Raw genomic sequence first — 138,237 nt, forward strand, 5'->3', positions numbered from 1 at the left:
TTATTCTATTTTACAGATACGGAAACTGAAGAGAGAAGTTAGTTAACTTGCTCAAGTAACTGGCAGGATCAACCACCAGAGAGATTTAGAAAGAACATATCTGGTTTATTTGGATGTAGAAACCTTCTAGAACTCTAATTTACTTTTTACATTTACTGCATTTTTACTTAATATGTGTGAGGATTTTTCTTGCAGGATGGCAAAGTTTTCATGTTGCCTAGGACCCTAGGCAGAGATCTCAAAATCTGAGAACAATATAATAGTTGTCAAGCCTTTCTTACATTTTGAATAAAGTTGCTAATCTGCCCATGCCAGAAATGCTAAGAGATTGTTGAAGGAATTCTTCCAGGATAAGCCTCCTGGCAGTTACACAAGACAAGACAAAGAATGAAATAGTGATTGCGGAGACAGATGATGAGAATATCTTTGCACAGCTGTGTAGGTACTGTGATGCATCCCCTCCTTATGGAGAAGGGAGGATGTATCAGCTATCCATTGCTGCATAACAAATTCTCCCACAAGGAAGGTACCTAAAACAAGAAACATTATCTCACACAGTTTCTATAAATCAGGAATTTGGGAGCATTTTTGTGAATGTGTTGGCTCAGAGTTTCTCATAAAGTTGAAGTCAAGACGTCATCTGATTGATCAAGCCGAGGTCACATGCATACACTCTCACTGTTAAGAAGGCTAGAAAAAGCGAGTAACCGTCTTTCTCACTTTCTGTAAGCAGTGCTCATCACCACCAAGAAACACAGCGGGGATTCCCCAAACACAGAAAAAGAACTCAAATGGTAAACGGCAGAAAATAACACCACACAAATGTCTAACTCAAAGTCATCTCTTTGGCTGCCCAACACTGATACAACCGCTGCTTTCAATGCTTATACTTCAAAAAAGGTGCTACTTAAAATGTTGCAAATATCCTTCATACAATCAAAGGCGCACTTCACTCTATAACTCTCCAAGAAAGTCAGCCAGTGTTTCATCAGTTGCCACATCCATCTGTCCATGTCTAAGTCCAGAACCTCTGGTCGATATCCATTCCTTTGTAATGTGTAGGCTAAATAAATAATGAAGTTTACCAACAATAGCACACCCTACACATAACAGTGGAGAAGAGGGCAAAGAAATAAAATAAAAATTAAAACACATAAAAGTGTACGTGATACTCTTCAAGAAAGGAGATACAAGTATAGATGCCAGCTCTCGCTGCTTCCGCTGATCATGAGGACTTCACCACCTTAGTGACTCCCTTTCTCCACAAGCCATTCTGAGTTCCCTTTACTTTCAGCCAGTACCTTCATTGCTAAGGGATCTGTGTGTCTGATAGAACTATCTGCTCGACGATCAGGGTGACTCACTCCAGCTAATACCATAACCTTGTTCTTCTCCTTTTCCTTCTCTTGCCTCTCCAGTGTCACAAGGCATGCAACATGGTTAGATGGCAGTCTTACCCCCAAATCAGTGGAACCATTGCTCAGCCTTTGTTGGAAGAATTCCTTTCTTTGGTAACAAACCCTTCAAACGAGCAAAACCTCCAAACCAGAATCTCAGAGAATGGAAGTTCAAAAAAATTTAAGTTCCATAACATCCCTTTGTTCCTAAATCCAATAATTTTGCCTATGGAAGCCTGATAGTTTTAAAACATATCCACAGGGTGCCTGGGTGGCTCAGAGGGTTAAGCGTCCGACTCTTGGTTTCAGCTCAGGTCACAGTCCCACAGTTCATGAGATGGAGCCCCATATGGGGTTCTGTGCTAACAGTGAAGAGCCTGCTTAGGATTCTCTCTCTCTCCCTCTCTCTCTGCCCTTCCCTCATTCTTGCTGTTTCAAAATAAACTTTAAAAAAGTTATTGGACTTCCACTGTTAGTTTAGAAAAGACATTACAGTTTCCACCCACATTTCTCTCTCTGGGGATGCTTGCCCTTGGAACCCAGATACTATGTTGCGAGGAACCAAACAGCACTGTGGAAAGGCCATGAGTAGATGTTCTGGCCACAGATTCAGCATCAGTCCCCAGACATGTGAAAGAGGGAGGCTTTAGATGATTTCAGCCCCCAACTTTTTGGCTGCCCCAGCTGGCATTAAGTGGAAAGTGAAACAGAGATAAGCTGTCCTCACGAGCCATGCATAAATTATGGATTTGTAAGCAAAGTAAATGTTGTAGTTGTTTTAAACCACTACGTTTTGGGACAGTTATACAGCAATAGACAGCAAGAACATGAAGGAAAAGTACCAAATATTGGACACTAAGTTCAAAGCATATGCTGCAAAAAGGGCTATCTCCAAGAAAGCACCATAACTAACGTCTTCAGTAAGACATGTGCTTCCTGGGGACAGACAGTGCAATTAGACCAATGAATTCTATGGGCAATAGCCCAGTGTGCTATTTCTTTCATTACAGAGTGAGTTTCCTGGTCAGAAGCTATATGGCATCAGACACAATGATTGTATGTAAAGCATTCATTCAATCCCCAGATGGTGGTGTTTACACCAGCACAGCAAGCAGGGAAACAAATGGAAATGTAGGGTAAGTATATTGCAGAGAGGACATAACTCCTCTCTCTCTCAATGACTGGGTAGGGCCAAAGGAAATGACTTGCCTCCAAATGGTTGGTTTATCCTCCCGGAGCAAGGGCTATCTCACCAACTCAGAACTGGTCATCGTTGCTGGCAACCTGAACGCCCGACAGTGCGTGGTGGTCCTAGGCAGAGCTCCAGTCCTGTTATCCTTTCTGTTTCATTCATGATTCCACTGAGCCAGTGCTGAGCCTGGAAAAGGAGGCTGAGCTTCCTCCACAGAGCAGAAGTTTCATTTTGCTAGGTCCATCGGCATATCCCATCCCAAATCTTCCTTGTCACCAGTTCTCCAGTCTTGCTCTTTCCAATGTCCTTGACCAACTGGCCAAATAATTAGCCTTGCACCATCAATTATTATTACCCAAGGCCATCTCTCCTTTTAGGCAAAGTGAACTTCAAGACATATTGCTGGATATTCTTTTCTTCTTCTTCTTCTTCTTCTTCTTCTTCTTCTTCTTCTTCTTCTTCTTTTTTAACTTTTCTTCCTGTTTGTTCTATTTATTTTTGAGAGAGAGAAAGAGTGCACGCAGGGAGGGACAGAGAGAGAGAGACAGACAGACAGAATCCGAGGCAGACTCCATCCACTGTATCAGCACAGAGCCCAATGCAGGGCTTGAATCTACAAACTGTGAGATCACGACCTGAGCTGGAATCAAGAGTCGGCTGCTTATCCAACTGAGCCACCCAGGTGCCCCAATACTGTTGGATATTCTGCACATTAAAAGGACATCGTGACTTCACTGTCCTTCAGGACCAAAGTAGGACCGCTGCAATCTAACAAACCATTTCTGGCAGGCACCACCATATTGTGCAGGGCAACAAGCCTGCACAATGCCTGGCACTTCATGGGTACACAACTGGCATTTTCTGGGTACGGCCTCTGCCTGTCTTTCTCCTTGTTCTCTGCACGCTGAGCACTGGTCCTCAATTCTTGGAAAGTTCCATGCTCCCTCCTGCCACAAGACCTTTGCTCACACTATTTCCTCTCCTTGCCAAATTAAGTCTATCCTCAGATCCTGACTCAAGGGTTCTTTCCTGTCTTATAACGATTTTTCTGCATTGTACTTATTCCATATTCACTTATGTGTTTAATTAAATCCTGCCCTACCCTGGGGTTCTAAGTACTATGATTATGTGCACTCACCACTAGATGCCCAGCACCTAATATAGTGCCTGGCAGTTAACAGATGCTAAATAATATTTTGTTGGATGAACACATTAATAAATGAGTGAATGTGTCATAATAAAATGCAGTAATGGTAACTTATCTACAAGTTATCACTGCTAGGGGTGCCTGGGTGGTTCAGTTCGTTGAGGGTCTGACTCTTGGTTTTGGCTAAGGTCATGATCTCGTGGTTCATGAGTTGGAGCCTCGTGCCAGGCTCTGCACTGAAAGTGTGGGGCCTGCCTGGGATTCTCTCTCTCCCTTTGTCTACTCTTCCCGTTCATGCTCTCTCTCTCAAAATAAATAAACTTAAAAAAAACCACACGTTACCACTGCAAGTTTTAAGAAGCTTTCTGATATCAGTTTCTACTCTTCTAATCCACATTTATTAACTTAAAAAGGCATTTGTCTAGACAAGAACTTTCTAAAGCATCATTCTATACTGGCACTATGCAATAGAAATACGTGAGATATGTATGTAACTTCAAATATACTAATAGCCACATTATACAAAGTAAAAAGAAATAACCTATGGGCGCCTGGGTGGCTCAGTGGGTTAAGCATCTGACTTCGGCTCAGGTTATGATCTAGTGGTTCATGATCTCGCGGTTCGCGGGTTTGAGCCCCGCATAGGGCTCTGTGCTGACAACTCAGAGCCTGGAGCCTGCTTTCCGTTCTGTCTCCCCCTCTCTCTGCCCCTCCCCTGCTTGCGCTTTCTCTCTCTTTCTCTCTCTCTCAAAAATAAACAAACATTTAAAAAATTAAAAAAAAGAGAGAAATAATCTATTTTATTTTACCAGTATTTCCAAGACATCATTTCAACGTGAGATCTATATTAAAATTATTAATGAAATATTTTATTCTTTTCTTTACCCTTTCTTTGAAATCTGGCAGGTAGTTTAGTTTCAGCCTGTTTGAAGTTGCTAATTTCAAGTACTCAGTAGCCACATGTGGCTAGCGGATGTTGCATGGGACAGTGCCGTTCTAAAGAATTCACTTTCACAAGGAAGAGCCTGGCGCTCTTCAGCACCTATAATTAGTGTCAGGAAAGCGTCCTCAAGGCAAACTTTCATCCAGATCTAACCGTCCCAGTGTAAGAGATGCCTTAAAGCAGATACAAGAGTGAGCCTCAACTCCTTCAGGATTTGTTAACTTAGAAAAGTTGTCTCCAGGACCAATTTTAATGTTCGCCTTCTAATAACACCCTTTTATCTCTTATTTAAATAGAAATTTTGCTCCTCCTGAAGATACGGGCCACTTCTTTCCGAACCTTCTATTTCTCCCCGCCCTCCAAACCAATTTAATAATTCTACAATTTCAGGTACTTTGTGGCAAATCGGTAGGTTCCTTCGGCGGCCTAGGAAAGCTGGGGCAGAGAGGGGAGAGGTCTGTCCAAGCCTCCCATGTCCAGCATTAATTCTTTCAGCGTTTTCGTTTCGCCTGCTTGGACCTCTGGAGGAGGCATCCCGAACGGAGGGCAGCGCAAGCCATGGTTTAAGGCCACGGAGCTGGAGTCGGACTGCTCCTTCGGCTCAGAAAGCGGCGCTCTTTCCGCCACCACGATACCACACAACGGTTTTTAGGTGCTTCTACCTCACCAGAGAGCCGCCGGCCACACGGACACACAGCATCAGGTGAGCACAAGGCCAGGCCAACTTCGGCTCCACCACCTGCCCTTGGCTAAAGGGGAAGAGGCGGGACATCCGCCCGGTCCCCGACACTTCCGGAAGTGACGTAGGAGTGTCAACATGCAAGATGGCGGCCCATCACCGGCAGAACACGGCAGGGCGGAGGAAAGTGCAGGTATGGGAGCCCCGCTCCTCGACCTCCCGGACGCGGCCTGCGGCCCCGGGCCCACCTCCAACGAGCAGCGGCCTCGGGCCGCGGTCGGCCAGGGTAGCGTCTTGGGGCGAGCGGGACGGGGCGCAGCCAGCGGCGAGGGGTGGGGCCGCGGCGTTAACGGCTTGAGGAAGGGGCGGGGGGCGGCTGGCTGGGCCCGCCTGGCCGGGTCCCAGGACCCTCGGGTGCGCGGTTCGGAGCCCAGGGTTGCGGGTCTGCAGCTCTCTTGTGGGCTTGCGGGATCTGGATGGGCTCGTTCCCCGCCCACCTGCCTCCCCCTTCCCTTGCTTTTCTTCAAAGCGCTCTGCCCTAGCCGCGTCTGAGCAGAGGCCTCCGGGCAATTCCCCGGCGGGCGGCCACGGAGTGGGCTTGTGCGGGGGCGTGGCGGGGCAGCGGGGCGCCCACGGTCCTGCGGGGTTTCTGCGGAGGATTCTGCTCGGGAGCCCCCTGCCTTCCCGACCCTCCCCCTCCCCCCGGAAGCTTTGTCCCTTGTGAGGTGGAAACGACGTGGGAGTGTGCCAGTGTTAGTGGGGAAACGATCATTTTTATGAATTTTTTTCATCTTGTGCATCCTCGAATCTTTCTTTCCTGTTTCTGTAATTTATTCTCGAAGCGTAGAGTTATCCAACCCTTCGGTGTGTGCTTTATGCCTTCGTGAATCCACTTTTATTTTGGGTACGTTTAAGAGTTATTGCTACCTATTATTTTAAACGGTGCGAGGAGTAAAAGCCCTATTACAGGTGTTTGCCTGCAGGTGGATTGTATGTAGGAGTGAAGGTTTGTGTACTTACTCATTAAACATTTCCTGAGCACTTAGTTTAGTCCCAAAGATGTGCAAAGAATTGAGCCAGTATAGGAATAAGTAATATGGGACACTGCGTATGTAGATCTACAGGTTGAAATCGAGTATGTAATAGGTAAAAACAAACAAACAAACAAACAAACAAAAAACCCCTTACCTTCAGTAAGGTGACCGTTACTGGCTGTAGGCCATAGTCTTCTGGGCAGTTTACTTGTTTTATTGATCTCATTGATCAATGCAGGGTCCTGAGTTAGAATCTACAACTGCTCACCCTGTTAGGTGATTTTTAAGTGCACCAGTAATGGGATTATATAACCCCAGCATCCAAGCCAGGTGGGTGAGAATGACTGCTCCTGACTAAAATGCAACTCAAAATTGTCTTAATTGTATTCTAGACACTGGAGTGGTACACCATAAGGTAGTAAATAAAGGAGAGTTAATCAGCCACCTCAGTTTCTTGTATTTAAATTTAAAAAGCAATATAAGGGTGCCTGGGTGGCTCAGTCAGTTAAGTGTCTGACTTCAGCTCAGGCCATGATCTCACAGTTCATGGATTTGAGCCCTCCATCAGGCTCTCTGCTGTTAGCACAGAGCCTGTTTTGGATTTTCTGCCCCCACCCCCACCCCCGCTTGCTCACTCACTCTCTCTCTCTCTCTCTGTCTTTCTCTCAAAAATAAGCATTTAAAAAATTAAAAAGCAATATAAAAGTGCAAGATGAAGAAATGTAAATTCACCACAGTGTGTATGGAAAAACTGAATGTTTTAATAAGCTGAATGTGAGCCGTCACATGTTTAACGAGGGAGATAATTCCATTCTTTGCTGATCAGAGTACAAAACTACAATTTGGGGGCCAGCACTTAGTACGTTGTTCTTGATAGGTCTAGCCATCAGATTGGTGAAGTAACCTAAAACTATTTCCTATGAAGAGCATTCAGAAGAGCTAAGATTAGTCTGATGAAGAGAATCTTCCGTGAATCTTATTAGCTGCTTTCAGAATTTGTCCCCAAGAGACAGAACCAATATGAGAAGCTACAGAGATTGATTTTATCTCAACGTGAGGGAGAACTTTTATTTATGGAAGTGTTTTTTTTTTTAACTAGTGCATGTTTGTTGCCAAAGAACCCCACAAAACAATATAAAGGTAAAGGTGATAATTGTCTTCTACTCTTCAAAGAATGCTACTTTGGACCATGTGATATATAATCCTAGACCAGTTTTTTTTTTTTTTTTTTACTCTGTGTGCTGTTGGCATGTTGGGCTGCATGATTCTTTATTGGGGGGGGGGGGGGGTTTATCCTATGCATTGTAAGTTGTTTTGCATTATCCTGGCTTCTGTCTACTAGATGTTAACATCTTCCCGGTTTCAACGACCAAAAATGACTAGATACTTTCAAATGTCCCCTGGAGGGCAAAATTGCCCCTGGTTGAAGACCAATGTTCTGGGGCGCCTGGGTGGCTCAGTCGGTTGAGCGTCCGACTTCAGCCCAGGTCATGATCTCACGGTCCGTGAGTTCGAGCCCCGCGTCGGGCTCTGGGCTGACAGCTCGGAGCCCGGAGCCTGTTTCAGATTCTGTGTCTCCCTCTCTCTCTGACCCTCCCCTGCTCATGCTCTGTCTCTCTCTGTCTCAAAAATAAATAAACACAGGGGCGCCTGGGTGGCACAGTCGGTTAAGCGTCCGACTTCAGCCAGGTCACGATCTCGCGGTCCGTGAGTTCGAGCCCCGCGTCAGGCTCTGGGCTGATGGCTCGGAGCCTGGAGCCTGTTTCCGATTCTGTGTCTCCCTCTCTCTCTGTCCCTCCCCCGTTCATGCTCTGTCTCTCTCTGTCCCAAAAATAAATAAATAAACGTTGAAAAAAAAATTAAAAAAAAAAAAAATAAATAAATAAACATTAAAAAAATTAAAAAAAAAGAAAACCAATGTTCTATACCTCCTTGTGCGTGTGTACCCAACTTATGTGATTTTTTTTTGTTCTAAATGTCATAATATTTGTTTAGTGTCTTGCTGTTTGTCAAAATTTTAAATACACATTCCCATTGACCCAGCAATTCCTCATCTGTTTTACAAAAGTACAGGAGCGCCTGGGTGGTTCAGTCGGTTAAGTGTCTGACTTCGGCTCAGGTCATGATCTCGTGGGTTGTGAGTTTGAGCACCACATCGGGCTCTGTGCTGACAACTGTGAGCCTGGAGCCAGCTTTGGATTCTGTGTCTCCCTCTTTCTGTGCCCCTCCCTTGCTCACATTGTCTGTCTGTCTGTCTCTCTCAAAAATAAACATTAAAAATATTAAAAAAAAACAGAAGCGCATATGCATATATCTTTCTCTGGTTGTGCCAGCGGGTTTATTTTTGGAATGCTGTCATTGTGAAAAAAATCTAAATGTCTATCGGTAGTCACTTGGCAGGTAACTTAGGTACAGTATGTAGTGGATTAATCTATAGTTGTTAAAAAGACAAGTTCAGTCTGTATTACTAAAAAGGAAAAGTGTCCAGAAGTAAAAAAAATAAGTCAACATTACATAGTCCCATTTCCACAAGGAAATAATGTATTTCAAAAGTCTGAAAAGCTATTAACAGTGATTATCTCTATGTTTTAGATTATGTGATTATGGGTAAGGCAGGAAATGGGATATCTTTTATTTTAAAATATGTATTAACTTTTATATTTTTGAGCTTTTTAAAACATTCTTTGTTCTCATAAAATCTTTCCATTTTGGAAAACATATATATGGCTACATAAATATATTGTGCCTCTTGGCTGTCTGTGTCTTGTACCAAGAGGCAGTAGCCCTGAGCTTCATGATTAAATTGTAGGCCAAAAAAAACCTTGAGACTTATAATATTGATAAATAGACAGTGGAGAGGGGTCCAAACATACTGCTTATTAATTATAGACATAATGAAGAATGAACACGTCTTACCATTTTCAACTTCTAAAAAGCCTGAAGGTGAGTATGAGGGGTAGGGGTGGATTTGTGATTGGCAAAAACATTATCAGACTATCAAATTGGTGAATTCAGATATATGATGCAGATTTTTTTCCTGGTAAAGTATCAAAGCAAGTCATTTCACTCCCTGGTGGTCCCTTGGTGTTACGATTTTCCAAAACCTGAGTTTTGGTTGGCTCGCATATGTGTGCGCCCTCTCTCTCTCTACCCCCCCCCCCCCCATCTCTCCATCTTCCCTTCAACAATGACCTTTTTCCTCACTTGCTTCAGAATTCTTGGGGTGAGGTTGTCACTACTATTACTGGTTTAGGAGAAACAACTATGCTGACTATGCCATAGTACTGAGTGATGGTTCAAACATATAAATACTCGGCCTTCCATTAACAGGACTCTTCTCCTTGGAAATGACCCCAAATCCAAGCTAATCCGGCTCCCATAATAAAAGATATGTATTGGCTCATGTAAATGAAAACTCAAGAGGTAGTCCTAGTTTCATGCAAATCTTGAACCAGCAGGCTCACTGTGACTCTCTAACCTAAGAAACTTGACCATCGGGCTGCGCTGCGTAGGAGTTCTCTTCGATTCCCAAACTCCCAGCTTTGGGCTTTCCACTTGGTGGCTGTCCCATCCCAAGCCTCATGTCCTTTCACACAGTATCCAAGATTACAGTGTCTTAAGTAGCTCCTGTACATTTTCTTCTAGGATTTGCTTGCCTTAAGGAAAGTATTAGGAGCAGAAATGGGGAATGGAGAGGCAACCAACCAAGTTCTCTTCTATCAGTACTTACCTTCTTTCTCTGCTAAATATTGAGTTATTCCAGACCTATTCAAAGGTAATGTGGGTCCTGACTTCTGAGTCTGAGTCCCAGTTTTGGGTTGGTTGTTTAATCTTTGAGACTTTTTAAAAGAAGTACAGTGAATCCAAATCCTGGCTTCTCAAGGAAAGACCCTTACAAATTAGCCAGATGTCCAAGATGAGTTACTTTTTATACAGGATGGATAGTGAAAAAAAAAAATTGTACCACTGTGGCATCCATTGGAACAGAGGTCAATAAACTTTTTCTCTAAGGGATCAGATGGTAAGTATCTTAGGCTTTGCAGGCCACATTACTGTGTCATAGCCGCTCAACTCAGCCATTGTATATGTGGCTGTGAAAGCAGCCACAGGATTGAACAGGGAAAACAGATGTGAGAATTACTGAAACTTGGCCAGTTTTTCTTGGCCAAATTTGACCTGATGTAACCTGGATAGCTGGAAGTATCCTTCCACAAAAGAGCTGTGTGATTTCACTTACGGATTGTTTTAGAACAGACAAAACTAATCTATGGTGAAAAAAAGTGAGCTCTAGATTGCCTAGAAATGGCACGTAGAGGTTGGGAAGCAGAGGAGGGAGCTTCCTAGGGTGGTAATGATGTTCTGTATGTCTTCGTAGGGGTTTATATTATACAGATACATGCGTTTGTCAGAAGTATCTGTGTACCCTTAAGATTTCTACATTTCGTTGTATGTAAATTTTACCTTAAAAAAGGAACCACTAAAAAAAAAAGCCATAAATAAATAATGGAGTCTAGACAGTGATATACACGTTGAAGTACTTAGGGGGAAGTGATGTTGATGATGTGCAACTTATTTTGAAACGCATTGAAAATAGCAGATCAGATGGTTGGATGGGTATGAGATAAAGCAAACATAAACAGTGTTCATTGTAGAACAGATGTGGGTATACAGACATTGGCTGTGTAATTCTTTCGATTTTTATATGTGTTTGAAATTTCCGTAAGATAATGTGGGGGGAAATAAGTTTCAGATGTAAAAAATGGTTAGTGGTGAGCAGCGGAGGGGGAAGTGAAATTTTAGTGGTGGTGGCCAGAGAAGGCCTTGCTGAGAGGCTGACTTTTGAGTAAGGAGCTGAAGGAAATGAGATTGCCATCTGGGAGAGCATTCCAGTGAGAACGTCAAATGCAGAAGTCCCGAGTGGGAATGTGCCTGGCCTGCTTGTGGAGTGCTCGAGATGCCTTTGTGGCTGGCATGGAATGAGTGAGGGAAGAGGAGCAGGTGATGAGATCAGAGAGGTCGTTGCAGGCCAGATCTTTTAGGAGCGCTGCGGGTCATAGGGAGGGCTTTGGCTTTTACACTGAGCGAGCTGGGAAGCCCTGGCGAATTTGGAGTAGAGGAATATACATGATATATCTGTGTTTTAACAGGACCAGCCTGGCGGCTATATTTAGAGCAGGGGCAGAGCAGGGGGACCAAGAGCTGTTCAAGAAACCTGGGTGGGGGTGGGTAGGGACTGGGTGGCTCAGTCGGTGAAACTTAAACGCCCAGCTCTTGATTTGGGCTCCAGTTGTGACCTCACGGGTTCGCTGGGTCGAGCCCCGCATCGGGGAGGGGGGAGCACCGGCACACAGCGCAGAGCCTGCTTGGGATTCTCTCTCCCTCAGAATGAGTAAATGAACAGGAAAACAAAAAGAAATCCAGATGCTATGTGATAGTGGCTCCACACGGGGTGGTGAGAAGTAGTTAAATTTTGCAAGACTAGACTTGCTGACAGGATGTGAGATGAGACAAATTGAATTAACCATGGCACCAAGGTTTTTGGCCGGAGCGACTGGAAGAATGGAGTTGCCGTTAACGCCTCTCAGTGAGGAAGACTGGGAAAAACTAGTTTGGAGAGGACTGTTAGGAGCGTGGTTTGGGCAATGGCACGATTAAGATGCCTGTTAGACATCCAGCTGGAGGTGAGTCAATGCACACTGTGGGGGGGTGGGGAGGGGGCGGGGTGCAGGGTAATAGTTCAGAGTGCCTCCATTGTAAGCCTGAAATGCCGGCAAGCACCCGTTCTTTTCTTAAAAAGACTGTGAATTTTGTACTTATTACATGATACATCTATATTTGTTTTCATATAAAAAATTGTTACTGTGATAGGCAGAATCCCCCCTCCCCCAGCAAATGCCCATGCCCTAATCCCTGGAATTTGTGAATATGTTATGTTGCATGATAAAAAGGACTTTGCAGATGTAATTAAGGTTACAGACCTTAAAGGGGGGATTATCCTGGATTATCCCAGCGGGCCCAATTTAATTATGTGATCCCTTAAAAACAGAGAGTGTTCTCCCACTGGACGCAGAAGTCAGATTTGAGGCACGAGAGAGTCCCTCTGTTGCAGGAGAGGGCGCGTAGAAAGTTTGAGGATTGCAAGCAGCCTCTAGGAGCAAGGATGGACCCCTGGCTGACCGCCAGCAAGGAAACGGCCTACAGGCCTGCAACTTGAATTAGCTTAGAAGCCAACTGTCCTAGAGCCTCAGAGAAGGAACAGACCAATCAAATTTTGACCAATCAGTTTAGACTTTGTGAGAGACCCTAAGCGGAGGACCTACCCAAGCTCATCCTGGACTTCTGACCTTCAGAACTGTGAAATAATAAATGGGAATTGTTTGAAACCACTAAATGTGTAGTAATGTATATCTCAGCGATAGAAAACGAATCTGATTATCTTGAAATAAAATAATCAAGGATAGTGTTTCCTCTGCCCTCTGGCACATTACCAAATACTCTAGGGGTATTACCACATGAAGTTTAGTGGATCGTCCCCACTCTGATTTCTTTGTTTTGGGTCCCACAAGTTAATCAAACAGTGCTTACTTATTGAGCCAGCTACAAATACTTACAGTGTAGTCTGGCTGGGTACTTACTGCTAGGGCACTGCCCTAGTCTTCTTCCTGTCAGTCCCTTTACATGTCTCTTCCAAAATGCATAGTTCCTACCGAAGGTCTATCTTCCCATTCCTTGCAGAGTTCTTACAGTACCCTCTGCTCCTTGCCTTGCCCTTTTTTTTTTTTTTTTTAAAGATATGAGTCTGCATCTTCTCTGTCTTTGCTTGTACTCTTGACTCTGTCTAAATGAGTTTTTCCAGGACTTTGTTCACTCATTCATTGCTTCTGTCTCCAGTACCTTCTGCTTTTCTCTTTCTTTTACTTCCATCTCATCTGCCTGCACAGCTTGCCTGTATCCTGCAGGGGGAGGGCAGCCAATGTCACTTAACTTGCTGTGACTTATATTCTCTAGCTCCAGCCCCCGCTGGAGTGAAAGCTCCAAGCGGACTTTGTGCTTGCTCACAAGATCCTCAGCATTTAGAATCGAGCCTGGCCACCGGTGGATGCTTCATCCGTGTTTGTTAAAAGACCTGAATCCTGTTTTCCTGATCTCTACAGCCAATATTTTTTTTCTTTAACAACAAGGTTTTACTGTAATAGGTCTTGGAGCATTTCAGTGTGTATAGTTCATGTTGATTCTTTAATGACCACCTAGGACGGATGTGCCGTAATTTACCAAGTCATTTCCTTTTTGAAGATCCCACCTCTGTTTTGTCCATCATACTGAAATTTACTAAAAAAAAATAATAGCAGTTAAAAAATAGTAAAGGAGGTATTACAAAAGGAAACAAAAGGGCAAAGGTCGATAATCTAGAATAAAAGATGAAGGGTCAGTTTGAAAGTTCCAACATCTGGGGAGCCTGGGTGGCTCAGTAAGTTAAGCGTCCAACTTCAGTTCAGGGCATGATCTCGCAGTTTGTGGGTTCGAGCCCCGCGTCGGGCTCTGTGCTGACAGCTCGGAGCCTGGAGCCTGCTTCAGATTCTGTGTCTCTGTCTCTGCCCCTCCTCCACTCCTGTGCTTGCTTTCTCTCTCTCTCTCTCAAAAACAGACATTTTTTAAAACTTAAAAAAAAGAAAGTTCCAACATCTGATTGATGGGAATTTAAGAAGGAGCAAAGGAAGCAAAGATCATTATTAATGACTTGATACAAGAAAGTTTCTCAGAGCCGAAGTGCCACAAGTTTCTAGATTGAAAGGGCTTTCTCAAAGCATAGGAAACTTAATGATAAAAGGAAAAAAAGGGAAATATGGAGTGTGCTAAGAACCACGGGAGAAATAAGTAGGGTAAGTGACGAAGGAGATCAGGGGATGCCTTTCGGAAGAGGTGACCTTTCTGCTGAGACACGAAGGGCCAGGGTGAGCCAGACAAGACAAAAGCAGATAAAAGCCAGGGGGAGGGTATTCCTGTGGGTGTTGTAGACTCAGGGGATCTTCTTGGCACAGTCAACAGTAAAAGAGTTTGTTGTATCGGAGGAACAGAAAGGAGTTTGGGGTGACTCTCATGAAAGACGCTGGGGGGAGTTAGTTAGAGGTGAGTGTGAAGGCACAGGATACATCCAAAGCACGTGAGGAATTTGGACTTTCAATGCAGTGAAAAACCTTTGGAAGGCTTCAACAGAGAAGTGCCATGATTTTATTTTAAAATGTCTCTTATGAGTCACGACTATATATATTTCTTGCCCTTGGGCTCTGATAGATATCCTTGTATCTCTATGTTAAATTATCTCTCTCTCTCTCTCTTTTTTTTTTTCAATTTAAGCTCATTTGCAAATTTCTATTACAATTACTTGTACCCAAAAGACTAGGCCAAAAACAACAGTCTTGTTGTCTTTGTGCATACAACCCTGGCCTGTTTTGTGACTTAATTTATGCGTTTGCTGGCCATTTTCTTTTCTTTTTCAAAAATTTCCCCTTAGTGATCTTTGTTCCTCTTCCTGTTAAGGAGTTTGACTTTTTCTTACTGTTTTGTAAGGATGCTTAGTATGTTCTCAAGAGTGAACTTTTGTCTTTCATATCTGCTTCATTATTCTCCCAGCGAGATGTTTGCCTTTTAACCTTACTCCTATTGTTTTTTGACATTCAGGGTGTTTTTTTTCCTAAATAACAGCTGTATTGAGATAAAATTTACAAGTTCACCCTGCTAAAGTATACAATTTAGAGCTTTTTTGGAAAATCCCAACATTGTGCATTGATCACCTAGTTCAGAACATTTTATCACCCCGGAAAGAAACATCATACCTGTTAGTAGTCACCCCCATTTTCCTCTCCTCTAAGCCCCTGGCAACCCTAATCTGCTTTCTTTCTCTGTAGATTGATTTACCTGTCTGGATGTTTCATATAAATAGAATAAAATAGGTGGCCTTTTGTAACTGGTCTCTTTAACTTAGCCTAATGATGTTTTTAAGATTCTGGCTGTGTCCATAAGCTATGTCAATACTTCCCTGCTTTTTATGGCTGAATAATACTCCGTTGCACAGATATACCACATTTTGTCTCTCCATCCGTCAGTTGGTGGACATTTGAGTCGTTTCCACTTTTTGGCTGTTGTGAATAATGCTGTTGTGAACAGTTGTGTACACACGCAAGGTATAGACTTGTGTTTGCTCATAGCCGCGTTGGCCTTTTTCTTTGAAAAGATTACCCTGTTGCTTTTCATGTTAGCAGAACCTTCTCTGTCTAGAGATTATAAATATTTGCCTGTCTTTTTAAAAAGTATTTTTATGATTAAATTGTTAAATTTCAATCTTTAGTTCATATAAAAATTCATTTTGGTTTCAGATTTGGAGAAAGGATATAATTATTCCCGCTGGAATCACTAGATGCTCCTAGATAATTTCTTAAATGACTTCTCATGCCCTCATTCATTTGACATACTATGTTTATAGCAAAAATTAAAAATTTATAACCGGAAAATATGTTTCCAAATGTTGTTTCATTCTAGTGACCCTTTTTTCCATATTCCCGTGGTGGTACTCCGTCGTAATTCTAGTAGCTTTACAATAATACCTCTTAAGATCTCTAAAGAATATCTTTTCATTTTTAAAAATGACTGGGTATTCCCTCAGAGACAGTATACTGTATGTACTTTGTCTTCTAGGAAGAAATCTGACAGGATTCTGACCAAAGTTGGGCTAAATTCACAAATTTAGGCAAGAATTACTAATTTTGAATCTTCCCGTACGGCATGTCTCCTCTATTCAAGTCGTTCTTTTACATACCTTGTCCTGCCGATTATGTGTCTTCCTTGCAAAATATATTTCTGGGTATTCATTCTTGTTCCTATTGTAAGTACCTCCCCCCCAATTTTGTCTTCACTGGTTATTTCATTAGATTAGAAACATTTCGCGTTTGGCTGCCTCTTTCTTAGTTGTAATTGCTTTTGGTTGATTCTCCTGGGTTTTCACAGTGATCAGACAGGTTACCGACGGCGGCGAAGTAAGGCAAGGTACTCTGAAGGAAGGGGTTAGTGTATTACAGGAACACAAAACCTCACTTTGTTTGGCAGGTCAGACGAGGCCTTTCGAGGAAGCGTCATCTAAACACGTGTAAAGACTGCGGCAGAGTAGGAAGGAGAGCTTCCACACAGAGGGGCCGGGGCACTGACGGTCTGGAGGCACGGTGTGTAAGAGCCACGAGCAGAGTGTGCAAAGATGGGTGGCAGGAGAGATGAAGAAGGCTACTGGAGACCAGTAGAGGAGTTCGGGTCAAATCGCGGGTCTAGGAGGGTGAGCCACTGAAGAGGTTTTTGAGCAGCGGTGAGACACGTTCCAGTTTACAACTGCTTTGTAGAAAGTGGATTCGAGAGACAAGACTGGGGAAGAGTCTGGTTAGGAAGTTGCGGGAAGTTAGCTTCATTCGTGCTTATCCTGGACTCGGCTGTTACGGGTGTCATTCTTCTCCACTCCTCGGCGTCTCACGGGTTGAAAAATAAGTTTTATATTGGGAAACAAGGGATTTTGAATTTCAGATTGGCCACGAGTAGGCTACATATTATCGCATGTCTTACAACTTTATAAGAAGCAAATTTGGACGTATTTCTCAGGTTTCCTATGTTATTCGAGATGAAGTAGAGAAGTACAATCGAAATGGAGTCAATGCCCTGCAGCTGGATCCAGCACTGAACAGACTTTTCACGGCCGGTCGAGACTCCATCATAAGAATATGGAGTGTCAATCAGCACAAGGTAAGGCAGGGATTGAGTTTCACGTTTCACATTTACCCAGTAAATTGTAGTCTGTCCAAGTGGCACCTTTCACAGTCTCAGACTTAATCTCTGAGCAGTGAGGTATTTGGTACACTGCAACCAGAATTGTGTAAGCCTCTGAGAAAACACCCGTAGGAGAGTATTCAAAAGTGTTCTAGCTAAGGTGGGGACTCCATAAACTAGGTGTGTGATAAGAGCTCTCTCCTACAAAAGAACAGAGAGATTTGTCTGGTAGGAGGATTACTCTCAACAATTTATCTTTCTGTTTTAAGTATGTTTCCCAAAAGCTTCTTGGCAACCCTTGTCAGTGTTTTAAAAAAAAAAAAAAAAAGGTCGAATATGCTTTTACATTTATAATTAATCTTGAACAAACATCAATAGGCCTCATTAGTTAATAGAAAGTTGATAGAAAAATATAAAGACATGTTCCACTTCTTCGGGAGATTGAAGGTCTGTTTTCTTAAACAGGGAACAGGACTTAAATCTATGTAAAGACAAATCCCCAGTCAGATGGAAAGGAACTGTTCCTGTATTTTGTTTGAATGCACGTATTGTCTATGACATCGAAAGGAAGATTCAGGGAAGGAGAAGGAGCATTTAGAGCCCCTAGCCATGTACCAGTCTTAGCACTTTCCTATCCAGTGTGGTTTTAACTCTCACATCAACCTTCAGGGCAGCTGTTAGGATTCATTTTCATCACTGGGAAGATAGGCTCAGAGAAGCCCATGCTTAAACAGCTAGTAGGTGACAGGGAATTAGAGCACAGTTTAACTTCAGAACCCTGGTGCTTGACCTTGTGGTTTTAAAAGTCCGTGTCTCTCTAGCAAGCTTTGCAAGTCTGATGTGCAGTCTGAAAAAGAGCCACTACTTTGCACGGTTGCTGGATAATGTTTCTTTAAGTGGACTTTGGTCCTGTGGGTTTTGAATTTTGTAACCAACGGAAACAGTGGTGGCCCGGTGTCAGAAACATAGAAACTAAGAAAATAGGACTTTGAAATGCTTTTTGGAACTCACATTTGAATTGGAACGTCACCATTCTGGGAACTTACAGTATTTCAGGCAAATTACGGAAAACATTCACAAGAGTTTAAGCCTGGAAGAATAAATATTGTTAAAATGTCAATACTACCCAAAGCTGTCTACACGTTCAATGCAATCCCAATCAAAATTGCACCAGCATTCTTCTCGAAGCTAGAACAAGCAATCCTAAAATTTGTATGGAACCACAAAAGACCCCGAATAGCCAAAGTAATTTTGAAGAAGAAGACCAAAGCAGGAGGCATCCCAATCCCAGACTTTAGCCTCTACTACAAAGCTGTAATCATCAAGACAGCATGGTATTGGCACAAAAACAGACACATAGACCAATGGAATAGAATAGAAACCCCAGAACTAGACCCACAAACGTATGGCCAACTCATCTTTGACAAAGCAAGAAAGAATATCCAGTGGAAAAAAGACAGTGTCTTTAACAAATGGTGCTGGGAGAACTGGACAGCAACATGCAGAAGGATGAAACTAGACCACTTTCTTACACCATTCACAAAAATAAACTCAAAATGGATAAAGGACCTGAATGTAAGACAGGAAACCATCAAAATCCTAGAGGAGAAAGCAGGAAAAAACCTCTCTGACCTCAGCCGCAGCAATTTCTTACTTGACACATCCCCAAAGGCAAGGGAATTAAAAGCAAAAATGAACTATTGGGACCTCATGAAGATAAAAAGCTTCTGCACTGCCAAGGAAACAATCAACAAAACTAAAAGGCAACCGACGGATTGGGAAAAGATATTTGCAAATGACATATAGGACAAAGGGCTAGTATCCAAAAATCTGTAAAGAGCTCACCAAACTCCACACCCGAAAAACAAATAATCCAGTGAAGAAATGGGCAGAAAACATGAATAGACACTTCTCTAAAGAAGACATCCAGATGGCCAACAGGCACATGAAAAGATGCTCAACGTCGCTCCTCATCAGGGAAATATAAATCAGAACCACACTCAGATACCGCCTCACGCCAGAGTGGCTCAAATGAACAAATCAGGAGACTATAGATGCTGGCGAGGATGTGGAGAAACCAGAACCCTCTTGCATCATTAGTGGGAATGCAAACTGGTGCAGCTGCTCTGGAAAACAGTGTGGAGGTTCCTCAAAAAATTAAAAATAGATCTACCCTATGACCCAGCAATAGCACTGCTAGGAATTTACCCAAGGGATACAGGAGTGCTGAGGCATGGGGGCACTTGTACCCCAATGTTTAGAGCAGCACTCTCAACAATAGCCAAATGACGGAAAGAGCCTAAATGTCCATCAACTGACGAATGGATAAAGAAGATGTGGTTTGGGGCGCCTGGGTGGCGCAGTCGGTTAAGCGTCCGACTTCAGCCAGGTCACGATCTCGCGGTCCGTGAGTTCGAGCCCCGCGTCGGGCTCTGGGCTGATGGCTCGGAGCCTGGAGCCTGTTTCCGATTCTGTGTCTCCCTCTCTCTCTGCCCCTCCCCCGTTCATGCTCTGTCTCTCTCTGTCCCAAAAATAAAAAAAAAAAAAAAAAAAAAAAAAAAAGAAGATGTGGTTTATATACACAATGGAATACTACTTGGCAATGAGAAAGAATGAAATGTGGCCTTTTGTAGCAACGTGGATGGAACTGGAGAGTGTTATGCTATGTGAATTAAGTCAGAGAGAGAAAGACAGATACCGTATCTTTTCACTCTTATGTGGATCCTGAGAAACTTAACAGAAGACCATGGGGGGAGGGGAAGGAAAAAAAAACAGTTAGAGGGGGAGGGAGCCAAAACATAAGAGACTCTCAAAAACTGAGAACTGAGGGTTGATGGGGGGTGGGAGGGAGGGGAGGGTGGGTGATGGGTACTGAGGAGGGCACCTGTTGGGATGAGCCGTGGGTGTGGTATGGAAGCCCATTTGACAATAAATTTCATATTTAAAAAAAAAAAAAAGTTTAAGCCTGAAAGAATCTAGAAAACCTACCCATCCTGCCCTTAGACATCTTTTTTCCGGTCTTCATTTTACAACGAGACTGAGTAGCATCACTTGTCAGATAGACTTGTAGAGAACTGTTCTCTTCCCCCTTGAAGTGTTGGGTGTAGCATGTAATGAAATACTGTTCTTTAACTCCTGGTAATTAAGCCAAGAGAGAGGAGTGGAAGCATTTCAAGTTACTGAATTGATACGGTAGCATGGGGAATACTCTTATAGCCTTCAGAAGGACTGTAGATACCATGAGGAAGACATTAATTCAGAAAGTCACAATAGCAGTAGGGGGTTAGGCTGGGCTCCTCTCCGCTTTTATCAGCCTCATTTTCATATCCGTGTCTGTGGTGAGCCTTCACCACCACTGATTCAGACGCCGCCAGCCTGCAGATCTGCTCACGTCCTGTCCTAGGAAAGCCCTGCCTGCAGCGCTCTGTGTCACGTGCGTGCCTAGCCCCGATCTTGTTGCCTTCACTCACTCGAGGCGTAAAAAGTAAGCATTTGCCCTAGGAACCCAGGCTTTCGTCAGTAATAAAACTCCTGAAACAAAACTTCTATTCACATCTGTAATACAGAAGCATCAACTGTTTGATGAAATTGTACTCTGAATTCAGTTGTCAATTTTACGACCCGAGAGTAACGGGTCACATTAATTGAAGAATGCAAACATATCTATAATTTATAATACAGAGTTTGTCCTCTAATGCAAACTAGTGACGTTCTCACCATTTTTCTTTTTATTTTAGCAAGATCCATATATAGCATCTATGGAACACCATACCGACTGGGTAAACGACATTGTGCTTTGTTGTAATGGGAAAACATGTAAGTACTTCTTTAGATTATTGGCTTTCTGGGAGTTTTTCACTCAACTTGGTGTGTTTTTTTATTTTTCATGTGCCTTTTTAATTGAAGTCTGACATACATGCAGAAAAGCACACACCTTGAGAATACAGCTCAGTAAAATTTCGTAAGGTGAATACCCGTGTCCAGGTACAGCTTACCAAAATCCCCCTTGGACCACCCTTTCAGTCACTCCCTCATGCCCCAAGATAACTGCTCTCCTGTCTGCTAAACACTATAAATTAGTTTTGCCTACATTCAAGCTACATATACGTAAACAGATTCATACAATATGCAGTCTTCTGTTAGCCTTATTAATGTCTCTTTTTGTTCTTATTATGGTAAGATCCATTTCTTAGTTTTGCAGTCTGTGTTAGGAAAATTTTTTTCAGTCAAATTAGTTGTGCCTTCAGCTGGAACATTGAAAAACTTTGCCCCGCATATTTAAAAACATGTTTCAAAAATAGGTTCTAGGAAGAGCTTTTAGATGTGTGTGTGTGTGTGTGAACATGAACAGATACTGGAATTAATGTTACGAATACTGTAAATATTCAAGTGTACGTGTGTGTCTACGAATGTCAGTTTGAAAGCACGTTACGTTGTTAAGAGTCCTTAAAATGATGAAAAGTCTTACTAAGGGGTTCATTTATTCTTTGCCTCTTCTAGTAATATCTGCTTCTTCTGACACAACAGTGAAAGTGTGGAATGCACATAAGGGATTTTGCATGTCAACACTAAGGACACATAAGGTAAAACGACAAACAGTTTTCAGCGTCTTTAGTGTAACGGTGAGATCTCAGTACTTTCTGGGACTCCTTTCCTTACCGATCTGGTAGATCATCGTGTGTGTGTTCTGTTACAGGATTATGTAAAGGCCTTAGCCTATGCCAAGGATAAAGAACTGGTAGCTTCAGCTGGGTTGGACAGACAGATATTCCTCTGGGATGTGAATACCTTAACAGCATTGACTGCCTCAAACAACACTGTCACAAGTAAGGTGTTTGAAGAACATTTCTTTGGAAGTGATTCAAGTTGACATAAATAAAGAATGGGTGGTGAAACATCTTTGATAGGTTTGCATCGAGACAGTGGTTCATATTTTGAGAGTGCTTCTACCTACAGCGTTCTAGCCCCCAAGAGTATGATTGAACAACAAGGAGCTAGTTCCTCACTGCAGTCTAAAAATGGTAACTTCTCCAGGTGTAACCTGGCTAATTTTGTACATGTGCATGTCTTAGCTCCCTGGCTAAAGTGTAAGCTCCTGCAGGGCAAAAGAGTCTGTCTTGTTACCACTTTGTACCTCCCGTAGCATTGCCTGGTCCAGGGTCACAATCTCAGCAGACACTGTTGATGGAGGTGGTGATTACTTGACAAAGCAGGCAGTTTCTGACTCTTAAAAGTGTTACTATGAGCCCTTGAGTTAATGGCCAACATGGAAAATACACAAAGAAAGAAAAGGCTCCCTGCACTGATTTTGCAGGACCCTTTCAGAGCCACCCTAAAGAATCCAGCCAATTTCAGAAGAGATCAGGAGAGGCTAGGGTGCCTCCAGAGGCAATTCAGAAACATTCACAACACACTAATTGCACAGATGCCTCATCAGCTAAGACATCTGAGATTACCAGGTCAGACCCATAGGAGTCTAAATTTGAAACTGAGCCTCACACTTGAGCCAGCCCACTAGCGTCCTCTAGGCCAGGTGTCAGAGGGCTTTTAGGAGCACATTTGTGGCTAAGGCTGGCCTGGCAGGTCTGTGTTCAGGATATAGGCCTGAACTATCTAGATCTCTGCATACAGGTCCAGCTTTTCATGACTGTGGAATACTCACATTGACATAGCTAAAACAGGCCTAATATAATCTAGGATGTGCCAGGAAGGGCAGGTTGGGAGACTGATGTTTGTAATTTCTTGAATATCGTTCCCACCCTTTTCCCTAGGAAGTATGCAGAGCTCTAAACACTACTCGCCCCTTGATCTCCTTGATTTTTCACCAGGGCATTACTGTAGTGATCCAGCAGCCGATCTCTGCTGGGGGCTGTCATGACACATTATTTAGCTCTCTAGATGTAGGGCCTGCCCCAAAGAAACACTAACAAGAGGGAACAAAGCAGAAGAAGGCAGGATTGTCCCCAGGTCAGAGACCGGGCTTAGGGTTACAGATTCTGCAACAGATACATCTTGCTTAGAATCGTTTGGAGAGGATATCACACAAGCTGAGTTATGATTATAGAAGTACTAACAGCTAACAGTTACTGAGCACTTACTACATAACCTGTTAACTTTTCTAAATACATATATTAACTCCTTTACTCGTAACTTCTCAGTATTTTTGCCTATATTTATTCTTGATTGAAAATTAGGATGATACTGTATAGACAGTTTATACGTAGCTTCCTTCGATTCCGTGAAACTGAGTTCTGAATTGTAGAGCATGAACATGATTCTCACTAAACATTGCCTAATATCCTTCCAAGAGTTGTACCAAATAAGTTGTACTTATCCCACAAGTAATGTATGAGAGTACCACTGTACTGTTTTTTGAGAATTAATTATTGCCTCATTGAAAATCTGATTTGATAGGTGAAAATAATATTTTTTGTTTTGGTTTGTGTTTCCTTGAAAACGGTGAGTTTGGATATGTTGTTCATATTTATTGGCACGAGTATATCTTTGAAAATACGTTACTTATGTAGATAGTTTTTAAGTGGCAGTGCAGTTCAATTTAGCAAATATTTATTGAGCACTTTTGTGTCTCAAATCTAGACAAGATGTAAATTTTGATAACAGTATTGTTGTTTAGAATGATCTCCCTCATGGCAAGATTTCTTTTCCTTAGAACACTCACAAAGATTTTCTAAGCCAAATAATTAAACTTGAATTTTTGCTGGCTAACTGCTGAACAGATGATGATTTTGTTAACATTTAGCTTTGTTTATCCTTAATAGCCTCTTCTTTAAGTGGGAACAAAGATTCCATTTATAGCCTGGCAATGAATCAACTGGGAACAATCATTGTATCAGGGTCCACTGAGAAGGTAAGGGGGAGCTAACGGGTATATTTTAACACCGGAAAACAGAGACACCAAAATAATTCGATCCGGATAATTACTAAATACACAGACAGAGATTTTGTTAAGGGAAAGGTTTTATTTGAACAAATAAGAATATAACTATATAATTACTGTCGTTTGTGGTGACGGGGGTGGGCTGAATGGGTGGGGGAGGCCTATTCACGTTTCGACATTAGAAGGGGTTCCTCCTACTTGAAAAGATTGGGAGCCTCAGTCGGTGCCCATTGGCAAAACAGTATTTCCTTCACAGTGTGATGGTTGTCATTTGACCTCTCGGTCATCGAAATTGGTTCAGGTGTGTATTCAGTTGATGTAACATTTTGTTAAAATACACAGGTTTTAAGGGTGTGGGATCCAAGAACATGTGCGAAACTAATGAAGCTGAAAGGGCACACAGACAATGTCAAAGCACTGCTGTTGAACAGGGATGGTACACAGGTACGTACTTGCACGTGGATGTTTACCTAGTGACCTTGCCTCAAATTTCATGCACCAGACACTTCTGAAGAGTGGTCTACTTTCCAATCCTTAAAATACCCCAGTTGCACCTAATAGTAATCCACATTTTGAAATTAATTCTGTTTGCCTCACTTAAATACAGACCAAACAAGAGGTTCCCTCAGAATAACTCTAATGCCAATAACTGTACGCAGTTACGATGGGATAGGATAAAATAATTTATTTTTTATTTATTTTTTAATGTTTATTTTTGAGAGAGAGACACAGAGTGTGAGCGGGCGAGGGGTGGAGACAGAGGGAGACACAGAATCCGAAGCAGGCTCCGGGCTCTGAGCTGCCAGCACAGAGCCCGATGCGGGGCCCGAACCCACGAACCAGGAGATCATGACCCGAGCCCAAGTCGGACGCTTAACCGACTGAGCCACCCAGGCACCCTTAGGATAAGATAATTTAAAATGTTACTTTGTGGGGGCGCCTGGGTGGCGCAGTCGGTTAAGCGTCCGACTTCAGCCAGGTCACGATCTCACGGCCCATGAGTTCGAGCCCCGCGTCAGGCCCTGGGCTGATGGCTCGGAGCCTGGAGCCTGTTTCCGATTCTGTGTCTCCCTCTCTCTCTGCCCCTCCCCCGTTCATGCTCTGTCTCTCTCTGTCCCAAAAATAAATAAAAAGCGTTGAAAAAAAAAAAAAAAAAAATTAAAAAAAATAAAAAAATAAAAAAATAAAATGTTACTTTGTGTAAAGCAGAAGGAAGTTTTGGTATTGAATGCTTTCTGCTAGTGAAAATTTCCTAACAGTGGGTCTGACTTTGGGCCAAATCCTGTCATTTGACTCTGTAGATACAGCCTGTAAGTTTAGACATCTGACATAATACTTACAAACATTTTGGTAATGTTTGAACATGTACCGGTACCCTAGTACTTTGTTGGGTACATAATTTGTGGATTATAAATCACAATTCAATTTGTTCTGTAGCAGTGGGAAAATGATCTTCCATCAATGTAGGTAATACAAACAAAAACCGAGCACCGTTTCCAGTTAGGGCCTACTTCTGCCCCGTGTCCCCGTCTCCCCAGCCATGTTTGCTCACGGGCCAGGGAGGAGCCCGGAGCTAGCTGGAATTGATTGCGAGTGGGTTAGGAAAAGCAGAGTGGGGAGGTGGCACAGTGAGAAGCGCCATCGGTCTGTCACTCCTGTGGGAATTACGTCATGCAAGTTGCCTCCCATGTGAATTAGAAAAGCCTTTGTCTCCGGAGGTGAGAGGAAATCATCCTTCAGAACCAGGCAAAGAGAAGTTAGACGATGCCCATGGCGGTCTTTGGAGCTACATCCCAGTGTACTTAATGTGTGTACTTACTGTGTGGCCTCGAGGAGAGGACTTCACTTTCCTAGTCCTTGGTTTGCTCATCTGCAAAGTGGGGATCATAATGTCGGTAAGGTTAGAAGTAGTAAGTATATTCTTCTCTGTAAGCTGTGGCATTTTCTAGAGCTCTTGAGTTCCTTTGCAGCCCCGTTTTCATGGGAGGCTGAGAAGCCCGGTCAGTCCGCTCCTCACTGTTTTTGCAGTGTAGCTACTGAGCTCCACTTGGGATGGCTGACCCTGCCTTGTTCTGTTGGCTTTGTTCGGGGTTTGACTGGGTCACATGGTCTTTGTGCAACTGCCCCGAAACAGGGGATGTGGATAAGATGGTTTTCAGAAGGGGGCTGTGGGCTGGGCAGATTTTCTAAAGCTCCTCTTGCTCCTATACTCCTTGCTTTGTCTCCTGTGTGTACAGATAGGAGTGTGCTTTTACCTAAGGCAATTTAGCACACGTGGTTACAGACGCACTTCACGTGAAGTCAGCTCCACCGACTGTACGCAGACCGCTTGAAAGGCTGCCGTCAGCCCCGGGGTGCGTAATTAGGCAGAGACTCCTTCCCCCTTTCCTCCTCCATCCGTTGTCCTTACTGGCAGCTGGAGGCTAAATGTAAATTTAACCACCAACTGCACAACATATTAACATTAGGGAATCTGATCAACATAACAGCAATGCTAACTAGCTGTTTGGGTAAAAGAGAGGAAGGAAAAAGAAACCTTGGCATACTGATTCTCAAACTCTTGTAATATATGAGAGAAATAGTTAACAATTACCGGACCAGAGTATGTACTGTATCCTGAAGAGTTGCCCTGTAAGCTTCTAACACAGGATCTCCGGTGTCATTGTAAGTCAGGACTTGTGATAAGATACGTATAAGGGTCACCTGAGTGGCTCCGTGGTTCAGTTTGAGTCATGATCTTGCGGTTCGTGGGTTCTAGCCCCACACTGGGCTCAGCCCTGACAGTGCAGTCTGCTTCAGATTCTCTGTCTCCCTCTTTCTGCCTCTCTCTCAAAAATAATAAGCATTAAAAAATAATGTGTGTGCGTGTGTGTGTGTGTATAATAGGCCTGTGAATCCTATGGACATCCTCTTCCTTTGTTGTTGTTATTGTTTAGCAAATCTTACTGTTTGAGGTCTGTCGCCACTGAGCTTGTTTTGATCGGTGCCAACATTACTGGGCCGAGCCACTGGACATCTCATCCCTTGTACTCGCTCAGGCAATTGCTTGAGGAGCTGGGACCATCTGCCATCTTAGTTTGAGTCAGTGACATCCTTATGTGTCCCTCAGAGGGTTTTCCTGGTAACCTAAGTACTGCTTAGCCTTATCTTATGGGTCCAGGGGTCTTTAAGCATCAGGCTATTCCTTGCCAGCTTATCATGCCCACGTGGCTGCTATGGGGAATTGAGTTATGTATGAGCGACCATCCCAGAAACACTCGTGTTGGTCCACAGCAGCCTGGCTTTGGTCCACTGGCCCCTCTACTTTCTCGTTCAGGAGCACAGACCCCCCTGATCAGGGCTGTAGACTCTGTGCCCCTAAGTCTGGTGTAGCAGAACCATTCAGGGCCTCCTGTCCTAGTCCCAAGAGTTACCTCCTAATGACAGGGTCTTCACGTGTATCTACCGGAAGGGTGGAGATAGTTTGGTGCACGACTCGAGCTCCTGCAAGCTGTCAGGCACTAGAAGTCCTATAAAATAGGCACATCCTTCAACCACACTACCGACCACTACAAGGAAGGTCACCAACGTTATACTTTAAAAGCAATCGCTGTCTGCTTGGGGGCCTGCTTTTTAGCAGTCTTAGGATACAGTTACCATCAGAGATGATTTTGTCTTCCGTATCAGGGTTGATACAGCTCTGTGTCCCCTCATCGGCTTTCAGCTCTACACTTTGGGTCTGGGAGTAACTGCATGTTGCCCAGGCTCTGAGGACTTCCAGCCCATCACCTTAGGGTGGAGTTTCCTCCTCCTCAAGTTGTCAGACTTACTCTCTGTAGGTACACGGCCTAGGATCTGAGGGACCAGAGCTGTACTGACAGCTTCACCACCTCAGAGTAGCGTCTCTTCGTGGAAGGCGAGCCCTTCCTTGCCCTTCCTCCATTAGATTGTGTCGGTCCTCCCGCGCGCACGTTGGAGGTCTGCTTGTAACTTAGCTGGGACAGTTTCTTTGTTGGCTGGTCTCTCGGTTGCCTTGTAGACCAGTTGGAACAGGTGATTCAAACACCGATGCTCCCGGCCACTTACGGGGGAGTCTCCCGGTACGTGTTCATTTAGTTAACCTTGTCCAGAGTTCTAAAGGGTCCTTCCGGTCACGGGGCACCCCAGTATATCTTTAGCATTCCTGAAGGCCTCATCTATTCGGACACTTCCCAAATCTCTAAGCCCACGGCTACCTGCTCTAAGCTTTTGCCTACTTGATTTCACACGCCAGCACCAGCACTTGCTTCTCCTCGAGGCCACTTGTTCCCTCAGAGGAGTAAGGTTTATTCTCTTCGGCAAGTCACCATGGGAACTGGTAGCGAGCACCAGGCATGTGGCTGATTCAGCCTCCTTCTGCCGGACTCACAGCGTGCTCGGCCCTAATTTGTGTGCCAGCAACTTCTACGCAGTTGATGCTCCGGAACCTTTAGAAAGCGTCAGGATTGCTAATGTTAACTCTGAATGCTGGAGGTCCCCATTTTATATTAATAGACATTGAACTTGAGGCTCAGATGGGAAGTACCCAAGGTCACAGAGAGTAGTGGTAAGCCTGGGACTAGGATTTGCTTCTGACTCCTATTAGTAGAATCTCAGAGACCTGGCAGGCCATCAGGAATCCATTGCCATGAGCAGGGGGATGAGACGGAGTGTGACCCCTGGCTCTAATAGGCTTGCTGGCCTAGTGCAAAGCTTGTCAACCTTAGAGTACCAGAATGACCTGGAGAGCCCATCAAAGCATGGATTGCTGGGCCCCACCACAGTTTCTGCCACATTAAGTCTGGAATCGGACCCAGGAATCTGCATTTTTAACAACTTCCCAGGGGATGCTAATTCTGCATGTGGCCAGCCAAGAGAGGACAAAGGCAGTTTTTTTCCCCTTGCTTGAGCAGGTACTGTTGCCTTCGGTCGTGTGAGCCTATGGTGCGTGCTTATCAGAAGTCTTTATCAGAGGCAGAAATACAGGTTGTCGGACCTGTGCGTTTGACAGTGTAGCGTCAACAAGGACAGACACCGGCTGCAGAACACAGGAAAGCAGGAACCTTCTGGCCGGAACTTTTTCTAACGTTAACTTTCTCTGTTTTCAGTGCCTTTCGGGCAGTTCTGATGGGACAATTCGCCTTTGGTCCCTTGGCCAACAGAGATGTATAGCGACGTACCGAGTCCATGATGAAGGCGTTTGGGCTTTGCAGGTCAATGACGCCTTCACACACGTGTATTCCGGTGGAAGGGACAGGAAGATTTACTGTACAGACCTAAGAAACCCTGACATTCGGGTACTAATTTGTGAAGAAAAGGCACCCGTTCTCAAGGTATGTCCTGTGTTTTAGTTTTGTGCCTAACATTGTTACACGTGCTGGCCAAATCCAGCAAAATCTGTATTAGAACAAACTCACACAGCTGTGGGGTGGTGAAAAAAAGATATTTTAAGTTTTACTAGTCATCTGTAGAAGAGATTGTGACTTTTTGGGTACGTTCGGGTCACGTAGCTCTCCCACTGCCGAATCCCAGTGCGATTGCCCCACGTTGCTCCTGAGCTCCCCCGGCTTTGCTAACCTGTCCTAAGTGGAGGAATGTGACAAGTTCAGGTGTCCGCGAGCAGACAGCAAAGCAGAAAGACCACTGCCTCCGAGGGAGGATGTGGAAGAATGCTTCGGAAGAAGAGAACGAGCCGGTTCATCCTCCAAACCTGACGTTTCTACCTCACAGCAGTCCCGATTGCTGACCAGCGTCCGGCGTGTTGGTGAAAGAGTACTTGGGAAGCCGTCCATATTGACACGTGCTAAAAGTGAAGCCTGGACTGCAGAATGGCCTGTCATCACATGACCGCGCGTTCGGCCTCACTGATCGTCTCAGCATTGCACGTTAAAACCGTACTGAAGAGAACTCCAGATTTAAAATGGAGGCATAAAGGCAGCACGACTTCCTTTTCACAACAATCGTCCAAAAACAATCAGGAAAGCAAGAGACAAAACTGCAGATACCCACAAAACTGAGCGACATCTGAAACCCAGACCACAGTATAAGAGGAAGAGCTGAAGCAAAGGAATAGAGGTCAAATGAGACGGTTGAGGGGATGCTTGTGGCCTATGAGCGCACACAGACTGGCCGAGTACAGCTCTTCAGAATAGGTGGTGCCCCCCAGGGACACACCCAGTAATCCTAGAGAAGCAAGGGAGTTGCTGCAGTCAGAGCCTGTGTGCAGGAAGCAGGCTCCTGGGGGCAGACGGCAGGGAGGCGTTTTACAGTGCCAGGGGAGAGGAAAGCCTAAAAGGACTTAGTGCCCACATAACTGTGTGTTACAAGAAATGTCACTCTGAACTGAGGGGATTCCTTCTTGCGAGGAGTCCAGCCTGTCCCACAACTCCCAACCTTCCGTTTCCTGGCACGGGAAGAATAGTGGTTGACTGACTACAGAGTGATTTTGTGTGCAGACTATGTACATGGGTGCAGGGATGTGTTTCTATACGCGTGCTATTTTAAAAATACAGAAGACGCAGTAAGCTATTCACAGGTGTACTATTCTTAGGTTGGGGGGGGGGGACTTACTTGCATACTTTTCACTTTTGCTGTATTCTCAGGATGTTTTTTTAGTACAAACATCTTCATAGAGAAAGATCTATTTCTTTATCATTAAGAAAGAATAGGGGCGCCAGGTCGGTTAAGCATCCAACTCTTGATCTCGGGTCAGGTCACGATTTCATGGTTCGGGAGTTTGAGCCCTACATCAGGCTCTGCACTGATGGCATGGAACCTGCTTGGGATTCTGTCTCTCCTTTTCTCTGCCCCTCCCCTCCGCCTTGTGTGCACACGCGTGCACGCTCTCTCTCAAAAAATAAAATAAACTTAAAAAAGAACAGAAAAACAAAAGAGCAAAAACAAAAATTATGTAAGTCATCCTTTTGACTGTACCTGTTTGGATCCCCTGATTAATTAATTAATTTAAAATCACACAGACTTTAAGCCACTGTTTTTGATGAGAAGTCACCCCTATTATACTTTTATGAGGCCACGCTTCCTTTAGCAAAGAGACTGCCTCATCATTCTGTGCATCCGTAGCTTTTCTCCCTCTTTTTAAAAAATTTTTATTTGAGAGCAAGCAGGGGAGAGGGGCAGAGGGAGATAGAGAATCCCAAGCAGGCTCCACACTCAGCACAGAGCCTTCTGCGGGGCTCATTCCCATGAGCCTGGGACCACGACCTGAGCTGAAATCAAGTCAGACACTCAACCAACTGAGCCACCCAGGTGCCCCTGTGCATCCCTAGCTTTTTTTTTTTTTTTTTTTTTCTCAATGTTTATTATTTATTTTTGAGAGCGAGAGAGAGCATGAGTTGGGGGGAAGGACAGAGAGAGAGGGAGACACAGAATTTGGAGCAGGCTCCAGGCTCCGAGCTGTCAGCACAGAGCCCAACACAAGGTTTGAACCCACGAACCATAAGCTCACGACCTGAGCCGAGGTCAGACACTTGACAGACTGAGCCACCCAGGCGCCCCATGCCCCCTAGCTTTTTAACGCATGCCAGGGTACCGTCAGCAGGAGTCGATATTTAATAATACATAGCTAGTCCCAGCGACTCAGGAGAGTCAGCACTCAAGAAAGCAATGTTTCTGTGCTTTGTTTTCAGATGGAGCTTGATAGGTCAGCTGATCCCCCTCCCGCAATCTGGGTCGCGACGACTAAGTCTACAGTAAATAAATGGGTAAGTGAGCTTCCATACACCTGGCAAAGGTGTGCAAACATGTGGTTTGTTATCACAGACCTGCCGGACACCAGTAGCAAATGCTCAAGATGAAAAAGCCCAGCATGCTTTTGAACAGTGGCAAAAACATGAAAGCCTCTGTGAATCATCCTAAGGATTGTACTAAAATTAAGGTAAAAGTCAACATGAAGCTTCCGACTTCTTTGTCAGGAGCCAAGTGGACATTTGTTGTGCTTAGAATAGGCACTGTTGCCCGGTAAAACCAAAAAATATTAGTATAGCTTCTGACCTCACAGAACTGCATTTGAAGGCAGCCTGGGTACAGGTTTCCCCCACTGTCCAGAAGTTTGCTTTATACTACTTCACTTCTGCAAATTCCTGTGTTACCCAGTTTCTGTAACCAAAAGAAATCGGAAGAGGATCGTTGCTTTTATGAAATGGCGATTGCTTCTTTGTCTTTACACTGTTTCGGCTTATGGAAGTTTTCATATGAACGCTTTATTTTTGGAAAGTGGGGAATCCCCGTACCAACACGGCAGGGACACTTGGCTAGGATTCTGTTTTCCTAAGCATAAGAGAATTAGAAAATTGTGCTTTCAAATTCATTTCCTTTTCCCTCATGGTTTGTAGAACAGGGATAGAATTAGAGGATACGCATAGAGAAGTCATCAAAAATACTCCTAATCCTTAAATGTTGTTTAAAGAACATTTAAGTTTTCTTGCTTATCAGATTATTTGTGGATAATAAAAGAGAGTGTGTTTACATTTATTTGTTTATATGCCAGTCAAGTGGGCTTTCTTGGTATGGTAAAAAATGTTATGTATCTTGTCTAAATTTCATTGTCCCGATTTGAAATCAACAATAGCTTTACCTGGAAGATTGCTTATTTTTCTCTCCAAAAAGATAATGTTGACATTCCCTTCTTAATACTTTTTTTTTTTTTTTTAAATCGTGGTAGGTAATTGTACTTTGTCACTAAATATTTTGTGGTTGATTTTACTGTTTTGTTTTTTCTTGTTCTTTGTTTTTCTTGCCACTTGAAACGGATTGGCAAATTATAAAGCGTAAAATGATTAAAAAATGAATTTTGTTCCTTTAGACCTTGAAGGGAATTCATAATTTCAGAGCCTCCGGAGATTATGACAATGACTGTACAAATCCTATAACACCACTTTGTACGCAGCCTGACCAGGTTATTAAAGGTGAGTAGGGAAGGTGGAAGGTACGATACTTTTTACTAAGGTTAATTATAGTTACTAAGAGATAGACAAAAAGGAGATGACTTTCCTTTAAATGTAATTCTCCTGTCAACAGGAGACACAGTATATAGGTTTATTTTTAATAGAAGAAATATATTTTTGAAATGCTACTTAGTGTTGGGGTTCCTGGGTGGCTCAGTCGGTTAGATGTCTGACTTCGGCTCAGGCCGTGAGTTCAAGCTCCGCATCAGGTTCTCTGTGGTCAGCACAGAACCCGCTTCAGATATTCTGTCCCCCTCCCCACTCATTTTCTCTCTCTCTCTCTCTCTCTCTCTCTCTCTCTCTCTTTCTCTTTCTCTCACTCTCAAAAATAAGTTGTTTTTTTTTAAATGCGATTTAGTGACTTTAGAAAGTGGGCTTTCTTGAGGTACAGTCTTTTTGCCTAGCATCAGAATAATGATGGTGTTGGAAAAGCCAAACCACTCTGCAAAATCTAGAGAGTTGAATGTTGTCTCTTGGCACAAGGCAGAAAAAGTCCGGTCTGATCCTTGTATTCTCTGTGCTGCCCCTGGAAGCGGCAACTCTGTCTTGAATGCTGGAGTGTGGGGTCAAGGTACTTACTGGTGTCTTCGTCTGCAGTTCGATGTCCATGCAGGTGGCATCAGAGAGAGAAGGAAGACAGGAAGCAAAAGTTAGCCATGGGACTGATTCAGAGATTTTCTGTCACCGATTGAACTTTTCCCAGTGGGTATTTATAGCAGCCCTTTCAACAATGGCCAAATGATGGAAAGAGCCTAAATGTCCATCAACTGATGAGTGGATAAAGAAATTGTGGTTTATATACACAATGGAATACTACTTGGCAATGAGAAAGAACGAAATATGGCCCTTTGTAGCAACGTGGATGGAACTGGAGAGTGTGATGCTAAGTGAAATAAGCCATACAGAGAAGGACAGATACCATATGTTTTCACTCTTATGTGGATCCTGAGAACCTTAACAGAAACCCATGGGGGAGGGGAAGGAAAAAAAAAAGAGGTTAGAGTGGGAGAGAGCCAAAGCATAAGAGACTCTTAAAAACTGAGAACAAACTGAGGGCTGATGGGGGGTGGGAGGGGGGGGAGGGGAGGTGATGGGTATCGAGGAGGGCACCTGTTGGGATGAGCACTGGGTGTTGTAGGGAAACCAATTTGACAACAAATTATATTAAAAAATAACAATAATAATAATTGTGAACTTTTCCCACTGGGTAAAACTTAACTTAATTGTTAAGGTTTGCCCTTAACAATTTTCCACTAGAAGCCCCTCGAAGTAGGGAGTTTTTAAAGCTATAATCTGTTTTTAAGATGAGACAGTTTTTCTTTGGCCTTAAATTGCCTTAGATATAATTATACGTATATATATATATTAACATCTATGTATATTTTGACTCGCCTTCTTTCTGATGGATGTTATGATTTATGTTGTTACATGCCAGTTAGTGATTATTGCCATACTGTGAATTTAAATAGAGAATTGTTTTGCTAATCGTGTGGGTTTCTTTTTTCCTTTAGGGGGTGCTAGTATTATTCAGTGTCACATTCTTAATGATAAGAGACATATATTAACCAAAGATACCAATAATAATGTGGCATATTGGGATGTATTGAAGGTGAGTATCTTTTTGTATAAAACGTAAGTTATTGGATCATGTATCACCTGTATTGTTTATTGTAAAAAAAATACGTAGTAACCAAGATAGTAAGTGTGTAAGTTAAGATTTGATTGCAATAATACCTTATTTGGGGGTACTTTTTAATACAAATAATAGATAAGGCCATAGTTCATCTTTTTAAGCACCTAAAATTTGAATGGAACCTTTCTGCTATATGCTGCCTTGCCTTAACAAGAATACATCACAGTTCCTGATCCTTGACACTATTGACATTTTGGGCCAAGTAAGTCTTTGTCGAGGAAGGCAGGGTGGAGTGGGATCTGTCCTGTGCACTGTAGGATGTTAGCAGGATCCCCAGCCTCTACCCAGGGAGAGCGGCCACAGAGGTTGCCCGGTGGAATGAGGGAACGGGGTAGAGTAGTATCCTGCAGCCTCAGAGAAATAGGCATCTCTACGTGGAGGCGAGGGAATAAGTGGTCTCCATGTGCCATCGGGGAGGCACGGGATAGAGGAGAGGCAGCAGAGTCAGCCTTCGAGAAGACAGCTGACCCTCAGGAAAGAGCCACATTGATGTGACGAGGTGGTGGAGGGAGTATTCCGCGACACGGATCGGAATGGAGGTGAGCTGTGATGGGAAACGCCCCAGGGCTCCCGCGGAGGTCAGGACACGCCTCTGGGGAGCACTCGAGGGCAGTGAAGGAGAGATCGGAAGGGTCAAGAAAGAGAAACCTTACTTCTCGTCTTCACAGCAGCTGCCCGGGTCTCCTAGGGTGTTTAGTAACTGTTCTTTGTTCCTGGAAGATTGTCTGTGCCTCATTTAACATTGCTTCCAGGTCAGTGTGATGATGTGTTTTATCAGTATGACCAACATGACAATTCCAAAAAGAGAACGTTTTGTGTTTTGGGTTTGTTTTTTTTTTTCTTTTAACTTAAAAGTGTAATCGCGGATATTTTTGTCTTAAAGCATCTACCTGCAACTATTTGGCCACGTCCTTGTTGAAATGTTTCTTTGACTCCATTTTATTGAGACAGATGTGAATATGTGTAAAATTTTGAGTACCTAAGTCGGAATCAAATCAGTTCACCACTTATATTGATAATTCCCATACTTTCTTTTTGCTGTATAGGCATGTAAAGTTGAAGATCTGGGCAAAGTGGATTTTGAGGATGAAATTAAGAAAAGATTTAAGATGGTGTATGTGCCAAATTGGTTCTCAGTAGACTTAAAAACAGGGGTGAGTTTGCAACTGACATTCGTACAATTTGGGATAGTTGAAAGTTTCTTATGTAGCTCAAAATTAAGTATTATTAAGTACGGAGTCCTATGTTTAGGTATGAACGCAGTAAGTTTTTCATGTTAATACTTGGCAAATGCAGTTAAAAAGTGCCTTTTGGTATCCCAGGAAATTAAACTGTAGCTCCAGTGAATCCCATGAAACACATTTTGGTCCTGAATCTGTGGCTTAGCACTTAGTACAGATACGTAGGGGCATATTTGGAGAATGTGTTGAAATGGAATGCTGCTAACAGTGTTTTTATTTTGACAGATGTTGACGATTACTTTGGATGAGAGTGATTGTTTTGCCGCTTGGGTTTCTGCAAAAGACGCTGGCTTCAGCAGCCCTGACGGGTCAGATCCAAAACGTGCGTTTAAGTGTCCTTCCCTCCCTCCTTTCGAAAGAGAAGGTGGATCTGTGCTGGGTTAGGTTTTTTTGTTTGTGTTTGGTTTGCTTTGGTTTTCTTCGCTATGTGCTCCCTTTTTTTTTTTAACAATGTTTGGGCATTTTTAAATCACTTTTCAAGAAATACATATATTCCCTCATGGAATTTGAAAATGCTATACCGTTTTAAATGTTTTGGGGGTCTTGGGGCGCCTGGGTGGCTCAGTCGGTTAAGTGTCCGACTCTCGATTTTGGCTCAGGTCGTGATCTCACGGTGGGTGAGTTTGAGTCCTGTGTTGGGCCCCACGCTGACAGCACGGAGCCTGCTTGGGATTCTCTTCTCCCTCCCTCTCTCTCCCCTCCCCAGCTCAGGCTCTCTTTCTCTCTCAAAATAAATAAATAAGTAACTTTGAATAAATTGGTTTTAAGATAAATAAATGTTGTGGGGGCCTGGGTTTTCCTCGCAGTCTGTGGTTTACCTTTAACAATTAAACACACAGCACAGTCTCTACCCCTAATCCTTTCTGGAAATCTGTTAGGGTAGGAAAAGTGAAGCTGGGAAACAGTTCTGGTGTCTTCCTTTGTTTTGTTTGTTTTTAATTGAGGTATAATTGGCATGTGACATTATATTAGTTTCAGATGTCCAACCTGATTCAATATTTGTATATATTGCAAAATGATCATAAATCTAGTTAATATCCATTACCACAGTACATAGTTAACACATGTTTGTTGTTGTTGTTGTTGTTGCTTATGATGAGAACGTCTAAGATCTGCCCTGTTAGCAGCTTTCAAATGTGCACAATAGTAGTCACCATGACTTACTTATGTGATAACTGGAAGTTTGTACCTTTTGATATCCGCTTCACGTCACTGCTCCCTGCCTCTGGCGACCACCAGTCTATTTTGTCTTTTGTTTCTTTTTAAGATTCGACATATATGTGAGATCATCTGGTATTTTCTTTCTCTGTCTTACTTCACATACCCCTCAAGGTCCAACTGAATTATCACAGATGGCAGGATTGTGTTCTTTCTTGTGGCTGAATAACATTCCGTTGTACCTATGTACCACATTTTTTCTTTATCCGTTCATCTATCGATGAACACTTGGTTTCCATATCTTGGCTACTGTAAATACTGCTGCAGTGAACATAAGGGTGTGTATATCTTTTTCAGTTGGTTTTTTCATTTTCTTTGGTAAATACCCAGAAGTGGAATTGCGAGATAATACGGCATTTACTATTTTTAATTTCTTGAGGAGACTGCATACTGTTTTGCACAGTGACTGCACCAGTTTATGTTCCCACCAACAGTGTAAGAGGGTTCCCTTTACGCACATTTTCATGAACACTTACCTTTTATCTTTTTGGTGCTAGCCATTCTAATGTGTGTGAGGTTGTGCTTTTGATTTGCATTTCCCCGATGATTAGTGATGTTGAGCATTTTTTTTCATGTACTTGTTGGCCATCTGTATGTCTTCTTTGGGAAAATGTCTATTCAGATCTTCTGTCCATTTTTTTTTTTTAAGATTTTATTCTTAAGTGATCTCTGTACCCAGTGTGGGGCTTGAACTCACAGTCCCTGAGATCGGAGTCACATGCTCCATCAACTGAACCAGCCGGGCGCCCCTTTCTCCCCATTTTTTAATTGGATTGCTTGTTTTCCGTTTTTCTTTTTGCCATTGAGTTGTATGAATTCCTTGTGTATTTTGGGTATTAACCCCTTATCAGATCTATGATTTGTAGAGATTTCTCCTATGCCGTAGGCTGCCTTTTCATTTTGTTGATGGTTTCCTTTGCTGTGCGGAGCTTGTTAGCCTGATGTAGTCCCACTAGCTCACTTTTGCTTTTGTTGTTTTTGCTTTTGGTGTCAGATCCAAAAAATTATCACCAAGCTCCAGGACCTCGCTGCCTATGTTTTCTTCTAGGGTTTTTTTTTTTTTCCTTAGTTTTTAAAATTTTTATTTAATCTTGAGAGAGAAAGAGACAGAGCACGAGTAGGGGAGGAACAGAGAGAGAGGGAGACACAGAATCCGAAGCAGGTTCCAGGCTCTGAGCTCTCAGCACAGAGCCCGACGTGGGGCTCGAGCTCACCAACCACGAGATCATGAGCTGAGCCGAAGTTGGACGCTTGACGGACTGAGCCACCCAGGCACCCCTTCTTCTAGGAGTTTTATGGTTCTGACAGTCAAATCTTTAATCTATTTTGAGTTAATTCTTGTGTAGTGTGAGAAGAAACGTATAAAAGTCTATTATATTTTGTTGATTACATCTTTGGTTGCTATTCTCCTGAGAATGTAGTATGTAGACATACCTGATGTACATAAATATAGTTTTAGTGGCTCTGTATGGAAATAGTTCTTCAAAGAATGTAATTCCCGTTTTTGTTCATTTTTAATTTTTTTTAAGTTATTTATTGATTTTCAGAGACAGAGACAGTGTGAGCGGGGCATGGGGAGAGAGAGAGAATCCCAAGCAGGCTCCCTGCTGTCAGCAGAGAGAAATCATGTGAAATCATGACCTGAGCCAAAATCAAGAGTCAGACGCTTAACCAGCTGAGCCGCCCCGGCCTCTGTTTTTGTTCATTTTTTTAGAATGGTCCTATTTGGGGCACCTAGGTGGTTCAGTTGGTTAAGTGTTCGACTCCAGCTCAGGTCATGATCTCACTGTTCATAGGTTCAAGCCCTACGTTGGGCTCTGCTCTGACAACACGGCATCTGCTGGGGATTCTCTCTCTCCCTTCCTCTGCCCCTCCCCTGCTCACCTGCTCTTTCTCACTCTCAAAAATAAACATTAAAAAAAAAAAAAAAGAATGGTTATATCTGAACAACCAGATAGCTCCATATTATCAGAACAACCAGTTAATTGCTCCGTGTTATCACTGCTGAAACATTCTAAGATAAATTTTAATAGACTTGGCAAAATCTTTAAAGTCTTTTAAACATCGTTGGCATCGGGTTACGAATGTAACATCCGAATATGTGGAAACAATTTTTATTTCTTTCCCTCTGTTTTTAGGTGAAAACTAATAACTCTCTTTTCCATGTCTTTTCATTTTAACTCTTTTGCAGTGAACTTAGGAGGACTTTTACTGCAGGCACTCCTAGAATATTGGCCTAGAACACATGTGAATCCAATGGATGAAGAAGAAAATGAAGTAAACCATGGTTCGTGTTTTTATATCCAAATAATTGACTTAAGATTACTCAGAAGTTTAAGATGCTTGGAGTGTTTGTTATTCTAAGGATGTTTAAGAAATGTTTGGAAGCATTTGCTAAATCGTGACAAAATAAATACTTGTGATGTGCCCAATTTATCACCCTTCCACGTATCAAAGAACGTCCGGTCTTGACTTGAGATTCCAAGAGCACTTTTCGTGAAGCTGCTCAAGATGGGTAAAAAAAACCCTATCTATCCAAATGACCTTCTCCTTAAAAGCAAGCGGCTTAGCAGTCTTCTTCCAAAGAAGACTTCCTCGGAGCATCTGTGGTCCCTGCTGGACTCACCTCCAGAGCTAGCTACTTAGCTGCGTCAGGAAGCCATTTCTGTCCTTACCTGGTCATAATTCATGCCGGCCTGAAACACAGGCATTACCTAGTCTGATGATCTACCTGATTTTGGCTCCAAACGTTTCAAAGAATCAAATTTCAACCCAGAAGTGTCAGGGTAAGCGAATGGGTATTTGTAAAGAATTAATGTCACTGAGGACATTGAAAAGTTATGTGTGCCTCAGACAGTGGCAATAACTTTCTCTGGGCAGTAGAGGAGAACATGTTTCGAGTTTGTAATTTTGATTCAGTTTGATTGAATGAAGAGAAAAAAAAGAAAACAATCTCACAGCTCATATGTCACCTATTAGCCAGTTGAAGAATCCTTGAGTCCTACCTGCCGAGGGCTCACTCTGTTGAATATTCTCTGAATTCTCTGAAGATTCTGCTGAAGAGCACCCACTTCTGGTGGCCAGTAATGACCAGGACCTCCTGCCAGAGCCTTTGTTCTGGCTGATTCATCCATAATCAGTTTAAATCTCTTGTGCGCAAGGTCTCTTGTGCATGCTTCTCTGCAAGCCAGTCTTCTGATATCCCTGTCGCAGAGGGCGCCGACCCCACCCGTGGTGGCTTTTGTTTTGTGTCATCTGGTGCACGCCCCTCCCCATCAGAATCGTACAGGGGGCTCTGAGCCAGAGAAACTCGACGGAAAGATCTTCAGCAGAGGGTGGAAAAAGCCAGGTCTCAGTGTCTGGCATTTATCAGCTGTGTAGCTGTGGGCATGTCATTCCCAGCCATGCCCGTCCCTCTCCACCTGCAGGGTGACAGTTAGAATGCCCTAGAGGCCCAGGTAGACGATCAAGATCAAAAACTAGTAGGACAGTCTGCAGCACTGGCGTCCAGGCTTTGGCTGTGGGAGTAAGGAAAGCCGCAGGAATCCGGGTCATCCTCAAATCAAACTGCCGTAGTAAGGGCGGGGGCGGGGGCGGGGGCGGGGGCGGGGCCCACCCACCGTGCAGCCAGACCACTGCTTGCTCCACCCGTGTGGTGATCGTGGTGATCGGCACCAGCACCGTGCTCCGTGGGCTCTCCAGAGTCGTGCAGATGCCCCTCGGTGAGCAGCTCAGGCGTCCGGAGGCCTGTCGTGAGCTGCTGGCAGGGTTGATAGAGACAAATGGGCACGGACCGCATCCTTTCGGGCCTGACGTTCCGGCAGGGCAGAAAGCTCCTTGGATAGAGCAGATAGAGCATTATGAGATCGCAGGGAGGTGTCGGGTGCTGTGGGAGAGGGTCTGAAAGTGCTGTAGGGTCAGAGGGTGACGTGGCTTCCAGATTCACCAGAGGTGTCTCTGTGAACAAGGCGGCACTGGAGTGGGGCTGAACCGCACTTCGTCAGAAGGTGACGAAGAAAGCAGGGTAATGAAATCTGCAGGGAATAACAGGAAGGAGATTGGGCCGCTTTAGGGGTTTTACTTTGCGCTAATACCTCTGCCATCGGCTTTGGTGGCCGTTAAAACATAAATTTGTTTCTGGCCGCAGAAATTTTCCCGATCTTGGCGTTCTACCCACGTGCACAACAGCGGACCGCCATTCGTAAACAGGCTGTCCTAGACTTCCCTGTGGCTGAAGGAGATGGTTCGCTCTTTATTTCAAATCTCAGATGCTAATGTCTTCGATTAAAATTCCCTAAAAGTATACAGTCATTTCCCATGAGGTGCACCCCAAGTTGCCGTCCTCATTCTTTGTGGAAATTTGGCTTTGGTTTTGTCCCTTTATCTGACTGGCTGACTTCTCAGACTTTGAACTTTAAAAAGCTTGGCGGTTTGAAGCCTGTAGAAACAAAATGCTACATTTGAGCACTGGCTCTGGATACTGACATCATGTGCATCTTTTCCTAGTAAATGGGGAGCAGGAGAACCGAGTGCAGAAGGGAAATGGATATTTTCAAGTCCCCCCCCACACTCCTGTGATCTTTGGTGAAGCTGGGGGACGCACGCTGTTCAGGTACGGGTAAGGAAGGTCGGAGACCCTGCCGAAGAGAGCATCCCGTTTGCTAAGAGATACGGACTCAAACATGATAAGCTGGGGTTTGTTTTTTTTTAAGATTTTACTTTTTTTAGCCAATTAATTAGTTATTTTTAAAGATTTTATTGTTAAAGCGATCACTCCAACATGGGGCTCAGCCTCACAACCCCGAGATCAAGAGTCGCTCGCTTTACTGACGGAGCCAGCCAGGCACGTCCAAACATGATAAGTTGTTCATCACTAACTTTTATGGGTGTGATTCGGAAGCTTTTCCATGTCCGTGCGATAATTCAGTGTCTGATGCCAGTCGGCCCCATTCTAACTGAGAGCTGAGCCTCTCGTGTGAAAGTCAGGTCGGGACCTTGCTTTCAGGCAGCTCCTCTGGTGGTTTCTGCAGGAAGCTCTCCCTTTCTCTCACTTAAGCCAGCGTGACTGGGGGGCCAGGAATCCCCAGATGTCCCTGCTCAGAGCATCAGAGCAGGGCACGTCCCTCGGGCTGCTCCTGAGAACCGTCGTGCTCGGTGGTGCCCCGGCCTGAGGTGCAAGGCGGTCGGTCCCTCGTGAGGCCCCGCAGGGAAGCTGGAGTAGCTTCCCCTCAGGTTGCCAGCGAGGCCCTGCTGGAGCCACGGGGGAGCTCACTAGAGTCTCCTCTGGGCCAGAAGTGAGAGGAACGCTTCTGTTGCCCTTGAGCTCAGAATCCTCCGAGGGTCATTACCAAAACCGCCCCGCCCCTCTCAGGCGTGGAGGGTGGGGTGGGGGGGGCCTGTGCCGTGCACGGGAGCCCCGCCCGGGCAGGAGAGCTTTCCGGGCTGTTCCGCCTCCACCCAGGGTTCCTGTCGTCACCCGACGACTCAGAGGAGCGGCGCTAGTGTGCGCCTGGCCTCGAGGTCTGGGGCCCTGCTCTCCCTCCCGGCGGACTGAGTCAGGCCGCCTGGCTGCCGTCAAGGGGGGGTTGCCCGGAATGAGCTCCGTAGGGTCCCTCCCTCTAATGTTTGCTGACGGGGGGTTGTCATTTGTGCTGCTCGTGTCACTTACTACCTGACGGGTTATGTTTAGGCTGCTCTGCCGAGACTCCGGGGGTGAGACTGAGTCGATGCTTCTTAATGAGACAGTGCCACAATGGGTCATTGACATCACTGTGGATGTAAGTGTCCTTCGCTCCTGCTTCGCCCTTTTGTCCTTTCCAGATCACGAAGGCATAAGAACAGCTTTAGACCGTGCCGTCCTAAACTCGAGTCAAAACTAGGCTCCAAGTGGAATCCCCCTCTGCTTCCCTGCAGCTCCAGGGCTGCGGAAGAAGTTGGTAATGAGTCGTGTCAGTTTATATCTCTGTTGGATTGAGTTATAAACATGTCATGTGCTTATTAAAGAAAATAAACGAATGAAGGGAAACTCCCACCTCTTTCCCAGTCATCCCTTTCTTCCATCCACTCCCGTCCTTCTCCCTAGAGCGATAATAACTTTTCGTCGTTTAATGCACAACCTTCAGGACTTTTTTCTGTGCATACACAAGCAGGTACTATCCAGGTGTGTGTGTAGGTGCCTCTGTGTGTGTGTAGATACAGACACACACACACACACACACACACACACACACACACAGTTCATTATTTTGCACAAAATCTTATACATTCTGTTCTGCAACTTGGTTTGGTTTTATTTTTTGCTTAAAAATATGTCTTGGATGGTTTTTCATGTCTGTACGTCATATGGGTCATTCCTTTTTAATGATTACATAGTATGTCTTTGTATAAATGTGTCATAATTAATTATCTGGTCCCCGATTGAGGGACGTTAAGGTTGTTTCCAGTGTTCTCTATCACAAACAATGCTTCCGTCAACATCCTTGTACGTGTATCTTTGTATACTTTTAGGATAAATTCCTAGAAGTGGAATTGCTGGATCCAAGGGTCTGCAGGTTTTAAATTTTACGATACAGCCCATTTGCCCACACAGAGGCTCCAACAGTGCATGAGTGCCCATTTTTCCACACTGACCGACACTGTCGGTCTTTGCTAAAAGATGGCAAATATATCCTTGTTTTAATGTGGGTCGGTTTGTTTGCTTCCATCTGTACTGAGGTTAGGCATCTTTTCGTATTGGCTGTTTGTGCTTCTCCTGTGAATTGCCTCTGTATCCTTCACTCCTTTTTCTGTTGGGGAGTTTGTGTTTCTCCCTGATTTGCAGGACTTCTTCATATTGAACAGTCACCCTTTGACTATTATCTGTGCCTCTCAGTTGAAGTATTACTTTTTCGTGGTTGGTGTCTTTTACCAGGCAAAAAGTTTGAATTTTTATGTAGTCAGATTGATCTTCATGGCTCTGAGTGTCACATCTTGCTTGGCTATTCTCTGGTACGTCTGTGATCATTGTTTGTGTCTAGACCTGTAATTTATGAGAATGTGTGCTGTTTAGTGTGAGGTGGGATGCTAACTTCCTCCAAACAGATAGCCAGTGTGCCAAAACAATTTTTTTGAATAACCTATCCTTTTCTTAGTAATTGGAAATGCTGTCTTTATCAGGTACTAAATTTCTATATGCACATGGGTCTGTTTCTAGACTCTCTTATGTGCTGTTGACCTGTTTTATATATTCCTAAAGCCTTATGAAAAGAGATTGAATCTCTAGAACCTCCAGAAAATGTGTTTTCTGTCCAGATATACCTCCAAGAACCTAAAGCAAGTGTGACACCTGATGGGTATTCTGTGCTCTTAGCTCTGAGTCCGAGCTCCCCATAAGCATTATTTTCTTTGAGTGTGAAACTCACCTGGGATGCATTGCTGACGTTCAGCCTGTGGCTTATTCCTGAGAGGAGACACGCAGACAGGATATGACATGGAGGCTTGAAGGGGAGAAATACCCAGAGAAAAGATGACCAGTTAATTTTATCCTTCATCTGAGTATGTGATTTACTTCATGGTAGACATCTAGGCGTTTGGCTGAAGTTTCCACTCTTGATTAAAACCTCAGACCTGATGTGAGAGGGAGAGAAAGTTGGAGGACCTCAGTGACCTTTCCAGCTAGATGATGGGCCTCACCAGCCTAGAGTGTGTGGTTTTGCTCAGAAGTGGATGCTGTGGGTTTCTCTCCAGACACTGAATTTTCTGTTTGGGCCCTTAAGTATCAGCCCCAATGTTTTAATGTGGAATTGAGATTTTGCTTTAAATAGCAAGTAATATTTGTTTCCCTTTAATACCTTGAATTGTTATTTGGGAAGAGCCATACTGCAGTCTCACACTGCCACTGACGTATCATTTATCTTGTATACGTTTTATTACGAAACTGAACGTGAGACTTTTCTGGATACATTTTCACTAGGCTTAGGTGATCAGATAGCTTACCATAAATTTCATAGAAAGTTCATTTGAATTGTAAAATAACTATTAACTGGTAAATCATGTTTTTTATTGACATCATTTTCACTCATCAGCTAATAGAAATGATTATGCCTTTTTTACTTTTAATATTTCAGAAAAATATGCCCAAATTCAACAAAATTCCTTTCTACCTCCAACCTCACGCATCTTCGGGAGCAAAAACCTTAAAAAAGTAAGTAAATGTAGTATCATGTGATGCCGGATCTAATTAATTGCCAGAGATTTTTGTATTCTTTATGATTGCTTTTATAGCAAAGGAGACATGTCATAGATCTAAAGCTAGTTTCATAATACTGAAAGTTTACACAATTTACCCTTTACCAAGTACCTATGTGGTAGGCCACAGAAGTTCAAAAAAGTAAGACTTGGATTTTGTTTCTTGCCACAGCATAGTTTAGGACACAGTTCGTATATAAAGACTGCTTTCACAGATACTTGGGGAATGAGGAGAGAGGGAGAAATGGATTTGGGGCTGGAGCTTTCTGGAAAGGCTTCTTGAAGGACATGGAATTTGAGCTGGACATGTAAGGATGGATAGAGTTTCAAAAGAGAGGTATTCAACAAGACTTAAAAACCTTTTGTTAGGGAAATTTCCAGACATAACGAAAAGGAGATTAGAATGAACCCCGTTATCCTGTCAAACGGCTTCAGGGTTATTGACACAGTCTGAACACTTTCCTTCTTCTCTGCCTCCCCTCCCTCCCACCCACCTACACACACACACACACACACACACACACACACACACACCCCAGATTATTTTAAAGCGAGTCCTAGATACAGCTTGTAATGACTGACGTTCAGGATGGCTTTCAGAGTTTGAGCCTGAGCTGCTTGGGTTGGCAACCTGACGTCAGTGATACAGAAATAGGTTTGGGAGTGAGGAAGCTGATGAATGTAGTTTTGGACACGGAGAGTTTGAGGTTCCTGCAGGACATCCATCTGGAGATACCCGGCTGGCTGTTGGGCTTGTGGGTGATCACCGGGGGCTGCCTTCCCTCCCAGGAGCATTCAGTCTGCTGCTGTGCTAGGAAAGTCTTTAAGGGAATAAAACCCGGAAGGCTGTTCTTTATGTATGTGTAAGTCTTAACGTGTATTTAATCTCAGTTACCCGCTGTCTGTGTCTTAGGAGGACACTATAGAGAATATGTTGGCAATTCTAAAATAGGTGAAGGCAGTGACTGAAAACATTTATTGGTTTATGCTTCTGCGGTTTGCTTTATCTTTACCAAACGGGGACACCAAAGAGCATGTAAGACAACGTCCGGCGATTGCCTGACGTCACCCTCTGCCCCTTTTTTTTTTTTTTTTTTTTTTTTTTTTTGCAGAGACAGACTCTCCGCCAGTGACATGCTCCAAGTCCGGAAGGTAATGGAACACGTTTACGAGAAAATCATCAACTTGGATAATGAGTCGCAAACCACTAGCTCTTCTAACAATGAAAAGCCAGGAGAACAGGAAAAAGAGGAGGATATTGCTGTGTTGGCAGAGGAGAAAATCGAACTTTTGTGCCAGGACCAGGTAAGTGCACGCGAGGACCGCGGCCCCATTCTCTCTAGTGCTGATGCTCAGAAAGTCAGGTGTCGTGTGATTACGCTTCCCACGTCTGTGGCCTTTGGGGGTGCTTCTGCTTTTAAGGAGACTCTGAGGAGGGAGTGCTGGGTCTCTCCCACCTACTGGTGAGGCCCCTTCCGAAGGGGCTCTTCGGCCCACCCTGAAGCTCCCATTTACCCCGGGGAGGTTCTCCAGAAAAGGACACAGAGACGGTAAATGTGAATGTGCCGGTGGCCGTTTCTTTCCCCGACCAGAGAAAGATACCCGCTGGCCTCGGTGCGCAGAGCAGCACCTGCTGTGCTGGGTGGAGACGTGCAGCGGAGGTGGGTGGCGCCCCGGGGGAGCTGTTTGAAGTAAAGGTGCACTCGAGGCATTTCCTCAGAGGAACGGCTGGAGTTGGGATTTGTGTCCCAGCCGCACAAGCTGCGCGTCTCTCGGGGCCCGGTTTGTGTCCGCGTCACGGCGGCTGTGTCAGCACGAGCAGGCCGGCAGGTGGGGACGAGCTGGATCGCCTGCTGAGAGTCTGAGTTCACAATAAAGGTCTTAGGTATCACGCAGTAGAGGCTCTGACACTTTTTATGACCTGTTTTTTTGCCGCTCAGGTTTTGGATCCAAACATGGACCTCCGGACGGTGAAGCACTTCATCTGGAAGAGCGGGGGCGACCTCACCCTCCATTACCGCCAGAAGTCCACGTGAAGGGCGGGCAGGAGCTCCTGGGTATGCATTTACTGACCTTCCTCCGTGGCCCCGAGAGTAGTCCTAGGAAGCCCGCTGAGCCCCAATGGGAGCAAGACTTCTAGCGGCCGATTTGGTATGGACCGAGATTCTCTTTCTGTTGAAGCGACTAATCGAGATGTAATATAGAAACCAGTCTCCATGTGTAGATTAAGCTGTCCCCAGGGAGGCAGAGAGCGAGAGCAGGACACCCCCCCCCCCCGCCCCCGAAGAGGACTGTGTCTTGCAAGATGTACAGAGAATGGACGACAGGCCAGCACAGACTCGGCTTCCTCCTTTTGTTTCAAAGGACCTTATCTTTGTCTGTTAGCACTTGTTAGAGACACATCGGTAGAGCCACCTCTGTCACTGTGTTTCAACTTCAAACCCACACGCTCTGTAGCTTTTCTAAGAGAGTACATTCCATCCACGCAGCACCTATGAAGGCTTTTTCCAAGTTGGTCATTAAAAACAAACACCACAAATGTTCTCACACTTACGACAGTTATTTTTAATAGGAATTTGCTGTTGTACAATTCAGGAGCCAGCCCACCTCAAAATAAATTCTCCTTCCTGGGCTTGTTTTAACCCTGCATCTCAGATGCGTTCTTTTAGGAAGGCCTGGAGAGATTCCGGGTGCCGGACCGCAGCCCTCGGACTGCCACACTGGAGTGCGCCCCGCGGTGCCCCGCGGTGCCCCGCGGTGCCGTGGGCCGCAGGGAGGTGCGGCTCTTTCACTCCTCCTCATGGTGCCCCGTTTTGTTTATGGGCAAAAGCCAGGCGACGCCACAGGCTCTCGCTCTGGGTGAACAGTGTGATGCCATCAAAGCCCAAGACCATGATGGAACAGTAGCTTCATATACACGCGACCTAAAACGCCTGGTGTCCTGTCCTGGGAGTATACATACTTGTTCCTCCGGAGTTTCATAGGCAGGGCGGTGGTGTCGTACCTGCACCCACAGTTCTCTTCACTGTTCTTTCTAACGATCTGAAGCTTTCCTACAATCCTTTGAGTCTTGTACAGAATATAACTTATTGGGGATAAACACTTCAACTTTTGGCAAGAAGAAATACTTTGGATCCTCCCCAAGGTCATTTGTATTCAGCACAGAACAATGGCCCGCCCCATAAAACTACTTAAGACAAGCCTCCTGTATGAAGCCAGAAGCACAAGTGCCTTCGGAGGGCAGTTTATTCGGGTCCGGTCGCCCCCCCCCGCCCCCCTCTCGTGTGCGGTCAGTCCCCACGGCAGCAGGGGCCGGGGAGGGCGGGGAAGGTCTTTCTTCCTCCCTGTCCTCTTCCCAGGCTCGGCTGGAGGCAGCCGACGGGCCCGGGGCCAGACCTGACCATTTGAGATTCCCTTGCCTGCACGACTGTAGAGACAGGGCTCCCTCACCGCCAGTCAGGCTCCTTTGGAAAGTGGACAGGTCACTGCCTCCAGCACTTTGAAGAAGTCAGCAAAGAGGTGCCACGTTCCCAAGGAGTCTTTCCCCCTCACGCACAGAGCCACCGGCTTCTTTTTTTAAAGTCCTTTCTATCTGTTGGATACAACGGTGCACTTTTGGTGCACATTTTTTAGCAATAGTTGTGAATTAATGACAAAAACACAACAACCAAAAAACCCCACAGCTCATTTACCAGCCCTCAGCTGTGTCTGCGGGAGGGGCCCTTGGGCCACAGAACGGGTTTTGCTGGGCCGTTTTGCCCTGTGTGCCGAGGCTTGAGGGGCGGCTGCACCCCCTTCCTGTCATCCATCTGACCCTCGGCATGCTTCTACTTCTTTTTTTCCTTCCAGTCAAACCAGTAATAGCTTCCAGAAAATTTGACAGCCTGCAACGCCAAAAGGGTAAAAATCTGTATTTCACGGTTGTATAGAATAAAGGCTTTAGTTAAAATATTTAAAGTGTAGCACACATTTATTTCTTTCACTCGTCACTTTCCTTCATAGCAGATTACAGAGAAACTTCTGGTTCCGTGTTTATCCTGACAATAATCAGCATCAACGCCCATTTTATCACCCAGTTTAAGGAGGGGAGTGCGTAAAAGGGAGCGAAGAGCCACAGCTCTGAAGGGAAGGGCACTTTGGGCCAGACTCCCAGGCTGCAGCTCAGGGAAGCTGCTCTCAGAACGGTCCCGCGGTGATGCTGTTCCGCTGCCCGGATTCCCGCAGGCGGACAGACGCTGGGCTCCCAGACCATCCAAGAACCAAACCCCGGCGCTGGTGTCTCCGTTCTGCAGCTTATCGGCTGCTCCGGTAGGTTTGACAAGGGCTTGCTTTCAATGCTGTCACAGTGCCAGGAAGTTGAAGTGTTCGCTAACGGGGGGCCCTCCCTCCGTATACTTGACCTGTGCCGCCCAGAGCAGAGAGTCCCTGTCCCGTGGACCTTGGGCCTAACAGAAATCTGGGCCCCGTTAAGTGCAGACGTTACACATCAAGCAGCAAAGGTGGCACCTCCCGCTGGGTGGCAGCTAGAAGACAAGGCCAGAGGCAGCCCAAGTGGCAATCAGCCAGTAGGGAGGGGAGGGACTGAAGCCAAGTCAGGAAGCACTTCCGTGGAGGGGAGGGGCCCTTCCTGGATGGAGCCCTCCCTGCCTGCAGGAGCCAAGTAGAGCAGAAAACCTGGCCTCATGTTAGCCTCTCAGGGCACCTGGAGGTGGAGGGAGCAGCCTCCTCCCGAACTGTGGGGAAGAACGGAGCGGCCCTTACCCACTCTCGTCCAGGCCCCCCCCTCTTACCCCGTGGAGCGGGAGCAGTGTCTAAAGAGGTCCGGTCAGGACCCGCTTTGAAAGAGTCTGCTTAGGATGGTGAACTTAAATTTGTCATTTTTATTCACCGCTGGGGCTGACAAAGCCTTGTGTATTTAAAAGAGATGGTTGTAGAAGTTTGGGAGCTGACAGGAGGCACCACTGGGTCTGAGGGGCGGCGGCCCTGGGGAAGAAGAAACGTCATGATCCAAGATCAAGGGAGTCTCTGCTGCAGGGCCTAGAGTCTCCACCCCTCCTCTCCCAGGAGAGGTGGACACGTTCCCTGCTTCTCTCCTCCAGCTGAGACTGGCGTATGTCAGCCTGAACCGCCTGTGCAGTGTAGCATGGAGAGGAGGGCACGTGACAGAAGAGACCGTGATTGCGGCTCCAGGGGTCCCCAAGGCACGGGGCTGCCTTCTAGTACACGCAGGGCCAGCTGAGCTGTGCAGGCCGAGTCAAGGCCAGCCCCATGAAGTGTCAGGCAAACACTCCACACCCGTCCCTTCCTCCTTCACTCCCATCTGCACCCCTGACCCCGCCTGGATGCTGTGGCCTCCCGGACAGCCATAGCGACCAGAGCAGGAGAAGCGCCGGACTTAAGGGTACGTGGCCTAAACATGCCAAGGCCCACGGCCTCCCCTTACTACCCACTCGCTTTGTCCCACCCAAGCAGCAAAGTCCTTTCCTCTCCCACCCCAGCTCCTGCAGAACGTAACCTGGGTGCTACTCCCAGCCTCCTACCGCCCCAAATGGACTCGTTTGAGACTCTCAAGTGCCCGATTCCTCAAAGCCAGGACCGTCGGGCAGAATTAAGGCCGACATGTCATCTCTTCGAGACCAGTAGGGTCTGAGCAGACACAAGAGCCCTGGCCTGCCGAAGTCCCTGCACGTCACTGGGGGCTGCAGCCTAGGAAGCTGGACACACCGGGCCAGAGGCTGGGCCGCGCGGCACGGCCCAAGCTGCTGCCCCACACCGAGGCCTCGTGAAATGCCACCGGGCCTCGTCCCAGCCTAGGGCGTTATTTCTGGGGTAGAGAGCTGGGCCTGGCCAGCCGCCCCCTCAGCCTCCGCCTCCGAGTCCGGGCTCTCTGTGCTCGCCGGCTCCTCCTCGGCCTGTGCTTCGAGCAGCTCAGCAGACAGCCCATCTTCCGGTGAGGCCGTAAAGGTGAGGCTGTCGGGAAGGGTTAGCTGAGGCAGGTGGTCTGGCTGGGCCTGGGGGCCTGGGCTGTCCGGGAAGGAGACCTCAAACTCTGACCCCGACCACGTGGCCTCACCTGAAACACACAGGGTGGGGCTCAGGAGGCCTGCGGGACCCGGGGCCAGCCACTCCTCTGACCCCCAACCCCCAGCCCAGGCGGTGATGGGGAAGGGGGGCTCTGGTGTACAAATGCCTCGATGAGGCTCTATGTCACCCCAAAGCCGGCCTCCCTCCCAGCTGAGAAACTCGGGGCAGCCTTCCCAACAGCCCAGGGTCCTTCCCGGAAAGCTTCCGCGGGCGTCGGCCACTCACCGCCCCGCTCGTGAGAACCGCTGCTGGAGCAGACGTCCTCGGGCCCTGCGGCTGTCACGGCTGTGGGGGTCGGCTCCGTGGGAGACGGCAGGCTGGGCCACACGCTGGCATTGCTGCTGTCCAACAGGGAGATACCCGACACGTCCAGGAAGCCTAGAGGAAGGGGCGCGAGTGTTTCCCAGCACAAAACCCCAACCACTGGAAGGCCAGTACCCTGGGGCACCTGGCCCGGCCTAAACCTGCAATGTCCTCAGCCCGTGGGGGCGCCCCCACCCAACCCCCAAGCGGTCCCCACTGCCTACCGCTGAGGAAAGAAAGGAGTCCGCGTTTGGGCCTCAGGGGAATAGCACTGTGGCAGGGAGCCCAGACCCCGCCTGCTCTGTCCCCAGAGTGCCACGTGACCTTGAGCAGGCCACTTCCCATCTGCACGCGGCACTGGCTCACCTGCAGCCATCCTCACATATACGACATAGGACATATATGCCACAGGACGACAGGTCCGGGGGAGGTTTTGGCACTTGGGCGAAAGCCTCGCCCTAAACCCGACGCCCACTCCAGCACCGAGGGGTGGCAGGCCCCCGAGCCTGCCGTCCGGGGCCCACTCGCTACCTGGGTCCATGACTCGCTGCACTGGAGGTGGAGGCTGAAGAGGAGTCTCCATGGGACGTGCAAGTCCCCCAAGGTCTGGAGCACCACGGCTGGGACTGCCAGGCTCAGAAAGCTGTTCCTCCCAGGAGGAGCCGGGTGCCTGCAGCAGGGCCTGCGGCGGCCAGGGACGAGGAGGGAACAGGGCGGGGGCATTTCAGGTCACACAGTCCACCCTAACCCCCGGCCCGCGCTTGCCAGGGGATCAGCGCTCCTCCGCTTGAAGGCGCAGACAGCCTCGATGACCTGCCCCCTCCCCGTCCAGGTGATCTGAAGTTGGGCACAAGGGGCCTGGCGTGGCCTCTCCCGCAGCGCTGACAGGAACCCCGGTGTCCACCCGGCCGGCTCCTCCCATGACCCGCCAGAAGAGAAGGCCCTCCCTGAACTCCAGCGTGCCTGGGGAGCGATCCTTGCACGCCCCCCCGGTACAGACCCCAGGCACCAGCCCGGTGCCCCAGAGGCACTCAGGTGCCTCTTCCAACGGCCGAGAAGGCAGGTCTGGCGCTCTCCTACGGACTCGGCCAGACACCTGCCCAGCCCGGGTTCCGCGAGCCCGGCCTCTGACCCGACGTTACCAGACTCACGAGGCACAGGACGAGGCTATGCCCACCTCCGAGCCTCACTTTCAAATGAAAACGACAACTAGCGCCTTGCCGTTACCCTCACCTGCACACCCAAGTGGCAGGAGAACCCGAGCGGGCTTCGCTGTCCCAGGACGGGACCATCCGCTTCCACTAGGCCCCAGAAGCAAAAGGTCCTCCCCAGAGCTCCACAAACGGGCCCCCGGCGACGCCAGAGTCCTCTTTTCCCAGATGGCAGGCCCCTCTGCCCACAGGAAGGCCCCCCCCACTGGCAGATGCCCCGCCACGCACCTCCATGTAGTCACCCCGCCTGGAGCCGGTCTCTGGGCGAGGAGGGGCAGGAGAGTCCTGGGGGGTGGGTCCAGGCGGCGGGGCACCAGGCGGCTTCTTGTGGTGGCTGGAGGGCTGCGTTGGGATCCGGTGCAGATACCCGTAGCCGATGCCACACCCCAGACTGCCGAAGTCCAGAAACAGTCAATCCGAGGGGTGGCCCCCTAGTCGGTCCTAGATCCGCCAACCCCACCCACGACTGGCAGTGGAAGAGCGAAAAGGGCGCCTCCCGGCCCCGTGTTCGTCCTCAGCACCTCTGCACCCAGAGCCCAGCCTCCACACACCCCCCCCCCCCCGTGCGGTTCTGGTTCTGGTCCACGGCCAGCGGCCAGGTCCCGCCCCACAGCCCTCCCACTGAGCAAGTACCTGCCCTCTCCACCCCAGGCTGCGTTGGGAGTTACAGTCACCTCCCGGCAGGAGTCCGACTCGCAGTTGTAAACCATCAGCTTCAGGGGCTTCCCCTCGTGGGACTCGATGAGTGTAAAGAAGTCCTCGGACTACGACAAAGCCAGCGCCTGAGCCCTGCTCCCGGCACAGGAATCGGAGGCCCCAACAAAACGAGGCCCACCCCGCGGCCAGCACCCATCTCCACACCGGCGGCAACAGCCTTCAGGGACCCGGGGAGGGCAAGCCAAATCCTGCTCACCTCCTGGAGGATCTGGTCTGAGCCAACCACATAGTCTGTGTAGGGGCGCAGGCCGGCAAGGGAGGCGGGTGAAGAGGGTTCCACTTCCTGCGGAAACAAGCACCAACTGCCTGTCTTGCTCCTGGAGCTGGGGGGAGGGGGGGGGTGGGGAGCGGGGAGGTTGGAGGGGCCTGCCTCTCCAGGTACTCAGTGGGACTTCTGTCCTCTGTCCCCAGGCCCTGCAGGACCTCAAGCCCAGACCCTCCTACTGCACCCCCTAATTTCCGCAGGCTGTCCAGCAGAGGGCAGCACCGAGGCGCCGCTCACCGGCCCTGAGCTCTGCGATCTGACCTGGGTTAACTCCTGACTCCACCAACCCCGAGCCAGCGACTGTGGACAAATACTTAACCCCTTAGCATCAGTTTCCCCACAGTTAAAAGGAGGATACACAGTACTTCCCCATGGACAACCTCAGGGTTGCCGAGAAGATTAAAAATAGAACACACACGAAGAATGAAAACCACACGTCGGGCCCGTCGTAAGTGCCAACTGTGTGGTTCCTGCTGCGGGCCTGCGGAGGGGCTGGAGGCGGAGGCAGTGAGCAGGACTGGGTCCGAGGATTGTTTACTCCCTGGGGGGGCGGGGGGTGGGAACTCTACTATTCCCAATCTCCCAGTCGCCCCCGGGGGAAGTGCAAAGGGATTACCGCATCGTCACCCCCCACTGCGCTCCTGGACCAACCCAGGGAGGCTGAAAGACGGAGAAGCCTCGGAGAAGCCTCCCACGGGAAGCCAGTAAGTGACAGTGGAGGCCACAAATCGGATCAGTCCACTGCCAGCTCAGGAAGCCCTCCGCCCACCAAGCTGCAGGACTCCTTCAAGGACGTGGGCACCACCAGGGAACGCACGTGTGTGTCTGCGAACAGACCTTAACAGCAGCACCTGTGACAGCTCAGTCGCTGAGATTCGTCAAGACCCAGCCCCCCAGGCAGCAAGCCAAGGCCCGAGGGGGCCTAACGCAGGGGACCTGCCAGCAAAGACGAGATCCCGGCAGACCACCGAGTGGCCCGGAAGAGACGCTATAAAGGGCGGCCGCCTTCTGGCAGCATGACCACCCCTCCAGGAGACGGTACCCCGCCTCTCAGGACAAGAAACCAAGGTTTCGGGGGTAAGAACGTGCCCAGAGCCACCCGGCTCACAAGCGGGGTGACGAGGAGCTGACCTCCGGGACTCCTCTAACAGAGAAGCACTGGCTGCTGGCCTCTCCCGGTGCCCCCCCCCCCCCGCCTCCCCCTGCGCGCGGGCACCGCCTCCCCCGCGCGCCCACCCTGGGCCCACTCACCAGCACATGCCACACGTGCTCGCTGGCTCTGCGGAAGCTGCAGAAGCGCACGCTGGCTCCCAGCAGGCCCTGGCCGCCCCACATGTTGCTGGGCACCACCTCCACCTCGCGCACCTTCATGGTCTTCATATTGAACACCTCCAGCTTCACGGGCCTCTCCACGTTGGCCTTCAGCAGGGCCTTGAGCGTGTCGTTCTCCTTGTTCTGCAGGGGCAGTGGGGCTGATGCCGGGGGGCCCCACCCCCCACCCCCCACCCCCACCCCCGGGTCGGGGCCCCTCGGACGGGTCTGGGTCTGAGATGAGGAAGGGCCTGGCGGCCAGCGGCCCCGGCAGGACCCGGCGAGGGCACGGGCCACGGCGGGCTCTGGGCCGGCGACCCCCGCAGCCCCCACAGGGTGCCCCTAGGCACCACTGAACCTGCCTCCCTCAGCCCCCTGGGGAACACAACAAAGTGGTCCAGAGCGTGGCAGGGTTGCCCCTCTGCGAGGCGCCCCTCGGCCAGAGCCTTCGCACCTCTCAGGCCCCGAAAGGTAGCTCCAAGAGTCCCCCCCCCCCCCCCCCCCGGCCTCCTCCCGGAAAGCTTAGGAGCAGAGCCCTGGGAGAGCCCCAGTGAGGCTAAGTAGAGGCCTGGAGAAGGAGAGGTGGGTTGGGCCTCCCTCCAGAAGAAAAGGGAGGCAGAGCAGGATGGGGCCTGCCGTGGGACAGGAGAGACACACACACACACACACACACACACAAGCAAGGCAGACAGACGTCGCATGGTGGAGCCTCACCAGCCTCGAGTGCCCGATGGTGATGATGAAGTCAAAGTAGGGCTCCAGGCCTGCCTGCTGGGCTGGGGAGTTCTCCTGTACCTGTCCCACGGTAGAGGCCACCGTCACCATCCCAACCCCGTGCCCCTCCCAGAAAGCCCCAGCCCCCAATTTCAGAGGCCACACATCACGGATCCCTGTGTCCCAGCAGGGACACGTGCACTGCACGAACTGTTCCAGGCAGGCCACACATGGGCACGGTCGAGGTAACTCAATCCTCTCTTGCCGCCTTCCGGGGCACAAATTTTCCTCTTTAGGAAATGGCTCTTGTCTGATCATGATCCGCACAGCATGCTTCCGGACAGGCCTCCTAGGAGAGCTCAGGGCAGCCCTGGGGGCTTCTAGAAGGCCACAGAGACACAGGGTGGCACAGGCCTGTGGGGAGGCTTAGGAGACTGGGAAGCCAGAGAGTTTACCAGAAAGGTTCAGACGTGGACAGGAAGGGAGGGTCCCAGGACGGAACCAGGGTTGTGCTCAGAAAGAGGGGGAAGGCGGCCTGTGGCCAGATCCCAGAGGGCCCCGGACCCTGTGGTGACGGACCCATGACCAGCTGGGCAGGCGCGGCAGCTGCTGAGGAGTGTGGCTGAGGGAAGCAGACTGGAGGGACTGCCCCAAGGGATGAGCCTGAGCAGGGGGCCCAGTGAGCAGAGCCAGATCCCGGCCTCACAGCCTAGTCCCCACAGCAGGGTACACAGATCCCCCAGGAGCCACTCCTAGCCCAGGGGGGGGCCCCTGCCCTGTACTCCCGGAACTCACCGCTGGCTCCATACACACAACAACCAGGCCTCCCAGCTGGGGTAGAAATCCATCTCAAAGGCCCCATTTACAGAGCCTTGCTCAAACAATGCAGGCTTTATACCCGGGGCTGGACCCTGCGGTGCCCCCCCCACCCCGCACCCACACCCTCAGGCCTTTGGCTGTGAGCACTTGATGTCCTGCTGGTCAGGCATCAGCCCAGAGGACACTGGGCTCCTGTGGCCTCCACAATGGAAAGGCCCTGTGGCTTCGACTACCCACCAGCCCCTACAGTCTTGGATCCCCCCAGCTGAAGGAGAGCTCACACCGAGCCCCTGGATCAAAGCTAATTCGGCCCTGGAATTAGGAACCCCTCCTGGCTGTGACACCACCAGCTGGGCCCCTGCTCACCACCTCCCAAAGCTGCCATGGTTTCCCATGACAGTGAGCTCAGGAAGCGACTCCAATCCCAGCTGGCCCCTCTCCCAGCTGCCTCCTGCACCTCTACTCAGCCTCGGCTGTGACCTTGTCCTCTGGCTGTACTCCACTGCCTTCGCCCTGGGCTCCGCCATCACCCACTGTGGCTCTACGGGACTCATAATCTATGCCGCTGCCGCAGCACCCCCACTCCTGCACCCCCACTCCAGCAGCAAGCGCTGCCCTCAGTCCCACTCTCCCTTGGGGGGGGAGGGGGGCTCTCATCACCCCCACCCCACAGCCCCACCGGGTGTGCTTTTGTAACACTTTCCACTGTGTCCCCCAGCAGGGGCCCTAATGTAATTAACGGTGACGGCAGCTTACCCTTGCTGAGGACAGGCTCCAGGCCAGGGGACTGTGACACCTGCTCTACCTCGCATTTAACCCTTAAACTCGTACCGACTTACAGAAGAGGGGAAGCCCCAGGAAATGCAACCCAGAGCCAGCTCTGTTCCACCATCCTGTAACAACCAGTGCCTGGGAACCCTCCGTGGCTCTAAGCTCGCCGAGGGCAGGGTCTTCTCCAACGTGCCTGGCACACGGTGAGGACGCCAATATTGACGGAGGGCGGCACACGCGTCCTCCATTTTTAAAAAAACGTTAGTAAAGGGCGCCTGGGTGGCCCAGTTGGTTAAGCATCTGACTTTGGCTCAGGTCGTGATCTCACGGTTTGCGAGTTCGAGCCCCGCGTAGGGATCAGAGCCCACTTCGGATCCTCTGTCTCCCTCTCTCTCTCACACACACAAATAAATAAACATTAGAAAAAAGAGGTTAGCAGGAAATGTCACACCTCCACGTAAAACGTCCCGATGGCTCCACAGGGCAGAGTAAAATCCTAGACCTTCAGGACAACATGCCAGTCCCAATATAATCCGGCCTCATCCTTTACCGCTGCCCTCCTTACAGGGGCCGCCCCGTCCATGCACTTCCTCAACACAACAAGCCCAGCCCACCTCAGGGCCTCCCTCTGCCCAGAAGGCTCTTTCTTCCACCAAGTATCCGTACTGCCCACTCCTTCCATCCGAGGTGCTTTGATGAGAGGCCTGTCCTGACCCATCTGTCACTTCCTCTGCTTTACCCTCCACCCCAGCAGCGATCTCCACTTACCGTGGAGATCTATTTCGTCTGTGCCTGCCTCCTCTCAGGGCCAGCAACCAAATGTAAGCTCCATGAGAACAGGGACAACGTCTGTTCTGTCCCCTGTTCGGACCCAGAACTCCGCCTGCCAGAGCAGGTGCTTACAAATGTCCGTTTGGGGGAATGGAAGACCTCCAGTCCTTTGACCTCTCCACTCTGCCCTCTCCAGCAGGCCCCTCCTGTCTTCACTGCCCCCATCGCCCCACCCCTCCCTCTTGCCAAATCCTCAGGTCCTTCCCTTTCCATCAACCTGTTGCAAAACTCTCCTGGATGCATCCCAACGTCCACCTTTTCTGTCAGGGGCCTCACCGTGATGCCAACCGGAGAAAGCCCATCACCCAGGCAGAATCCTGAAGCCCGCCTGGCTTTCCTTTTAGGAAAACCCTCCTCTAGCCCTCCCCCCTTGCGGTTGTTAACAGAGCCTCCCAAAAACGATACACACACGCCCTGCCTACACTCAGCCCTGCATCTATCCACGGTGCCCAAGGGAAAGCACGGTACCCACTGCGCTCTGGGGTCAGAGACCCTCCTGCCCCTCTCACCTGTCACAGCCCTCCTTCTCCAGGGTACACATTGTCACCCCAACTCTCCATCTGGCTGCTGGCCCCTCTCCTCCTCTTCAGACTCGAGGAACCCCACACTCCGTCTTCACTTTGCCCAGAACTGCCAGTCCAGACCTCCTGGTCGCAGCACCAAGACGACTTTCTCGGTCGCGCCTCTCCGCGGGTTTCACCCGAGGTCCCTCCCCTGCTGCCAGCGCTCTCCCCGTGCCCTCTCGCCATTCTCCTGGCTCTCCCGCTCCCGCTCTCCCTGGCTGGTTCGCGCTGCCCCTCGAGCCCCCGACCCGAGGCCTGTCGACCCCATGACGGCGGCGCGCGGGCCGGCCGGCTCCCTGGCAGTCGGCGTCCTCTCGGCCACCCCGACTCCCTGGACCCGAGGGCGGCGAGCTAGCGTCTCAGTGTCGCTGGCTCTCTCCCCAGGCCCAGCCCGGAGGCGACCGCAAATAGGACCTAAGTGCACAAGTGCCTCCCGGCTGAACCTGGTGCAATCTTCATCCGGGCGAAGTGCCACTCCGGGACCAGGAAACGCTCCCGCTTCCTGCTTGGCTGGCACTCGGGGCCGGCGCCGGGCCGACCGCGGCCGCAGACAGGCCGGGGGCCGGAGGGCCGCGGCGCCGCCTCCCGCAGGAGGCTCCCACCGGGAAGGAGGCACATCCCGCCCCCGCCCCCACCGACACCACCCGGCGGCCCCTCGGGGGCCGAGACCCCGCCGCTGCCGACCTCGGGCCGCCGATAAGCGTCCCGTCGCTTCCGTGCGGGCGCCCAGCCAAGGTCACCGGCGCCGCGGGGGCGACTCACCCCGTGCAGGTGGAAGCCCTCGGCACCGCCCGCGGGCTGCTCGGCGCTGGCGCCCAGGCCCATGGCGGCGGCCCGGCGGCGGCGCCCACCCAGCGGCCCGGCCCGGCGCCACCAGCGCGCACCGGCCGCCTCGGCGCTCGATTGCCCGCGCCTTGTCACGTGGGCGCCTGCCCCTCCCACCCCAGATTCTGACGCCCTAGGCAACCGGCCCGCCCCCTCCGCTTCCAGGGACGCGCTCTTCCAACTTCCGGCCGCGAGAGGCGTGCCCAGGACCCTGACTCGGGAATCCGGCTCAGCGCGACGCCCCGTGAGCCGGGCTCGGAGCCGCGGGCGCCGGAGATGAGCACCAGCGACTCCTCCCTTATGGTGCGTGGCCAGAGCGCTGCCCTGCCTTGCCCTTCGGGACTCTCCGCCTCTGGCCCCGAGACCCTCGCGCCCGGCTGCTCTCCTGCCACCTCTCCGACCCTTCCTGCTGCGCCTTTTACCCGCCTTTCGCTCCCCGCGCCGGCCGCTAACGAAGGGCCTGGCCCCCTCTGGCCTCACTGTTCCTGGCGAGCGCATCTTTTTTTCTCTGGTGTTCTGTGTGCACCCTAAGCCCCAAATCGGTATCCCCACCCAATCCTGTCCTCGAGTTCCCCCAAACCAAAGTATCCTGAACCCATCTCTGTCATCTTGCCATCATCTCCCTCTCCCCTGCCTCTGCCTCTTCTGCGTCCCCCATCTCGGATATGGCACCGCTGTTTGATCCTGCAGCCTTAACTGTAACCCATCGCAGGTCCTTTTTAATCAGCAGGAAATGTCAGCTCCCACATGTCTCCTGGCATCACCCACTGCTTTTTATCTCCTAATCCAGAATCACCACCGTCCCTCCCCAGGCACCTGGAACAGTCCCCCCACCCCCACCCCACATAGTTCTCTGCTTCACCTCTCTTCACGAGCAGTCCCTGCACCAGAGCCACTGCTCATCCATCCGCGCACACACCCCCACACCCACATATGAACACATCCCTCCTCCCGCTTAAACCCATTCTAGCTGCTTCCTATTACCCTGAGGATGCTGTCTGAGCTCTTTCAAATGGCCCACGAGGCTGTTTACAACCCAACCACATCTCTCCCCAACCCCCATACCCACAACCTTTAGGGGAAGTGAGACTTCACTTTGAAATCTCAGCCCGTCTTACTGCATGACCTTTGTGAAGCCACACTGTGCATGGGCTTTAGCTTCTTTAACTGTGAAGGCTATGGAGAGAATAATGCATAGGATAATGGATGGAAAGCCCTAGATACAGTTCCCAACAGGCGATTAACCCACAATAACTTACAACTCTCACGAGTGGCGTCACCATTCTTATCATTCGTCCTCTCTCTTTCCCCTTACTCCCGTCCTGAGACAAAGCCTCAGTTGAATTCTCCATTCACGTTGACCCATAATCTGTGGATAATTCACAAACACCTCCAGACTCCTTCCTAGGGAATGGCATGGAGTTGCTCTTGGGGCTGGGGAAGAACTGAATGAGGCCTGAATGTCCTTTCTCTCTTCCTTTTCCGGAACAGAGGAGGAGCAGGGAGCGGGGGAGAAAGTGGGCCAGAACCGAGACAGAGAAGGGACTGGGGCTGTTGCAACCGTGACTTCCTCCCCACAGGCTGGGATCATTTACTACAGCCAGGAACGGTATTTCCACCACGTGCAGCAGGCTGCGGCCTTGGGCCTGGACAAATTCAGCAATGACCCCGTACTGCAGTTCTTTAAAACCTATGGGATCCTCAGAGAAGGTAAGGACTGGGCAGTGTCGGCCTCCTGACCTCAGGCACCAGCCCAGCACTGTCGCTCTGGCTCGGCCTGGGTGCCTGCCTCCACCCCAGTCACGTTCCCACGGAAGAGGTCTTATGCTCAGTAGGTAGACTCCCAGGTTAATCCGCAGATGGCTGTGTGATCCGTATCTAGTTTGGCCGCAGGGGGATACGTGTAATTTGTGGCTCTTGGGCAGCTGGCTGGGCATGCCCTGAGGCCGTTCTTCAGAAATGGCCCCCAGCCCGAAGTCCCAGCCTGCGAGGACTCACAGGTACATCTGAGCTCCAAGCCCTCCAGCCGCCCCTTGCAGCCTGGACCCTGGTACCAACAGCCCCTTCAGGGAACTTGGGCCACTGGGGACGTTTGGGACCAGTTAGCCCAATGATTCTGGCTGGAGCCAGGCGGTGCCAAGTCTTGGGTCAGCTCCGCGACGGGTTCCCACGTGTCTGCCGCAGAGCGTCCTGCCCTCTGGGCCTGGAGCCCCAGAACGTAACCACGTGGGCTCTTCTTTGCAGAGCGCATCCAGGATGCCATCAGCAACCTGGAGAGCATCCGGAACCACCCAGACGTGTCCCTGTGCTCCATCATGGCCCTCATTTATGCTCACAAGTGCTGTGCAGCTGTCGGTGAGTGCGGCCGTGCCCAGCAGGGCAGAGACCACCCCGCTCCAGGGATGCAGCCCCCAAGGGCCGCCGCAGGAGATACGTGCCCCGATGACAGCACATGCTGTTGGCCAGTGAGGAGGGACTTCCGTTCCCTCCCCAGGGGCCTCAAGGAAGACCCGTGCCCAGGCCCGACTGAGTGGGAGCCATGCGCAGAGAGGGTGACAGGGGGAGGGGTCCTCCTTCCAGCTCCCAAGGGTTGGGAAGACACCCTCTTTCCTTCGCCAAGATCTTGATGAGGGCGAATCGAGTTGGTGTAAAGAGTCCCACCCCTAATGTCCACCTCTCTAGAGGCAGGGAAAGATTCCAAGACGCTACGAACCACAATGTCCCCTCCCAGGATGGACTGTGGGCCTGAGGTAGGCGATTCGGTTTGGTCTGTCTGCTCAGCAAGCTGCCAGGCACAGAGGAGAAAAGATAAATCTCAGCCAGCAAAGCCAAGTGCGGGCGTGGGCGGCTCCTGGGGTTTCCAGCGCCTGGGCTCCTTGGAGTCTCCCGCGTGTTAGAGGAGGCTCAGAGCGGCCAGAGAGGTCCCCGAGCCCTCAGTGCCTCCTGCGGGGCCAGGCCGCCCTGCTTACTCTGCCTTGCCCTCCCCCTCCTCTCGGATTCACAGATCGAGAAGCCGTTCAGGAGCTCGAGAACAGCCTGAAGGAAATCCGCAAGACAGCCAGCGGAACTGCCCTGTACTATGCCGGTCTCTTCCTCTGGCTCGTGGGCCACCGTGACAAGGCCAAGGAGTACATCGACCGCACGCTGAAAGTTTCCAGCAGCCCCAGAGAGGTACCTGCCTCGGGCATCATGAGGGCAGCAGCTGCAGAAAGCAGCATCCAAACACATCAGCCTGGGGTAACCGTTACTCCCCCCGGGGCACCCCGGGGACTGGAAGAGGGCCGCACCTGGGCACGGACGAGACCCTGGGTCTCCCAGGGGCCCCCGCCCACGTTGTCTCGGGGTTCAGCCGAGTACACGCTGGCACGCGTCTGGAGTCTGATCTGCAGACAGGTGTTCCGTAGCCTGTGCTGTATATTTTTAAAATCTCGGATGAGTTGCTGACATTGAGAAACCAAAAGGTTTTTACCTAAAAGGCCAGATTTCCTGGTTCTTTTGGCAAACTAGATGAGCGGTCTCCACCGTGGGCCTACCTTGCCTTCTTGCAGGGGTCGGCTGGCCGTCAGCGACGGCCCATACGGTGGATCGCATATTGGATCTCACATGCTGTGGATCTCACACGTGGGGGACCTGTACTAAGGGTAGAGTTTGAAGCCTCAGTCTAGGCTCAGTCTAGTCACCACCGCAGCAGGGGTGATGTCACCCCCCCCCAAAGGGGTGAAAATTGGTTCCCGGAGGAGGGGGTGAAAAAAATCTTACTATATAACACACAGAGGGGCGGGGGCAAAAAAAAAAAGTACAAAACACAGATTTACACACTACATAAACAGATAATATATCTGTGATATTAAAATGTCTTGGAGGGAGGGGAAACGATTCGGGAAAATGTCTGGAAAGGCTCCTTAGGAGGAGAGTAACGGTAAAGAGTGAGAAACCCTGGTCCAGGGCAGAGGGATGCTTCAGGGCAATGTGGTCCAACTACACCTCGGACCTCACCTCCCAGGCCCGGCTGCCTATCCAGCAGAGACTGGGTGAAGGCTGGAGCAGAACTGGCAAGGCCCCCGAGCTCACAATGGCCCCTGCTCGTTCCTGCCTCCATGCAGGCCGGGCCCTGCGCTGGGCTAGGACATGGAGAGGGCTGGAGTGGTGGCCCCCTGATCCCAGTGTTGAGTAGACAGCCAATGACAAGACGGGTGGGAGTGTGTCAGTAGGGGTAGCAGAGCCACAGGGGTCCAGGGAAGGGCCCAAGCCCAGCCTGGAAGGTCACGGAAGGCTTCTGACAGGAGGGCCCTCCCAGGCTGAGCTTTAGAGACCAGTGGTAGTTGACCGGGTGAGGGGGCTTTGGTCAGGAGGGCTGGGCTGGGAAGGAGCAATCTGCAAGTAGGTGTGCCTGGCAGGGCCTGGGGGTGGAGAGTGACAGGGGTCGGACAAGAGGCTCTGCGCGGCCAAGGACTTCATCTTCTGTCTTGTTCTGATCCCAGGGTTATGTGCTCAGAGGCTGGGTGGACCTCACCTCAGACAAGCCCCACATCGTGAAGAAATCCATCAAGTACCTGGAACAAGGAATGCAGGACGCCAAAGATGTGCTGGGGCTGATGGGAAAGGTGGGCAGCGGGGGACGGAGGCGGGGCGGGGGGTTGTCTCTGCCTGGGCCATTGGAGCCAAAGATCCACCAGGGGACTTCGGGCCAGACGCTCTGTCTCCAGGCCCTCTCCTGGCCGATGAGGAGCAGGGGCCCAGAGACAGTCAGGGTCCACTCGGTGGTCACAGTCCTTCCGGCTCGGTGTGGGTTCCCGTCTCGTTCTGCATGGGCGGGGGTGGGGGCGTCTTCTCAGGGTCTGTCCTTTTGTCTCTGCCTCTTCTCTTCTCACCCGTTAAATTCAATGGGCCGTAAGAGGAGGGAGGTGCGTGGCAAGTTTTATGTTTTCTGATCTCCACTTAAGTTCCTTTCTTCTTACGTGACCCTCACGGAATCAGCCTATGAAAGAAAAACTAGCCTCTTATTCCCTCCTCTTTGTAGATATCTTAGAAAAGTGAACGTGTCCTCATTTAAAAACAAAACAAAACAGAAGGCTACTAAAGTCAAAAGATGAATGAAAATGACATCCTCAGCCCCCCTGCTCCAGACAACTCACGTGGCCGTTTTAGGGCAGCGTCTCCCAGTCTTTCTTCTAGGCATGCGGCTCCGCGTGTGCCCTCGCCGGGCTTTCTGGGAAGCAGGAGCCAAGGTGATCCTGGAGCAGGAGGTTTATCGGGGGGTGCCCTTGGGACCAGCACCTGTGGGGAAAGGGACAGGAGCAGGGCTGGGTGACAGAAGTGGCTTCGTGACACGGCGCAGGCCTCAGCCGAGTCGGGGTTCTAGGGCTGGGGCGGCCCCTCCCTGACCACGTGCTGGATGGGGGCTGCCCCCTGGGGACGGGTGTGACCTGGCACGAGGCCGCTTCCTTTAGCCACGGATGACCCCACAGGGGTCAGCTGTCAGCTGCCAGCTCTCCTGGTCCTGAAAGGGTTCCCACTGAGCACCTCTGCAGGGCAGGAGATAGCGTTGTTTAGTGTGTTTAATATTGACATCTTTAATGTGTTTAATACAGCTGTAATCACAGGGCCTCCTGTCATTTGGTTCCCTTTTCTTCACGTAAGATTCCACCATATGTAAATGTTACCTTGAACATCTCCATCAAGCCAGTCCCCTGTCGCCTGGGCCTAATAGAATTTGTCACCCCAATCTCCTGTTGTTTGGACCCTGAGATCGTCTTCAGTTTACATTTAGAAAGAGTGCTGCAGTGGGGTCCCTGGGTGGCTCAGTCGGTTAAGCGTCCGACTCAGGATCTCACGGTTCATGGGTTCGAGCCCCGCATTGGGCTCTGTGCTGACAGCTCAGAACCTGGAGCCTGCTTCCGATTCGGTGTCTCCCTCTCTCTCTGCTCCTCCCCAACTCACACTGTCTCTCTCTCTCTTTCTCTCTCTCAAAAATAAATAAACATTAAAAAAAAAGAAAGAAAGAGGGCTGCAATGAGCACATGTATGCATAAACCTTCATCTAGAACAGTCCTCCTCTTGTTCTTAATAAGTCGTGGAAGGGCGGGTTGCCGAAGGTCTAACAAAAGCTCCCCTCAGAGCCCAGTTTCAAGTCCTTTGGGAGCAGTGCCCTCTGCCCCTCAGGCACATGTGCCTCACTCAGGAGAACCTGGTGGCTGGCACTGGCCCTCAGAAGCCAAACTCTGGCCCAGGGGGCCCTGACAGAGAAAAAGAAAACGCTTTTTAAGGGGGTTACCCACAAACACTAGCCGCCCCTGGGCCTGGGTGAGCGGTTTTCAGCGATAAGCTTGAAGAAAGCGAACGGGGTTCAGCATCTGACTTCGGCTCAGGTCATGATCTTGCAGTTCGTGACTCCGAGCCCCGCACGGGGCCCTCCGCTGTCAGTGCAGATCCTCTGTCCCCCTCTCTCTGGCCCTCCCTCACTTCACACACTCTCTCTCTCAAAAATAAACATTAAAAAAAAAAAAAGATTGGGGCGCCTGGGTGGCTCAGTCGGTTAAGCATCCGACTTCAGCTCAGGTCACGATCTCACGGTCTGTGAGTTCGAGCCCCGTGTCGGGCTCTGTGCTGACAGCTCAGAGCCTGGAGCCTGCTTCTGATTCTGTGTCTCCCTCTCTCTCTGCCCCTTCCGCGTTCATGCTCTGTCTCTCTCTGTCTCAAAAATAAATAAAACGTTAAAAAAAAAAAATTAAAAAAAAAAAGAAGATTAAAAAAAGAAAGCGAATGGGAAACGAGTGGGCCGTTGGTGGAACTCAGAAGTGCCCGGCAGCCCCAGGCCTCCCTCTAGTGGGTCCCCTCGCATGGCCCTGCTGGATCCCACACCTGCTCGGGGCTCACCCGTCTCCCTGGAGCCCCTGCCTTGCCTGTCCAGGAGCCCAAGATTGCTGTGGACCCTGATTTGTCGCTCTGAGCGCTGACTGCTTCCCCAGGGGCTTCGAGGGGGCCTACAGTGCCCACGTGTCAGGCTCTGCTCCTGTCCTGGCAGAGACACTGACACCGCCCCCTCCCTTCGTGGGCACCGATGGAGACTCTTCTCTTGGGCTTTCAACAGGCGACATACTTCATGCTGCAGCAGAACTACTCAGAGGCCCTGGAGGTGGTGAACCAGATCACCGGCATCTCGGGGAGCTTCCTGCCGGCCCTCATCCTAAAGATGCGGCTGTTCTTGGCTCGGCAGGACTGGGAGCAGGCGGTAGAAACAGGACACAGGTGAGGGGCGGGGGTCGCTTCCTTTCTTTGCCAGCCGAGGGTGCCGATAGGGTCCCATCGTAAGAGCTGGGGAGCTAGGAGATGCTACGTATTTGACGGAACAAGACAAAAAAGTGACTATTGTTGACAGCGAAGGTATGAATAGTGATGCGATCACACGGGGAGGGCAGGGAGGACGCGGTCTGATGGACACACAGAGAAATGGGCATTATCTAGAGGCACGAGCTGATCGTGTAGGAGGGCGCTAGAGGGAACGACCCAAAGAACCCAAAGCAGCCAGGTTATGGGACGACAAGCAGTTGTCTCTAAGGAGAGGAGGGCAGAGGGGAGTAAAGGGACCACGGCACTATTTAATTGTTTTCAACTATGGGTATGATATACTGTGATAAAAGCTTCAGGGGGAGAGGTCCCCAGTGACTTAGCTGAGGCTGGGCACATCAGCCAGACGGCCAGCTCTAGAGAGTCCCTGGGCCATGTGGAAGCCAGGCACCTCGTCAGGGTGACCTGGGAGCGCTGTCATCGTCGATAGAAAACAAGACCACTTCAGGGGAAGTGTTGTCTGATGGAAGGTTTTCTGAGGCTGGGATTTTCTAGATAAACTGAAGCCTCTCTCTTTAAACTCTTAGCGCCTCAACTATTCCTATTAAGTAATTCTAAATGTTCTCCCCCAAAGAGAGTCGCAGGCTAATTTTATTTTTTTTCCTGAGCAATCCCAAGTTATCACTGTGAAGCGTTACTGAATTACGGTAATACACCCCACACAGTTCAAGAACAAAACAAATCGCAAGCAGACCCCTTGCCCCGCTGTGGACGGACGGTAATTTCTCTGATGATCTTCACTGATATCTACGTCTCCGAGAGAGGCGGCCGGTCACAAATGAACGGGAATCCTGCTGGCTCGGCCCGCGGGGGCCCCCACGTGCAGTGCCTGTGTGGGCCTGGCTGATACCTGGCCAGTGTCCTTGGCGGGAGCTGGCTCAAGAGCTTGCTCTGGAGGCCGGGCCTTCGGCCAGCGGGATACCTGGGGACACCTGGCCGAAAGCCACAACCTCAGTGTGCACCACCTCCCTCGCCCGGCCCCCCTGCCCTGGTGTTTAGTGCCAAAGGGCTGAGGCCCACACCCGATGCCTGCCCTCCTGGAGCTTTTCCCAGATAGTGGTGCTCACAGAACTTATCTTTTTAAGTTTGTTTGTTGGTTTAAGTAATCTTTACGCCCGACGTGGGGCTTGAACTCACCACCCCAAGATCAAGAGTCTCATGCTTTTCACACTGAGCCAGCCGGGCGCCTAGCCCGCATTGTTTTTTTTTTTTTTTTTAAATCTCTGCCCCCCTCTATGTGTGTTTCTCTTTCCATCCCTAATATTATTTATTTTTCCCTGTCCTCTTGTTTTCCTTCGTCAACATTAGAATAAGTTGTTTCTTTTATTAGTCTTTTCAAAAACTTCTTTTTAATGCTTTTTTTTAAGAGAGACCGAACAGGAGCAGGGGAGACAGGGAGAGAGGGAGACATGGAGAAAGAGAGAGAGAGACACAGAGAGAGATGGGGGGAGACACAGAATCTGAAGCAGGCTTCAGGCTCCCGATGTGGGGCTCGAACTCAAGAACCATGAGTTCATGACTTGAGCCAAAATCAGACGCGTAACCGACTGAGTCGCCCAGGAGCCCCCTTATTGGTCTTTCTAAAGATGCAGCTTTGAGTTTTGTTAATGGTCTCTACCACATCTCTGTTTTCTACTTCATTAATGTCTGCTCTTTAGGATTTCCAGCGACTTCTTCCTTTGGGGCTGTTCTGCTCTTGTTGGATCAAGGGCTATTCAGCTCTTGAGCTGGATGCCTGGCTGATCCATTCTCAATCTTCTTTTAGAATATCAGTGTGTACGTCTGTGGATGTCCCTCAAGGCATCATTTTTAGCAGTATCTACACATTTGGATGCATATATTTTCAGGATCATTTTGGCTCTAAGAATTTTCTAATATCCACTCTGATTCTTCTTTAGTCCATAAGTTATTTAAAAGTTTTTTGGAGGAAGACATCTGGATGGCTCAGGCGGTTGAGCATCTGACTCTTGATCTCGCTCAGGTCATGATCTCAGGGTCATGGGATCGAGACCAGCTTTGTGCTGAGCATTGAGCTTGCTTGGGATTCTCTCTCTCTCTCTCTCTCTCTCCCCCTCCCCCTCTGCCCTTCCCCTGTCGGTTCTCTCTCTCTTTAAAATAAAATGTTTTAGGAGAGCCTGGGTGACTCAGTCGGTTAGGCAACTGACTTGGGTTCAGGTCATGATCTCACAGCTCGTGGGTTCGAGCCCCGCGTCAGGCTCTGTGCTTAGAGGTCAGAGCCTGGAGCCTGCTTCGGGTTCTGTGTCTCCCTCTCTCTCTGTTCCTCCCCTGCTCGTTCTCTGTCTCTCTCTGTCAAAAATAAACATTAAAAAAAATTTTCTAAATAAATAAATTTTTTTTTAATTTTAAGTTTTTTTTAATATCCAAATGTTTTTGGTTAGTACCTTCAGAATCACCATGAATGGTTAGAACTGTTTGAATGTTAACTGTGCCTAACTAATCATGTTAGAATTTTGTGTGTTCATTAGAGTAACACTCTTTTTTCTAATGTTTATTTGAGAGAGAGAGAGAGAGAGAGTGTGTGTGTGTGTGTGTGTGTGTGTGTGTGTGTGTGTGTGTGAGTGGGGGAGGGGCAGAGAGAGAGGGAGACACAGAATCAGAAGCAGGTTCCAGGCTCTGAGCTGTCAGCACAGAGCCCGATGCGGGGCTCGAACTCACGACCTGTGAGATCGTGACCTGAGCTGAAGTTGGACACTTAACCACCCAGGCGCCCCTAAAGTAACCCTCTATTAAGCAGAAGGCCATCCCTGACCAGGCTGAAAAATATATGAAGTTTCCTATAAAGAAACAGAACATCGAAAACCCCACAGTACGTATGACCAGAAATCGCATGTTCACAATGAAACACATGATGGAAAGCGAGGTTCCCTTTCCATCTGACAGCCACGGATTGCCCCCCGAGCACCTCTCCGCCACCCCAGGACCATGGTACGATAATCACGCCTGTGTTCGCTGCAATATGAATGGCCTCTGTCACAAAGACACCCCAGACACATGACTTAAATAACGTGAAAGGTTATTCCTCTGTCAGGTAAAAGTTCGGGTGGTTGCCCGGGACAGGGGCAGCAACCTCACTCTGGAGGGTCCCGCGCCCCTTCTTTCTTGCCGCTCTACCTAGGATGCGGCTCACATGGCCCACATGTCAGCCAGTAGGAAGGAGAAAAGAGAAGAAATGGAAGGCGTATGCTTGGAGGATACAGCTGGACGTCACATGGGACACTTGCATTCACATCCTGTCGGCCAGAACTTAGTCACAGGGCCACACCTAAGCTGCAGGGGGAGGCTAGGAGATGTAGTGTTTATCCTGGGTAGCAAGTACCCAGCCAAGTGGGGAGTTCTAGTCTGTTTGTTTGTTTGTTTGTTTGTTTGTTTGTTTGTTTGAAGTAGGCTCCTCACCAAGCACGGAGCCCAACACAGGGCTTGAACTCACAGCCCTGAGCTCAAGACCTGAGCTGAAGTGACACCTGGGTGGCTCATTGGTTAAGCATCTGACTCTTGATCTCAGCTCAGATCTTTTTTTTTTTTTAATGAATATAATTGATCGTCAGATTGGCTTACAAACAACACCCAGTGCTCATCCCAACAAGCGCCCTCCTCAATGTACATCACCCACTCTCCTCTCTCCCCCCTGCCATCCACCCTCAGTTTGTTCTCTGTATTTAAGAGTCTCTTGTGGTTTGCCTCCCTCCCTGTCTGGTTTTTTTTCCCCTTCCCCTCCCCCATGGTCTTCTGTTAAGTTTCTCAAGATCCACATATGAGTGTAAACATGATATCTGTCCTTCTCTGACTGACTTATCAGCATAATACCTTCCAGTTCCATCCACGTTGCTGCAGATGGCAGGATTTCCTTCTTTCTCATTGCCAAGTAGTATTCCATTGTATATACAAACCACATCTTCTTTATCCATTCGTCAGTTGATGGACATTTAGGCTCTTTCCATCATTTGGCTATTGTTGAGAGTGCTGCTATAAACATTGGGGTACGAGTGCCCCCGTGCCTCAGCACTCCCGTATCCCTTGGGTAAATTCCTAGCAGTGCTATTGCTGGGTCATGGGGTAGATCTATTTTGAATTTTTTGAGGAGCCTCCACACTGTTTTCCAGAGCGTTAGCTCAGATCGTGATCTCAGGATCGTGAGTTCAAGCCCTGGTCTCCCTCCACGCTGGGGGTGGAGCCTATTAAAAAAAAAAAAAAAAGATCTGAGCTGCAATCAAGAGTCAGACACTTCACCTACTGAGCCACCCAGGTGCTGCCCTGGGAGTTCTGTTATTAGAAGGAGAAGGGTAGAATGGATAATACAAGGCAATCAGAAGTGGCTGCCACATCACCCTGGCCTTGCCTGTGAATACTCTCGATTCATGGGGCTCCTCTTCCTATTTCAGAATCCTAGAAAAAGATGAAAGCAATATTGATGCCTGCCAAATCCTAGCTGTGCATGAACTTGCAAGAGAAGGAAACATAACCATGGTAAGTTCTTTTAAGACTCAGGAGTCAGACCTTGAAACACGCACAGCCTGAGAGGAAGCCCTCTTAGTGCCCTCATCCCCAGGGTCTTGGAGGGTGCTCCCTGGATCTCAGCTCCTTCCCTCCCTCCCTCCCTCCCTCCCTCCCTCCCTCCCTCCTACTCCCTGTCAAGGGGAAGCCCTCTGGTTTGCTCTCTGGGTCGGCAGTGAAGTTGACTGTGGTTCGGGTTCACCTGGATAAGCCTTGGGATCCTCACTCATAAAGTGGAGAAAATTCCCACCACTTTGTGAGGTTGTTATAAGGATTAAACGGGATGACAAACGGCAGAGCTTGGAACAGTGCCTGATGTCACGAAATGCCATTTTTTTTAAAAAAAAAAAGTTTAAGTCAATAAATGTGTATGTAAGGATTTTCACATGTGATTCCTTCCACTGCCAATCACCATAGTTCCCCCTAAGTCCAAATCTAATCTTCAAAATAACCCAGAGTTCTTTCTGTTGGGCATCTTTGATCTCCACTTGAATATGGACATACCTCAAAAATTCCCCACCTGTAATCTTTGGGATCCAATTTTTGTACTTTAGGGCCACGTTTGGGGTCAGAGTAGGTACATCTGCCTCGTTCTCAATTTCAAACAGCCTCTGAATGTGAATGAGTCCAAATCATATTCACCCCTAAACCAGCACACCCTAGAATTGTACAGATTGTTGGGATACTCCACTACCTAAGATTTTTTTAAATTTGTTAGGTCTTTCGCAGAGTTTTAGCAGATAGATGTCTTGTCGAACACATAGTTCTGTGAATAAAGGAAACCATGCATATACTCTATTAGGCGTTTCCAATGATGTAGGTCTGCAGAAAAAGCAGGTATTGGCCAGGTAGAGCCTAGCCCCAAACTTGCTCCTAAGCCCTGTAGTGTTCCACAGAAACCCAAAACAGCCCCCAAACACAGAAACAGTTCTTCATGAAAACCTCAATATCAGGATAGGTTTTTATCTTTGAGAAGAGTTTGCATTCTCACCCCATAACATTGCCTTTTGAGTAAATACACTGCTTCTGTGAAAAGCGTGGCAAATCAGGAGTCGCTAAGGGGTCATGATAGGAAGAAGAAGCTTCCGGTTCCTTCTGCGCAGCTCTGAGATTGTGGGTTTTGTGCGGTGGGGTGAGACAGAGGGTACAGTCCATGTTTAGAAGGAACCCTCCAAAGAGGCCCCAGCATCATCGCTGGGTAGGAACCAGAGAACAGATGGGCCTGTCTTCAACTTCATGCAACCCAGGAGCCTTGGGCAGGCCTTCCCGGGGCCTGAGGGCTAATCCTAGGGGCAGAGTTGTCTGAATGCCCGTCCTTCACCCCCCACCTCTCCCTGGCCCAGGCTGCTCAGTGCTAAGCTTGCTTTGCCCTGACTGAGCAGAGTAGACCTGCCCCATCCAGGGTTTCACTCCTGACACTTCTTTGCGACCGGGAACTAAGAACTCCCCGCTCCTCGCTCCTCGGTAGGGAATGGACAGAGGAGTCAACCGGAAAGGACAAAGGCTTTGGAGTCAGTCACCCGGCTGGCTGAGTGACCTCAAGCAAATTACCTAACCTTTCTGACCCTCTGTCTGCTGCACTGGACAATTCAGACAGCTCTATTGACTTCCAGGGCCTTTGAGAGGGTTCACTGGAATGACAAGGGGGCACCAGTGTGGTGACTCATGTCACCACGGAGCAGAGGCTCGAGGCCAGGGACTCGCCATGACCATCTGCTCTTGGGCCAGCCCAGGTGATGTGCCGCTGGCCTGGTCAGCCGCTGTGTGGGCACCATGACAGCTGGCTTCTGGCTCTGGCCGGGTGGGTCCGAAAGGGCAACTTCTCTTCGCAAATCCATGAACAAAGGGGAACTGCCAGCTCTTGGGTGCATAAGCTCCTGAAAGTTCCACTACGGGGCTTTGAAATCATACTGGTGCCTGGGCCCACCCCAGTCCAGCTGAACCCAAATCTCTCGGGCTGGCCTCTGGGCATGGGTGTTTTAAGATCTCCCAGGGGGTGCTAAGGGACAGCGGGGTTGTGAACCTCTGCCCAAGTTCCACTTTATATATTGCCTCTGACGTTGTCTGTTTTGTCCTCACAGGCTGCCAATCATGTTAGAAACCTGATTAAGGCACTGGAGACAAGAGAGCCCCAAAATCCAAACCTCCATCTTAAAAAAATCCTTGTGGTTAGCAGGCTGGTAAGAAGGCTCTTTTCCAGGTTTCTGAAATCGTGCTTCTGACCGGGTGTTCCTAATGGGAGCCCTATGGCCCCCCTGGGAGCCCCCCGGGGACCCTGCCCTCCCCTCTTTGGCTCCAACTTGGCCTCTCAGGCCGATGGCCCATACCTAGCGGCCCCTACCCGCCTCTGAACAACACCTGTGTCTCATACACTCCATTTCCTTGGCCCAGATGTCGCTCAGGGACGCTGTAAAGATCAGAGCCATTGGGTCTGACAGTGCTTTCAGAGTAGGAGGCTCCCTATTTGGGGGAAGAGAGCAGTGTTGTGGCTGTTACACGGCAGAGCTATGCCTACCTCTAGCTCGGGGTGCCAGGGCACCCAACTGCCATATTGTCCCTCTGGGGAAGTGACCTGGAAAGTCAGGCCTGCCCGCACCCCCTCTGCCATCAGGCAGGTGCAAACAGACCAGGTCGCCAAACAGTCTGTCTCTGTCAGACCCTTCAGCCCCAAAGCAGATTGACTAGAAGGAGTTGCTGCAAAATCCGGGGTGGCTGTGGGGCCTCAGGAACCAGAACCGTGCGGTTGAATGCCACTGGGACACCATCCCTCCCTCAGGGACACACACCTGTGTCTGCTTCTCTGTGCTCGTTCTCCACACACGGCCGGGAACATGGCTGCCCTCGGGGCCACGTCCCACCGACAGGGCACAAAGAGCTCTGCCCCCACTTCAGTTTTTGAAAAACTTCTTGGCGACTCAGACAGGAGGTGGGCCATTTGGAGGGCCCCTGCCTGGAGCAAATTCCACAGATGTGGCCAGTGTGAGGCTTTGGAAGCTGGACAAGTGCACAGCCCTGGCTATGTGGGTCATGGGCCCCTCTTAGTCTCTCCTAAGCACCCGAAACGGGACTGCCAAAGTATCCCCCATTTCTGACACGGCCTTGCTCGGACAGGCTGGGCTGATGGGTCTCCCTATTCCCACGTGTCCGTTCCTTGCAGTGTGGAAGGCACCAGGCGATTCTGCAGCTGGTGTGTGGCTTCATTGAGCACACGTTCGTGGCCACAGCCGCCTACGCCCACGTGGCCACAGAGCTGGGCTATCTCTTCATCCTACAGGACCAAGTGAAGGAGGCATCTCTGTGGTACTCAGAGGCCATGAAATTGGACGAGAGCAGTGTGGCTGCCTTGACAGGTCTATGCGGTCCGGGCAAGGGAGGGGGTGGGGGGTGCGGGAAGGCAGGTCGCAAGGTAGCCTCCGTGGGTCCAGAAGAGAGGCGCTGGGAAGCATCTTCCCTAGAGGGTGTGTGAGTTTTGGAGTACATTGTATGATGGGGTGCCTTTCCATGAATTGGTGTCTGTTTGGGAGAGAGAGAGAGAGAGAGAGAGGGAGGGAGTGGGGGGGGGAGGGGTAGAGGGAGTGAGAGAATCCCAAGCAGGCTCCACATATGGGGCTCGATCCCACAACCCTGGGGTCATGACCTGGGCCGAAATCAAGAGTTAGGCACTCAACCAACTGAGTCACCCATGAATCAGTAAGCATAGATGTAAGAGACACAGGAACTGTCAGAGTGTGGCCGCAGCCACTCGGATCTGCGTCAGACCTCTGATGTCCACACTGTGACCCCCTGGAGGACCAGCAGCCTGCCCCTTCCGCTCGGGGGCCCTGCCTCTTCTCAGGCCCGGCAAGGCCAGTGTTGGAGAGGGTCCCAGTCCGGGAGCACCCCAACCCAAAGCCCCTAGACTCTCCCTCTGCGGGCCCTGAGCTGAAAGGCCACCAGAGCAATAGTTTTGAGAGTTTTACTTCCCTGTCTGTCCAGAGGCCTGCCCACCCCGCTCTAGAGAAACGTCAGTAAATTTCCCAGACCCCAATTTTCATTTTACACATTTTGTTTTTAAGCCTTCAAATCTACGGCGTCTGGTGAACTCTGAACCAGCAATTTAATTTTGGTTGAGGAAACTGTGTGGTCCCAGGCTCAAGGCAGGCTGGCTCCTTACCCCAGCTCTCAGGAGCCGTGTCTTTTGGGTCCAGCCGCTTCTCTCTATGGTCCAGGCTCTTCGCCAGCACAGCACGGTTATCTGAGAGGTTGTTCACCACGTCAGCTGACTCGTGAGCCCATGCATCTTCCTCCACTTCCAAACCCATAAAATCCTGGAAGACGTTTTGAAAAGATAACGCAGCCCTAGAAACAGAGAAAGCTGCCTTTGGTGGACCAGAAACTTTGAGAACGTCACATTTCTAGAGGATATAGAACAGATAGCATCAAAAGTAAGGAAATGACAAGCCACTCTGGAAAGCCGTATGCCAACATGGTACACAGACGGGGCAGCTAAAGAAACGAGTAGACCCGTTTTCTCCCAAAGAGCTCCAAGAAAAACAAAAGTTGACAAATAACAAGGGGCGTCTGGGTGACTCAGTCGGTTGAGTGTCTGACTCTTGGTTTCGGCTCAGGTCGTGATCTCACGCTTTGTGAGATTGAGCCCTGTGTCGGGCTCTGCGTCCCAGCGCCTGCTGGGTATTCTCTCTCTCCCTCTCTCGCCTCTCTTTCTCACTCTCTCTTTCTCAAAATAAAAAAATAAACATTAAAAAAAATCAAAAAAAAAAAGCAAGCTCATGGTCGCTGGAGGCTGGGAGCTACACAAGCCACGGGGCAGTCAGCGAGATGACAGGGGAACCAGAGAATGGAATCAAGGAGACCTTTCAAGGCGGTGGGCCAGGAGGGAGCAGAGAAGAGCCCTGTTTCCCACCACCACCAGGGACATGAAGGACAAAAAGACTTGCTCCACACACAGGCCACACTCCCTAGGACAACCCCCACCCAGCTCAGTCCTTCCCCACTTCCTCATTCAGGGGAGCCCCCTCGCCAGTCAGCCAGAAGGGAAGTCCAGTGCCCAGAAAAACAGTGACCTTAACAATTTGGGAAATCTGCCTCAGCTGTTAATACTCATCAGTCTAGTCCGTTTGTAAATCTGCTAACAGTTTGAAAGAGGGGCCAAGTGGACCATGCAAAGCCAAGGCCCTCTGAGGAGCCAAGTTTAAAGCCAGATACAGAAAAGACTTTGCCACCCCCCACTAAAACACCAGGGTTTTCAGAGGCTACAATGTCAGTCAATAAGTAAAGAAGAGGCTACTATGGCAAAGATTGTAGAGAACGAAAAAGTTACTGAACATTACAAATACGATTGCAAAGTAAATTAACTCCATAGATGAGCCAAATAGTGGGATGCATATAAGTGAAAAACCAAGATGTTCATTAGGAAGACAGTCAGGAATAAATACACCAAAATGACCAAGAAATATCTATAAAAGAGATTCCTCTTTTATAGTAGTAGGAGTAGAAGGATTTGTCTTCCCAAACTCAAAACACATTACAGAACACCAGTAGGTAAGTCAGCTCCAGGTCAATGCTGGAGTAAACAAGGCGATAAACAGAACAGAAACAGGTCTTACAAATAAAGTGACATTTCAAACCAATATGGCGGTAGGTTTCAACAATTCATGGTTGGACATCTGGCTATCCAGTATGAAAAACGTAAAGGGAAGTTCCCAGCTCACGCCATATTCAGAAGTAAACTTCAGGGGCGCCTGGCTGTCTCAGTTGGTAAAGCACGTGACTATTAATCTTGAGGTCGTGAGTTCAAGCCCCACATCAGGGGCAAAAATTATTTTAAAAATGTTTTTTTAATTTAAAAGCTCCAGATGAATTAAACATTGAAACATAAAAGTTCAGTTGGACTTGGGTTCCCTGGAGGAAACTCAGAAGCCCTAAAAGAAAATATTTTACTGATCTGTGTAAAACTTTAAAACTAATGGATGGCAAAAGGCAGTCACAAATAGTTAAAAGGTGAATGGCAAACTGGTAGAAAATGTTTGCTATAAAGGGTTAATAATCTTAATATTTATGAAGAGAAAACAAATCGCCCTAAAATAAAATCAGGCTAGGGGCGCCTGGGTGGCTCAGTCGGTTGAGCGTCCAACCTCGGCTCAGGTCATGATCTCGCGTGATCTCGCGTGAGTTCGAGCCCCGCGTCGGGCTCTGTGCTGACAGCTCCGAGCCTGGAGCCTGCTTCAGAACCTGTGACTCCTTCTCTCTCTCTCCTTCTTCCCTCCCCCGCTCGTGCTCTGTCTCTGTCTCTCAGAAATAATAAAAATTAAAAAAAAAAAAAAAAAAAAGAATCAGGCTAAAGCTAGGTATAGGAGATTCACAGGAGAAAGGAAAGGGGCATTAAATGTATGGAAAAATGCTCCTTTCCCCTCTTGGTAAAAAAAAAAAGGAACTAAAATGAGTTGTTTTTCACGTTTTCACTGGCAAAGAGTGAAGCACGTCGGCGAGGTTGTGGGGAAAGGCGACTTTCAAATTCTTGGCAGTAACCCTAATTCAAACATCTCCGGAGGACAAGTTGGCCTTATCTATCAACATTTTAGATATACACGCCCTTTGACCAGTCAACTCGACTGCAGGAATTAGAACGCGGAAATATGTTTACCGTGGCACGGGAGCATTTAAGCATCGAAAGCAAACTGGATGCGAAATGAGCTGTCCTTCAACGGGGCAGTAGTTAAATAAAATGTCCCAGCCACGGTGCATGGTTAAAGGCAGAGCACGAGCTAGGGATATGCTTCCCTGCCTGCCTCGTGCCTCGAATTCTTTACTAGGAGCGAGCATCGCTCTTTACGTTTGCGGAGATGTTGGGAAAGGCCCCCTGCACAGCCGCCCGTCCTTCCGCTGTCTCATCCCTGCTCTTGGCCCGCGGGCCTGCTGGCTCCGGGTCCGAGCTGGCTCCTCACGCTTGTTCTGCCCCGTTCCCAGGGATCATCTGGTGCCAGATCTTGGACGGCCACCTGGAGGAGGCTGAACAGCAGCTGGAATTTATGAAGGAGGTGCAGCAGTCTCTCGGGAAGTCTGAGGTCAGAGCTCCCTGGGGACGCGGGCCGCTCCAGGCTTGTGTCCCCGGCCCTCCCCTCGCCCCAGTTTCCGGCACCCAGCAGCCAACACGGCCCGGACTCCTGCTTTGCGCTCGCCTCCCCACGGCCCGGCTGGCGTTGGTGCCGAGACCTGGGCTTGCCTCCCCCAGGTGCTGGTTTTCCTCCAGGCCCTTCTGGCGTCCAGGAAGCACAAGGGGGAGCAGGAGGCCACCCGGCTCCTGAAGGAGGCTGCGGGGCTGCACTTCGCCGGCATGCAGGGCCTCCCCCTGGGCTCCGAGTACTTCGAAAAGCTGAACCCCCTCTTCCTGGTCTGCATCGCCAGGGAGTACTTGTTCTTCTGCCCCAAGCAGGTTAGAGGAAGTCCCATCTGAACGGCGGGGGTCTGGAGCATAGGCCTGGACGGGGGCAAAGACCTCGTCTGGCCCGGCCAGCAGGCGGCTCTGAGCCCCTGAAGTTCGGGGACCCATTGCTTTTCAATTTTTTTTTTTTTTTTAATGTTGATTTTCAAGAGACCGAGAGAGACAGAGCGTGTGCAGGGGAGGAGCAGAGACACACACACACACACACACACACACACACACACACACACAGAATCTGAAGCAGGCTGCGGGCTCTGAGCTGTCAGCACAGCCCCCAGGGGAATCCCGCTGCTGCTGGCCCACAGACCACACTCGCGGGAACAGGGCACTGCTCCACGCCTCCGCCTTTATCCTAGACAATAACCAGCTCCCTTTTTCCCCACAAGTCTTCTAAAAAGTCTGTTAGTCTTTACTTGTTTGCCTGCTTTACTCGTTTGCCTATTTGCCCAGCCAGTCAAGATTCTCCATGGGCAAGGATCTTACCTTGCTATCGTAATGTCCCCCCCAGTGCCACGTAATGAGTCATTCCACAAACATCTATTAAGTGCACCAGCGTGTGCCGGACGCCGTGGTCGGGACTGGGGACACAACCGTCAGCGAAACAAAGTCCCCGTTCTCTGCACCTTGTGTCGTAGCACTAGAAGGCACCGACTGGATAAGAAACACGAGGAAGAAAGTAAAATTCCTTCACTGAGAGAGTGTTTCCTGAGAGCTTTAGGAGTCTCTCTGGAATGGGGCAAACCATCCAGCCAGGCCCCGTGTTCCTACAGCCCCGGTCGCCGGGCCAGATCGTGTCTCCGCTTCTCCAACAAGTCGCTGTGATCCTGAGTCCTGTCGTCAAAGCGGCGCCAGCTCTCATCGACCCCCTGTATGTGATGGCTCAGGTCAAGTACCTCTCAGGTGAGCCTGCGTCTGTTCATCCGTTCAGCCACCGCCCCGGGGGTCGCAGCCCCCCGCCTCGGGCGGTTTACACAGACCCACACCCCCTCACCAGGCCCGGCCACATCCCTGGCCTCCACTCCCCAGAAACCGGCCTGACTTCCCTCACCAGCAGGGGTCTCTGCCACCCGCCCGGCTACTGGAGGCTTCCTCACTCTGAGCGGGGCACCGCGGCCGAAGTGGCTGAACTTCAGTTCCGCACAGGGGCTGCTCCGATACCGGGATCCACCCGGTCCTCAGGATAGGCAGAAATGCCCTCATGAGGTCTGCATTCTAGTAAGGGGAAATGGACGATACGCAGAACAGAGAAGCACGCGGCCTTGTTTGTTAGGACACAGGAATTCCGTGGAGGAAACCAAAGCGGGGGAGGGGATGGGAACTGGCAGGGTCGCAGTTATTAAAAGGTGGGCAGGAGGGCATCACGGGGAGGTGGGACCCTGTAGCATTCGGCTCTCAGAGCCTCAGGGTGGCCAGAGCAATGTCCTTCCGGCTTCTCCTGTCTCGAGACCCAGGTCCTGGAGAGAGAGGGAAAGGGGAGACGGGTCCGTGGGAACCTTGCTGTCCCCTCTGAGGACTCTCCACCTGTGGCCTTGCGCCCCAGTCTGCCTGGAAGGCAGGCTGATCTCTGGTGCGCTGGGGGCTTCCGAAGGATCCCAAATGCCATGGCATGTGTCTGGCTTCTGGCACGGCCTCACGTGGGTCACACCGTGCAGAGACACCCCCTCCTCCGACTCTGTCTTCATCCGTGGGCCTCCCCGTTGTCATCTGGGTTTCCAGGTTTACCCACAAGCTTCAGGGGCTCCTGGGTACAAGGCAAGGGCAGGAACACTCCCCTAGGGGTGCGGGCAGCTGGCAACAAGCAAGTTAAGGGCCAAAGCAAGGTCTCCAGCTGCTTAGGTTGCCATAGTGACATCTTCACATTTCTGCAGCAGTGCACAAGGAAGGAGCAGGGAGTTTGGGACCCAGAAGCAGCTGCTCCCCTCCCCGCCAAGTTATGGGCCCTGAGCGGGAGCTGTTGAGGGACCTGGATGGAGAGAGGGGGGGACTCTCCTACCAGCTCACTGCACTCCACCCCTGGGCTTGCACTGCTGCCGGCTGTGGGCCAGTCTGGCTGCGGGGAGAGCCCTCAGCCCCTGAGCGCCAAGGCAGGCAGAGCTCAGCCTCAGGAGCCGATGGCCCTGGGTCTAAAGGCTGACTTTGTCCCTCGTAAGCTGAGTTACTTATGTAACTGGGTTCCAGTCCTACATCAAAAAGACACAGACAATACCGCCCATCTTGCGGGGCTGGTATTAACTAACTAACTAACTAACTAACTAACTAACCGGCAGGAAAGTAACCCTGACTTTCCAAAAGTGCTTTGCATAAAGCAAGTGCTTCGTAAGACGGGGCTATTACAGTTGCTGTTATTGTTAGGTTCCGTTCTGCTCTGAGGTGTGGGACTCGAGACTTAAGCGTCCCCCGGAGCTTCTGGACAGAGCAGTGACGTGCTTTAGCCATCTCCTCGAGGGTTGCCCCACAGTCTGAGTTTCCAGGCTCTTGTCTGGGTAGTTGTAATTTCAAGAAGAGACCTCTGAGTGAAACAGAACAGAACTGGGTGAAATGGCCAACTCGGGTATTTCTGGGTAACAGAACACACAAAATTCATTCTGCCTCTACATACTGGGTCCTGGGAGTCCCCCAGGGACCCCTGGATGTAGAGGTCTGTTTGTCGTTTCTAGGAGAGTTAGAGAATGCCCAGAGCACCCTGCAGCGTTGCCTGGAGCTGGACCCCACCTCCGTGGACGCCCACCTCCTCATGTCCCACATCTACCTGGCGCAGGGCAATTTTGCCATGTGTTCCCACTGCTTAGAGCTGGGCGTCAGCCACAACTTCCAGGTGGGGGTCCTCTGTGCCCAGTCGCCCCGCCCCCGCCTCCCCAAGCCCAGCTGGCCAACAGCCCCCACTTGCCCTGGGAGAGGCCCCGGGAGCTCCCGGCATCCCTCAGACCCTTCTGCGGGCCAAAGGCCAGGGCAGGCTCGGTGGGCTTCCGCGGCCTTCTCCGGTCCGGGTGCCTTGAGCAGCAGCCGTGAACCGGGGCCCCACACTCCACTCTGCTCCTCTAGGTCCGAGACCACCCCCTCTACCACTTGGTCAAGGCCAGGGCCCTCAACAAGTGTGGGGACTATCCAGAAGCCATAAGGACGCTGAAAATGATCATAAAATTACCAACTCGGAAGACGGAAGAAGGCAAGAAACTCCGCGGGCCCTCCATGCAGCCCAGTGAGCGGGCGTCCCTCTTACTGGAACTGGCAGACGCCCTCCGCATGAATGGGGAGCTGGTAAGAAATACCACGCTCTCGTCCCTGGGGACTGGGGCATGTTGGAGGTCCGGGGTAAGCCTGGGAACCAGGCTCTTTGGTTCTGGCTGATGTTTATTCGTTCTATTATTCGAGCCTTTATTCATTTGGGAGCATAACTTACCCCCGCCCAAAGGCCTCGATGGCTCCCAGTGCCCTCTAGATAATGTCCAAAGCCTACTGAGCCCCACCTGATCTGTCCCCTGCCTGCCTGCCTCACTGTCCCCATGAGGATCTCACAGAGGCAGAGCACACAGGCCCATCAGGACAGCCACGGGTGGTTGTGCAGATTGGGTAAGGCACAGCCCCGGTAGACGCCATAATCACACCACAGTCTTTACGAACTGTGTCCCCTTGGGAGTTTTGTGGTATATAATTTGCTCAACTGTATGAGGCAGCCCTGGGGCCTTGGCAGGTCTGGCTTGGCAAAGACAGGAAGCACCTGAGCGTCCTACGCTGGTGTGAAGGAGCAGCGGGGGAACATGGGGTGGGGGGTGGGGGTAGAGCTGACTCCACAGGCTCCCACGGCCTCGCTGTCCTCACTCACTCACCTGCTCAGCGGAGAGGGTCGGCAGAGTTCCAGGACCATCTCTAATCTGCCAGTACGGGGGCATCTGGCTGCCATAGAGAAGGAACAGCTCGCGAGGCCCTTTTCTCCTTAAAGTTAAAAACTGCCTTCTGGGGGGCGCCTGGTTGGCTCAGTCGGTTGGGCCTCTGACCTCTGCTCAGGTCATGATCTCACAGTTCGTGAGTTCGAGCCCCGTGTAGGGCTCTGTGCTGCCGGCTCAGATTCTGTCTCCCTCTCTCTCTCCCCTCCCCCCATGCACCCTCTGTCTCCCTCACTCTCTCTCTCTGTCTCTCAAAAATAAACATTAAAAAAGAAAACCGCCTTCTGGGTAGAGGTGGGGATGTGGAAGCCTGTTTGTTGTCCTTTCCTCCTTTGAATCTGCCAAAAGGAGCACAGGAATTAAAAGTGGAGAAGGAATGTCCACCTACAGCAAACCTAGGGAACGGCCACATCCCAGCACAGTCGATTCAGTCAGTTGATTCAGCTATTGATTGAGGGCCAGCTAGCTGCCAGGCACCATCTGGCAGCTGGGGATAGAGGAGAGAAGCTAGCAAGGTCCTTTTGGAACTTACCATCGGTGGGCGAGAGAGAAAGCAGGGTGCAGTGAGGCGGGGCCCAAGGTTCCTGCCTTTGCTTGAAACCTTCTGAACTGGAGATGTGCTCAAGCGGGGAGAAGCAGGGGCATTCCTAGAGGGACTCGGGTCCAGCCCGTGGAAGGGCAGGGCCACTGAGCAAGAACTCCCTGGTCAGATGGCCTCCTTGCTTCTCTCTGTCCGGGCTCCTTTCTAGGAGACGTGGCCCAAGGAAAGTAAGGAGGGAAATAACCTGAAAAAGAGTTCTGCCGCGTGCTTTGCTTAGATGACAGATCTGCAGACTGGGGCCTTCACAGTGAGCCAGGGGTTCTGTCCTGACCCCAGCTTCTCATTAAGCCCACCCCCAAAAGGAAGACCCACAGAAAGCTCAGGGGAAATGTGAGCCTAGGGCAGCTGTGCTAGACCCTGTCCGTCCCCAGCCTAGATCCTGGGCAAAGGGCCAGGTTAGGGGGGACCAGTCCCATTTGAGGAAGGGGTCCAATATGGTGATTACAAGGAAGGACAGAGGTGGTGGAGGGAGGAGAAGAAGGGAAGGAAAGAAGAAAGGGTGGGAGGGAAGGAAGGAAGGGAGGAAAGAGGGGAGAGGAAACAAAATCACAAGCAAAAGGCAAGTGAAGATTACACTTGGGGAGAAAGAGTTCTATAAAAAATGGAAGAGATACTTTTTTTAAAGTTTATTTATTTTGAAAGAGAGCATGTGATCGCTTCTTGGCCTTTTGGCTAAGATCAAGTGTGAAAGAGAGCATGTGAGCAGGGGACGGGTGGAGAGAGAGGAAGAGAGAGGGAGAGAGAGAGAACCCCAAGCAGGCTCCACACTGCCAGCACTAAGCCCAACATGGGGCTCGAACTCACCAACCCTGAGATCATGACCTGAGCTGAAATCAAGAGTCGGACACTCAACCAGCTGAGCCACCCAGGCGTCCCTAAGAAGAAATACTTCTAAGAGAACTTGTCTACATTTGATGAAAATGGAAACATGGAATCTTGTAAAACCAGCTCAAAGCAGAGCACCAGAGATCCCCAGAGGTGTTCAGCTGGCAGAATTAAAGCAAGTAAGCATAGAAAACAGTGATGCCGTTAGAAAATTATAGTCCCACGAGACAAAACAGAAAATGGCTGAACCCTTGCTGAAGCTCTCTGATGCAGGAAAGGGGTGAGAAAATCATTGAAGTGATGTGAGGGGATGACGGGTAAGAAAGAGAGAGACCACACATATCCAACCAAGGCAAAATAAACGTTCCTGCAGAAGAGAGAAGAAATGGAGCAGGGGAGAGCCCCACGTTGGGTGTGGAAATTACTTTTAAATAAATAAATAAACAGATAAATAAATAAGTAAATAAATATTTAAAAAATCCTAATACTAATATCCTAATGGAGTCATGGGAACCAAGGATTCACGGTCACTGGGGGCGCCTGGGTGGCTCAGTCAGTTGAGCGTCCAACTTCAGCTCAGGTCGTGATCTCACGGTTCGCGAGTTCGAGCCCCACCTCTGGTTCTCTGCTGTCAGCACAGAGCTCACTTCGGATCCCCTGTCCTCCCACTCTCTATACCTCCCCCACTCACTCTCTTTCTCTCAAAAATAAATAAACACTTAAAAACAAAACCAAAAACAAGGTGATTGAAGGTTCCAACAAGCATCTGGGTAGGCAGCAGATTACCCACTGTGAGGAAAAAAAAAAAAATCAACCAAGCCTCAGACTTTTACTCAACAATACTGAATTCAGGAAGACCACAGACAATATTTACAAAGTGTTGAGGGCGAAAGGATGTCCCCCAGTATAAAAAAATTGAATAACACAAAAATTAAATAACTCAAGAATTATGGTATGAATTAAACTTTTTTTTTTAAACAACCTACGTGCTGATATAACCCAGACAACTAAAACACAAAAGAAAATGAAGTTTTTATAAGTGGGAAAAAATGTGAGGTGTAAAAGGACACATAGAACTAATCTAAATAAATCTAATTGCATTGAAATAATTACAGTAATTTTGACCCAAAGCCAGTATAATTGCTAAGTTCTTAAAATAAAAGTTATTAAAATCAAAATAACAATAACATCCTATAAAAAAATTCAGGGAGAAGGTGGCATTATTATAAGCATGCTAATTGTTTCCACTTTATAGAGTGTGGGGAAAAAATGTACACAAGACATTTCTTAATAGAAAGATGACTCTTGGTAGAATTTAAGAGGTGATCTCCACCACATTAATCAAGAGTTAAGAAGAAAAGAAAGGACCAAGCAGGTCATAAAGGCAGAAATAAAGCCAAACACAACAGCATGTAAAAATGAAAACGGGCGCCTGGGGGGCTCAGTTGGTTAAGCATCCAACTTCAGCTCAGGTCATGATCTTCCAGTTTGTGAGTTTGAGCCTTGCGTCGGGCTCTGTGCTGACAGCTCGGAGCCTGGAGCCTGCTTGGGATTCTGTGTCTCCCTCTCTCTCTGCCCCTCCCCTGCTCAGGCTGCCTCTCTCTCTCTCTCTCTCTCTCTCAAAAAATAAATATTTTTTAAAAAATGAAAACAGAAACTTTTCTGTTGCCAGAAAACCCAAGAACGTATCTGTGGTAACAAAACTGTAAATGAAATAAATGTACCTCTTAAATAAAAGAGGCATCAGAGTGGTTTAAACTAGCAACAGAGAGAACCCTTACTCTCTATACTTCAAACACCAAAGGGCCCAGGATGAGAGGAAAAAGATGATACAAATATACCAAGCAAACAAAAAGACAGCAGAGATTGAGGAAGAAATGTCTGGTAAGGCTGAATCCCAGTCCGAAAGTACCAAAATGGGGAAAGAAAGCAACTTTGTTAACATAACCAAGGGCATGAATATAATGAGGAAATAATTGAAACAGACCGTTAACGTGCCAAATACAATAACATTAAAATACTTTTGACCGAAAGCAGGAAATCACAAGGAGATGCATCCATCGGTCTCCCACAAGAAGGAATTGCCAACAGATGTAGAGGTGCTAAGGAACAGTCGAGGGTTTCTGTACCCCCAGCTAGCCAGGCACCTTTCCCCTGCCCCCAGGAAGAGTGGTGGTGGACACTGAAGGGATCTCTCTTCTTTCTGCCACTGGAGCCTCTCTGCAGGTGGATGTGAGCCATCCTCCCCTCGCCTTCCATGGAGCAAGGCTGCTCCTGGCTGTCTCCATATTTCATTTCTCTCTGGGGGCAGGAGTGGGAAGAGGGATCCCTTTAAGTCGCCTCCAAGAGATTTCAAGTGTTTTCAGGTCACCCGTGGTGGGTGACAGCTAACGGAGGTCTGCTGGGTTCCCATGCTCTAGCATGAGGCCACCAAGGTCATGCAGGACGCCATCAACGAGTTCAGGGGCACACCGGAGGAGATCCGCATCGCCATTGCCAACGTGGACCTGGCCCTGAGCAGTGGGAACGTGGACGTGGCCCTGAGCATGCTGAGGAACATCACACCCAAGCAGCCCTTCTACGTGGAAGCCAAGGAGAAGATGGCCAACATCTACCTGCAGACCCGCAAAGACATCCGCCTCTACATCGGCTGCTACCGGTAAGCCCCAGGCAGCGCCCTGACAGCCTCCTTCCCGGTGGTGTTTTAGGGAGTGGCTTCTCCAGGTTGTGTTTCCTCAACCTGGGTCTCCAGTCTGCACCCTCCAAGTGTGTTAGACGCAATGCAAGTACAGAATTTCCCATGGGTCCGCATTTGAGCGTGATAGCTTAGCCAGGCCGGCTCACTGCCGAGTTCTGAAGATACAGAACTGAATCCATCCTGCTTGGCCTCCCCTGAATGGCCCACATTCTGGTGGGAACCACGGGTATGCACTTTTGCCCTGGCCCCTGACTCTGCCCGTCCTTGAAGAAATGTCCAGTGACTCGATGTGGCCAAGGTGAGGTGCAGGAGGGTGGAGAGCTGTCTTTATGATTTGACCTTCCCAGCCCCTCCCTCAAGCAGAACTCTATCTAGGCAATCCAGGTGGGAGGCAGCACTGGGGGGCGGGGGTGGGGGGAGGCAAAGCCAAGAGCGGTGGGACACTAATAAACAGTGGGGTGGGGTGACGCGGCCACACCGGAGTTTTAGAAAGAGTAGGATGCCTGCTTATGCAGAGGGGCCTAGAGGGTTAGGACTGGAGGCCAGAAGAAAGGGTAGATGTTCTGGCATGGTCCAGATAACAGATAAGCAGAGCTTGGACTAAGGTAGCTAGCACAGTGCCTCGTGCACAGTGGGCTTTCAGTAAGTATTAGGTGAATGAATGAATGAATGAATGGGAAAGAAGAGTTGGAGATGAATTCAGAAACACAAAGAGTGCATAGGTTCAAGCTAAGCCTTTGGTTACTTTTGCAGGGAGCTCTGTGAACAACTGCCTGGCCCCCACACCAGCCTGCTACTGGGGGATGCTTTCATGAACATTCAGGAGGTGAGTGAAAGCCTCGTGGCCTTGCCAAGTGGCCCCCCAATCTCATGTCTCCAGCGGGAGAGAAGAGAGACCGAGACCTTTGGACGCTTTCCCCACCAGCCTGAGAAGGCCCTGGAGGCTTATGACGAGGCCTATAGAAAGAACCCCCATGATGCATTGCTGGTCAGCAGGATCGGGCAAGCCTATGTGAAGACCCACCAGTACGCCAAGGTCAGGCCAGGCTGGGGTGGCGAGAGGTGTGGGCCAGCCCAGCAGGGAAGAGGGAGGGGGGTGCATGAGTGGAAGTTTCTGGATGGGACGGGAGTGGCTGCGTTCCCACCGTAGCTCCCTGTTGAAGTGGGTGGGGGAGGGGGGCTGGCTAGGGGAGAATTCAGAAGCTATCCACACACACACACACACACACACACACACACACACACACACGCCGAGCCCGAGCCCTCTGCCAGCTGGGAGGGCCTTCTCATCGCAGGCTTCTGTGTTCTGGAGGGACACACAGGTGTGGTGGCCGCCGAGGAGAACACGGTTTGAGGCACTCAAGGTAGAACCAGACCCCGAGGCCAATATTTCCTGTTTGCCCAAAGGCAATTAATTATTATGAGGCTGCGCAGAAGATCAATGGACAGGACTTTCTGTGCTGTGATCTTGCTGAACTGCTCCTGAAGTTAAAGAAGTTCAACAAAGCAGAAAAAGTTTTGAAACAGGCACTGGAACACGACTTTGGTGAGGCCCCTTTCGAAGTCACTTCCCTAGCCTACTGCCCCCGCCCTACAGTCTCTTCCTGCGGAATGGGGATGGGCGCTAGCTGGGGTCCTGAGCCCAGTCCCCTACCTCCCCCATCCCTGGCTTCCCAGGCACCAGAGAACACTGATTTGAGTTTCTACTCAAATCGGAGTAGTTTCTACTCTTTGCAGCCAAAGACCTCCCATCCATGATGAACAATGTCAAGTGCTTGCTTTTGCTGGCAAAGGTTTACAAGAGTCATAAAAAAGAAGACGTGATGGGAACTTTGAACAAGGTAATCGACATTAGACAATAGACTCAAGCTCTTTATTGGCCATTTCCTGGTGGGAGCTATAAAAGGAAGGATAGGACTGCAGGTCTGGAAGGCTCCAGGGCTGGCACTCAAAAGAGGACCTGGGTTACACCTCTGACCTCGGCCTTCCATTTATTCCCCGACCTGTGCTCTTTGTTGATGGTGCCCCGGAGTGCCCCAAGCCCGGCTGGGCTGGGTCGGAGAAAGCAGGGAGTCGGCAGGGATGCCCGTGGGATAATAATGGACAATGTGAGCAGCTCCTGGGCACTGAATGCTCGATGGTGGGTTCTGTACTGGGCTTTTTGCTTTCTTATTAATTCTCACAGTAGCCCTTTGAGATACGCACTGTGACATTCCTATTTCACAGATAAGGCTCCAAGAGGTTAAGAAATGTGCCCAAAGTCAGACTGCCAGTAAATGGGGGAGCTGACATTTGAACCAGGTCTGGCCTGTCCCAACCTAAGCTCTTTTCTCCCCTGGGCTGCCCCAGTGGGACAGTTCCTGGCCATTCCTATCCCACCTCCCTCGCTCTTTCTCCGCAAGGGTGTGGCTGGCTTCTTGTTTCCGAGATGCCTTCTGCCCTTGTACCAGGAAAGCCCACTCTGACGGCTTGAGACAATTTATTCCCTTGTTTCCCACTGGATTCCCACTCCCGTTTGGCCCTTAGAAAGCCGAGTGCTGATTTGTGCCCACTTCCCAAGACCTAACCCCGGCATCACCAATTCTTCTTGTCCCGATGCTCCCTGGTTACTCGATCATTTTATGTTGTGGATATTTGTGGAGGCTGCCCCAAGTTCCCAGCAGGGCAACGTTCAGAGCAAATGCATCCATCAAAACGCAGCCTGCCCTGCGCACCTACTGTGTGCTTCTTCTAGCCCGTAGGAGGGCCAGAGCAAATTAGACACGGTAAGTGTCAAGGCGTGATGGAAACAGGTAAACAAGTACAGGCACAACAGAGTGTTTTGTTTGAGTGCCTTTGCTTCCGTTCCTGCCCCAGGGGCAGAGGCAGCTTGCCTCCTGAGTACTCAGCCAGGGGCCTTGCCTGCCCAGAGTGACCCAGATTTGCTCAAGGGCACTTGAGATGCCCTTTCTGATAATCTGCTGACCCAGAAACGAGAGTAGGGATTCTTTCTGTGAATTGGCCTGAGATCTGGCACATCAGGCCCCAGGATTCTGATCCCGAGTTTACTGGTTTCCCAAGGCCATGGACCTCCAGTCTCAGATCCTGAAGCATGTTGCACTGGAGCAACCAGAAATGATCCCCTCCCAGAAACAACTGGCAGCCTCCATCTGTGTCCAGTTTGGGGAGCACCACCTGGCAGAGAAGGAGTTTGCCAAGGCGGTACGGTTTTATAAGGATGCCCTCTTCTACTCGCCTGATGACAATAAGGTGGGGTCCTCAAAGCCAGAGGCTGCTCCTTCTCTTGGGCCCTGCTGCCTTGCGGAATCCCCTGACTAGGGGCAGAGGCCGGGTCCTTCCCTGTGCCTCCCTGAGGAGCAGCAGGTCAAGGGGCCCGGGAGCCCTGGTGTGGGGAGCCTGCTCTGGCTGACCCCAGGGCCCTCAGCCATCAGCCCTTGGACCAAGACTGGGAGGCCTCACTTCGGACAGCTCCTTGTGGGGGTAGAGTGGGGAAGCGGCTCCCAAAAGTCATGCTAGTCTGGCGTTTTCAGGTCCCCCTTGGAGGCGGGGGCACAGTGACAGCCGTGGCTGCCAGGGGTCTTTGGGCACGAAGCCAGACTAAGCTTCCAAGGAGGTTTAGAGTCGTGAGGGGGGCATGGCCCAGATGAGGCAGTGGTGGCTGGAGTCCACACTAGGAGAACCGATGAAGAGCTTAGTGACAGCCATTCATCCGCTCAACACGCACTCATTTAAGAGACGTCTCATACGCGCCAGGCACGGTGCTAGGCCCGGGGGGCCACGGGGGGCAGGACAGGGTCCCTGCCCACAGACTGCCTCAGGCAGAGGGACAGATGAGCACATTTTTAGTTCCATTGCCTGCATGTGGGTCTGCACACTGCGGGAACTCAGAAGACGGGTGCCTGGCCCAGAGGCTACCACAGAGGGCTGCCCAGAGGGGGCTAGGTCCAAGCCAAAGGAGGAGGACGAGTTGCCCAGGCCCCTAGTTTCAGAGGTTGCTTAGTAAAACACGTGGTATGATTGGGGGAGAAGGGGGAGCCGGGGACATATGTTGAAGGTGGAACTAATATAATAAAAATGGATTAGGCGAGAGTGAGACACCAGCCCGAGTTTTCCCATGATGCTCCCTGGTTGATCACATCCGGCCTCGTCCCAGGTGTTGCTGGAGCTGGCCCGCCTCTACCTGCTGCAGGGCCACCTGGACTTGTGTGAGCAGCACTGTGCCGATCTCCTGCAGACGGAGAAGAGCCACGAGATGGCCTCAGTGGTATGGTGCCACAGGACCTCCCTCCCCCCCCCCCCCCCACCCTCCCCAGGGTCCCCGCCACCGCGTGAGGGCTGCTTCCCGGCCCCATAACTCCGATGCTTGGCTGACCCACCCCCAGGGGCCACCAGGCAGAGGGGACTGAGCACTGGGCCTGATGCCCTTCACGTGGTAGGGGTGGGCCGGCAGCCAGGGCAACATCAGCCTCCCGGGGCCAATCCAAGCGGAGGCGGGGAGGCTGATCAGCTCCAGGGGAAACCACACCCACAGTGGGTGAAGGCAAGGGTGGACAGGTTCCTGGATTTAAAGAAGAAATATGTGGGAAAAGGCCTCTCCAGTCTGACTTCTCTCCCTAACACCAAGACCACCGCCAGGGCCGCCCCACAGGAGTGGGGAGTCCTCATTCTGCCTCCTCTGCCTGCAGCTGGCAGTTCTCGGACACGGGTGGAGGGTCCGGCTCTGCTGGCTGCCAAAGGGACCCACTGGTGTCTACCCCTGGGCTTACCTTCCCACCTGTGACCTCACCCCCGCACTCCTCCCACCCCAAGCAGGCCCTGTCTTCTGGGCTCCTCCTGTGGCCGCTCCTCCCAGGGCCCAGAGAGGCGACCTTGGACGTCCTTGTCCACCTTCTCTGCTTACCCCCACGCCCACCCAGCCTCCCCACCACAGCCAGGCGAACTGTCAGGAGTCCCGGAGCATTGTGTGTTTTCTGACAGATGATGGCTGACCTGATGTTTCGAAAACAGAAACACGAAGCTGCCGTCATTCTCTACCACCAAGTCCTGGAGAAAGCACCAGGTAACGAACTGCCCACATCAAGACTGCCCGCTGAGATGGCCTGCGTCAGTTCCCACCAAGCAAGGGCTGCTCTCCCCCACAAGGGTGGGCCGCCTCCCCTCCTTCCTGACTGGGCAGAGGAAGCCCCTTCCTCTCTGATTGTTCCCAGAGAGACAGGAAACTGATAAAGCACCGATGGAACGTGCTGGCCCTTCCCGAGTCCGAGGGGCCAGTTCCTGGTCTCAGGCAGGGCAGTGCTTGGCCCTGGACCCAGGACAGCCTGTCTGTCTCCCAATCACGGCCACTGGACTGGACATAGCCCCCTTCTGAGGTGACAGCCACCTGGAGGTGGCTGGAAACTCTCCCTGTTAGGTAGCTACATTCCCGCCACACCTGAGGCTCAGACGACAGCCCCTGCGGGCCCACAGCCAACTCTGCCCCGAGGCCCAGCAGACTGTGGCCCTTAGGAGCGCGGGGTCCTGGAGCCAGACTGCCTACGTCTAACTCACGGTCTTCCACTTACCAGCTGTGTGACTTTTGGCCGAAAACTTGTGTGTCTCAGTGGAAAGGGAAAAATAGCTACCTCGGTGTGTGTAGGTAAAGCCCTTAATGCTTAATGTACCGTGTAAGCTCTAGCTGCTACTTTTCAGTGTGATGATTATTCTTTGCTCAGCTTTGGAGACCAGGGGAGACATTGAAGCTGCTGGGAGGTCACCGCTCAGCCCAAATAGGCAGTGTCTGCTGGGCCCCTCACTTCTCCATGCCAGGCCACAGCGCCCAATCGGACTTGGCCGTTGGTTTTCACAGCCTGGCATCTTCTCTCCTATTGTAGACGACTTTCTGGCATGGAATAAACTAATTGACTTGCTATGGAGAAGCGGCAGACTTGAGGATGCCCCTGTCTTCTTTGAATTGGTCAAGAGGATGTCCAGCCGTGTTCCTTTGGAGCCAGGTTTCAACTACTGCAGAGGCATCTACTGCTGGTGAGCTGGGGACTGGGCGCGTTGTCGGGGCAGTTCCCTGCAGGGGGCCCTTCCTGGCAGGCAAGCTGGGCTTCTGCTCAGCACTGGGGAAGCAGAAATTCGACTGACTTGCGGGACAGGCGTTTGGGAGACCAGCCACCCAGCCCCGCTCCGGGCAGACTCCGGGAGTGGCGCCCGTGTGTCCCTGCACTCTCCGGACCTCAGTTTCCCTCTCTGGTTCTTGGTATCTGTGTCTCACTTCCACTACAGGCGCATAGGGCAGCCCAACAAAGCACTGAAGTTCCTAAACAAGGCGCGCAAGGACAGCACTTGGGGCCAGAGTGCCACCTACTACATGGTGCAGATCTGCCTGAACCCGGACAACGAGGTCGTGGGCGGAGAGGTTTTCAAGAACCTGGTGGCCCAGAGCAAGTAGGGGCCCAGCTGACCTCGGGGCTTGGCGGGGGGAGGGGAGGCGGGGTGCAGGGGCCGGGCCCCTGGGAAAAGCGGGGAGAGCCACGTGGCGGGGTAGAGACCACGCGAGGGCCCGTGGGCCGTGGGCCCGCAGGCGGCCTGCCAGCCTGCCACTCTCACGTCGGACGCCTGCAGCTCCACCGACAGGAAGGCCCTCGAGCAGCACGCCGTGCGCACCGCCGAGAAGCTGCTGCGCGATTTCTACCCGCGCTCGGACTGGGGCCAGACCCAGCTGCGGCTGCTGCAGAGCCTCTGCCTGCTGGCCACCAGGGACAAGGCCAACGTGGAGGCGGCGCTGGGCACCTTCATCGCGATGGCACAGGCCGAGGTGGGCCGGCTCGCTGGGTGGGCCGCGAGGGGCCGGGCCGGGCTGGGGGGGCCCAGCGCGCCGACGCCCGCTTCCCACCCCTGTGCAGAAGGACAGCGTCCCCGCCCTGCTGGCCACGGCGCAGGCCCACGCGCTGCTGAAGCAGGTCCCCAAGGCGCGCACGCAGCTGAAGCGTCTGGCCAAGGCCCCGTGGACGCCGGACGAGGCCGAGGACCTGGAGAAGAGCTGGCTCCTACTGGCTGACCTTTACTGCCAGGGCGGCAAGTTCGACCTGGCCTCGGAGCTGCTGCGGCGCTGCGTGCAATACAACAAGGCAGGGGGGGCGCGCTGCCGTCGGGGAAGCGGGGACTCCCCGTCCAGGCGGCCGGGAGGGGCGCGCGGGGCGTGGGGGCAGAGGAGATGCAAGGGCCGGGGCGAGGCGAGAGGAGGCGCGCAGAGTCGGGGAGCCGGGAGAGGGGAATGCGGGATGGTGAAGAGAGATGGGAAGGGTTCATGAGGTCCAGGGGCCTGCAGGTCAGCGCAGAGCGCTGTGGAGAAAGGGGCCATGCAAGCATAGGGGTATCCTAGAAGGGGCGCACAGGTGACCCCTCCCCAGCAAAGGTGGGGGGTGCTGCTGGAGTCGGTGAGAGGTGGGCGTTAATGCGGCTCCCCACCCTCCCTTGCCCCGCCCCCTGCCCCGTGTCCCCTCCCCCCACCGCTGGTTCCACCCTGTGCTGGGATCCGTTTTGGCTTTCCCTGCAGTCCTGCTTCAGGGCCTATGAGTACATGGGCTTCATCATGGAGAAGGAGCAGGCCTACCAAGACGCAGCCGCCAGCTACGAGCTGGCCTGGAAGTATAGTCATCACGCCAGCCCGGCTGTGGGTAAGGCCACCAGCCAGGGCCCATGCGGGTGAGGAGGAAGCTCAGCGGGAGGACCACCACCCTGGCTCTTGGGTGGTCAAGGTGCCACCGTGTGTGTTTCCTCTGCCCCTGGACAGGCTTCAAACTCGCTTTCAACTACTTGAAGGATAAGAGATTTGTGGAGGCCATTGAAGTCTGTCACACGGTAAGCCACCATCAGCGGCTGGGAGGCACCAGGAGGAGGGGCGAGGGGGCTTGGTGACAGGCAGGGGCCTGATGCCGCACACCCTTTCTCCCTCTGTTCCCAGGTCCTCGGAGAGCATCCTAACTACCCCCAAATCAGAGAAGAAATTTTGGAAAAGGCCCAAGGGTCTCTGAGGCCCTAGCTGTGGTCAGTGGCAGCCAGGGCGGGGAGAAGCCATCAACCTACAGACATTTCACTTCTACAGAAGTAGAGGTCGGAAGTGGGTCAGTGGAGAGGAGATTCGAAAATGATGTATTCTTCCCGTGTCTGTATGGTGTGTGGTTTCTTTGGCTCGTGCCTCGTCTGATCTAAGGGGCATCCCAAAGCTTTGTGTTTTTCAGGCACAAGAAGCAGTTTTGCTCAGAGGAAAAAGGGGCATCAACCAAGCTAGTTTATGCCGGGTTCATTGGGCACCTTCTGTTGGGCTCCGTTTTTATTCCAGACTCTGTGAGGGAGCAAAGAGGTGATTTTTTTAAAAATCCCACAGCGATTTTAATATGGTTATGTCAGTGCCTCCCCTCTCCCGTCTGGTCCCCAGAGCCCCCGAGCTCAAGAAGTGACTGCTCGCCCCTGTCCTGCTACCCGCACACCCTTCCCGGCAGTGGCACTGATAGGAGAGCCGGCTCAGAAGGCCCCGTAGCTGAGGTTCTGTGCGAGGGACGCCATCGTCCTGCAGGTTCTGAGGCTCATTGGCTCACTCTGTCCATACATTCTGATTCCTCATCAAGTCCTTGGCTGGCCTCAGCTGGTCCTCTCTGGTTTAGGACAAACGTGATTCCCCATGCCTGGTATAGGGAAATACAGCCCAGGAAAAAATAGTTCTCACTTAAGATTTTGTAAAAGACACTGACCAACAAACTTAATCCTCCAGAAACCCATTCGCCACCTCTGGGGACAAAAGCAGTGTCTCTAGTTAGATGACTTGTATTACTTGTACCTGGCAAGAGGGTGACAGCGGTCACTTTTGGCTGGAGCTCCCAACACCTCTCTTCTGTGTTTCATGACGGCAAGAATGGGCCAGTCAGGCCTCAGGGGAAGGACCTCTGAACTGGAAGCCCGGAGCGTACCTTCCCAAGACTTTCTACTCTTTGGGCCTCCGTGTTCCCCTCCGTGGCAGGAAATTAGACTAGATCTGTGTTCCCAAACCATGATACAAATCCCTGCCACTGATATACAGCAGATAGCTGAAGTTGAATAACTATGTGTTAAAACATCATTCCTCTATATTATATATTCTCTATTAGAGGAAAACACGATGAACTCGTGAACTCATGAGTGCTGCTACAATGGTTCTAACTTTTAAGCACATGGATACAATTGATGTAAAGTAAAATACGCACTTAGTGTGAGTGCGAGGACGCAGCTGTGGTACAGTTTTTATGAGTTGTCGTCCAGTGACTACAGCTTGGAAACTGAACCGGTAGGGGTCCCTTGTAGAACAGACAGTTATCCTTCGTGACAGCAGGACCTTGTTTCTATAACATCCTGCTGATCGGGTGCACGGCCTCTTGGTCTGAGTCAATGACCTGGAACGCTTTCCCCAGGTTACTTAGCATCCTTCCTTTGGGAAACCAGTCCCTTTTCCTGGCATCTGCGTTACAATCCGGTTTCTTGGGGGTGGGTTGTTGAGAGACAGGTTTGCCCGTCTGGAGAATGATGCTGTCATGGATTGTACGTTAATCACGTTTTTGTTGCTGTAAAACCTAAGTTGTCTTCATTTATCAAAAAAAAAAAAAAAGAAAAGAAAAGAAAAGAAAAGAAAAGAAAAGAAAGCCAGGAAGTGATCCTGTTGCCCTACAAGGGAAGTGGGCAGGTCCAGTCCAGCCATGGGCCATATCCATGGGGCAGGAACCTGTGGGGGTTCCGAGCAGGAACCTGTGGGGGTTCCAGCCAGGGACGGGGTGGGGCTACAGGAACCTGCCACCTGGACCCCCAGGCTCGTCAGAGCAGGGCCTCAGAGCCCTCGGAGAGACCCAGATTTTGAAGCATCCATGCTGACACAATCTCTGCAAAAGGGCTCCCAGGGACCAGTGAGAGGGGAGGCAGCATCGCTGACCGTATGGGGATACTCCACCCCGAGGAGCCTAAGTCCTGGCTGTCCCTGGCTAAGCTGGTTACAGGAACAGGCTGCGCACCACGGGCCAGGCTCCAAGCTCTGGGTCCTCTCACGGCCACTGACAATATGGCCACACGGTCACATCCATGCATGTCCAGAGGCAAGAGACAGATACCCAAAGAGTGACAGAACTGGCAAAAAAACAAAAAAGAGAGAGAGAGAGAGAGGATAAAACATAGAGGCAGCAATACGAAAACAGAACGGAAGTCACAAACATGCACACAAGGCTTGCACGCTCCTGGCACTCTCCTAAGTGCTGTGTATGCGTGAACTGAAAAAGCTTTTTTGAGGCAAGTAGCGTTATTATTTGCACAGCACTGGGGACAGCAAGACACTGCAGTCGTAGAAAGGAAGTGATTTGCATAGGTCACCTTGCCAGGTAGTAGCAGAGCTGGGATGTGAACCTGGCACTCAGGGTCCATGCTCTTACCCCGTAAGCCGCAGAGATGAAATAAAGGGGAGCCCAGCCCAGGCCAAAAGGCAGACGATTAGAGCGAGAAAAGGGAGACCCAAATCTGCTGTCCTTGTTTGGTCCTCCTCCCTCCCAGCACTCGGATAAGCCATTATTCCTAAGGGGGAGGTCGACCTTGCTCCTCCTCAGGCCCCACACTTGGGACTCCCCAGGGCAGGGCGAGGCCTGCTCCTCTGGCCTAGGCCGGGGACAGGTCAGACCGCCTGCTGGGGACAGGTCAGACGGGTCCGGCTGGTGCAGGAGGAGGAGGTCCCAGGAGGTCCCGCAGCTTCCGGGGCTCAAGTCCCCAGGGACCCCAAGCTACATCCCACTGTCTGCCCCTAAAGGGGGAGGGCGTGGGGGGGTGGTTACTTCACCCTCGGAGCCAGGCCCCAGCTCCACGTGACTGAGTGGGAAAAACCCCGGGCAGATAGCCCTGTCTCAGAAGACTGCCCTGCTGCTCCCACCACCCCAGGTGACCACTGGGGAGGGACGGGTTTACGCCAAGAGAAAACTGCTCGGCCTGCCCTGCCCGGCCAGCCTCCCACTTGGCCATGACTGGCCTGCGCAGAAGGAGGCCCACTATGTGGTGTCTCCACCCCTACCCCAGGGGCGTCCACGCTGCCCTGCAGGGCCCGCCTCCCCCTCCCTCCCCAGCACCTCCTGAGGGTAGACCCCCCCTCCATCTCCAGGTCCCACAAACGCAAACCACCGGTGTTAAAAATAGAGCCTCTTTATTGGTACCTGTAAGCTCAGGTACAAGGTGTTCCCACAAGCACGCGGGCTGGTAAGGCCTCCTAGGCAAGAAGGCAGGCCCACAGCCTGGGCTTCTTGGCACAGACATGGAGAAAGATGAATAAATTATATAGCTCTAACACTCAGGGACAATATAGAAATTAGGATGCAAAACTTAACATCAGCAAACGAACGGCATAAAAGCCACAAGGGGCCGCCCCTCACCCCAGCCAGGTGGCCTCAGGGCATGGGCAGGCGGCCCAGGCTGGCATGCGGTGCCCAGAAAGCCCTGAGATAGTGGTCAGGGGCGTGCTGCGGGCCCCGAGGCTAGCCCCTTGCCCTCGCTGGGGCTTCCTGCTTCCCTTCTACATTGATGGGCCCAGAATGAAGGCTGTGACCTTTGGGGAGGAGGAAGATATGGCAGAGGACAGGAAAAAGAGGAGGCCGTGTGGGGCAGGTTTTGGTCACGGTTGGTCAGCCCCACCCAGCCCCCTCCCTGGACGCTGTCCTCAGCCACCCGGGGCCAGGCAGCTGCCACAGCAGACCACAGGGCCCAAATCCACACCTGGTTTATACCAAAGCCCAGGAAGGGCAGGGATATAGGACTACAAGGCAAAAGGGACTCACGGGGGTCTGTGTCCCACCCCAACCCCAGCATTGCCCGCCAGCCAGAGGGGAGAGGCCTACACCTCCTAGTCTCCAAATAAATTATGGAAATAAATTATAGTCTTTACAGTCCAGAGAATGCAGCCACCCATGGGTCTGGGGCTCAGGATGGCAGGAGAAGCCGTAAGAAGTGGCTGATTGCTGCCCTGTCTTGCTGTCTTTGGGCTAAGGAACATCATACAAGACCGAAAAGGGGTCTGCGAAGCTCCAGGGAAGGCTTACGTCCTCCTGTTCCTGGCACACACACCGTGGAAGTGGAAGGAGAGACTGTGTGGGCTTGGGGGGCGGGGGGGGCAGGGTGGCGGAAAGGGAAGGCCCCCTCCCCGCCCTCTCTTCGGCACAGAAACTTACAAAAATAAATAAATCAATCCAGAGTGTTGCACAAAAATCAGGAGTGCCCGCACGGGCGAGCCAGCCAACGGGAGACCCTTACCTACAGGCCTCAGGGAGCCCCCAAATTACAACAAAGCAGCAACAGGGCTCTTGGGGCCGTGACAAGGTACCCCGGGGCCTTACACGGGCACAGGCTCCACCAGAGACGCCGGGGCGGTGTCCTCAAGCAACTGGCTGTCTATGAAGGGAGCCAGGGCCTCGGCGGCTGAGTCAGGCAAGCCCATGACGGACTCCAGGAAGCAAGAGCCGGCGTCCCCAGGCGGAGAGAAGGCAGGCAAGGGGAAGTAGGGTGCCTCGAGGTTGTCCAGGCTGTCGGACACCTTCCGGGAGGTGTAGTGAGGCCCCAGACTGTAGTCTGGCAGGGCCTGGAGCAGCTCGAAGGAGTCGCAGGAAGACAAGCTGAGGTCCACGGAGTTGCTCTGGCCAGCGTCCAAGCTGGGCGGCACCGAGGTGCCCGGGAGGCTGCCTTCTCCCAACCCTTCAAGGCCACCGTTTAGGAAGAAGCTGGCATCCAGGTTGGCATTTTCATCCAGGATGCCTGACGTGAGGCTGGAGCTGGAATAGCTGTGGGTCCAGCTGGCTGGGCCACCGGGGTCACCAGTCCCAAAGATGTCAGCTGGGTGGAAGCAGCTGAGGTTGTCGAGGGTCCCCACTCCCCCTTCCTCCTCCTCCTCCTCCTCTCCTCCCAGGTCCGAGTCACTGAAACTCAGGACCCGGGCCAGGCTGTCATCATCCATGTCAGGCTGGAAGCCGGGGCCGGGCAGGGCTGGGCGGGTGGGGCCGCTGGGGGCCTCGCTCGAGCCTGAAGCTGTGGACGAGTCCGTCATGTCACTGCTACAGCTGTCGTCTCCCAGCTCGCTGCTCGCGGGGGGCTTGGCCGGCGGGAAAGTGGGAGCCAGCGCCTGCTCACCGGGGCTGGCTGGGCCGCCCTGAGCAGGAGCCTCCAGCTCCCCCAGGCTCTCAGCCCCCTGCTCCAGCTGCAGGCGGGTGAGCGTGTGGATGAAATGGGTCTGCACCCGTGCCTGATTAAATTCCACGCGGCCCTTGGGGTTCGCACAGCCCTCCCGGCAGCAGCCGCAGGGGAACGCGGTGTGGTCCATCTGCAGAGAGAGCAGAGGGTGAGACAGGGTCCCGCCGAGCCCAGACAAGCCCCTGCGCTCAGGCCTCCCTCCCCGGCCCACACCTGGCACTTGATGCCCGCCAGGCTGCAGCTGCAGGTCTCCGGGTCACAGACCCGGTCACAGCGACAGCCACAGTCCTCGCGGGACTGGCGCACGGCCTGCAGCTCCCGCTTCTCCTCGCGATCGATCCTCCGCACTCCAGCAGCCCGCAGCAGAGCCCGCCGGCGCCGGGCCGGATAGGGCTGTAGGAAGGTCATTTCCTCCAACCGGCCACCGGCCACGGCCACAGCCAAGTCCTCCTCCACGGAGGCATCATCGATCGCGTCCACTGTGAGTGGCAGGCCGGCCTCCGTCTCGGGTACGCCAGCCTCCGTGAGCTGTATCCAATGGGAGAGAGGAGGGATGTGAGGGACAGACGAGGGTCTCTGCCCCCACCCACGGCCATCGGTCACCCGACAAGCGCTCTGGGTCGGGCACCATAGATACCACAGTGAGCTGGGAGGCCAAGAACACTGCCTTCGGGGCATTTGCAGAGATTTCCCGTTCCTGTCATTCCCCAGTCCATGGACAAACCCACCCAACCATCAACCAGCCAGACACAATGACCCCCAGGGTCACATCAACTCCAGATTCCCGCCCTCCCTGCAATGCTCCTGGCGCCCCCCGCCCCCAGACAGCTCCCGGCGCTGTGCCCCCAACCCCTGCAGCAAACAGGCCCTCCCACACCCCACTCTGCAGATCATGCAGGCGACAGGCCCTGGCCGAGCAACACTGGCCCCAGGGGCCTCTTTCCCCAAATATATAATGAGCACCCGGGCTCCCACCCCGGAGGCCCCGCCCCCTCGCGGCCAGGACTTGAGAAGCTGGCCCAGGCGCGGGCGCGGGGCAGCGGGTCTCCCTACCTTCCATCGCAGGGCTTCCAGCTTCTCCTCCTTCAAGCGCAGGCGCAGTTTCTCCCGCCGAGCCCGGGCTTGCTCCTGTGCAAACTCGGCCAAGGAGAAGCGGCGGCAGGCGCTGTGGCGGGGGGCCATACCCAGAGTGCAGCCACCGCGGCTGGGCACGCTGGTGAAGCCCTGACACCGAGGAAAGTAGAAGACGGTGATGCCATCGAAGGCAACGCGGCCTGGGCGCTTCCGGGGCGCCCTCTTCAGGATGGACAGCGCTGGAAAGGCAGGGAGGGAAGGGGCAGGGCATTAGTTCTCCGTGAGGGACGGCTTAACCTCCAGGAAGATGGCGAGCTGCCTCTCCTCACACTCCCCCTCCGATCTCCTAGCCCAAAGAAAGCAATGGATCCGAACGGATCTGGAGAAATGGAACCAGCCTGGCTGGGATGAGAGCTGGTACATTTGAACGCCACTCCTAGGTCACCATGGGCTTACTGTTATTTACCAGTCCAAATGAGAGCATTTGGTGACATTAAGCATCTTTCCCATCTTTATTAGCCATTTATAGGTTCCTTATGCAGTTTTCTGTAGTTTCGTATTGATTTGCAGGAGCTCTTTATATATGACATTAGAGATAGTAATCATCTAGCCTATCTGTGCAAATATTTTAGTCTTTTAATATTTATTTATTCATTTATTCATTTACTTATTTTTTAAATAAAATGTTTATTCATTTTGAGAGATGGAGGGAGACAGAGCATGAGCGGGGGAGGGGCAGAGAGAGAGAGGGCGACACAATCCGAAGCAAGCTCCAGGCTCTGAGCTATCAGCACAGAGCTGGACTCCGGGGATCTCGACCTGAGCTGAAGTGGGATGCTTGACCGACTGAGCCACCCTCGCGCCCCTTTAGTCTTTTATTTTTGTCCAAGGCATTTTATAAAATAACTTCTAAGGCTACATAATTAAAAATATATTGATCTTTTCCTTTATAGCTTCTGCATTTTGGAGCACACTTAGAAAGGCTATTATTTGGGATTACCTTTCTAAATTATGGATTGTATACTGGGTAGTAAGCTACGTATTTGGTATCTTCTGTACACATATTGGTATACTGTTCCTTTTTATTAGGCTGAACCATAGGCGGAACCATAAAGCAGTTGAATACTGGCAATTTCATGTATTTCCACGCAATATATGATTTTGTCTGTCTCGATCCAATATACAGAATTCTCGTCCTCTCTGCTAACTGGCGAGTACTTACTGAACAATGCTAACTACCAGTGGTGACAGCGTCCCCATCTCTTTCTTTAGTTGGACTGCTTCTAATATTTCCTCATTAATCAGAATGCCAGCTTTTGGGGTTGAGACACATATTTTTTAATCATGGAAGGTAGCATCCATTTATTGCTACTTTATCAAGGGTCTTATCCAGAAGGAACATGACATTTTTATCAAATGTCCTTCAACATCTACAGTGGCTCCTATATTTTATAGTAAACTATAAAAGTATAAAACCGGATTTTATAGTATTTTATATTTTATGATATTTATAATATTAAGCCATTCTTGTATTTCCAATAAACCTACAGGAGTTTAGTCAACATACTGTTAGATTCTATGTGCTACAAATCATACTCTTTTTCTAGTATAATATAAAGATGTACAACAAGTACATAAACAAAGACACCATATCTGAGGTATTAAAATGTCATGGCATGGGGCGCCTGGGTGGCTCAGTCGGTTAAGCGTCCGACTACAGCTCAGGTCACGATCTCGCGGTCTGTGAGTTCGAGCCCCGCGTCGGGCTCTGGGCTGATGGCTCAGAGCCTGGAGCCTGTTTCCGATTCTGTGTCTCCCTCTTTCTCTGCCCCTCCCCCGTTCATGCTCTGTCTCTCTCTGTCCCAAAAATAAATAAACGTTAAAAAAAAAATTAAAAAAATAAATAAATAAAATGTCATGGCAGGAATGTCATAATTAGGAAAACTATGTCTAGGGCTGCCTGGGTGGCTCAGTGGGTTGAGTGTCTGACTCTTTTTTTTTTTTTTTTAATTTTTTTTTTCAACGTTTTTTATTTATTTTTGGGACAGAGAGAGAGAGAGAGAGCATGAACGGGGGAGGGGCAGAGAGAGAGACACAGAATCGGAAACAGGCTCCAGGCTCCGAGCCATCAGCCCAGAGCCCGACGCGGGGCTCGAACTCACGGACCGCGAGATCGTGACCTGGCTGAAGTCGGACGCTTAACCGGCTGCGCCACCCAGGCGCCCCGAGTGTCTGACTCTTGATTTCAGCTCAGATCATGATCTCATGGTCATGAGATCGAGCTCTGCGTCGGGCTCCTCGCGGAACGCGGAGCCTGCTTCAGGTTCTCTCTTTCCCCCTCTGTCCCTCTCCCCTGCTCTCTCTCTCTCTAAAAAAATAAATAAAATGAGGGGCACCTGGGTGGCTCAGTCGGTTAAGCGTCCGACTTCAGCTCAGGTCATGATCTCACACCCTGTGAGTTCAAGCCCTGAGTCGGGCTCTGTGCTGACAGAGCCCGGAGCCTGTTTCAGATTCTGTGTCTCCCTCTCTCCCTGCCCCTCCCCTGCTCATGCTCTGCCTCTCTCTGTCTCAAAAATAAATAAAAACATGTAAAAATGTTAATAAATAAATAAAATGAAAAAAATATATACAAAACAAAAAGAAATTAAAAAAGAAAGAAAAATATGTCTAAAAAGGCTCCTTAGGGTTGGGGGCAATAATAATGGAAAACAAGGTTGAGGAATACTGCTTTAGGGCTTTGTCAGTTGGAAATCAAAATTCTGCCAGCTTGAAAAATAACTGGGGGAAAGAAACCTTTCCACTATGTTCAGGCAAAGCCAAACAGCATTCTGACAGGAGAGGGACCGGCCTGACAGGCCCCGCAGTGCAGAAGTGTGGGGCGTGGGACTCCGGTGGCTCTCCGTAGGTAGGACAGGGTGTGCAAGCTGGAGAAACGAAACTGGAACAGAAGGGAGGAGCTGCAGCCGGAGGGCCCGAGGGCCACAGTGAGGAGCTCCTCTAAGCAGGGAGTCCCAAGGTCAAAGGTGAATCTAGCCGGGCCCGGTGCCTCTGGACAGAGGGCATTCCTGAGTAACCACTGTATTACGGGAAGTGGACAAGGTGGGGAGCCAAAGCCACGGGGACATGACCTCCAGGGGCCAGAATGGCTCTGTCGGGGGACAAGGTGGGCCTCCCAATTTCATCTTCAGGAAGGATGAAGGGGTGTGGTGGTTCCCGGGAGGGGGGGCGGGGGGAGACTCACGGGTGAAACTCCGGGGGCCACAGAAGTCATGGTCAGGCAGGGGTATCTGATCCCAGGGGCTCTCCTCATCTGAGTCCCAGGCCAGGGAGACGGAAGAGCTCGGGGAGCAGGAGCCAGAACGGCGGCCCGAGGACAAGGAGGAGGAAGAGGAGCAGAGCGAGGAGGAGTCCTCATCCAGCTGGTCAAACTTCCTCTTTAGCGGCCCAGTCATGGTGGCACTGGGGGTACTCTGGGCTTTGGGCACGGATGGCCTGGAACGGAAAGGAGAGCGCTCTCAGAGGCAGGCCTGAGGGCAGGCGGTGGGGCGCCCGGCCACGATCCCCGCTCCCCTTGCCCTCCGAGGTGTCCCGGGCCGCCCCCTCGACTCTGTGTGCAGGGGGCCCGGGGGCCCGGCTCCAGGAGGCTTCCTTCCACCAGCGCAGGCGCTGAGGGCCAAGGCTTCCTCCTGGCGCTTGCAGACTCCCACCACCGCTGCCCAAACGCCTTCCCAGGACACCACCAGGCACCTTCCCCGCTACCTCCCACGACCCACCTACACACATGCATACACCAGACCGACAGATGGACCGGCAGACCTCAGCCCGGCCTCGCTCATTCCCCGACAGGAATCCTGGGGGCTGACTCACTGGCTGGCTGATTCACACGGCTCTCATCTGTGTGCCTTTGTGTGTGTGAGGCCGTCTGCCACAGCCCGCACAGCCCTGTATGGTGGCTTTGCTTCCTCCTCCTCCTCCTCCTCCTCCTCCTCCTCCTCCTCCTCCTCCTCCACCAGCTGCCCCTGCACACCCACCGACACACCACCCTGCACACACACACAGACTCCCTCTCCCTCTCCCTCTCCGGGGCCAGGTTGACCAGGGCACTCCGGGAAACAGGCTGGCTTTGACACTGGCCCCGATTCCCAGACACAGGACTTTCCAGAGCCCCTCCTCTCCTGTGACAGAGCCGCTCAGACTTTCCCTCAGAAACCCCCGCCCCACCGAAGTCCCCTGTCTCCAGGCCTGGCCGTGCTTCGTGTTTCTCTAACAACTCCTGTTTTGCTTTTAAAAACCCATCTACATGGTGTCTCTCCTCCAATATCTAACCCCGTTTGTTTGGCTTAACTTCCTATGGAGATTGTTTGTTTCCCCTTGAAACAAACAAACAAACCAACCCACCAACCAACCACACACACAACTCTTAGTGAAACTGACCGGTCAAGATGTTCCACTCTCTCCTGTTTGTAGCTTGGTGACATGGGCCACGTCAGGACACAGAGCTTACTGTGTCTTCCCCTTTGGAGGGTCTCAACCACAGAGCCTCCCGCAGCCTGGCTGGCCTTGGGGCTCCTTCCCCTAAATGCCTCGGCCACCCTTGGCAGTCCGCAAAGGACTCAGTCCTGAGGGCTGGGCTACCTTGTACCTTGTCTGTGTCCTACAGTGCTCAGGCCTGGGCCCCAGGAGGTCACCAGGAGGAAGGGGAAACGATGCAGAGGCCCCAGTGCTGGGGAGCCCCTCCCCCACTGCCATCACAGGAAATGAGAACAGGAAAAACCAACCAGAAGGCTGCCGATCTCCCCTACTCAGGTGTCCTTTCGAAAGGCCCCTGTCCCCTTTTGCCGAGCCTACCACAAAGTGTCTGGATCCCAGACCTAGGGGGTCCGCGGTCGGCGGACTTGCCGGATAAAATTCGTCCCCGGGACAGCCTCTCCCCGCAGGCATGAGACAAGCAAGAGAAACCCCCCTCCTTGCTAACCTTTCGTTCACACTGGGCCAGGGGAAGAGAACGCACAGGTGCTTCCGGGGGCTTCTCAGCGGGGAGTTTCTCAGGCTGGGCGCCCCCCACCCCACCCCCTGCAAAACCACAAACAAAAACAACGCAGCTCCCAGCTGACCTGCAGTCTCTCCCAGGAGATGGGGAAACTCATGACCCGGAGCCAGGCACACACATACATACACGTGCAGCCCCCAGACACACACAGAAACACACACAGACAGAGCATACCCACACAGCCTGCCCCTACCGGCCCCGCTGGGAGACCCCATCCTTTCCCAAACCCCAGATGCTGTCCACAGGGTGCCGAATGCCTAATCACATGCCCAAGCCCCAGGCCCACCCCCGCCAAAACCAAATGCCCGCTTTTTATCTGTGCCTGGCTGTCCCTTAGAAACATAGAATTCCATAGGCCCCAAATCGAACCCCTTGTCTCTGTTCCCCACCCCCCATGCCATCTGTTCCTCTTCCTGTGTTCCCTATCTTAGTAACGGCACTGCCACCCACCCAGTTACTCAAGCCAGAAACCTGCAGCCGTCCTCACTCCACTCCTTCCTCCCGCTCCCTCCGGCCACATCCAGGCGCCCAGTCCTCCAAGTGCACACTAGCTCACTTCGCGCACGCAAGGCTAGGCACAGACACAGCACTGTGGGGGCCATCAGCACAGTGTTAAGAACCTTGGCTCCAGAACCAGACTGCCTGCATTTGAACCCTGGCTTGGCTATTACTTGATCGCGTGACCCCAGTCAAGGTCTTAGGCTCTCCGTTTCTCCGGTTCTTGGCCTTCAAACCTCCTAGGGTTGGGAGGTTTACGTGAATCCATGCATGCCAAGTTCTTAGACCGGCAGTAAGCGCTTAGTGAATATGTCATTCCGAACTGTGAGAAAAACGAGCTCCTCGATACACACATGTGAATCTCAATGATGTCATGTGGAATGAAAGGAGCCAGACACAAGAATACACGGGAATGAAGTTCAAGGAAAGGCAAACCCAATCAGTGATGGTACAAGTCAGAATGGGGGGGGGGGGGGGCGAGGGATAGCAGAAATCTCACCGGGGGGAGGGGGGTGGCATCCTCTCAAAACATTCTGTGCTGACCTAGCTGGGGGTCCCATGAATGTCTAAAACTAAAAATTCACCTAACTGTACACGTGGGATTCATAGGCTTTATGCATTTTATGTATGTCTCCTTCACCTTTAAAAGTTTATTACCCTTATGCCTCTGTCCCCACTGCTACTGCCCAATGTCCCCTGCCTCTGCTCCTGTCACCCCCCTGCAGCCAGAGTGGTCTTCCTAAACCACATGGCTCCCTGCCACCCCCATGCTGAGGAAAGCTGGCCCTTAGGATCAAGCCTAGAATTCCATGAGAGGCTGAGGCAGGCTTGGCTCCTGCTTCCCCACCCTCCCCTCACTATATTCCAGCTGAACTTGCAGTTTCCCTAATTGCCATGACCTGCCCGCCTCCTGGCCTTTGCACAAGCTGGAACCCAGCCTCGCTCTCCTTTAATAGTCATTTCCAAGAGGGCCTCCCTGAAACCTCCACCCCTCACTCCTGACTATATGCCTCTCTGGGCTCCCACGGGCCCTGGGATTCCCCTATTCGGGCCCTTCTCTCACGGTCTCACCACGGTCTCACTGCCCCTCCCTCACACCAGGCTGACGGCCTCTCTGCCTGGCCATTACTGTGCCCATGCCTAGAACAGCCTGGCATAGAGAAGGCACCTCTAGCAGAGGTGGACCTCTGAGGGGTGACTGCTCAGAGTGATCTCCTGGTCCTGTCACAGTCAGTCGGGGTGGGGAGGGGGGCGGGGGGTGCCATGCCCACTCCCCAGCCTGCACCAGAGGGTTTGAGCCACAGAAGGGAGTGGTTCTGGGAGTTAAAAAGCATTGGCTGCAGACAGGTGCCAAACAGGCATCTCAGGAGGCTCCCTGTTCCCCAGAAGTAAACAAATAGATATCAAGGAAGCAGGTTTAAGCCTGACACCCTGGTTCTGCCTCAGGCTTGTCTACAGAATGGGAACTCAAGGTGAGGGGGTTAGAGGCTCCAAGGCTGCAGACGGGGAAACAGGGACACAGATAAGCTCCCGCCACACTGTCCATTCTAGGGGTGACCCTCCCCCCCCAGGATCTGCACACCTGCAAAGTCCCTGACGCTCCCCTGGGGCGGAGGGAGAGGGGACAGCCCTTGGATCTCAGTGCCTCCCTGTCCCACCTGGGAATCCAGAGGCAGGAGATGAGACAAGAAGACAGCCAGAGACAAGGACAGGCCAAGTCAGAGAAAGGAATGAAAGATAGTGAAAGAGTCCAAGAAAAGTGTCAGACAGTGAGTCAGAGGAGGGGGGAGGGGCCCTCAGCAGCTACCCAGGAATCAAGATCCCAACCATGGCACTGTTCCCAGGGTGAACACAGCCCCCATCCTAGGGTCCCGGGGGAAGGAGAAGCGATTCCCAGGAGCTGGCTCAGACAGAAACACCACACCCCCAGGAGCCCCAGAGGCAGGCTCTGAATCAAAGACAGCCAGGCTTCTTCCGGGATCTGCCTGGGCCCTGAGAATCAGGCCACCCTCCTGTCACCACACACAGGAGTTGACAGCTCAGGACGAAGGGGTGACACTTCCCCACTCTACTACCCACAACTATCTGCACATTCAGGCCACACTATGTGAACCCAGGGAAGGCCGCCTCAGCCTGGGCACCAGGCAAACAAAGGCTCGTTGGGGGTCAGGGGGATATCTCAGGGCCTCTGGGAAGTCTCATCAACTTCTCTGTGCCACTCGTTAGTCCCAGTGCCCCAACTCCCGACCACAGCTGGTATTGGGGAGAGGGCACCTTGGGCTGGCCCTATCCTCCTCTGGGAATCTGAAGAATTATGTCCTTTAACCTCAGAGCCCCAGGCCTTGGTCAGGCCAGTACCCCCAACACCTGGGGGCACACGACCCCAGACTCTCAGGAGCTACTTCCTGGGACAAGGGGAGGGCACCCCTGAGTCCCTCTGGCCCTCACTGGGATTGGCTAGGAAAACAACCTGGGCAGCACAAAGAGGGCAGAAGGGAAGCCTTAGCACACCCCTCCCCCCCATCCCTCTGAAAGTGATCCGGGCGGGGGGGAGGGCACGGTTCCTCAGCCTTGGCCTCCAGAACCTGGCACTGGGTAGGTGCCAAATGTTTGCTGGCTACAGAAGGCAACTGCTCCTGCAGAAGGGAAATTGTACCTGACACCTGAGCAGGGCCTCCTTCGTTCTCATTCATTCGTTCATTCATTCATTCAACAAACATTTATTGAGCTCCTATAAGATGCCAGGCACAGTGTCAGGCACTCGGGCACACAGGGACAGCAAGACCTACACACTGGCTGCACTCTCCCAGCTTTTGAATTCAGTGGCAAGGACTGTGTAGTTACAGAACGGTGGTGAGCGCTGGGAACGCAGGTCTGAGGCGATGTGGGGCAGGAGGGGCAAAGCTGAGGGTAAAAACAGTCTCTGGGAGGAAAGGAAGTAGAAAGAGCTCCAGAGGGGGCCACAGCCCAGGGGGGGGAGGGGCATCCTGCGACAGGTTTCTGGAGCCGCGGCTGCCGGGACAGGCTTTAGCCCCAGGGCACTGGAAGCCTCAGCAGGGTTTAAGGAGGGAGTTGACAATATACCAGATTTGCATTTTAAAAAGATGGCTCAGTCGCCGACTGGAGGGGGTGTGACCTGCTGGGCCGGTGCCAGGGCTAGGTGAGAGATGACAGGACAGGGAGGGCACAGGAGAAAGGGGAATAGACTCGGTAACCTCTGGATGTGGAGGTGGAAGAGGGCAGTGATGTCAAGGATGGGGGGCCAGCGGCGGAGGCCCCATCCAGAGGGCTGTGAGCCATCGGCGTGGAGGTGTGGGGTGGGCCGTGGGCCGCGGAGCTGGGGAGGGTCCCTCCGGTGTCAGGAGTGGGGGCTACGACTGTGATTGTGCCAGGGAGCAGGAGTGCCTAAGTGTGTGCCGGCTGCTGTGGCGAGGGCATCCAAAGGTGCGTGCCTGCGGAGGGGCCCCCGGGGCGGGGAAACTGAGGACCTGGGGGAAGTACGTGCAGGGGAGCCGAGAAGTGCGTGGGAGAGAGCCTACGTGTGCCCGCGGGTGTCCGGCGGGGCCGCGCCCGTGACTCACAGCGGTGGCCTCCGCGTGTGACGGTGACTGACAAACAGGTGAGCGCACGACACAATCCCTCCTCCCTCCCTCCCTCCCTCCGCCCTCCCACCCTCCGGGGTCCGTGACTCACGGAGCCTCACTCCTTCTGGCTCTTCCCTCCACTCCCTCCCTGACCCCTGCTGGCCGGGGGCGCCGGGCACGGCACGCGCCGCAGCCCTGGCGCCCGCCCCCGGGGGGAGCCCGAGGAGGAAGGCGACAAATGTCACCTGCTCCGGCCACGCGAGGAACTTCTGAAAAGTTCTCAGGCAACTGGGTCAAAAGGAAACTCTCCCGTGGACGCGCGCACCCCGTCACCCAGCCGCCCGCGCCAACCTGGGCTCGGCCGTCACCCGCACTGAGCTCGGGGCGCCGCGACTTCTCGGGGTACCCTCGGTGGCGCGGGGGAGGGGAGCGGAAAACCTGCCACTCTCGCCTCCCCGCCTCCTCGCCCCGGACGCCGGCCGGGCGCGCAGTCAGGGGCCGGGCCGGGCCGTCCCCCCGCCCCGGTGCCCGCTCGGGGAGGCGGGGGGACAAGTGGCAGGGACCGGAGGGGCGCAGCCCACCCCCACCCCCACCCGCCCCGCGCGGGACGCCCCCTCCCCGACGTCCCGGACAGCCGGGCCCGCAGCTGCTCGGTGCTCACCTGCGATCCGGACGCTCGCCAAGGGCACCGATGCGACCCGCGTCCCGGCCGGGGACGCCCCCGGTGCCGCGACCCCGTGCGCGCTCCGCCGAGCCGCAGTCGGCCCGGCCGCCCCTCTCTCTGAGCGTCCGGCGGCGGCGGCGGCGGCGGGAGACTGGCTGCGCCCGGCCCCGCCCGCCGCTCCGCCCTCCTCGTCAGTGGAAAACTCCGGGGCTCGCAGCGCTGACGCACGCCCGGCCTCCCGCCAGGCCGCCCGGCAGCCCCGCCCCGGAGGCGCCGCCTCCCCCCCCGCCCGGAGCCCGGCGCGGCGGCCGCGGGGCCTCCCTGCGGACTCTGACCCCGCGCGGCCGCCGCGACCGCCCCGCGCCCTCGGCCCTCCGCCGCCCTCGCCCGTCCCCCTCCCGCGGTTTCCCGAGGTCGCCGACGCGCCCGGCCGGCGGAGCCGGGTCGCGAGGATCCCCACCTCGCCACGCGGCCCCCGTTCGCGGATGGGTAGACTGAGGCCCGGAGCGGCGCGGAGCGTCCGGGAGGCCGCCCGGCGACGGCGGCGGAGCCGAGGCCTCCTTCCAGGCCTTGACCCCAACCCTGCCTGAGCCAGTTGCTATCGTCCAATCTAAACGTCCTTCCTCTGCCCCCTCCTTACCACACCCCCCCCCCCCCCCCCCAAGATGCGCCGGAAAAGTAAACTGTGACTGGAGACCAACCTGGGCCGGGAGGGGGAGTGGGAGGGGAGGAGGTAATCGGTGGGCGTGACCTTCACCTCGGCCCCGGGGCCAGAGACCCTGCAGAAGTACTGACCGGGGCGGGGGTCCTGGATACAACTTCCCTCGCCCCCCACCCCGCGCCCCGCAATCCCATCCCTCCCTAAGGAAAAAAAAAAAAGAAGAAGAAGGATTTCTTCTGAGCCAGACCCTAGCCACTTAACATGGCCCACTGCCTTCTCTGCTCGCGCCAAGGCCTTCCCTGACTAGGGGCCAACTCTCCCTGTATCACCGCACAGGGAAAAGTGTGTGCATGCCCCCGCAGCGAGGCCTGGCCGGGAGACCATCCTCTACCCTTCGTCCCAACCTCAGATCAAACCTTACCCACCACCCGTGTCCCTTGAGCGTTTCTACCTTCACACCTTTGCTACAGGGCGTTCCTCCCGCCTGGAATGCCTTTCTGCCTTCTCGCCGCCGCTTACCAGAATCTCATCGCCTTTAAGGTCTCGGCTTGCACTGCCTCCTCCAGGGAGCCTTCGTGGGAGCTTGACCCTCCCCCTTTCCAGTCCCGCTCCCGCTGCATTCTGGGTTTTTCTCCGACTGTCCTAGATGAATGCTGTCTCTGACTAGCCCAACCCTCGGGATTCCTTTCTACCTTCCTCCAGGTGGGGGGTGGGGGTGACCTCTCCTGCCTGGACGGCTCTGGGGTGGAGATGATGGCGAAGGTCCTTCTTGAGCCACAGGTGCTTATGTAGAGCTGGCGAGAAGGGGTCTACCTGCCCTGTACCTTTCCGGGGAAGAAAAATGGGAGGAAAGCAGGTTGAAGGAAGCTTCCTACAGCCCTCGTCCTTCCTGCATGCATTGAGTGTGCGCCTGTGTGTGCTAGGTATCTGGACCGCTGGTACCAAGCTTCCAGTGGCTTCCCCGTGTCCTCAAGATGAAGTCACAACTCTGTGGGGCCTACAAAGGCCAGATAACCTGGCCTGTGCCCACCTTCGCAGCCTGGCCTCTCTCTCTTCATGGTCCCACCCCCCACTCCCTTCCCTGCTCCTCCATTTCAGCATCTCTAATCTGTGTACGTGGCCTTTTACATATTCTACACCTAATATTGGTACGGATGCGTGTAGTTTTAATTCACACAGGAGGTATTCTGTTCTAAGTCTCGTTAAGTTTCTCCCAGCCTTATCCCTGCGCTCCCACCCACACTCTCGATAATCACTCCAGCCCAGGTTGTCAGTGATCAGTTTTTGGTCTGTGTCCTCCTCATCCTGATTCAGACTTCCAAAGATGCTCCTCTCCAGCCTGCCCTTACCTTGCACTCAGTTGTGTTTTACTTGTGGGTTTCCTTGTGTTTTCTAGGAGTCGTGGGAGGGCGGGGGCTGTGTCTCACTCTCCTCGGTGCTCGGTAAGAACCAGCTGAATAAATTCAGTTTACCTAGTAAACGTGACTTGGCGCTCTAGGGGAGTGCTGGGCTGGAAGTGGAGACAGAAGGGGTCATCAGCATACAGCGATGTAAGGAAGCCATGGGTGTGGCTGAGACAGCTCAGGAGGGAGTTTAAAGGCTACAGAGCTGGGTGTCAGTTGTTAGAGGTGACTCAGCCCTTAGGGTATGATGGCAGGTGGCCACCCACCCACCACCACCCCCTCAGACAGTCAGCCCTGTCCTCCCTGTGGCTGCTGGTTGCAGAACTTTTTGGTTCCAAAGAATCCTTTTTTCCATTGCCGCCTCCTTCCTGCCTCTAATCCCTTCCCTTGGTCAGGTCCCCAGGAGAAAAGGCATTGGACCAGAGAACTGCACCAGCTTCAACATTCCTTGAGTTAATTTTCTAGAAGACGCTGCCTGCTGATCAACTGGGCAGGATTGAACACTGGAGTTAATAGGGGGTCTCTCAGGCTGCCCAGGTTGGCATCCTGCTGGGCTGTGTATTGGGGAAACCAGATGAGACAGAGGCCAGGGCAGGGAGTTGGCAAGGGCTGGAGTGGGGACTTAGAGCAGGGGACCCAGTGGGTAATAGGGCTTGGGGGGGAGGGGGGGGCAGGAAAGGAAGAGAATAAGAGAAAATATAGGAAAACAAAAATAATCCAATAAGTGATGTGTTTTCTCCAGCAAAGTGTCTCCCTGTCCTGGGATGGGCTCTCCAGATGTTCCCCAGATGTTGTTGGTGATGGGAAACATCTCCCTCTGGGATCCCAACTAAGCTCTTCCTGTTCACGGGGAAGTGCAGGGTCTGTTCCAAGGCAAGGAGGGTGGAGTCTGGAGCAAATCGTCTGTGACTGTGGCACATACATAGGCAGAAACACGCCCACACATCCTTGGGGAATTTCTGAATACTTAACAATTGAGTCCAAAAATTTTCTCAAACATTCAGCATCCCTGGACCACCCATTTTAGGTAAATAAAAAAATTATTACTAGTTTCAAATAAATATTTTTCAAAGTTATAAAGGAATGGTCCCATCAGAAAAATTAAAAAAAGAATAATGCCAAGATCTGTCATGAATGAGGCAGACCTATCATGCATTTGGGGTGGGAGGGTGAATTTATGTAATCACTTTGGAAAATCGTGTGGCAGGAAAATCGTGTGGCAGGAAAATCGGCTGAGCACAGGTAACTCCAACTCCATTTCTCAGTGTATACCCAGGAGGGAAACAAAGTGCTTGTGTCCACCAAAAGATGCTTACAAAAATTGTATAGCAACTGTATCCCTAACAACCTAGAACTGGAAACAAACCCAGCTGTCCAATGGATGAATGGAAACAAAGTGTGATTTATCTTGCAATGGAATGTTACACAGCAATGAAAAAGAACAAACGCTCGCCCCATGAGATGACAGGGTGAGTCTTTCGAATATTATATTGACTGAAAGAAGCCAAGCAGAAAAGAGCAATAAATATAATTCCATTTGTTTCTATGACGTTGAGGCAGTAGAACTAAACAGGGATAGAGAACATCACCTTAGAGGGTATTGATGGGGAAGGGCCATAAGGGAGGCTTCTGCGGGGGCGCCTGGGTGGCTCAGTCGGTTGGTTCAGTGTCGACTTCGGCTCAGGTCATGATCTCACAGTTCATGGGTTCAAGCGCCACGTCGGGCTCCGTGCTGACAGTGCAGAGCCTGCTTGGGATTCTGTCTCTCCGTCTCTCTCTCTCTGCCCCTCCCCCACTTGCACTCACTCTCTCTCTCTCTCTCAAATAAATAAACTTTGAAAAAAAAGAGAGAGGCATCTAGGATGCTGGAGATGTTCTGGATCCTGATCTGGGCCCTGGTTGGACAGGTACATACATATGTAAAAACCCAACTTCTACACTTCAGATTTGTTCCCTTCACTGTTTTACCTTGATAAAAGAAGGGGGGGGGGGGGCGCGCAACGATTGTGAAAAGGATGCCCTTGTTCTCAGCCTTCCACCAGGAGGTCAGTCTGCCTCCTGACCAGTGAGGGATACCTGGGGCTCCCAGGTCAGGCTCAGCTGTTTAGATTTCTTAGACGGGTAAGAATTTTCCTCTACCTTGATTCTCAGGTGCAAGGAGCTTCGTGTCGTTTGGCTTCTAAGAGTTTTATAGTATTCGGTCTTGTGTTAGGGCTTTGATCCGCTTAGAGTTAGTTTTTATATATGGTGTGAGGTCCGAGTCTGACGTCACCCTTTTGCATGTGAATACCCAATTTTCCCAGCACCATATTTTGAAAAGATGTTAGTTTTCAAAATCAAATCAAAGCAGCTGAGTCTCCAGGAGCACTTTCTACCTCCCTCCCTCAGCTGGGATACCCTCCGGTATGCCACCCCAACGTCACCACCTCCAAGGCTAGTGTGAGGAATGGGGGTGCCTTTCCCTGTCCAGGGCGGCCTGGCTCTCTGATTCGCAATCCTTGTTGTCTGCTCACAGCTAACATGCTCCTTACCCAGGCCTATGGATTTATGGAGAATAGCTGAGTTGGGGTGGGGTATGGGAGAAGTCTTTGTGAGGCAGGGAACAAGGACTAAGGTCCTATCTCCTTAGGTGGCTCAAACGTCCCTCTCTGGGCAGCTTGCTCCATCACTTCCTCCTCTACGCAGTCCTGGGTTGGGGAGTCCTGCTCTTCTCCTCCTTGCTTCATCCTCCTTCCCTCAAAGGAACTCACCCCCCCCCACCCCAGGTCCCCATCCCTCTAACCACCCGAGTCCCCACAACAAGCTAAAGGGGTGGTGGCCCCCAGACCAGCAGCATCAGCATCACCCAAAACTTGTTAGAAATGCAGATTCTTGGGTTCTCCCCAGACCCACTAGGTCAGGAACTATAGCGGTGGGGCCCAGCGACCTGTCTCCCACAAGCCCTCCAGTGGATTCTGATGCACAAAGTGGATTTGGGACCCACTGTGCTAAGGCCTTGGGAAGCAAACCCAGGAAAGGGGACCGTCTTCAAGTAAGGTCTTGAACACTTGTTTGTCCAAACTGGAAGGTTTCTGAATGGAAATCTGCGGATTGAAAACCTGAGCAGTTGAGGGGCACCCGGGTGGCTCAGTCAGTTGGGTTGGTGGGATCGAGCTCCACGCAAGAGCCCGCATGGGATTCTCTCTCTCTCCCTCTCTCTGCCCCTCCCCTGCTCATGCTCTCTCTCCTCAAAATAAATAAATAAATATGAAAAACATTTTGAAAAAAAAAATCTGAGCAGCTGAATTCTGGGGCAAAGGATTTTGACAGATATTACCAAATCACCCTCCCCCAAAGTTGCCCCAATTTCACTCTCAAGGGTATCCAAGTGAGCGTGTTTCCCAACACTCTCTCTGGCGCTGGGTGTGATCAAACTTAGTGATCTCTGCCAATCTGATAGGGAGAACAAAGAAGATGCCTTACTGTTTTAATTAGCATTTCTCTAGTTGTGAGTGAAGTTGAGACTTTCATAAGCCACTTGTGTTTCTCTCCAAGCTGCCGGTTTATATTCATCACGTATTTCGTATACGGTTAAGTCTTTGAGGATTAAGGGGATGAGCCCTTTTGCCTGTCACTCATGATGTACTCATTCCTGCTTTGTTTTCTACCTTGGATTATAGTATGTTTTACCATAGAGAAGTGTAACATTTTTATAAAGTCAAATTTCTTAAGTACTTACATTAGGGATCCTATTGTGTTTCCTGTCCTAATATTATAAATTCACCTGTTCTTTCCTCTAGAGTTTTATGGTCTAGCTTAAAGATATAAATCCTTTATCCATTTGGAATTTATTTATTTTTAAAGATGTTTTAACGTTTATTTATTTTTGAGAGACAGAGACAGTGAGAGACCCTGGAAGGGGCAGAGAGAGAGGGAGACACAGAATCCAAAGCAGGCTCCAGGCTCCGAGCTGTCAGCACAGAGCCCGACCGGGGGGCTTGAACTCACCAACGGTGAGATCACTACCTGAGTCAAAGTCTGACGCTTAACCGACTGAGCCACCCAGGTGCCCCTGTGATTTTCAATCATGCCGTTTATACGTAATTTTACTGGTCAGTTATGGTTTTGTTTGTTTTAAGCAAGGATAGATGTGGAATATCTGTCAAATGTCTTTTTGGCATCTATTGAATTATTATTTAGTTCTCCTGTGATCTATTAATATGGTCTATTTTATTAGAGATTCCCTAATATTATTGAACTATTTGCATTACTAGGATCAACTTACTTGGATATGATGAATGATTCATATGAGATATAGCTGATTTGTATTTGCAAGGATTTTAAGGGTTTTTTGCCTCTCAAATTCAATCATGTTTAATCATTATTCAGATTCCCACATTCCTTCTCACCATTTGTTTTCTTGATAGGTCATGAGCTGATGGAGTCGATTAAAATGTTGTCTTGTGCTTCATTCAGTTTATACCTGCATTATCTGTGTATTGTTATTCTTAACTGTCATATCTTATTCTTGATTTTGACGCTATGCTGTTCGGTACATGGGGAATTCTAAAAACTAGACTCTTAATGTTGGATACTGCTCTCTCTCCTTTTGTCTCATTTAACGTTTTCATTTTTAATTTAACCCTGACTGATGGTCATTGAAGCCTCAGCTCAGTGTTTTCCTGTATAACTTAATTTATATTACATTTTTAAGTTTTCTAAGTTACTTTGGTACAGATGCATCTCTTCTATACAACATACATTGGGAGATTGTTCTATGATTCGATGTGAGAATCTTTTTCCTATTATAAGGATGGGTTTATCCTATTTACATCGGTTGATGTAACTGACATATCAGTCTTAATTCTATCATCTTATCGCTGTTATGTTTTCTATTTTAATGCTTCCTCTGTTTTTTGTTTTACTATGTGTGTTTTTTTGTTTTCTTTGATATGCATGTGTGTGCGCCCATGTGTTTGTATTTTCGTCTGATGATTTGAAAGTTTATAGTCTGTTTCTAATTTGTCTAGTGGTTGCCTTTCTATTGATTTATTTCTCTGCCAAGAGAAGGAAAATCTTCAAATGTAGGGAAAGGGTCATATTCTCAAAGGCTGAGCCTTGGCACCACAGTTCTGTCTTCAAATTCTTGATATCTTATCCTCAACACGAAAAATGGTTGTAGTCTCGCCCTGAAGCCAAAGGTTCAGGGTAATCAAGATACTGAACAGGCGGCTGAGTCGGCTGAGTCGCTGCGTGAGCTAGCCACGGACAGCCAGGAACCGCCCGTGCCACAAAGCGATGCTGTATGTCCCCTCCTATTTCAGCACCTCACGTGGCTGTCTTTCCCCAACAAGCTGGCACACTTTGTCCGACGCTGTCTTTTACTTGCCGCCCATTTCTCTGCGCAGTATTTTAAGAGACACAGTCAGAGAGGCCGTGAATTGAGTGCCTGGACTCTTCCGGCTACTTGTTTTCACACATACCGAGGTCAGGAGCCAGCCTGTTGCCCGACAGCTGGCCTTTGTGAATGCGGTGATCTGTGGCCGGTGATCTGATGCAAGTTGTGTGCGTGTGTGCGTGCGCGCGTGTGCGCGTGCTTTCTTTCAAATCTGTGGATTGATGCCGGTGGATCAGCAGGCCTACCGACAGAGAAAGGCACGCTTGGAGTAGGATGATTTTAGGAAAGCTTGTTTACAAGGACTGTTTACCAACAGGTAGGTGTAGGAGCACCTCAGGGGATGTTGCAATCAGGTGGCAGCAGCTGTTACCGCCCAGGGGCCCGAAGGGAAAGGGGGATGGTCACCGGGAAGGAGAGAACTGAGTAGAGAGAACTGGCCCACCCCCACGCTAAGAGCACATCTATGGCCGGGAGACTCACAGGCAGGCAGGGAACCCGGGGACCCAATGCCTTGATCTCATTCTCTAGCCTCTCCTTTTCCTGCTGGGGAAGCTGAGCCCACCTGGAAACCAGAAGCGCATTCAGCTCACCTGGCGAAGGGATTTTGTGGTAAATCGCGCAAAAAGTCATCAGGTACACGTTTCCCTCACGTGTTTTCTGAAACTGTGTGGAGAGCTCACACCTCAGTGGTACACCCACCGGAAATGCCTTCAATGGCCAGGACTAGAGAATCCAAGCCACAATGGCTTTGAACATAGAGGAGTTTACAAGAAGGCTGGAAGGAGGCAGTCACTGACGTTCAATAAAGTCAGTGCTGATGTCTCTAGAATTCTCTCAGCCTTTACCTTGTGCTGGGTGCTTCGTATGTGCAAGACGCTGCCCCAGCACCAGGCATCCTGACCATGGTTAAGTTGGGAAGCGGGGGCGGCCCCTGGGAGGCTCAGTCGGTTAAACCTGGCACTCTGGATTTCAACTCTGAATCTTGGCTCAGGTCATGATCTCATGAACCCAACCATGAGATTGAGCCCCACATCTGGCTCTGCACGGACAGCACAGAGCCTGCTTGGTATTCTCTTTCTGCCCCTCCCTGCTCATTCTCTCTCTCTCTCTCTCTCTCAAAAATGAATAAATAACATAAAAAAAAAAGTTGGGAAGAGGGAGAAGAGGGATACCAGCACGTATGCCCATTTTATTAAAAAACAAAACAAAACAAAACAAAACAAAACAAAACAAAACAAAACAACCTTGCAGCCCCCAGGGTGGCTCAGTCGGTTAAGCATCCTACTCTTGATTTTGGCTCAGGTCATGATCTCACGGTTCCTGAGACTGAGTCCTGAGTTGGGCTCTGTGTTAACAGCATGGAGCCTGCTTGGAATTCTTTCTCCTTCTCTCTATGCCCCTCCACCCTCAAAACAAACAAACAAACAAACAAAACAAAACTTTCATAGGTGTAGCCTCAGCACACTTTCCATTATATTTCACTGGCCAGGACAGTGTTTCATGGTCCCTTATAGCAGCTGGGGAGACTGGGAAAGTGGGAAATGGGCTGCCCGTGAGTGAGTGAGACTACTTGTAATTAATTGCCGGAGATTGGAGACGTTGGTGCAATGGACCAAAGTCAGGAATCTGCTATCAAGAAAGTAGGGGTGGAATACATTCTGGATCAACAATGAACAAGCCTTACCACAAGTGGTTTCATTCAACAATAAAGCCCATTGTCTGCTAGCACTCACTCAGGACAGAAATTGCTCTCTCACACTATGCGCTATTGATTTCGTGTGACATCCGGAAGTGTTGTTTGATCAAGTAATTTTGCCAAGAGTTTGCTCTGCTTTGCAAGCCGTGGTTCGCATTGTGTGGGTTTTCGCTGCAAATTACACAACTTTAACGGTGCTTCTCTGGTTTTGATCTTTTCTCCGTCCTCGGTGACAAAATGCATAATTGTCACGCACACATGATTATTCTACCCATATTCTGGAAAGACTTGATTGGTTTTCTAACTAGCTTACAGGGCCTGATGTGAAGATGTTGCAAAAGTCTCAGTGGGCCTCAGGCCAGTATTTGACAAAGTTTCATGATAGACGCTGCCTCCGGGACTGGAGGAAATGCATTATCAGCTAACAAAATTCTATTTTCAGATCTCCATTCCCACGTCGGTCTTTCTGATTCCCCCCTTTTTTTTTTTTTTCTACTTGTGTAAAATCATCTCCTTCTACACACTCACCTACCCTGGTATATATGCTCACATTTTATATTGTAGCATGTTGTCACCATTTTCAGTACCACAACTTTGCTTTAATGAACCTCTTTTGAACTACGGATCCATCTTTATGACTGGGGGCCACACTACCCCACGACAGTGACAATAAAATGGAAATAGGAGAGATGGAAACAATAACACGAGAGCAGTTGAAAATATCTTAGCAAGTTGAACTACAGTTAATGGCCCCCTCTCTCTGCCACACACGAGCTGAGCTGAACTGGCCAACTACGTTCTGGAGGCACAAGTGTACCTACAAGACCATGATAATGATCACAAGGTAATGGGTTTCTATGGAAATCGTTACGTACCTTATGAAATGTACATAAACAAAATTGCTTCTGTGTCTGGCAGATCCTGCCATGCCCCGCTTCTGTCCCGATGCTCAACCTGGGGCGTTTCTCCGGCCACAGGACCACGCTCAGCTGGCACACAGGGCAGGCTGGTGGTGCCAGGGAGCCAGTGCCCCAGATGCAGCCCTTAAGCAGAGCGGGCCACGGTGAAGCTCTCTGGGGCGTGTTTTTTTGCACACAACATCCTAGAGGCCCCAGGGGGACTGAGCCACACTTGTCCGCGGGGGCAAACACTCATCAACACACTCCTTGTCGGTTTCCTTCCCCCTCCCCACCTCCCCTTCTCTCCACCTCTCCACTAGGATCACTGGGATCATTCCCAAGTGAAAAACTTCTACTCAAATCTTTGTCTCAGGGTCTGCTTCTGGGGGAAATGGGCCCAAGGCAGTTTTTTTTTTTCCTCTGAAATATCATCCCTGCTGGCCATGAGATTCATGAACCCCACTTTAGGAAAGTCTTCTCCAGACGACTCTGCTGCTTTTACAAGTGACTGAGCTGAGGCACCTGATGAGCCTAGGGTCGGTCATTCTATGGTCACAGGCAGCCCAATTCCCTTTGTTGGAGGCAGTCCCAGTAAGAGGCCCCGATGTCCTTAGGGGTCGTCTTGGAAGGTCTGACCAGAACTCCTGACGCAGACGTGGCACACAGGGACCTCGAGGGATAAGGGAAAGGGCAGCTGAGGGGCTGGCGCTGGCCAGTCTGCACCTCCACGTCCCCTCCCAGCTTGTCGTCTGCCCCCACCGTTGAAATGGAGGTTCGTCTGAGTCTCTCTTTCCTGGGTCTTTCCTGAAAAAGTCCTCCCCAAATATCACACACACACACACACACACACACACACACACTTACTTCTCTTTGGGATCCCAGCTTTGTGGATTTCAAAGACACTTTGAGATGGATTCATGTCCCTAGCACAAGGGAAGAGATTTCTCTCGGCTTTTTTTTTTTTTTCTTAGAGAGGCTTGCAACCTTGTCAACCATTTCCAGAAGAAATTGGATTCTAGCCCAACGTTATAAATAATATGATCATCTATTCCAAATGCCCAACCCTCAGACCTTTTCTTATTTCCATCTGACAGACTGGGACATCTAAGGCCAAGACAGAAATTATATCATGAGCCCATGATCTGACTCCCAGACAGTGATTTGCCAACCCGTCTTCAGAGCAGGCTCGTAAGGGAGTTTGTTTAGGCCATGAACTTACCCTCATGGTCACCCACAACCCCAGGATGAGTAGAAGCTGTTGGGGTCGTGGTCCTGGCCTCCTGGCTGTGCCCTGCCCAGGTCGCTCACCTCGGTTTCTATGGGACCAACAGGGTGTCATCCAGTGAAATACAAATGTCCAGGGCCAGCTCCTGTAAGAAGAAATTCACTTCTATAACATTTACTGAACTCTGCAGCAAACAGGGCCCTAGGTTCACTTGGGGAGCAGTGAGGGAGAGGGATCTTAATGAATCCAAAGGATCCCTGTCCTCCTGCAGACAGCTCATAGGCTAAGAAGTGGGATAATTCACTTACGAGAAACTAAAGTATCCCAAGGGCCACGATAATAACAGTCGTGATGGTTTAAAAACATGCCCATAAATTCTTTCACGCTCTTCTTATCAAAAAGGAGGAATCTCATTCCTCTCCCCTTAAATATGGGCCAGCCTTAGTGACTTGCTTCTCATGAATACAATGTGGAAGAAGTGATCCTGGGTGATTTCCAAGGTTAAGTTAGAATAGAGCTGCTCCCTGGCTGTTTCCTGGGACATTCACCCTCGAAACCCAGCCACCGTCTGGTCCGCGAGGAAGCCTGGATTACCCGCGAGGAAGCCTGGATTACGTGGAGAAGTCATTCATGGGTGTTCTGAGCAAGAGCCACAGCTAAGGGCCCTGGCAGCCAGCTTACATGGCAGGTGTCTGAGTGAACATGGCTTCCGATGATCCCAGCCTTTACGCTTCTCCAGTTAGGGGTGATCTTTACTAACTCCTGGCCATATTACAGATTCATGGGCAAAATAAATGTGTATGAAGCCACTACATTTTGTGGGTGGTTTGTTATGCAGCAATAGAGCACTGGAACTATACTCAAGTGTACTGTGTATTTTACTAGAAGCCAAATATTGCGCTAAACACGTTACAGAACTATAATCGCATTTAATCCTCCAGACGATTCCATTAGGTAGATACCATGGGATCTCCACACTGTGGCAAACTGAAGCTCAGAGTGATTATGTGACTTGTCTGAGTCATAGAGCTGGTAAGTGGCAGAGACGAGACCGGAGGCAGTAGTGTGCTGGTTAATGTTTGACAGTCAGTTGGGGGTGGGGAGGAACCATGATTTGCAGTGTTTGCCAACGTTCATGGTGTAAATTCTCCCACCACGGCTGATTTTTTTTTTTTCTTTTTTTAAATTTTTTAACGTTTATTTATTTTTGAGACAGAGAGAGACAGAGCATGAATGGGGGAGGGTCAGAGAGAGGGAGACAGAGAATCTGAAACAGGCTCCGGGCTCTGAGCTGTCAGCACAGAGCCTGACGCGGGGCTCGAACTCACGGACTGCGAGATCATGACCTGAGCCGAAGTCGGCCACTTTAACCGACTGAGCCACCCAGATGCCCCTCACCACGGCTGATTTCAAGCTACTGGCACTGCGCACGAAGCTGGGAAGAGATGGACACACGCCGGGCAGCAACCTTGATTGGAGGCTGCCGACACCGGGAACCATGTTCTGAGATAACAGAGATTGTAGTGAGCGATGGGCAGGGGAGTCTTCTTGTAGGTAGAGCTGTGGAAAAGTCCATTTGGGCAGTCATGCATGCTGTTTACCAAACCATGTGCCAGGCACTATTCTAGTCACCCCTCCCATAGACACCCCTCCAAGTGCTAGGAGAAGCTTCCTGAAGTTGGCCTGAGGCTCTTCAGGGCTGGTTCCACTGGGACCCTTAACTGGGTCCCTGTCCTCAGGATCTGCGATGGGAATCAGAATCAATGCCCAATCCTGAAGTAATATCCACTCGGAGCTGATCTGAACTGGGGCTGGGGGGGCAGGGGATGCTTCTAATCCCAAGGATTCTGTGCTGTGCCGAGAAGAACTACCTTATCCAAGCCCAGCTTCAGCAGAGGGAGAATGATGAGGCATCACTCAGTTCCAAGATGACAACATCCAAGCTCGTGTGGTTCCTTCCAAGGCAGGGGATTTATTTATTTATTCGTTTATTTTTAACATACAAGATTGAAAATACTTAAAGCATGACATGTACAATTATTAAAAAGACACTAGAACGGGAAGGATTAAGTTCTCCTGAAGTCTTGGATTGTGCAGAGCGGGGTTAGGGCAAGTAACTGAGGGGACGACAGCACAAACAGAACATAGTTCAAACACATTTCCGAGGTCCCTGCTCCCAAAGGTGGTGGCTGGACTGACAGGGAGGGGATCCTTCCAATAACACCCTCCCAGACGCCAGGTCAGTTCTGTTCAAATCCCAAGGCTACCCCAAGACTATCTTCCAGTTTATTGGAAAACTGTGGATCTGCTCTTTCTGTAAAATTATCTCTCTCCTGCCATGAGAGATTCTTTAAAAAAAATAAAATAAAATTGTATTTTCTTCCCTTTGAGAGAAGCCATACATGTACTTTGTTAAAAATATCCAAAATGGAAGAAAATAAAAAGCTGGGCCTCATTGTCTCTGCCTACCTTGGGTCTCTACTAGAGGCAGTATTAACAGGGCTTTTTCTTTTTGTCTTTTTCTAGAAGCAGTCTGTGTACATTACTCATACACACACACACACCCCACACATATATACCCCCTCATTCTACTTGACCCCTGGCGAGCATGTCCCAGCTCCTGGACTCTCTCCCTTCCTCTTTCTGGTGACACACTGGTGTCACTTGGCCAGGAGCATGGCCTTCTTGGTTCCCCTGTCTCAATCAATGTAGCTTTGGAGGGTCCTCTCCTGTTCCAGCAACCTTTGTCCCTAAGCAGCCCCTTCTCCAGCCACGGCCTTGCCCAGCGGTGCTCACCACGGATCCCAGGGCCCGGTTCTGTGCTTCCCGTTTGCTGCCCCAGACCCTCTCTCCACCCTTCTCCTCCCAGCTCTGCGCCCGGGGAATGAACTGTCTGGCTTTCCATGGGGTTTGACCACTGGCCAACACAGACATGAGTTCAGAGGGAGGAGAGTGAGGTCAGGATGTATCTTTTCCGTGTAGCGTTGCCAGGGACTACCTACGCTCCTCCGCCGAAGTTCTCCACTCCTGGCAGGGTGCAGCCTCCAAACGAGTATCCCCAAAATAAATCCCCTTCCTTGGAGGAAATCACATACGTCTGGATACTGTCCCCTCCATTGAACTCTGTCTCCAGGTACCGGCAACCCTCCCCATTTCTCCCTCATACCTACGGATGGTCAAGTCCCCACTGTACCCGTCCAGGGGTCGTACTCTGTCCTGGTGGTTTCCCCACACTCTGCTACCCTCCTGTAAAGGGCCCTTTTGTTAAACCCTCCTCAAATCTCTCCCTCCAAGTGCTCCAGCTGTCTCCCTCTGGAAACATCTCTGCTACAGATTCCAAGTAACTTCTGGGAGTTCTATCATCCCTGAACTCCTGACCCACACAAGCAGCTCAGGCTATTGATCCCTCCCGGGCTCACCGAAAGCCTGGCTCCTCCCAGGCTCCCCCGCCCTGGTAAACGGGAACTTCAAGCTTGTAGGTTGCGGGTACGCCTGACTCTCCCAGGCGCGTCTGGTCTCTCAGCAAGCGGTGCAGCCAAAGCCGCCTTCAGAATTTATCTCTGCGAGCAAGTCCGCAGGACAAGTAAATCCCTACGTGTGCCATTCTTACGTTAAAGGTTGCTCCCTTTAAAATTCTGCTCATTGGAGACCCATTTGACAAGAAATTTCACATATTGAAAAAAAACAAAAATTAAAAAAAATAAATAAAGTTCGGCTCATCTGGTCGAGTTGCTCCCCCCAACCGGGAAGGCCCAGCCGGTGCCCGTGCGCCCCGCCCCCCACCTACACCGACCCCCCTCCCCCCGCCCCCTCCCCCAACAGCGGGTATCGCTCCTGTTCCCCCACCCGCTCTGATCTCAGGCAGTATCAGCCTTTCTGCTCTTGCTTGCCACCCCGGGATACTGCTGTCTCGCCGGCATTCCTACGCCCGTGGGAGCAGCGAAGCACTCTTTCCCGGGGCACCTCCCCGGGGGTCGGCTGCAGGCCGGCGTGGGACCCGCCGAGCCAGGCGCCCCGCCCACGGCGCCCCCGGCTCCGCTCGCTCCCGGGTTTTCTGCGCTTCCTTCCCGCCCCAGCCCCCAAGCTTCTGATTCCTGGAACCGGGCTCGGTGACCTCACGCCTGTGACTTCACATCCGGGACCTTCTGGGAATTCTCCGCAGCCCTTTTTCGTACGAAATCTAACGGGGGAGGCGCGAGGGCGGGAGGAAGGGGGCGCGACGGAAGGAGGAGCGCCGAGCTTTTGGGGAAGAAGAGAGGGAACCGCGGAGGCAGCTTCCTTCTTCCGATCAGGGACGGGCGGGGCTGCCAGGGGCGTGTGGCCGAGTCCCCGCCCCCGTCCCCGCGGCCGGCAGCCCGGCACCCGCGCGCGCCCTCCCCCGGACGCGGACCCCAGCCCCGATCGCCACTCCCGGGGGCTCCCAGTCTGAGCCTCTGAGTCAGGTCCGCTACAGGCCGGGAGCAGGTACCAAGGAGGAGAGGACGGGGGTGCGGTGGCGATTGACTTGCAGGTGCTAACGGAAGACAGATGCACTAAACCAAAAGGCTACACTCGGGTTTTCCAAGCTACAAACTGCATAAGGTTGAGAGGTCACAGAGGGACACTCTTGATGGCTTTTCCTTCCTTGAAGAGGTGGCCTCAGAGCTGAGTCTTCCTCCATAAAATAAGTATTTAAAAATAGATTTTACAACCGTGGTGGTATAAAGACGAATCCGGTGATGTTAAGTATTGAGATCATTTCTTCCACCTAAAAAATTCCTTTTTACCCTGGGGCGCCTCAGTGGCTCAGTCGGTTAAGCATCCGACTTGGGCTCAGGTCATATGTCACCGTTTGTGGGTTCAAGCCAACCGCCACCCCCCCCCCCCATCGGGCTCTGTGCTGACAGCTCAGAGCCTGGACCCTGCTACGGATTCTGTGTCTCCCTCTCTCTCTGCCCCTAACCCACTCGCATTCTGTCTCTCTCAAAAACAAACACACATTAGAAAATAAAATAAAAATAAACAAAAGAGAACAAAAAAACGGTCCTTTGTTTCCCATCTGATTTTAGAAGTGAAAACATTTTCACGGGTCCCTAAAAGTTATTGTGGGCCCCAGACCCCCTGCCTGCTGTGTGCACTGGGTAAGCTGCCTCTGGCCAAACCAGGGCTGTGTGACACAGCCTGGATAGAGTATCAGTGGGGGAGCGGATGGAGAAAGGATATAAACACAGGTAGCAGCTGTACAGGAAGAGCCTCGAATGACCTTAAGGAATGTGAATTTTGTGGGAGATCTGGTGAGGAGTCCACGGCAGGGCTGGACTCGAGGACTCGGGTTTGGAGGTGGCAGTGGAGTTGGGTAGGACACCGGGCTGGCTATTCCCGCAGTAGGACATCCCAGTCTTAGCCACAGTGGAGATGGCAGGGAGGGAGAAGAGAGATTTGGGAAGCCAGCAGATTGATGTTTGGGGGTGGGGCAGGGAGAAGCCTGGGCTGATTCTCATGTAAAAGAAGAAAACAAAGATGAGAAACTGTTCGTGCCTCAGGACTGCAGGAAGATCAGAAGGAAAGACCTTCACCACTAACAAAGCAGGGAGAATGTGCATACCATTAGAGGCTAGTGGGTGGCTTCAGTGTCACCTCTGGCCCAGATCTCTGCCATCGCTCCTAGGAGGCATTCCAGCCCCCTCTCTGTTGCCCCAGGCACCTCTCCAAAGCTCTATTTCCATTGGGTCACTTTCCTGCTCCCTGTGGCCCAGAGGACAAAACTGCAGTCCTCACCTGGGCATTTCCAGAGTTTACAATGAGAAAAATCAGATTGAGGTTTCAACACCTTCTCCAGGAGAACGTTTCTAGAACTTCATGCGGCTTCCTCAATCTCCAATAACCAACCCCCCCGCCCCCCGCCCCCCCCCCCCCACACACAAAGAAACAAACAAACTGTACTTGACTCCCATCTTCCAGTGCAAACTGCTGTGGGCTTCCTCCACAGCAGACCAGGCCAAAATGAAGGGCTGGGTCAGGAAATACACTTTCAGGAAGAAGATCTGGGCTCCAATGACTCCTTGAAAGATAAACCTTCATTTAATTCACTCTGGAACATGGATCAGGGAGCTACAAAGTGCTTTTGTACAATTCTGGCAGGCACAGGGGTTGCAACAATAAATGAGAAGTGGTTTGTCATGGAGATGATATTCCAGTGGGGGAAAACTCCATGTGGAAATAGCACCTTCCAAAAATGGCCACAAGTTCTTCTAGAACTTTGCCTCTTCCTCATTAAAAGGCGGTATCTAATACCCCTTGCATTCAGTCTAAGCAGACTTGTGACTCATTTGTAACCAACAAAATGTAGCAGAGTTGATTTCGTGTGATTTCCAAAGCTGGGTCACACAAGGTGATGCAGCTTCTGCCTTGTTAAGTTGGGAAGCATGCCTCTGGAGCCTTGAGGTGAAATGTAGAAAGTCCAATTACCCCGAGACTCCCATGCCAGGAGGAAGCCCAGGCCACACGGAGAGGCCGTGCAAATGTGTTCCGGCTGACATCCCAGCCGATGGCCAGCGTCAACGGCCAGACACGAGTGGATGAGTTTTCAGATGTTTCCAGGCACTCGCTATTAAATTACCCCAGCCTTCGAGTCTTCTCAACTGAGGCCCCATACGTCACGGTACAGAGACAAGCCATCCGCACTGTGTTCTGTCCGATTCATGAGTATTACAAAATGGTTGTTTAAACCACTAAGGTTGAGGTGACTTGCTATGCAGGAATAGTATTGAGAACACTGACAATAAGCAAATACGTGAGCAAGATAATTTCACATCGACAGGTCTTCATGCAAACATAAAATAGCACGGTAACTTTTTGGAAGGCCTCTTTAGATGGCGGGGCAGGGGCAATGGGCAGGAGAGGGATAGATCAAGAAGGCCTTTCTGGAGAAACATCTGAATGCGATCTGAGTGAGAAGGAGCCCAGCCACTAAAGACCTGAAAGAGGAGCCTTCAAGGGCAGAGGGTGCAGCAAGTGCAAAGGCCCTGAGGCAGGAATCAGTTTTGTAAGGATTCTGTGAAGGTCAAGAAGGCCCTGTAACTAGGGAGCTGTGGGTAAGGAGGAGAGTGGGGGTAAAGGAGTTGGGACAGGAAGACAGAGAGGCAGTCATTTTGGTCCTAAAGGCAGAGAAGACTTAGATTTAAGACTGAATGAGCTGGGAAGCCACTGGAGGGTATTTACAGGAAAGCGACTCTATCTGGTAAACTCTCAAGAGTTTTGGCTGCCGGGTGGATGACAGATTGTTAGGACAGACAGGGGGAAGCAAGGAGGACCACCTGGCGGACTACGGCAGTGGCTCGGGAAAGGGGGGAATGAGGTGGCCCAAGGCAGGGTGCTGGCAGCAGGGCAGTGACGAGAAGGGAGGAGGCGCCATGCCCCGCAGGTCGGCCCCGGGTGGGGCCGCGACTTGGGTGAGGACCGGAACCCGCACCCGCCAGGAATCCCGGAGGGAGGCTCCGAGCGAGGGCCGGCCGGGACGGCGCGTCCTGGCGTCCAGCGTCTGCCGCGAGGAGCCGGCCTCTGGCTGCGCGCCTGCCCGGCGTTTCCGGGCAACGGCGGCGGCCGCCGGAACGTCCCGAACCCGGCGGCCCGGGTGACGTCATCATCACCTTGGCGACGGCGGGTGGGAAGACGCCCCGCCCCCCAGCCTGCCCCGCCCCGCTCCGGGGGCGAGCTCTGGGTTGCGCGCGTTCGGCCTCCGGTCCCGCCCCATCTCTAGCCCCGCCCACTCCGGCCAGGAGGAGAGGCGGAGCCTCGGGCTCGGCGGCAGGTGGCGGCAGGTGTGGCGGCAGGTGTGCCGGGCTCCGGGCGGGCGAGGCCTCGCCGAGAGGCCGCTACTCTCCTAGGTGCCCGCTGCCGCAGGCGTGCTCACCGCCCACCCGCCCGTCCCCTTAGGCTGCCACCTCCAGTCGTTGGGCCCGGCTCCAAAGTCATTAAGGTTATCTCCGCAGAGATGCTTGCCCTTGACCACCCAAGCTAAAGTAACAGCCATTCCTCTTCTCGTGGACTGACCTTGTTTTTATTTCCTTCACAATATCTGACATTATCTTCTTCTGATATTATCTCCTTCTAATATATTGTCTTCCCTCTTTAAGCCCAAGTTCCATGAAGTCAGGGATAAATTCTGCCTTGTTCATCTCTATTCTCAGCATCCTCAATGGAACCTGGCACGAAGTAGGGGCTCGATAAATGTTAGCTGGGCGAATCACTGACTTCACTTCATCATTTCATTCATCTTTGCTTCACTTGTTTGACATCTACAGCGTGCCTTCTATGCACTTTTGATAAGCAGCAGTGATACTGAGATGAACAAGACAGCCCTCCACCTGGAGCTGAGAAAGATACATTGAAACTAATGGTTACCAATAACACTACAAATGGACATCTTTGAGTTCCAAGATGCTAGGCATAGCTCCAAGCCCTGTACACATAATAATTTGCTTCATCTTCACAAGACGAGGTACCGTAATCACACCCACTTTTCAGATGAGAACAATGAGAACGGTCCTGCTGTAAGCTGCTGTCATCAAGTGAGATTGCACAGAGGGCAGAGGAGAGGGACATGTGGCCAGGAACCCAGAGGGATGTAGATTTTAGTCCCAAGTGGGTAGATCTGCTATCTTAATTGCTCCCACACACCGCTGTCTTCCACGGGACCGGCCCTTTCCGGTTCAGAGCTCTGGAGCTGTGGCAGGTGTAGAGGGCTGAATCCAGGGCTGGCGGGAGGCTAGAAGCCTACCTGCTCAACTGAAGCAACGTGTGGACAAGTTCCCACATAACCTTGTGGGGGGCAGGATGTAGGGGGAGGCGGGTGGATGGAGGGGTATCCAGGAAATTCAGGAACTAAACTTATCCCCATCTCTGGATTTTTGTGTGTGCTCTTCCCTCTGCCTAGCGTGCACCGCCCCTGGATTTTCACATATGTGGCTCTTTGTTATTTAGATCCCAGGTGAGTTTTTCCCCCTTAGAGAGGTTTACCTCGGCCACGTCCTCTAAGGCAATCACCTGTTATTGTCACATCACCATATTTTAAGACTCCTCCCCTAGAGTGGGAGAGCGGCCTAGTCAGGTGCATTGCCCTTACTCCTGATCTGGTTTTTCCTGTCTATTCATGGTCTCTCTGTCTCCTCATTCTACAGGGTCAGTTCCCTGCGAGCATGACCCCATAAGACCTCACCTGAGTGCAACAGGCGCTCGGTACTTTTTGAAAGAGTGCCAAGGGCCCTGCACTAAGTCATTCTGGTTTTCCAGGCCAATCTCCAGGCACTCCCCTTCCCAGGAGCCCCTGCTCTGCACACAGCACCTGGTCTGAGCAGGGGAGAGGGCCCAGCCATCTTGGCCGCTGGAGTTCTCCTGCGGTGAGACCCTCCCTCCTTCCCAGGCCTGACCGGGCTGCTTTACCACCCTGGAGCAGGATTCTGGTCAGATTCCACTCGAGGATGATGTCCGAGAAAGACCAGAGGTAGAGGGGAAGCAGGGTATGTATGGGCTGGGGAAGGGGGGAGGGGAGCAAGTGTGCGGGGCCTCTGTTTCCCAGCCAAGATGGTGGAAGAAGGGGTGGCTTTTCAGAGCCTTCCAACCCTGCTGTTGCCAGGAAAATGGGGCATGCGGAGGTCGTGGCTGTTTTCCCCCCACGGCGGGAACCCAGACTCTGGGGCAGACGCGCAAACCGTCAGATGGATGCACGCAGGCGACAGAATAAAACTTGCGTTTATTCCGACTGTATCGTTTCCGTCTGGGGTACAGAGTGAAGGGTGGTGGGGGCAGAGAGGCAGTACATTTGGTTTTACGGACACGGCTGATTGCTGAGCCTCTTGTGTGTGATCTTTGGGCTGCCGGGATGAGCCGCTGAATGAGGGAGATAGTGACGAGAGGGCTGCAACAGGGCCCTTCTGGAGCCCTCAGGCCAGTCCTGAACAGCAACTGGTCCTGTTGCCCAGCTGGCCCTGTCTTCGCCAAGAATCAAGGAGCAGAGGGCTGAGAACATTTTGGCTCATAATAAAAGAAAGAACGGCCGAGGGGGGAGGATCACTCAGGGGCTCCGCGTCAGGCCTGCAGACTCATGCGGACGGACGGGCCTGTGGGAGAAGCAGGTGCGCCTGTCCATGTTCCGTCCTCCAGAAGCAGCGACCGGCCCCCGTGCCATTCCCATGTCCGTGCCACTTGGCGGGCCTCTTCCCAACCTTTCTTCCCTTTGCAAGAATTGGGCCTGCTGATGGAGCGGAGGAAACGGAAACCTCCCACAGGTCTCCGAAGATGCCCTTTCTTCTCCGTCCTGCCTCAGGTGTGCAAGGAGGTCGGCACCCGCCTCGGTCCTGGGGCCCCGGAGGGAAGCCCCCCAGTGCGGGTCGGAGGCTATGGTAGAGGCTCAGGGGCTCACTGGGCTTCGGGCTGGGAGTGGCCGCAGGGAGCACGCACCCTGCCAGCCTCTGCCAGGCCCCCGCTGAGCCTGGCTGGGCTGTGCAGAAACTGCCTGAGCAAGGGGGAAGCGTGGAGCTCGAGGTGGGGTCCTGGGGCCCTGGGCAGCTCTGCCTCCTCCGTGACCCTGGTGGAGGGCTGGAGGGCTGGGTTCCTGCACTGGTCCACCCCTTTGTACTGCTGGGTAGCCGTTCTTGTGGCTCCATAGCACTGGGGGCCGCCCGGTCCAGTCTGCAGCTCCAGAATGCTTCTCTGCCCAGCGGGCAGGGGGCTTCCTAAGGAGGCAGGGGCGGGCTCCGGCTGCCCAGAGCACGGGGTGACCTCCTTCTTTCCAGCCTTGTCTTGGAAACCCTTCTGGTGGAGCTGGGCCTGGCCCACATCCTGTGCCAGGTGAGTGGCCCTGGGGCTGGGAGCCTCTGGAAGCTTCCTTGTGGCTGACTCAGTGGAGATGAAGGTCGGGGAGCAAGATGAATCTCGGCTGGAAGGGAAGACCCCAGGGAGGCCCGAGTCTTCTCTCAATGTCTCTGGCCTCCTGGTGGAAGGAACCATTGGGGCTGATTGACCCCCGGCCTCTGCGTGATTTCTGACCTTGGCCTGACTCTGGACCTCAGAGTCCAGAGCATCTGGGTTTGGGCATGCATCCTGGGTTTGGTTCTTGACTGCAGTCTGCCCTCTGACCTCCCGGCCTGAGCAGTTAGGTCCGGCTTTCCTCCTGTCCGTGTTACCGATCTTGCGGGCACCGTGGTCCTCCAGGGGTGCTTGCGACTGGCCCTTGGTGTTTGTCTCAGGCTGGAGGCCAGACATGGAGCTCAAGGCCTTGTGTATAGCCTCCTCAATGTCCAGCAGCCTGGCCAGGGTCTGTTCCCTCAGCCGGGCCACCTCTGTGCCGACCTTTGTCAGTTCCCCAAAGGCCTGCACCACTGAGGCCTCAGGCTTTTGGGGGGCAGCACGAGCCTGAGGAGCCACTCCCAGCTGGGGCACGGTTTCAAAGAGCCTCCTCAGCGCCCGCACGTCCACACTGCTCGCCGCCTCCTTCTCCAGGGCTTGCACCTGGCTCAGGAGACCCTGGAGCTCTTGCTGGCTTCCCTGCAGAAGCCCCGCGTTCTCAGAGGCCCCTTGCTGGGAATCTGCCTTGGGCCTCTCTCCTGCGGGGCTGGGACCCTGCAGCGGTGAGGTGGGGTGACCGTGGAGAGCTGAGAGCTTGCGGGGCTCAGCGCTCTGGGCGTTGCTGCCTGCAGCCTGGCTCTTGGTGGATCTGGAAGCCGTGGCGCCGGGGCCATGTTGGGGGCTGGGCCGGCTCTGTTCTCTGGAGCCTCCAGCCGGACGCGTGCATCCCTGGCTGGCGGTGGTGGGGACGTGGGCTGGCCCGCCGATGGCTGCATCTCTCTCACCTGGCTTGTAGTCTCCTTGCCTGGCTTCTCTGCAGGAGCTGGGAGACAGAGCTGAGGGCTTGGGCAGCCACTGGGGAGGGGGGATCTGGCTTAGGTGTGCGGGTTTGGGAGGCAGCTCAGGTTTCTTCCTCGGGGGCATTTTGGGCTCCGGGTTTGGGGTCTTTGTCTGTGCGTCCCCATGGCTTCTCTGGCTGGCAGGGCTGCTGTGGGAGTGGAGAAGGGGGGCCCGCAGGGCCTCGGAGTCCTGCTGGATACAGTCCTCATCTCGGCGGGCTTGGGCTGCGAAGTCGGGTCCTGTCACAGCAGCTGAGAGAAGAGGAGGAGGAGGAACAGAGGCATTATGGGAGTGCAGGCTGGCACCTGCAGGCCGAGGCCCAGAGGCCAGAGTGTGGTGGGCTGAAGAGGCAACCTTTGCAGCTTGGAGGCCTCCTGGGCCGACTCTTGCCATTGCCTTCTCTGGAGATCCCCAGGCCGTCTGTGTGCAGCCCCCAGGCTCCTCCCACCCAGGCCCCCGACTCTGCCTTGGCCCTTCCTGGAGTGGGCTTGGAGCCTGGGCCGAGGGGGCAGCGTCCCCGCCCCTCTGTGGGAGCTCTCTTTCGGAAGGCTGGACACCCCTTGATGGGTCAAAGGTCCTCACGGGGTGAGCAGTGTAGACGCCATCCTGAATAGTCACCCACCCCCCCGGCAGCCCTCCGGACAGTGCTTCCTGTTCCCCACTGACCTTTCTGGGGGCTGCTGGGATCCTGGGGTCACCTCCAGCCTTAGGCCCACCGTTGCTCTGGGCAGCCACGGTGGCCGTAGCCGATGCCTGCCGCCGACCATCCTGACAGGGTGCGGAGGTGGCTCCAGGGGTGGAGGCTTCCTTGTGCTTGCTCAGAACGTGCTGGTGCAGGCTTTGGGCCTCGGCGGTGGCCACCCGCAGATTTTGCATGGCGGCCCGGAGGTCTGGGGCCCCAGGCCCCAGAGGCCTAGCTGTGGTTGCTTCCGACTCTCCCACAGCTGCTATCCCTTTGTGTCCAGTGTGGCTGTCTTCCCGCTTCCCTTCCCCAGCCAGAGGGACTGCCTTCCCCGGGCCTCTCAGATGCCCCATCGTCATGCTGGGGTCCAGAGGGGGCACATGGATGATGTTCTCAGCTGGGGGCAGCTTCTGGGCCCCCTCGCTGGGGGGCACGGAACCTGGATCAGCTGGTGGTTCCCACCGCAGACTGTGCAGGCCGCTTAGGTCTCCTTTGTCGATGCAGCTGGCCAGCAGCTGCACGCTGCCCCTCTCAGGGGCCCTGCCGGTCAGCCGGGGCTGCAGGGAGTAGGCGGTCAGCGAGACCAGCCCCTGCTCAGTCTCCTGCATCACCAGCCCGGTCCTCGAGACTGAGGCCCCCAGGCCACAAGCCAGCAGCTGTTGGAACTCGGGATCCACGTCTTCAACATCCCCGCTGCCGCCCGGAGCTGGCAGCCTCAGTGGCTTCAGATGGAGCCGGCCCGCCGGGTCCTCCTGAACGAGCAGCCCCTGCTGGTCCACATCTGGCCGGCGCAGCACCTGGCGAACAATCCTGGGAAGCTCGCCAGACACCAGCTCCTCCTTCCGTACGTGGGGTGCCCCCTGCCCTGGGCCTGGGAGCACGTACCTGGCCAGGCAGAGCTCCCCTGGCCCCCGGGCCTCCATGAGGATGCCTCCATGGTGCAGGATGCCAGGCACAGTGTGCAAAGCCTTTAGGGTGCCCTCAGCCGCAGTCTCCTGCCTCTCCAGCGCCTTGTTGCCTGAGGGGCCCGTGGGCTGCTCTTCCTGGAGGTTGCCCCCTCGGACACTCTCGGCCGCCAGGGAGCCCATGGGACAGTTCTCAAAGAGCCAGGTGAACTTGTGCACAGAGCCCACAGGGATGGGCTCGGGGAGTACTCTGGGCCCCTGGTCTTCCCCCTTGCCTGCCTCCAGGGCCTGGAAGACCTCCTTCTGCCGAGACACTTGCCCCGAAGGGATCTCCACGCGGCTGCAGTAGCGCACAGGCCCTCTTCCACAGGGACGGCCCGAGGCCTGCAGAGGCTCCGTTTCAAAGACATGCCCGTCTGTCTGTCCGGCCCCAGCCTGCATCTGGCTGACCTGCAGGTGCCGCTCCCTGGAGCCTTCTGGCCTGTCCAGGGGTTGGGGTGCGAACATCCAGGTGCAGGACCGAGCCTCGGCCTCCGTTGTGGGGTCTGTGACCTCTGACCCCTGCTTCTCTGCCAACTCACTCATCGGGCAGGTCTCAAACAACCACCGGATGGTCCGCACATCACCTTTTGGGAGTGCCTCAGGCTGGGGACCTGCCTGACCCTTTCCTTCTTCTTCCTGGCGTTCTTCCCGTTCCCGCTGGTGGATGACCTCCAGGGGCTGGGTCTCAAAGAGCCACCGGGCCGTGCCTACATCTCCGGCCACCACTTCCTGCCGGGTGATACCCCGCACCACGTCCACGGTACTGGGGCTTCTGCCTAGCTGGTCCAGGGGCTGTGTCTCAAACATCCACCTGTAGCCCTGCACGTCGCCTCCAACTATCTGCTCTCTGCTGACAGAGGTCAGGGCATGGAGGTGGCCTTTGCCATCCTGCATGGCATACACCGGGGACCCTATGTCCTGGGACTGCCCAGCAGAATCCATTCCTTCGGCTCTGCTCACATTCCCATGGGCCGAAGGCTCACCTTGCCCAATGCTGTCCAGGGGAAGGGTCTCAAAAAGGTTCTTGAAGGCCTTCACGTCCCCCTTTACCCCATCCCTCTGGGGAGCACTCTGAGAGAGGGACAGAGCCGAGGAGCCATCACTGCATAGATGCTCAGACGTGAGCCCCTCCTGCTCCCGGGGACCCACTCGCTGCAGGTGACCCACTTGGACCTTGTCTCTAGGAGTGTCCAGGGGCTTCATCTCAAATAGCCACAGGGTAGAGCGGACATCGCCAGGGACTACTTCCTCTTTGGGTGGGGGCCGTGCCCCAGACTCCTCGTCCCCCTTGAGAGTGTCTAATGCTCGGGTCTCAAACAAATGCTTCTGTTGCTGGACGTCTGGACCAGGAGGCATAAGGTCTGGGGATGGCTGGAAGTCTTTCTCGTCCACCAAGATCTCCCGAATGGCGTCCAGGGGTTGTGTCTCAAAGATCCAGCGGGTTGCGCTGACGTCAGGCCGGGCCCCCTCCTCTAGGGAGATCCCCCGGATTACCCGCACCTGGCTGGGGTCCCTGTTGATGGCGTCCAGAGGCTGCGTTTCGAAGAGCCAGCGGGCAGACCTCACCGCGTTGCTTTGGATCTCCTCCCGGCACGCAGCCTTGACCTCGTGGATGGCACCCTCTGCGTCCTGGATGGCACACAGTGGCTCTGTCTGGAACAGCTTCACTGTCTTTTTCACATCGCCCTTCAGCTCCTGGATCTCTGAGCGCAGCTCCAGGGGGCTCTGCTCCTGGATGGAGGGGCGGGAGCCCAGGCGGTCCAGCGGCCGCGTCTCAAAGAGCATCCTGGTACCCTGGACATCCCCGCTGGCTTCGGGCTCCCTCACCGGGGCCTCCAGCGCCTCGGCCTGGCCGGTCAGCTCATCCAGCGGCTTTGTCTCAAACAGCCGGCGGGCCGCACGAACGTCCCCTCCGGATGGCGGGGGTCCTGCAGGCTCCTGGTCTGTGCTGTTGGCAAAGGAGCCTTCCTCAAATTTGCGGGAGGTACCCTGGACGTCCCCGCCCGACACGGGCTCCCTGGCAGGCGGCCTCTCACGGTCCCCAATGGCGTCCAGCCGCCAGTTCTCAAAGATCCAGCGCATACACTGGACATCACCCTCGGTGGGCTCCTCAGAGTCCAGGACCTCGGCCAGGTCCTCAGCCACAGCCTCGGCCAGATTCTTGCGGAGCTCAGGGTGGATGTGCCTGTACAGGCGGCGGAGCTCGCTGGCTTGCCTCTGCTG

General features: G+C 51.7%; 5 protein-coding genes and 1 long non-coding RNA gene across 15 annotated transcripts in view; 3 read left to right on the forward strand and 3 right to left on the reverse strand.

Annotated features, from left to right (window-relative positions):
* Positions 1-5,450: 5,450 nt before the first annotated feature.
* On the forward strand, positions 5,451-49,382 carry WDR48 (WD repeat domain 48). 3 transcript variants are annotated; one of them, XM_058729455.1, is made up of 20 exons: positions 5,451-5,551; positions 17,031-17,171; positions 20,933-21,011; positions 21,696-21,778; positions 21,892-22,021; positions 22,103-22,216; positions 23,975-24,063; positions 24,436-24,537; positions 29,199-29,423; positions 31,737-31,811; positions 32,912-33,014; positions 34,565-34,662; positions 35,793-35,900; positions 36,213-36,309; positions 39,397-39,492; positions 41,712-41,817; positions 42,895-42,982; positions 45,311-45,387; positions 46,544-46,736; positions 47,372-49,382. In XM_058729455.1, exons 1-20 carry the CDS (start codon positions 5,504-5,506, stop codon positions 47,465-47,467), a joined length of 2,148 nt encoding a protein of 715 aa, XP_058585438.1. In that variant the 5' UTR covers positions 5,451-5,503; the 3' UTR covers positions 47,468-49,382. The 3 variants fall into 3 exon arrangements, with proteins under 3 accessions (XP_058585438.1, XP_058585436.1, XP_058585437.1); XM_058729453.1 differs by lacking the exon at positions 22,103-22,216 and having other exon boundaries at positions 36,213-36,366; XM_058729454.1 differs by lacking the exon at positions 22,103-22,216.
* Positions 49,383-50,291: 909 nt separating this feature from the next.
* Positions 50,292-59,935, reverse strand: GORASP1 (golgi reassembly stacking protein 1). 3 transcript variants are annotated; one of them, XM_058729457.1, is made up of 9 exons: positions 59,783-59,935; positions 56,037-56,117; positions 55,263-55,466; positions 53,943-54,029; positions 53,663-53,793; positions 53,258-53,420; positions 52,350-52,500; positions 51,741-51,893; positions 50,292-51,504 (listed from the first exon to the last, which is right to left on the reverse strand). In XM_058729457.1, the coding sequence occupies exons 1-9, from the start codon at positions 59,843-59,845 to the stop codon at positions 51,242-51,244; spliced, it is 1,296 nt and encodes a 431-aa protein (XP_058585440.1). In that variant the 5' UTR covers positions 59,846-59,935; the 3' UTR covers positions 50,292-51,241. The 3 variants fall into 3 exon arrangements, with proteins under 3 accessions (XP_058585440.1, XP_058585439.1, XP_058585441.1); XM_058729456.1 differs by having other exon boundaries at positions 59,705-59,934; XM_058729458.1 differs by lacking the exon at positions 59,783-59,935 and adding an exon at positions 59,464-59,603.
* Positions 59,936-59,987: 52 nt separating this feature from the next.
* TTC21A (tetratricopeptide repeat domain 21A) lies at positions 59,988-96,742 on the forward strand. Of its 3 annotated transcripts, none has more exons than XM_058729450.1 (29): positions 59,988-60,148; positions 61,426-61,555; positions 62,090-62,200; positions 62,850-63,016; positions 64,327-64,449; positions 66,936-67,093; positions 71,593-71,677; positions 73,786-73,884; positions 74,862-75,054; positions 78,671-78,768; positions 78,936-79,136; positions 79,916-80,045; positions 81,803-81,960; positions 82,188-82,403; positions 86,876-87,114; positions 87,907-87,979; positions 88,079-88,189; positions 88,561-88,699; positions 88,891-88,994; positions 90,214-90,402; positions 91,307-91,417; positions 92,131-92,212; positions 93,024-93,174; positions 93,424-93,585; positions 93,763-93,955; positions 94,044-94,268; positions 94,697-94,817; positions 94,934-95,001; positions 95,105-96,742. In XM_058729450.1, the coding sequence occupies exons 1-29, from the start codon at positions 60,122-60,124 to the stop codon at positions 95,180-95,182; spliced, it is 3,942 nt and encodes a 1,313-aa protein (XP_058585433.1). In that variant the 5' UTR covers positions 59,988-60,121; the 3' UTR covers positions 95,183-96,742. The 3 variants fall into 3 exon arrangements, with proteins under 3 accessions (XP_058585433.1, XP_058585434.1, XP_058585435.1); XM_058729452.1 differs by having other exon boundaries at positions 59,994-60,148; positions 61,446-61,555; XM_058729451.1 differs by lacking the exon at positions 78,936-79,136.
* A 1,582-nt stretch (positions 96,743-98,324) lies between these two features.
* On the reverse strand, positions 98,325-111,397 carry CSRNP1 (cysteine and serine rich nuclear protein 1). 3 transcript variants are annotated; one of them, XM_058729461.1, is made up of 5 exons: positions 111,239-111,397; positions 104,687-104,937; positions 101,425-101,684; positions 100,585-100,899; positions 98,325-100,501 (listed from the first exon to the last, which is right to left on the reverse strand). In XM_058729461.1, exons 2-5 carry the CDS (start codon positions 104,895-104,897, stop codon positions 99,521-99,523), a joined length of 1,767 nt encoding a protein of 588 aa, XP_058585444.1. In that variant the 5' UTR covers positions 104,898-104,937; positions 111,239-111,397; the 3' UTR covers positions 98,325-99,520. The 3 variants fall into 3 exon arrangements, with proteins under 3 accessions (XP_058585444.1, XP_058585442.1, XP_058585443.1); XM_058729459.1 differs by lacking the exon at positions 111,239-111,397 and adding an exon at positions 105,880-106,004; XM_058729460.1 differs by lacking the exon at positions 111,239-111,397 and adding an exon at positions 105,219-105,333.
* Positions 103,354-103,834, forward strand: LOC131511618 (uncharacterized). The gene is made up of 2 exons (XR_009261621.1): positions 103,354-103,417; positions 103,665-103,834. It is a non-coding gene; the product is annotated as an uncharacterized LOC131511618 (long non-coding RNA).
* Positions 111,398-132,213: 20,816 nt separating the features above from the next.
* The window catches only part of XIRP1 (xin actin binding repeat containing 1), a 9,211-nt gene continuing 3,187 nt past the window's right edge, over positions 132,214-138,237 (reverse strand). The window contains exons 2-3 of one of the 2 annotated variants that reach the window (XM_058729463.1): positions 135,052-138,237; positions 134,519-134,636 (exon numbers count right to left, since the gene is read on the reverse strand). The exon at positions 135,052-138,237 is cut by the window's right edge and continues 139 nt beyond it. In XM_058729463.1, coding sequence (XP_058585446.1) covers positions 134,628-134,636; positions 135,052-138,237 — 3,195 coding nt within the window. In that variant the 3' untranslated portion in view covers positions 134,519-134,627. The other variant, XM_058729462.1, reaches the window with a different exon arrangement.

This window comes from Neofelis nebulosa, chromosome 5, assembly GCF_028018385.1.
Source record: "Neofelis nebulosa isolate mNeoNeb1 chromosome 5, mNeoNeb1.pri, whole genome shotgun sequence".
NCBI classification, from domain to species: Eukaryota; Metazoa; Chordata; class Mammalia; order Carnivora; family Felidae; genus Neofelis; species Neofelis nebulosa.

Coding starts and splice junctions, on each gene's coding strand:
- TTC21A (XM_058729450.1), top strand. CDS start 60,122: ATGAGCACCAGCGACTCCTCCCTTATG. Junction 82,404..86,875: donor TCCGCATGAATGGGGAGCTG/GTAAGAAATACC, acceptor CCCATGCTCTAG/CATGAGGCCACCAAGGTCAT. Junction 94,269..94,696: donor GCTGCGTGCAATACAACAAG/GCAGGGGGGGCG, acceptor CTTTCCCTGCAG/TCCTGCTTCAGGGCCTATGA.
- CSRNP1 (XM_058729459.1), bottom strand. CDS start 105,923: ATGTCACCAAGCTACAAACAGGAGAGAGTGGAACATCTTGACCG. Junction 101,685..104,686: donor TGGCCCCCGGAGTTTCACCC/GTGAGTCTCCCC, acceptor CTGCCTTTCCAG/CGCTGTCCATCCTGAAGAGG. Junction 100,502..100,584: donor TGGCGGGCATCAAGTGCCAG/GTGTGGGCCGGG, acceptor CTCTCTCTGCAG/ATGGACCACACCGCGTTCCC.
- WDR48 (XM_058729455.1), top strand. CDS start 5,504: ATGGCGGCCCATCACCGGCAGAACACGGCAGGGCGGAGGAAAGTGCAG. Junction 5,552..17,030: donor CAGGGCGGAGGAAAGTGCAG/GTATGGGAGCCC, acceptor CGTATTTCTCAG/GTTTCCTATGTTATTCGAGA. Junction 36,310..39,396: donor TGACGGGTCAGATCCAAAAC/GTGCGTTTAAGT, acceptor ACTCTTTTGCAG/TGAACTTAGGAGGACTTTTA.
- GORASP1 (XM_058729456.1), bottom strand. CDS start 59,845: ATGGGCCTGGGCGCCAGCGCCGAGCAGCCCGCGGGCGGTGCCGAGGGC. Junction 55,467..56,036: donor CCATCGGGCACTCGAGGCTG/GTGAGGCTCCAC, acceptor CTGCCCCTGCAG/AACAAGGAGAACGACACGCT. Junction 52,501..53,257: donor GGCGGGGTGACTACATGGAG/GTGCGTGGCGGG, acceptor TGGCCGCCGCAG/GCCCTGCTGCAGGCACCCGG.